Source organism: Mizuhopecten yessoensis, unplaced genomic scaffold (genome assembly GCF_002113885.1).
Source record: "Mizuhopecten yessoensis strain PY_sf001 unplaced genomic scaffold, ASM211388v2 scaffold4805, whole genome shotgun sequence".
NCBI classification, from domain to species: Eukaryota; Metazoa; Mollusca; class Bivalvia; order Pectinida; family Pectinidae; genus Mizuhopecten; species Mizuhopecten yessoensis.
In genome coordinates, this window is record NW_018405730.1 from 581350 (window position 1) to 725528 (window position 144179).

Genomic DNA, 144179 nt, shown 5'->3' on the forward strand with positions numbered 1-144179 from the left:
GGTTTGGGGAGTTCACACTCTCGTTATTATCTCTATGTCATCCATGACGGACCTGATCGCCACTAGATGGATAGCCCTGCAGCATTGTCTTCCATTCTACAGCCCCTGTCAGTCACTGCACAGTGTTACTCAAATCCTAATATTTGACCTCAAATGTTATATATACTTTTGACCAAAGTGCTGCTCTCTGTTGATACCCACTATGTTACATGTCGTAAGATGGTTCCATTCTTTATCATAAACTTCCCGCATTATCGGTCTATTTTGTTCCACATGTGATTGTACCAATGGTTATTGCTACAGTATGCAAACATGAATAATACACTGCACTAAACAGCTGCTTCGTCCTTCGAAAATCATCGGTGGTGGTAGGGATTAATATAAAAGCCCCTGAATTGTCCACAAATCAATGTCGATTCCGCTACGCTGTAAACGTATATATGTACCGAAATGATTCGATTAATTAATTAAACAAGGCGTAGCTGAATCGAGTCATTTCGGTACATATAAAACAACAAATTGTACATTACGCTTACAGCTTGTGCAGGAGTACTGCTTTACTGCTGTTGACCAGAATATTCAGACGATAAGAGCATTATTATCGCGATCAGAGGTACAGGGTTTGAATCCTGGTCTGGCCATGTTTTGCAACACTGTAACACAGTTGTTGATTTTTTTCTCGGGAATGATTTAATAAAAGCCATATGTATGCTGATACTAGATGTTAACGATACACACTATATTGTAAAGCAGCGTACATGTATCCGTAACCCCGCAGACTGTAAAATAATCAGATTAAATTCATATCCGTTCAGGGTATTTCATAAGGTTATAGTTTGCAAAACGTCCTGGAAACAATGTTAACAAAATATTTATATTTTCAGGTATTTTGTTCGCGTATGACTATTGTCATTGGTTGATAAAGTGCGGCAAATTTAAGCGAGTTATTTGCCTGTGCTTATACAGTGTTCAAACAAAGTTCATCAAAAGGCAAAAAAAAAAAAAAAAAAAAAAAAAAGCAATGGAAGATATTAACTTTTATTCATGAATATCTTCTCAAAAATGAAATTGATGTTTTGACCAAAGATCCCATCTTCATAAGACTGGTTTAATACGAATTTATTGCAAAATGTTGTCCTTGATTGATTTATATTGATAAGGGATGTGTGGCTTATGCTTCACTGGTCATTTGTCTGATGAAGGTGACATACTGTACTAGTCATCGAAACGTCACATAGAAACAATTATTGGTTGTGTTACAAGAATCTTTTCATAATCCATACTTACAAACCAGAAGGAAATGTTTAGAAATATCCAATTGCGACAGTATAGGACTGTTATAGATCCTGAAATCTGGAGGAATTGATCCCTCAATTTCTCGTGAATTTTCTTCCAATTCAAGATAAGCAGACAATAAATAATGCAATTCATCCTTGACACTCCAGGTTTACGCTCACTTTCGCTCTCTGCACCTGGAATATGTCATAGACAAATTGAAGGCTCAGTTTACACCACCTTGTGGACGAGACAAGAAGACTATTTAGATCCTTTGATGTTCAGTCGGGTGTGGTTCCTTTGTAATCTAAAGTACAGGTATTATTTTTTACCTGCGACCAATCATACAGCTATTTTCGTGCCTTCAATTTTGCTATGACATATTCCAGGGGTGCAGAGAGCAAAAGTGAGCGTAACTCCTGGAGTATCGAGGTTGAATGCCATAATACTTGCGTTACAGTATGGGATTCACTGGAGCGGCGATCGAAAAGATCCTAAACACCACGATAAGGTGAGTCCAAATCAATCTGTATGCAAGTAACTGTAAACAACATATGATAAGTTTTCACCTGGTTTTATATGAAAAGGTGTATTCTCAATTTTTGTCTATAAGACACAGAGCATGTCACCATGGGGAGGTTATATATAAGTTTGATATAAACCGATTAAAATCTCATAAATTAATGCATATATTACAATCATAGTATACACTTCTTTTATCTAAAATGTACATAAATATAAACAAAAAAATATTTAATGTCGACACTAACTTTCAATCAATAGACATTTTTTCCTAAACTGGATTGATCTAAAGACTTGAAATGCAGAAAATGACAATTTTCCATGACGTTGAAATCAACAAATTTTCCGCGAACGAGCCACAATTGAGTACAACAACAAGATATGGAGACGGAGCTAATGAAAGCACATGCAAATTTCAGGCTTTTACTTTTACTTAACCGATCACAAGTTACAAAGTTTTGGAAATGAAATTTGTTTGAATCAGACTAATTTTTGAAATAATTGTGAAGCACTCACAGACATAAGGATGGTGGTCTGCATTGGTCAGGTTATGAGGTAACGTGAAAACTTATCACAGACGGTTCATCTATAAAATGTACACGTACTCAACCGCAGTAATCGCCTGATGTCCTGATCGAAATAGATAACTCTTCTTTAAATATACTTCCAGAGAGCTTAAGTGCATACAGAATAATTAGGGTATGCACACTGAATATAGCTAACATTATCTGATTTCTCTAAGCGGATTCATACATTTTGCGCATCATTCTTTTCTTTTTCATAGCTCAATTATACTAAATAAAAGGTCTCAAATCATAGTAACGTCATGGATATCTTGGCAGGGACTGTTATTCATAAATAGCTCGTTGGTGTACGCGTTTTCAATTTTAACAAGCTGATATATAAACTTGCATTTATAGTTTCAGCACCAAGGGCTCCATGGCAATGGTATTTATCGGTTTACTGTAAACGTGTTCTAATGGCTTCTGTAGTAATAAGACAGTGGAACATATCCTGAGACGAAAAATCCTATTGTTACAATAAATACGTTCAAACAGTAATTACTTTGTTTGCCGTCACTGCTGCATCCTCGATATCCAGGGGTTACGCTCATTTTCGCTCTCTACACCCTGAAAATGTCATAGCAAAATCGAAGGCTCAATGTGCAGCACCTTGTGGACGAGACGAGAAGACTAGTTTGATCCTTTGATGTACATCACAAGAATCTCACGGTCGCGTAACGGTAAAAACTGACAGGTTTTGAAGTTGGGCATCGCTCCTTTGTAATCTTCAAAGGACGAGTATCAGCCTAGTGATTGGTCAGGTTTTTATTACCTGACACCAATCAAATAGCTGGCTGTGTGCCTTAAATTTCGCTATGACATATTCCAGGGGTGTGGAGAGCGAAAGTGAGCGTAACCCATGGGTATCGAGGATGTCACTGCTGCTATTTGATCATCAACCGGCGCTGGAGTAACATTAAAAAGTTACCCAAGTAGAAAACATCCCCGTGGTCATTTTTTCGAACCCCGGTAAGGTTTTATGCAGGGGTAAAGTTTTCACGTTACACCGGTATTAAAAAGAATATGCTGTTGCTCATGGTATAAGTACATCCTATGTGACCGGGCGGAATGCTGTGCTGGGTGCCTTCGGCATGGCATTTCAGTGAGATAGCACTGTTAAGTCGGCATCAGATCCGCACTATCACAAGGAGGCAAGACCATCAACATACCCTGTCTCCTGCATACACACACGCAAGCAAGCATACACTACACGCATGGAGGCACGCCATTAAATGACCTTAGCTGTTAATAGGACGTTAAACAATAAAAACCAAACCAAACCAAACCAAACCTCTGTTAATGTTACACACAAGGATGAGCAGGGGTCATAACTCGTCATAATATTCCCGGTTCTATCTTTATATCGATAAAAATGCATTCATATCATATTAACATCATTATCATGTCAGACTTTCAGACCTGTTATTTGTCGATAACGATAACTCATTTGGTGTATATTGCGATGTTTCAAATTTCGACAAGCGGATACATAAACTTAAAATTCTTGTTTCAGCATGATGATCGTGATGACGCTGTCGAGAAACGTCGCCGCCACCGCCAGCGCCACACTTGGGTAATAGAATAATAGCAAATATCTTTGTTACGCTATTCACTGTAATAGAAACAAAACTATTTTAGTAGGTAAACATCAGCAACATTGCAAAGTATGTCCTTTTTATAGTTACACTTTACATGGTTAGTATTGTGACTTGATCATCAACCAATGTCGATACTAAATGATACGTTTTTTATTCACATTTTCATTTCTGGAATATAAACATGTATATATTCCAGAAATGAAAATGTGAATAAAAAATCGTATATACATGTATATTATCTTTTCTTTCCTTCTTTCTCATTTCTGTCACTTATCAGCTTCTTTTTATCCTTTTATCCTTCTTTCTTCCTTATAGCAATACAGTGTGATATTAATTTAAATAATACCTCTCCATATGCAGTCTTCAGTGATACAATTTTTGTTTGCATAATTTGTATGGTATGAGTGGTGATATGAAAGATGAATGGTGACAAATATGTTATTATATGATCTGAATGAATTACTGATCCTTTATTATTGTCACTGTATTAAAAAAACCTCTTTTGAAAATAAAAGAGAAATTGACTTTAGAACATCGGAGTCTGGAGAAGATTTTGAAATATTAGTTAATTTTCCTTTTGAGGCCCCGCCATGGCTCCTGAGGTTAGGTTAGGAATCCCGATTTTGCAATTTTGTAGCCTCATCTACCAAGGATGAATCCACTGGTTCTTGAGAAGAAGTTTACGCACGACGGACGACGGACGACGGACGACGGACGGAAAGCGATCAGAATAGGTCATTCGAGCAAAGCTCAGGTAACCTAAAACCCCTTCTGGTTGATAACCCACATGTTGTGACATAGGATATCTAGCCCCACTTAAATCATCACGGACAAATCTTGAACTACTGTAACTACTGCTAGCGATTTCGGTAGCAGAAGAGTCAGCAACAGGTTGTAAAGAATAACCATTGGATGACCATTTTGTGTCAAGGTGGGGAATGATGAATTTTAATGTGTTTTATGTAGATTTTATAACTTAACAACGCCATTGTATCAACATTATAGAAAAGCCAAACGGTTATACATTTTTTTTGTTAATGCTTACCTCAAAGAGGAAAAATATGTAAAGGAACGGTTATACCAAAAAACAATTAATCGTTGCGTCATCTAGCAAAGGTTAGAGATTAAAAATAAAATCCAAAAGAATACTGGAATATAATTGATACAGGTTGTTCCAAAAAAATACTTGTAAGACTGGTATTGAAGATCTCTTTAACTTTTTCAACTCATGTTTTAACACAAATTTTGAAGGTGAGGATAATCATGTGTTTTCTATTGATGAGCTTACTGAGCTGTCAAAACTTGAAGCTAATGCTTTTATAAAAGAGCCAATACTGCCGAACGAAATAATGAAATGTGTCAAAATGTTAAAGAATAATAAGGCTGTTGGTGACCACATGCTATGTAACGAATATATTAAGTCAACCATTGATTTAATGATGCCATTATATGTTGAATTATTCAACTATATTTTTAACACTGGTCACGTGCCTAAGACCTGGCTCCTGGAAAACATCATCTATGTTTTTAAGAACAATGGTAGTTTGTATGATGCCACTAACTATCGTCCAAATACTTTGGTTAGCTGTCTAGCTATATTGTTTTTAGCTGTAATTGATGAACGATTAAATAAATATGCAGATAATGTAGAACTCATTCTCGAAAATCAAGCAGGGTTTCGAAATCACTCCACTATTGACCATATATTTTCACTTCATGCATTAATTGAACTTTCAAAACATTTAAAAAAAAGAATTATATTGTGTCTTTAAAGATTTTGAAAAGGCTTTTGATAGTGTTTGGAGAATAGGTCTTTGGAACAAACTTTTGGTTAATAATAAAGATGGAAAAAAAATCCGAATTATTACAAATATGCACAATGACATTAAGGCTAGAGTGATGAAAGATGGCGTATTCTCGAATGTATTCCCATGTAGTTCTGGGCCCGCATTCATGATACCGCTCTCGCGCTCAAGCATGATTTCTGTGCTCAAACCAACTTTCTTGTAACTCGCTTAAATCATATCAAACGATCAAAAAGTCAAAAATAAACATTGAAAACAGTTTTCGTCTTCAAGTCTCTTCAAAATTTTCCCAAATCATTTACAAAATAATATTTACTTATTAATCCATAGCCGTAACAAGAAATTCGGCTTGAGCACAAAATCCATGGTTGAGCATGAGAACGGTTTCATGAATACGGGACCATGGGTCCGTCAAGGCGATAATCTTTCCCCGTTTTTATTTTCACTTTTTCTTAATGATTAAGAAGATTTTATGAAATCACGTGACTGTAAGTGTCTGTCTGATATAAACGACCAGCTAGCGGAGGAATTACATGTATATCTGAAGCTTTATGTTATCCTATATGCTGATGACACTATATTACTATCAGACACGGCAGAGGATTTGCAAAAGCAATAAGATGTAGTTTTTGTATTTTCTACTCTATGGCATCTTAAAGTCAATATCAGCAAAATTAAAATCATTGTACTTGGTAGATAAAGAATTCCTGATGACCTTAATTTCACATACAACGGTACTGTTATAGGAATAGCTAAGGCTTTTAAATATCTTGGGGTTTATTTCACTAAATCTGGTTTGACACAATTTAATATCAAACAACTGTTAGCAATTTTATCAAATTATGAATTATCTTGGCTAAAATATGTGAAAAGTATTTTTGAAGAATGCAGTCCGATACATATATCCAATAGTCAAGAGTTTCCAAGTATACATAGGCTAAAGTACCATATTTTATAAACTAAACGGAAAATGTATATCAAACTGGAGAAATGAAATGTATACCTCTCCGAAAGGAATCAATTATAGAATATATAAGTACTAACTTTGTTTAAAAAAGTGCTTACTAGAACTCCCTCCGAAACTAGACAAAGCGTATTCTAAGTTTAGAACAAGTAATACTAAGTTACCAATTGAAAGTGGCAGTTGGTCCAATATACCAAGACGTGAAAATAGATTATGTAGTTTATGTTGTTTAAGAGAAATTGGCGACGAACTTCATAATCTGTTTACATGTACACATTAACCGGAGTACCCGGAAAAACCCATGTGGTTGGGCAGGTGACCCCATACCTTTTCACGTCTGATCGGGGAATCGAACCCAGGCCGCCTTAGTGAAAGGCAAATGTGCTATCCCCTGCGCCACCCGCGCACCCATAACTGGTGCGGTAAGTACTCTTTCACCTGTATCTATAAAAAGGTAAAATATATAATCTTCTGTACACTTAATTATAATACATGTACGAAATATTAAGTTAAAACGATAAATCAACCTGGCTACACTTTAATGTCTGGTCATAAATGTGCCCTCTCGTCTCGATTCAGAACAGTACCTGCCACTTGAACAAATTGCTCTATCTGTATAAATATATTGTAGTTATCCCAAAAATAACATGAGATTTGCTGTATGGCATGGTCTGTTCATCATAAAAAAGGAATGCACCGAATAATATTTCATAGCTTACAACAGAAATTGATATTAAGCGCCATCAAGAAAACTGTATTTAAGCGGTGTATAGCTAAGATGCAAGGCTATTAAATATTTCTAATTGCTGACTTTGACCTCTATTCAAGGTGACAGGCAATGTAGTTTAGAGAATAGTAATATGACTAGGACAGTAATTAATATGAATGAAAAGTTATCATGGAAGTTTAAGATCCAACAGCTATATATAGATTGATCGGCTTTCCGTATCTACATGTAATATTTAACTGGTGATTCGACGTATTTCTTGTGATCATTCTGTGTGCGAGCCTTCGATTTTGTCAGAAATTCAAATGCTGTAGAAAAGTTAAATCAACGTTATTCATTTAATTAATTTTGGTTTCGAAGATGAGGTATAAAACCAACAGTGAATAAGTACTGGATAGGATGTCCATTATACACGTATCAGAGCATCTTGTGGAATAGTGCCCTTGTTCCCGTCCTCGGAATTCCAGGGTTATACCTCACTTAAACTTACGTTTTCTGCAGCACTGGAATATATGTCATAACGAAATTGAAGGCTCTGTACCGAAACCTTGTGGACGACACAAGTAGATTAGTTTAATCCTGTGATGTTCCTTAAAAGAATCACTCAGCATCTTAGCAGTATTATTTTCCGACTTTGAGGTCGGGTGTCCCTCCTGGAATCTTTAAATGACAGGTATCAGCCTAACAACTCAAAAATTGTTCATCGCCATTAAAAAAAAAAAAAATCGAACTAGAACTAGTCGTTTGAGCTTTATCTAGATGCATTTGTGCAAGTAGCTGTATCTAAGAAAATATAAAAACACAATAAAAAATGACAAAAGAGAGGGATCTTTGTGCCCACCATTGTACCATCTTCATTAGTTCTTTGTCAGTTTGATCTTTTCTCTTCTTTTTTTTTATCTGTTTTGTCGAGTCATGATCACAGTAAATGCACGTTGAGGTAACTTTTGATCTAAACTTAATACTGCTGTGTATATAAGACAACCTTCAAAGTAAGATTGTTGTTTCACATATTTACTGGAAATCTAACCAATCATTGCAATATGAGAAAGATCTATTAAGTTGTTCCCTCAGGCATCTTGTTTTTTTATGATCACTCTCAAAATAAAACATGTAAAACTGAGGATCAAGGGGAACCTACATATCAAATTTATTAAGATTTGTCAGGTTTTTCCGTAGAAAGAGCACTAAAGTCACCTGTCAGCCATATCAGTCTAAAAATAAAACAAGCAAAATAAAGGACCATGGGGAACCTACATAACCAACCCCAGAAAGATCCTTTGAACTTTAACTGTCAAAATCCAAGATGGTAGCCTGTCGGCCATTTTGTTTATCTGATCAGTCTCAAGAGGAAACATCCGCAACTACAGACCAAGGGGAATTTTCATATCAAACTTGAAAAAGATCCCTTCAGCACTTTGAGAAATAGCGATAACAAATCTTCACTGTCAAAATCCAAGTTGGCTGCCTGTCGGCCATTTTGTTTATCTGATCAGTCTCAAAAGTAAACATGCACAACAACGAACTAATGGGAACGTTCATATCAAACTTGGGAAAGATTCCTTCAGCACTTTCTGAGAAATAGCGATAACAAATATTATCTAAGGATGGATGACTGACGACGGACGGAAGGACGACAGACCAGGGATGAAGTGCGATTTAAATAGCCCACCATCAGAGGCTTAAAAGACAAAAACAACATCAAGCAAGTCATTTTGAAAATCTGTTTTGTTTATTTTTATCACCTTTCCTGTTTACTGGTAAATAACCACATATCTATCATCTTCTGTCCTGTTTACTGATGTAACCACAGACATCTTTTGGATCAGTAAACAAATCAAATGTTTCGTGTATGAAAAAATAATAAAAGAAAACTGTTTATGATTTCATTATGAGTAAAAACAATAAAAAAAAATGTTTATTTGTTTTTTTGTCAATTTGCATTTCAATAAAATTAATTATATAGTCGCAAATTCCAGTCTGTGATTACTTTTCTGCATAAATTCATTTTAAGCAGTGCTAATAAACAATCAATATTTTTTTCTTGCAAAATATCAAGATAATTTTAAGAAGCTCCTCACGAATGACTTGATGGCTAAAGGGAAATAACTCGCTCGTAATTTCAGCCGTTTTTTTCCTGGCAAGAAAAATAATAAATTCCGCTTACATAGTTTCCATCCACTGTTGCAAATAATAACCATATGGGGATAAATTTGAATTCAGTTTGATAAATATTTAAGAATTTACCTCTGATCAAAATACCATCGTTGAAGACCATTATGACAAATTAATCTTTACAAAGTACCTGTAATAAGTAATGCTAACAGTGTCCCTTTTTGAATTACTGTAAACATAAGCGTATTTGCAACAAATTTGTATCAATTCCACCGGTCTTGTGAACTTGCTTCTTGAAGATAACTTGTGGACTTGTATTCTAGAACTTCACAAGACATACCTCCTTCCTGCTAACTTGCGGAGTCATCCTTGGACAACATATTTTGGACAATATTATTTGTGGTTGGGAAAAGAAAGATATGCTATCACACTTAATGACGATCACGAGTTTCCTGAAACAACTTGACTTACTGTATAAAAGGATAATGGATTGTGAAATTCTATTCAATATACCTGGAGTAATTAATATAGCATTCCATTTCTTCTAGTAACCATAGTTACTGTTAAATAAAATTACTTGAAACCAAAGTTACATGCAGCAATTTGTGTCCACCCAATTTTTTATGCCATAAATAGCCCTTCTTTTTTTCCAGAACAAAATTATTTTGGGACAGATTTATCAATTTGTTAAACAAAACATATCACAACCATACCAAAACATCTTTTTGCTCATCTGCACACCATGCTAAAGGAAATAGATCTTTATTTGGTAAAGCTAGATGACTTTTTGTAGAGGAAAAAGTAGCAATCCAGCTTTAAGCACAACTTTTGTTATGGAACATACCAAATATTTTTGCTCATATTTATTTACAATGCAGATCTTTTGTTTTTTATCATTTTTTTCCACTTTTCAATTGTTTCTCTTTTAATTTTAATTCAACTTCCAAACTATTATATCAAAACGTATTCTCTCGCATGCGGATAGAGTTGTTCAAGAATTAACCATATGGGAGAGTTGGGAGGCACTTTCTCAGAGCCCCAACCCAACCATCCATGAAATATTGAAGATAGTCCGATCTAGATTTAACCCTATCACTCAAAATATGTGAATACATGTGCTTCCCATCTGCCCCATACAATTTATTACGGAATAATCCTTATTAAGAATTCAGTCATTGCTATCAAAAAATGACTTTATATCACAAAAAGTCCTATTAAGAAACCCATAAACAGAACAGTTGAGGAGAAGAGGAGATCTTCAAGAGAAGTCAACAGTTATAAGTATGAAAGATTGAGAAGAAGCTGTAACAGGGCGGCCCAGCAGCCAAGGAAAGTAACACATACAAGTACATACAATTGGACAGAACAAAAGACAAAGATGTTGAGAATTTACATAACATGAAATTTTACTTCCAGCTTCAGTTTCATTATCAGTTTTCATCACTTTAAAATGACAAATATCTGGCTTCTCTTCTAGATAGTTTTTAGAAAAACGTAAAAAGAAACAGCTAAATCATTGTGAACATTTGGCGGAAATTTTGATCGCCATACAATTCTCCTGGGGCACGTACGTAGTCCATCATGTAACCATATTTATGATTGGCCTTCTTATAACCAATTTTTGTAATAAATATTGAACTGTTAGATATCATACACTTTGTGTATTGATTATCGATACATATCTCACCCTTTTAATTAGTTGGTCCTACTTTTATAACTGATGATAGAACATTAAGGCTACATACGTTACCTGACTGTGACATGCCTCACCTATCCAAAATAATTCCACATAGGGGAGATAACTCTAATATGAAGGTATTTTGTATAAGGTAGCATATGTATCCTTAATGCCCACACTTGCTTAAATTAAATAAGTTGTATTTCATTATGAATTTTGGAAATGAACTTCAAGCGAACTGAAAAGTTGTGACAATGGAAACTGAAACCTCGGTTTATTATTTTTTTAAATCTTAAATACACCTTCTCACTTTCAAAACCTAAGATTTTATTCGTTACTTAATTAACCAGTACAGGTACTGTTAGGATAATCTTATCATAGCGCAATTTTGTTACGGTCAACGTATCAGCGCATTATTGTGTTTTCTTTTAACAGTGCCCCATATGATTGTAGATAAATTTTACCTTTACATAATTAATCACTGGAACATCAGTGTAAAATTTCACACTGAAAGTTTAACATTTACTGTGATCAATTATTTTGTATAATAACTCAAGAGTTTTAAAACATGTAAAATGTGTACAGTACCAATTAGTGGAGACTTTTTTTTAAGAATAATCTATAATTGTGCTCATACGGAAGTCTTTGCTACACAAAAATGGCTTAATTATGACCATGATGGGTAAAGAAATTCAAGCAATTCATATTTCAGTGAAAATTAAACAAAATCTATTTCCATGATAATCAGGATTTTATCATTCATGTACCATATTTATCCACCAATAAGCCCAAACCCTGAAATAAGCCCATCCAAAATATTGTAGTTTAGCGCTTTCACCACTGTAGACCATAATCGACTCGCCCAGATCAATGCATGGTAGAGTCTACTAAAGTTACATAGGGGTGAAAGGGTTAGTAGAAATTCAAAAAAATGCTTCTTTAATAGTCCCGATGTAACCCCACCCCAACTTTGAGTAGATATTATGTGTTGGCCCCTCCCTGAGCTTACTGCAGGATATATACAATAGTTTCATACATATCTTTTACCTGCTCAAAAAAAATATTGTTTCCAACTTCCTCCATCAATGATTGTTAAGTAAAAAAATATCAAAAAGACATAACTGGATTGGAAATAATGGCTAGTGACAGTTTTGAGACAAAGACTAATTTTTGGCCATGTTTCACTCATCCACCCCTGAAATTGCATAATGAACTATTCCAACCTTAAAACTGAAGAGTTCAAATGTGTCTTCAGGGGTGAACGAGTTAATCTAGTCAGACAGTCAAAACTTCCAAGTTCTCTCTGTGCCTGCCAGCATTTTTTTTATTTGCCATGATCATGAGCTCATAAAATGAAAAAGAAAAAATATGGAAATAAAGCAACTTAAAGCAGATAGAATTTTTTTTTACAGAAAAATGAATAACCTTGAAATTTATATCATGTTTTACTTGATAAATATTTTTTCCTAAGAAAAAAATATGTTCATGTATGTCTGCAACCACTAAATAAAAAGGTAATGCTTCAATACTACCCAAAGGAATTTAAAGAGTAAGCATTACCTGGTGCCAGTCGTACAGATTTTACTTCAGTTTTGATACTAAAATTCTTAAGTTAATTATTTCTTACCAATGATATATGTTTCTTAATGCATACAAAGAATGGAACTATGTATTCAGCATGTCAAAAAAAGGCTGAAGCAAGATTTCTTTGTCAAGCTGTGTACGAAAGAAATGCACACTCAATCTGCACAGCTCATGATCAATAAGAACTGATATTGAAATAACATGTTCATGTATTTTCTTCTAATTTGGGTAAACCATTCTTTGTCAAAAAGAAAAAAATATATATATTAAATAAATGAACATTGTATGTCTTTCTAAATTCATGACTATTTTAATTCACTATACTTTGTTCCCCCCCCCCCCCTATTTTACTATCAGTATGCAATCTTTTTACTTGCAATCTACTTAAATGTATGTGTCTTAAAAAAAAAAATAGTCGTCAAAATTAGATAGACACACAATATATCACGTCCTCACTGAAGTGTATATTTCATGTATGAGAATAAGGGTATGCAGTGTTGAGGTGTAGAACTTGTTCCTTTCAGGGTAGGGTTGCTTCACGAAGACACAGGCGAGGCCGACGATGGGGACATTGATTTGCGCGATTCTGATTTTTGTCCTTCCTCTGTTATATGGTGTTTATGAACCTAAAACGAAATTGGTCATTGTAGGCATTGGCAATCAGCAAACAGGTTTTTTTTTTTACGTTTTTGCGTTATTGTAAAAATTGGAACTTTTCCTAGAATTTCTAATTTGTAATGTTAATATTTTATATTCCATGTCAAAAATTCTTATTTTAACATTCTCAGGTTTATATACCATAAAAACTCAAATCCCAACAATTCATTTCTGCACACAGCTATCATAAAATGGGCAAATTATCGTTTACTGTGTAAAATTTATTTGATAACTCTAGTCCCTATAAAAGATAAATTTACCAAATCTCACTTAATTTACACACATACACATGTACAATATCCGTGAGTTCTGAAGGTTTATTTTAAACAGTCAAACTGAAATCTGTCTGGAGTTTCGACACTCTGAACACATTAGTCTTGATATGACATATATTCTGTCCCGTCACACAACAATAGTAATAATATAAATAATAACTTGAGGATCTTGTATACCCTTTATCACAATTGTGTAACCTAGTTCATAGGTTGTCTCAAAGCGGTTCACAAATTATTATCCGTGGTTGTAATTATAGGGCCTTTGCAACCAGTCAATATCTTTCTCAACTTCCCGGGGAGCATACAGCCGGTGCTGCCATTTAGCTGTTCACAGCTAGCCTAGCACTCAGCAATTCAAGCACTGCCCAACCACGTACTTATTTACAGCTGAGTAGACTGGAACAATCGGAGTAAAGTATCATGTTCAAAGATACAACACAGTGACGTGACTCGACTTAAACCCGCAACCTTTTGGTCACAAGCCCCATGAAATTAAGGGGAAGGTTCTGTATATGTATGAAGAAATGTAGTGGAATTCTGGAGCGTTTCGTCGCAGTGGGATTCCATCATTGGAGGTCACACAAAGAGGCACCTGACAGCAGTACTAGTCCTAACAGTGTTATTTTAGAATGTTGTGAAAGTTAAACAATTAAACAAAAATAAATTTTATCTTTATGACCTTGACATTTCACCAAGAAACATCCAAAGTACAAACACACACAAATCGATGGTAAACACTGTTTTTCTTCTATCTTCATTGTGGATCTATTCAAACTTTGGAACTTCAATTGGATTTTCATTGTGGTGAGAAATTTAGTTTCAAAATCCCTAGTATGTAGTAGATTTATATACATAGTATACAACACAAAGTCCCATCAACTGAACACAGTCCAGGACTACGATCTTTGGGTACTTACTATTTTTCTTACGTGACTTAACAGTTGTCCTTCCCTGCCCCTGCAGTCTTCCACGCTGTAGGGTGGGCGTATCGACACCTCTTCCATCACAATGATATTCTTGCCCTCCCATCTAGAATCGTTCAGTCTGTTGACAAGAATAAACTCTATGTAAATATAGACATGTAAAAGGCCAAATAAAAACATATGTGTTTTTCTTGTTTCGACTCCAACTCCGGGGGTGGGGTGGGTGGGGATGGTGGTGGGGGGATGGGAGGGTTGCAGTTTAAGCCAACACTGACATCACAGACTGGATTCTCCACTCCTAGACTACAGATGGTCACACTAATCTACAAATCCCAACCTATATATATCATAACTTGAATTATCTATAACTACTCATATTCGCTACTATCTTCAAATAAAACTCTGACACTGACCACGAGCCAAGGCTAATAAAATTCATAGCAAATTATATGCATACGCAAAACAATTAAACGGCTAATAAATGCATAACAGTGACTGTGAAAAACAAATAAAATGTATTAGGGTGACACCGTCGGCATGAAAAATTAGGGTCGGTCAGGAAACGGGATACACAGGTATAATTTTATTTGGCCTAAATACATTGTGTAGTTCTTCATTTAAGTGATTTTGAAAGGTGCAAGGTAATTTTCCATGCACATGACCATCACAATTCAAATTTATGTCAAGATAGATAAAAATATGTGTAAAACTTTGTAAAACTCTACCATCCAAACTTTCTGAAGAAAATCCTTACATTTTGCCAAACCTATAGCTATAAGCTGGCGATTTCAAGTGTTATAAATTCAACATCACTGACTTTTGATAAATTTTGACATGACATTAACAAATCTATACCACTAATTGCTCCCTCATCACAATATACATATTGGATTTAGACTAACTTGAACTTTTAGGTCGAGGTGAAGGTCATGATGACGTAAATTCAAGAGACCATTGGCCTGTATCGCTCATCTGAATATTAAAGCAGTCATAGCAAAATATTCTCATAAACTATTATACTGTGCTACAAATATTTCACTCACACACTTTGTCAGCTCTATCTGTTGAAGCTATCAGAAAATGTTATTATATGATTATATACTTTTTGGTTCTTCTTCAGAAGTTGTTTGAACTGTTTGACATATTTGTCCCTGTGACCTTGTCAGTGGTAGGTCAAGGTCATTTTCCTTCTTAAACTTTGTCATGCTCAATCTACAGAAGTACCAGCCAAATGTTTAGATTATATACTTTTTAGTTCTTCAGAAGAAGTTGTTTAAAGTGTTTGACACATTTGACCCCTGTGACCTTGAAAGAAGGCCAAGGTCATTTTCGTTTTCAAGCTTTGATGGGCTCCATACCAACGAAGCTTTCAGCTAAATATCATGACTCTAAACCTGTCCATTCTTCAGAAAAAGTTGTTTAAAGGAAAAGTTGATGGACAGACGACAGTTGCTGCACCATGACATCAGTCATCATATAATAACATTTTCTGGTAGCTTCAACTGATGGAGCTGACAAAGTTTGTGAGTGAAATATTTGTAGTAAAGTATAATATTTAATGAGAATATTTGGCTATGACTGCTTTTAGGGTGGTTGGGTGGTGCAGTGGATAGTGCACTTGCCTTTCACCAAGGCGGCCGGGGTTCGATTCCCCGATCGGATGGGAAAAGGTATGGGGTCACCTGCCCGATCACGTGGGTTTTCTCCGGGTACTCCGGTTTCCTCCCACACTAAGACCCCCCGTGTGCTAACATCCGGGCCAACAAGAGTGATTAATATAAGATGAAATAACTTGTTTCATAATTGTTGTAAAATAAATAGAGTTTATATCTATATGACATAAGCTCAGATCACTTGCCCTTTAAATCAGGGCAGGTAAGCTAATAATGCACGGCCGATCTTCTGTAGAATTACTTAAAGTTTCAGAAGATACGACTTCAACACTTTTAACTTTATTATTCACATCCAAGACAAGACTTCACTGAAAAGATTGCACTTATATGAGTAATTTTACTAGTAGACTGCAAAGTTATTCTCTTTTATATCTTCAATAAAATCATTACTCTAGATATGAGACCACAGGAAGCCTGCAGACTCCAAGCAATTAGTGTCTGGAATGGTCAACTTGAATTTCATTCTCATGTCGGTTCAGACAAGGACTTGACTGTAAAAAGCTTAATATTTCGTTTGGGATTTAATTTCTTTTATTTCGTGGTTTGATAAAAACGACGAAATATAAACGAAAATTTAAACACAGGAAATATAACCAAAACAGTTTTTTTAAATTATTTTTGTAACACAGTTATTGTTACACATTATGTATATATCGCTCTTTGTATATAAGGCACAGAACGTGACGGATTTGACCGATACCCATCCAGAGAGTAAATCTCGCCTGATCTTATATAATTACCTGTACTATATTTACCTGCACCTTCAATTTAAACTTCTTACTCACCAGAAAAAAAATACAGGATATAAAATTCCAAAAATCTGCGCCCATACAAAAGCAATGATATTTAACCCAAACGAAAATATGCTTTCAAAGTATATTCTGTCATGAAAAGTTACGTATAAATATATGCAAATTGGGAGTTTACAGACTTACCCTTAAGAATGTCTACTTACGTTTTCACAATGGAGTTGAACACCTTCTGTCCATCAGCACTTACTCCTATTCCAATGTAATTCACTTGCTGTTTTTTTGCATCCAGGTTTTCCCTCAATCGGGCTGTAATCTACAGAATACATCATAAGTAGGCAAAGGGTTACAGCTGCAGTCATATCATGATGTACATGTATGTTCACAACATCGATGTTGCTCTGTTGATGATGTCATAAAAACACGTACCATCGGTAGGGTAGTTAAGCACATCCCACCCTTCGTGATACACATGTTTTCTTTTATGTATTTTGTTTTGTCATAGCCGCATTGCGTTTCGGACATTTCATTTATAGTTACATCCGGTAAACATTTCTTTATATGAAATTTCCTCAAAACCAGACAAGATCTATGTTCTAACCCAACTGGGACCACAATATCTGACTTTCAACTAATCAGAGGCCTCCATTGAGTTGGCATGTAAACAGATTTTGAAATAAGTCATATGTCATATAACAGGGTGTAATTAGACAATACTTTAATTTTCATTCAACTATAAGCTTTTATAAACTTAGAAACCAATTTTTAACAATTTATGAAAACTTCACCACAGAATATGATAATCTATAAGCTAGCTGTACCATTTCTTAGGACCGCAGGGGTCAAATCAACCTCATTCAATTAAGAAATGTTTGTTCTTCCTCAATAATGTTTTTGACCAAATTTTGTACAATCCACTCAGGCAATTACGGGATATTAGCGTCTTAAAGCAAAATATTAGATAATTTTCCTCTTTGGGGCCCTGTCTTCCTAGCCCCAGGGGTCTAACAAGTCTCATTTATTTAGGAAATGATTGCCCTTCCCCAATGAAGTTTCAGGGCAAATTTGGTTGAAATCTTCTCTGGCGTTTAGACAGAGATGCGTTTTAAAGCAAATTTAGCTAAGTTCCCCTTCAGGGCCCCGCCCCCCTGGCCTCAGGGGTCGAACCAACCTCATTTATTTAAGAAATGATTGCCCTCCCCTAGTGATGCTTCAGACTGAATTTGGTTGAAATCAGCTCACTGGCATTAAGTAGGAGATGCGTTTTAAGCAAATTTAGCTAAGTTCCTCTTCAGGGCCCCGCCCCCCTGGCCCCAGAGGTTGAACCAACCTCATTTATTTAAGAAATGATTGCTTTTACCTAGTGATGCTTCAGACTAAATTTGGTTGAAATCCTCCTCGGCATTTGGGAGGATAGGTTTTTAAGAAAAAGTTGACGACGGACGCTGCGCCACGGCATAAGCTCACTATGGTCCAAGTGAGCTAACAATAGTACATGAGCGTGACGATATGTCAACACCAGATATCAAGACTTAACTGGGAAATGTGTTATCACACGTACTTCACATATAAAGATTCCGATACAAAGACATAAACAGACTCACAGAAAGACACTGACATGAGACAAGACGACTCTTTTAAAATTTTATAAAATGCAAAAAAAATATTCATTAAATCTTTCTTTTTTTCAATTTTCAACTATTTTTGTATTAAACTTTGTGTCCTGTTTGCTTTTAGCTTGTAGATAATCACTTTTATTCATACAATTTCAATAAAAATCACTTAGTGTGTTTTATATGTTTTGTGATAAATAGAATATTTGTAAGGTTAATTAGCAATGCTTTTTTTTATTGTTGTTGTTACTTTTCTGAACAATGACGCATACCTAAAAAAGGAAAATATCAAAATTGCTGAAAACTCCATTTTTTGGTATTTTTCCAAAAAAATCCCTAGTCTACCGGAATGCTTAGATTATCATAAAATCACCTCTAAATAGTTGCATAACTATTATGTGGAAGTTTCAATGAATTTCGCAGGTTAATTGCAAAAGGGTGGAACCTCTTTAAGGCTGACTTGCAGCCAATCTAGACCTATATATGATAACAAATCAAAATGCCATAACTGAATATCCTATTTTGATAGCTTTACTACGTACTGTGATCTAATATTATCATACTGTAAATCTATTTATCAAAGTGCATTCAAATTTTAACGCACTATAGAATTTTAACAGATTTGCACATTGATGAATTGGCACATCCACAAAATATTTAGGAGATCGAACAATTACACAGGAACTTCAAATTGCGTAATTTTGCAATCATAACCTAGCACAATATTCAATGTGCGAAAAAGTGCTAAAATTTGACTTCTTTTAAAACATCTGTGTTTAAAGTTTTGCAATACATAGTATTGGATACCAGCTATAACAGATTTAACTTACATGGATCAAATCATTAACTGTAAAATGTGTAAATTAGTATTTTACTTAGGTAATCACATGTACACGTACAAGAAACCCCAGTCAAAATCTACCATGAAATCAATGCACTTGCATAATTTGGGAAATCGCGCGTGCACAAATTTCGTTTATGGAAGCTGCCATTATGGATCAACCGGATGTAGAACAATTTCCAATAAATTTAATCCATTTCAATACAGAAACAAACAGTCTCAGATAATATTTCTTTTCTTTTTCAATTTTGACTATTTCTTTTATTATTATGACATAATATCGCAGATTAAAACAATCAAAATGCGCGTTGCAAATAAGTCGTGTTAGAATATTATTTTGTAGCCAATTAAACATACAATCTATTAGAAACGGTCTTGAATAATATTTCTTTTCTTTTTCAATTTTAACAATTTCTATGACATAACGCCGATTTCTTGGCACATTTTTAACTATAAAGATCTAACTCAGCTCACAGATAAAACCTGTGTACAATGTCATAAGTCATTATGGCGTCATAATCGATATTTTCGAAATTTTATACTGATGACAAACAGTGTGGTTTAGTAAGACGGTACATGTTATCAAGAATATATGTCACGCATCTTAGTTTTGAGATTCTGCTGTAGGCTACAAGATGCGTATAGTTACATATGAAATACATGTTGTTTATTTTACACAGTCAAATAGGAAAATTCACAATTATTAAGTTTTTAATCAAATATAAGAAAAATAAGAGGAAAAAAAAATTGGATCTCTTGCAAATATTTTGCTTATTTTAATACAAAAACAGGAATAATTGCCATACTTTATTTATGTTACAAGACGTAGGATTGCCCATGTAGCTATAGGGAAACATGATAATTTGTTTCGCAGTGTGATCAATCATGTTTCAGTCAAGAATTATATCATGGAAAACAAACAAACATTTTCTCTTTAATACAACAGGGACACTAAATGTATTATTACATCTGTCAGTAGAGAACATACAGATATCTTCTGTACCTGTCAGTAAAGAACATACAGATATCTTTTGTACATGTCAGTAGAGAACATACAGATATCTTTTGTACATGTCAGTAAAGAACATACAGATATCTTCTGTACCTGTCAGTAAAGAACATACAGATATCTTTTGTACATGTCAGTAGAGAACATACAGATATCTTTTGTACATGTCAGTAAAGAACATACAGATATCTTCTGTACCTGTCAGTAAAGAACATACAGATATCTTTTGTACATGTCAGTAGAGAACATACAGATATCTTTTGTACATGTCAGTAAAGAACATACAGATATCTTCTGTACCTGTCAGTAAAGAACATACAGATATCTTTTGTACATGTCAGTAGAGAACATACAGATATCTTCTGTACATGTCAGTAGAGAACATACAGATTTTTTTTGTACCTGTCAGTAGAGAAAATACAGATATCTTTTGTACCTGTCAGTAGAGAACATACATATATCTTTTGTACTTGTCAGTAGAGAACATACAGATATCTTCTGTACCTGTCATTAGAGAACACACAGATACATTTTGTACATGTCAGTAGAGAACATACAGATGTCTTCTGTACCTGTCAGTAGAGAACATACATATATCTTTTGTACCTGTCAGTAGAGAACATACAGATATCTTTTGTACATGTCAGTAGAGAACATTCAGATATCTTTTTTACCTGTCAGTAGAGAACACAGATATCTTTTGTAAATTAACCTTTTGACCATGTAGTATGTTTTTCTATTTATACACAGTGATTTTTTTTTGTAGAAAGGTCGCTGGATATTTTTTTTCTGAAAATCAATTCAAAAACTTCTTTATTTTCCAAAATCAACAGGCACGGGCCCCTGTGGGAAAGCGACAGGAAAGTCATAGAAACATACCTTCTGTAAGTTAAGACTGGTCAATGCTGGGGCTGGCTCATCAGACTCCTGAATGACTTTGAGGTCACTCACATAAGCCAGGTTCAGCATGCGGATATCATGCTTGTTGTGTTTAGCACTTGCAGCTAAAGATTCTTGGCAATGGTAAAGGAAACAAATTCAATGCATTCGAAAGACAGTGACAGAACAGATTAGGGAATCACCACCTCGAACCGATAAACAGTAGACAATCTAGCTACATGTAGCAATTATCAAATAATATGCATGAATGAAAACTTCAAGCTCAAAGATTATGGAACAGAATACGCAATGGGGCAATACCATTTTAAAGTAACAAATTTCCACATCCCCATGTCTGTCACTTTCGATATTCCAGGGGTTACGCTCACTTACGCTCTGCACCCAATATGTCAAAGCAAAATTGAAGGCATGCAACTAGCTATTTGATTGGTTTTAGGTGAAGAAAACCCTGACCAACAAATAGGCTGATACCTGTCCTTTAAAGATTATACATCTAGGATCAACAACCGACTTCAAAGCCAGTCAATTTTACTGTTATTTGATCATGACCGAGAGATTATTTGATTTTTATCGTTATAAATCTCGGATTTAGTTCCTACAGGAATTAACACTGATCGAGCCTTCGATTTTGTCATGACATAGTCCAGGGATGCAGAGGGCGAGAGAGTGCGCTTTCTTCCACAACCACTGTAGGTTTCCTCACTCATGACTCATTGGAAAAACCTGCTAGGAGTTGGTAAACATTTTTGGTTACCCACTAGTGGGTAACACCCTCGACATGAGTTCATTGGTCAATCTTTTATGATGTCACGTTACAATGCTTTTCGACATCATGCCCCATGTCAATTGTTTCCCCAGAAACAGGTCCCCAAACTAGTGATGATTAGTTATCACGTTTATCTAATTCTCTCATTAGTTAATTTTCTAATTGTGAAAGACACTTGGTAAACCTTGTGTCTTGATACAATTTGAAGATTAACAGACTTGTGTTAAATAAACATGATAACGAACCATATCACTCGTTGGGGAACCTCTATATCCCTGAAGTATCAAATGCATTTCTGTAATCAGCGACATGAACATTTTTTTTTTGCATTTTTAACACCATGCCAGATTCCTTTCTTTTTAAGCAAGCTAAATAAAATAGTGTCTGATTTGGCAATAAACATGTTTTTAAAAGGCACATGTTATACAGTGCAATGTTTAGGGTTCACTCGTATGAGCGCCCAGGTGAAAAATTTGCCGAAGGCAAAACGCACGTATACCTTAATTTTACATTATTTACTGAAAAAAAAAATGCATTTATTTATGAAAGCATACATCTTACATATTTTGTTTGCATGTTAAAAATCTATGAATACCAATAATTAATGACGATCCGATAGCCATTTGTTTTGCATCCCGGTTCGATCCGACAAGTGTGTTGTCATTTTAAGATGGAAAATAGTGGGTGTTGTACACAACGTAAAGGATACTGATTGCAAGCATTTTTGTTTCTTCGTCAAAAGCGAGTACTTCTCCTTGTATTTTCTGGTTATAACATGTCGTACAGCTTACGATACTTCCTATACTGAAGTATTCGCCGTCCTGTGCCATCTCGATCTTCATTTTTCGCTGGACAGCTCTTTTTTCGACAAAGGTGCCGCACCTTCAATAGACATGACTTTTGATTGGTCAATATGCACTCTGTATTCAGTGATACACTAGAAACATTTTTCGTTATATGCTTCATTTCGTTGTTTCTCTAAATATAAGAAATGTTAACGTTAAGAAAACAAATGATTAAGGAAAATTTTATTAGTTAAGTGAATATTATATTTCCAATGGAATATTTGCGCAGCATTTTGTAAATTTTGGTGTTGTACGTTTTGTGTTGTGATTAACCTGAATTATCAGACATCACTGCCGCCGGAACTAAAATGGTTAACGCCTCCTGCTTTACCTAGTCACTGTCACGTGCTGTCCCGGTGTGCTTGTATTAATTGGCAATCAATTATACCGGATACGTATTCGATGTAGTGATAGTATAAACAAATCAATTACGCCCTACTCCCCCATGTGGAGATGGATGCAATCTTTTTAGAAAAGGAGCGGGGACGGAGCAATTTGGCAGCATGCCAAAAAAGGTTAGCTTACGAGGACGGACCCCTTTCCAATGGGAAGAGTGGTCATGGCGCCTCTAAATCAATTTTTATAATCTCAGCTCTATGGTGTTTATTTATTTTCTCCATTTGTGCTTAACTGATCTCGACTTTCTAGGTCCGTGCTTATGATTTATTCCTATTCTTATGGATAGGCCATGTAATTTATATATAATTGTATATGCATATCATGTGGGCTAAATAATATACCGACGGAAGATTGTTAACAGTTTAAAAGAAAATAACAAATGTTTTAGAAGTTTATTAAACCATGCAGAGGCATATAATCGGAGACGTATATATTACAATTAATAAAACCCAAATCTCCAGGTAAATATTCTTTTTATGGGGAAAAGTGGCGAGAGGCAGTTACAGTCCCGGCCCCGTCCACCCTTTCCGGATCCGCCAACCGAATCTATAGACTGGAGTGAATATACTTGGTGGTTTATAAATAAATAGGCAAGATAGTTTAACTATGAAAATTAAATTATATCATTGTCCATTATTATTAAAAGTTTTACTAGTTTTCTTAGTTATCATAGGTGGCTAAATATATGTAGTTCTTAATACAACTGAAACAAATGATGAAAGTCATAATTGTTTCAAATTAGTGACATTAACTTAGTATTCTCCCATTATGAACAAATATTTCTCATCGCAAAAATGCGTTGCTTCAAAGAAGGTGATAAAAGGAATAACAGTAGAGTGCATATGTTCATGAATTGTTTTAATGGTGAATCAAGAACGAAAAACAATTCTTTACATGAAATTATTTTCAATGTTCGGTAATTTATACACTGTTCACGCACGCACGGATACTTAAAGCGAACATAATGGTGACAATAAATGCTTAAAAGACATCATAAAACGCAATGTCTTCTTGACGGAGAGTGTGGTACATGACGGAGTGTGTGATACATGACGGAGTGTGGTACATGACGGAGTGTGTGGTACATGACAGAGGGTGTGGTACATGACAGAGAGTGTGGTACATGACGGAGAGTGTGATACATGACGGAGAGTGTGGTACATGACGGTGTGTGGTACATGACGGAGTGTGGTACATGACAGAGGGTGTGGTACATCACGGAGAGTGTGGTACATGACGGAGAGTGTGATACATGACGTAGTGTGGTACATGACGGAGAGTGTGGTACACGACGGAGTGTGGTACATGACGGAGAGTGTGGTACATGACGGAGAGTGATACATGACGGAGAGTGGTACATGACGGAGTGTGGTACATGACAGAGGGTGTGGTACATGACGGAGAGTGTGGTACATGACGGAGTGTGTGATACATGACGGAGTGTGTGGTACATGACGGAGTTTGTGGTACATGACGGAGTGTGGTACATGACAGAGGGTGTGGTACATCACGGAGAGTGTGGTACATGACGGAGTGTGTGGTACATGACGGAGTGTGGTACATGAAGAAGTGTGGTACATGACGGAGAGTGTGGTACATGACGGAGAGTGTGATACATGACGGAGTGTGGTACACGACGGAGTGTGGTACACGACGGAGAGTGCAAAGAACAGGGAAGTTTATAATAATAATACACAACATTTATATAGCGCTCTATATAATTTGTAAAAATACCCTAAAGCGCTTTGCAACATATGGATAATTGTATTGGTTATATCTGATAAACAAAAAAGAGTACAATCACCATTTTACATTAAGCAAGAAGATAATCATCTCAATGTGCATATAAATCAATAAATAAAGGGTGGTATGTACATGACGTCTGTGCAAAGAGCCTAAAGGCAGATGTAAAGAGGTAGGTCTTTATATCATTCTTTAATTTGGCCAGGGTATTTGATTTTCTAATAGGATATGGTAAGCTATTCCGCAACGTGGCAGAAACCTGCCCAAAGCACCGGTTTCATAGGTCACAGTACGAGATTTTGTGAAACACAACAATAATTCTGTCTCCGACCGTAGTGATCGTGACGGCTGAAGAGGTAACAAGTGAATGCACCAAAATATTGCATGAAGCTGCAGTTATAAACTGCCGGATACAGCCGATGTTCCTGATCTGGTAGCGACAGGATTTGGCAATAGTGTGCACTTGTTTCTCCATGTTGAGTGAACTATCAAAATATACCCCTAGGTTTTCAGCAGCTGGTACAGTCTCAATAGTTCTGGCACCGACCTTGAGCTGCATGAAGAGCCATTGTTTGCTGACACTTTGGGGAAAAGACGGTTATGTTGTTGATCTTAGGTAAAGAATTTTGTTCAGAATTGCAGAAATCATTTGTACGCCGTTGCTTTGCATGCAACATATAACAAAAGTCTACAAAAAACGTAACACGTCCAGATCAATAATCAAAATGGACAAAATCGAAACTCAAACAAAAACCGGAAACATGTACAGTACAACAGGAACAAATGAGACGGTACAACAAAAGGAGAGTGACAGATTCAAAAGGGCAAATACCAGAAATCAAAATAAACCGACGACAAAATAAAAGGAAAAACAACAACGGGAAATGAGGAGACACTAAACAAAAGAAAAGTGATCAATTGAGAGACAGATCAAAGTTAGAACTTGAACACAACCTAACAAAAACAGGAACCGAGGAGGCATCAGCACAAATAAACGTGGCCAATAGAAATAACAGAACAGAAACTGAGAACAAGATTAACGAAACGAAAGTGATCAATTCAGAAATAGATGACAGTGATATTTTATTCTCGTAAAATGCAAATTAGAGTTAGAGAACAATTCTATTGTTAATAATAATAATAATAACAATAATAATTTGAGGTTCTTATATACCGCTTTATCACAACGTAGGTCGTCTCAAAGCGGTTCACAAATTATTATCCGTTTTTATAGGGCCTTTGCAACCAGCCAATACCTTTCTCAGCTCCCTAGGGAGCATACAGCCGGTGCTGCCATTTCGGCGCTCAAAGCAAGCATTCAACAAGACTAGCACTGCCCAACCACGTTCTCATTTACAGGTGAGTAGACTGGAACAAGCGGAGTAAAGTATCTTGCTCAAAGATACAACACGTACAGTGCCGTGCCGTGACGCGAGCCCGCAACCCGAAACCCGCAATCAACGGGACATGGCTATACATACGGTTTGTCATTTTTACCGAAAGTCGATCTAAACCCCTAAAACATGTAAAATTACTCTGAACATCTTAGTTTAGGTCCAAGTATAGCTGTAACAAATGCTCAAGTCCCTGTGGTTCAACACACACTGGGATCTACGGGACCAAATTAAAACATGACGTCACGGTCAGTTTTCTACAGGGGTGATGTGTACAAACCAGGATTAAAAAAAACAATGGCTTTATTTCTGCATTTCTGAGAAAGTCATAACACAATCATGACGGATAAATGTAAAAATAGAAAAAAGTTTATCACTATTTTTCTGCAGGATAAGGACAGGTAGATCAGTGCTGTAATAGGTAACGTGGGCTTAAATATTGAGGTAGAGCCGGAGTCTTTATAAGTCCTACATGACATTTCCAAAAAAAACCGCTATTCTCTTAGTGAGTTGTCTGAGTAATAACATGCATTGTGTTACAATCTATCTCAAAATCAAGTGCTGCATGTAAAAAGATCTTCTGTCAACACACCTACACAAAACAGACCGGGAAACGTATAGCGTGATTCGGATACGCATCAATGATCACATGTTATATATAGAAAATTATTCGGGACAGGGTATTCATGACTTAAAATCAGACCAGGAAGTGAATTTATTCATTTAATATCTAATACAAAATGTATATGTTGAAATAAGGCATAGGGGGTGGAAGAGAGGATTCGGAATAACCCCGATACAAGGAAGCACTGGGCAGGTGGGAATGCAGTTATGATGAGTGAGGACCATTCTAATATCTCTGTCATTTCAATGTTTGGCCTTTTACTAGTACTGTTTTCATCGACAGGTAAGTCTTCTAGATCACTTTAATATTGGTCTTTCATAAAAATATCGATTCATGTTCAACAGTACACCGATATTGCTTTCACTATCTTCTTAAAGGTGTAATTGTTCATTTCCTGAATACAGACATTTATTGTCATGCACTCTATATATAACTTTGAGGGTGTGGTACGTGAGACCGAGACTGGTGCTGGTGCTGGGGTTGGGGCTTGGGCTGGTGCTGGTGCTGGGGTTGGGGTTCGGGCTGGGGCTGGGGCTGGGGCTGGGGCTGGGGTTGGGGCTTCGGTAAGGGCTGGGACTAGAGTGTACCTTAACAATATGATAAATCGCCAGTGGTTTGAAAAACGGTTCTTAATTTGTGATTCAGATTCTTTGTTACCTTGTGCCTTAAGATACAGCGGAAAGTGGACTTCACAGTATGCTATTATGGACATATTATATCAGTACAACAAATGAAATACATCATAATTTTACAGTATGATATAATGTCAAAGCATTGTAAAATACAGTTTATTACAATGAAATACATTATATTCGAATATAGCACGATATCATGACATACATCACGACCCAGTCTGATGTATGCTGATCTGATTCGGATCCCAGAATCCCAAATGAGAAAAGAGGGGGAAGCCATTTTTCACTATCCTTACGTTGTTAAATCTCTTATCTATATTCAATTTTCCTTTTCATTAAACATAAAGAAAAAAGGGGATGGGGGATTGGGGTATTGTATATTGCATAAAATAATCACTAACAAGAAGAAATACATATATAGAAAACAAGTTACTGCGCCATGTCAATTTCGTCCACCAGACATAAATTTATGCAAAATGTGGCGTTGACATGCATATCCGGTACCTCCACAATAGGTGTGTAGCACACCTGTACCTCCACAATAGGTGTGTAGCACACCTGTACCTCCACAATTGGTGTGCACCACACCTGTACCTCCACAATAGGTGTGTACCACACCTGTATCTGCACTGCTTTACATCCATATCTATCAGGCAACTTCTTAGACCGCCTATTCCGTCTTTTCGTTTTGCAGAGTTATCTGCTCTTGTGAGCAGGTATTGATTGTTACGACATTTGTTTGTGAGAGTAGCGTCATAAAAACGACGTTATTTTCTCACACAAACTAATGACGTAACAATCAATACCTGCTCACAAGAGCAGATAACTCTGCAATACGAAAAGACTGAATATTTGGTAACGTTACATTAAAATCACACATGAATAACCTTCAGAATGAATGTCAGCTGTAGCTTGCATACACTCTTTGAACATATTTAGGGAAATAAGATAGAATAAAACGTTAACAATGTTTTCACATATTTGATCCATACTTACCTTTCTTAATAATATTTCGTTATTTATTCGTAAACAAACTTCACCTTCAAAAGCCATTTACAATCCGTTTTCCCCGTTTCTTTTACCACAAGAATGGCAATAGTCTACTGGGATAGTTTTGTATTAAGTTGTTTTTTCTTTCTAATTAACTGTCGAAAATTATTCAACATTTTACTGAAGACCTTATATTAAAACGCCAGAATATCTCCTTTTTTTTAAAAGCAAATTTATTTCCTGCTTTCCTGAATAGCTGGAACATCAGTATGTTCTCAATCTACACGAGTAACTTACTCTCCATGTATAAACATCTTTCATTATATACGTCATAATATATACTAAATAATTTGTGTTTTAAATATTCATCATAGCTCAGGATCATTCCACCACCGCCTAAAAATATCTATACAGTGGAAACATTTTTAGCCGGCTAGCCTAAATTTGATAAGTCATTTCTAAAATGAAAAGCATACTTCATAAAAAGAAATCAATAGTGTTTTGAGAGTGAAAATGCAATAGATTAAGACTGAAATTCGAATCGTGTACCTCCGATCTGTAGATTCCTGATCAACGATAGTACTACAAATCGCGCTACAGCTAAATGTAAAGTGAACCCAAGGGGAGGTAATAGTATGTAAAAAAACTGCAGTTGAACTCTCTTGTGTTTTGACTGAAGTGGGAAAGGTTTCATATGAATTGGATAAAGATGGGTTTTCGTCGATTTTTGTGCATCATTCACTTTTGGAAATATATATAACGTGTTATGTTCATTTGTCGGTCTAAACTATCCTTATACTTATCATAAACTATTTATGTTCATTTTTATGAGCTATTCGTTAGTACATGTATTTGTCGTTAAACATATCATTCTGAACTTATCATAGCTACGGGATATCAAAGATATTGGACTGATTGATTTAAAAGTATCAAACGTTTGTTTGCTATACATATGAAAGCCCAGGTTTGTACATGTTTTTTTTTTATTATATTCTTCCGTAATGAAGTATAGAAAATTAATAAATGAACAAACACGAGGCTCTTCCGAGTTTTTTTTTTAAATTTCTGAATCCTGAGTCCTAATACAAGCCCACACCAGTCCTGTAATACTGTTGACTAAGGCGACAGTATACTACTGCTTTTTACCGTTAACCGGGTAATACTGTTGACAAAGGAGACAGTATGAAGCTACTACCATTAACCAGGTAATACTGTTGTCTAAGGAGACAGTATAAAACTACTACCATTAACCGGGTAATACTGTTGTCTAAGGAGACATTATAAAACTACTACCATTAACCAGGTAATACTGTTGACAAAGGAGACAGTATGAAGCTACTACCATTTACCAGGTAATACTGTTGACTAGGAGACAGTATAAAACTACTACCATTAACCGGGTGAAACTGTTGTCTAAGGAGACGGTATAAAACTACTACCATTAACCGGATAATACTGTTGACTAGGAGACAGTATAAAACTACTACCATTAACCAGGTTATACTGTTGTCTTAGGAGACAGTATAAAACTACTACCGTTAACCAGGTAAAACTGTTGTCTAAGGAGACAGTAGGAAACTACTACCATTAACTAAGTAATACTGTTGTCTAAGGAGACAGTATAAAACTACTACCATTAACCGGGTAATACTGTTGTCTAAGGAGACATTATAAAACTACTACTATTAACCAGGTAATACGTTTTACTAGGGCGACACTATTAAACATTTTTTACCCGTTGACCAGGTAATACTCTCGACTAAGGAGACAGTATAAAACTACTACCATTAACCAGGTTATACGTTTGACTAGGGCGACACTATTAAACATTTTTTACCCGTTGACCAGGTAATGCTCTCGACTAAGGAGACAGTATAAAACTACTACCATTAACCAGGTTATACGTTTGACTAGGGCGACACTATTAAACATTTTTTACCCGTTGACCAGGTAATACTCTCGACTAAGGAGACAGTATAAAACTACTACCATTAAATAGGTAATACATTTGACTTGACTAAGGCGACAGTATAAAACTACTACATTTGTACCATTAAATAGGTAATACATTTGACTTGACTAAGGCGACAGTATAAACGTTTGGGGTCCCTTGTTCGAATCCTAGTGAAGCTTCCTGTTGACTATAATAGTTGTTTTATTTTTTCTTCGTAGAAAGTTCGCAAGTGAGGTTTAAAAACAGATTTATTAAAGCTTAAGTCATCCATGAAGAATGCTTACTATGCATATATATATAGTTTTAGATTTTGGTATACGGATCCCTGAATATAAGATAGGGTAAAAATGGAAGTACCAACAATTGAAAAAGCAAACAGTCTCAGTTTTTTAAAATTTATTTTGTTAATTTGAAATGGACAATAATAAGACGAACTGTTTACAAGTCTGTTATAAAACGATAGTGAGAGGATTTTTTGATTGGTAACTTTCCAATAGACCTACACCACTGTAGTAAATTATTCCTTTTCGTACTCTGATGTTATCGGATTCGTCTAACCTTTCGAGCGAGTGTCTTGGTTTTGTCTAGGTAGTCGTTTTTGGATATCATATCCAGTCCTCTGTTAGATTAATTCATTATACATATGGTAGAAAAATTAACGAATACAGATTATAGAAATAATACCAAAATTAACGTTGGTCATCAGTCGAGTTTCTATTGATATTGCCACGATACAGCTAGCGATGCTTTGATAGGTTTAGCATGCACCCACCGTCCACTTGGGGAAAGAAACCGAAGGGCTTCGTGAGTAATATACATGTTTATGCAAATTGTACATGAATAACTTCCTTGAAAATCAGTTTTAACTCAATGCGGATGTACATTTTTTTCAAGTAAAAATTATTTTCTTTTTCTACATCGTTTGTAAATAATTTTGTTGGCTTGAATAAGAAACGAAAGTTTTTAATGAAAATGTCCACATATATTTATTTACACCTGATCGACTATTACATTGACAAGAATCGAAAATGGAGTATGAGATGTATGAAGAAGATGTCAGGTATATATATATATTTACTTCATTTAAAATAAACAGTTATAAAAGACAAACAGGGAAATGTAAATCAGAAATTTGTAAACTGTTCTGTATTTATTGTCTATTTGACCTGCTTTCACCATATTTCTATTCTATTGTTACAAACCAATCCGTTTTTTAAACTTAAGATAGCATTAACTTTTATAAGTTGTTTTAAAAATCACACATTTTACCAATTCCAGGAGCGGTAAGATTATCAGGATCTTCTGACTATGCTGTCCCTGGGAGTCCTTTTAATTTAATATGTGACGTTCCAGATGTAGCTGAAAATGTCACATTTTATAGAAGTCCTGATCGGGTTGTCGGCAGTGTTAAAGTGTTGAATGCGTCGTGCTACTATTACAATGAAACCAGTGACATTCCTTGTGGCGAATCTTTCTGTGAATGTCTGCCTTCAGGAGATGGCGTTGGCAGAAAATTCAACTGGACGATCAGACCAACAGCGCAGGATCATTCTTCATCTTGGTTTTGTGTTCGATACAATCCATGGAGGATCGACGAAACATTGAACAGCCCGGACTACATTCTTCAAATAGCGAGTAAGTAATATGTACATAAATAAACAGTAAACTCCAATTAAACAGGTATTGTGGCATATTTCTGCTATCCAGTTACTTAAGGTCGCGTTAAGGTAACACGATTATTGGGGGAAATTATGGCGACATGTCAATTTATTTATTTTTGTTAACGTGATTTGGTTTATAAGATGTGAAAGAAACAGCCCAAAAATCCACAATTTATAGATTATAGACACACAGTTATATAGACCCTAACACCATTGCAAACACAAAAATAAATTCCAAACCACCATCATTTTAAATATTCACAAAACAAAATTCCCACACGTTGGAATGTCATATTATACTGTACATGTCATATGAAAAAGGTTTCCCTTTTAAAGTGTTCCATTTCGGGTACCCTTATGTTAGCCCAGAGTTTCATTACCTTTCCGGAGAACATAGTTTTTCTTATTGTTGATGTGTTTTTAAATAGAATGCTTTCAGAAAGTAATTTTGACGTCTCCATGGTTTAAGATATCTTTTAGAATCGACGTTTAGTTTAGTTTAGTTTTTTAATGCTATGCTGTATTTCGTCTCATCTACTCAGGTAATATGAGATTATACCAGGTTAAAATCAAAAAGGCAAGACTAGTTTTCAAGGTTTACACAAAATTTCCAAAATGACAAAGGGAAAAGCAAACCAAAGGAGAAATACTATAAATCCCGCTTGAAAAATGAAGGCTAACCAATGTGCCCTTGTCATGGGATGTCTTCTGATAATGTTAAAGACTCTAGGAACAATGGTATACTTTGGGTTTAAATTTTAACCATGTCATGGTGACGATCGTATGAATGTCTAGGGTACCGTCACTGTAACCAAAACGGGACAGTACCTCAAATGGGACACTTGTGGGAAAAGTACTTTTATGCATGCAGTTTTCATTTTATGATACTTTTATGACAATTTAACTCTATATTAGCTTCATTGGCTGCTGATTTTCGTTACATGGACAATTTAAAGATAAGAATAATTACCAAAACAAAACTTTCCTGATGTACACGCTTTGCGACGCTATTTATTTGGATATCATTTCTAAAAGTCTACTTTATAAAAAAAAATTATTGTTAGTTTGGAGAAGGAATTTAATCAGAACCGTCTTTGACTCAAAAATATTTGAACTATGTTTACTTTTCTGCTGATATTGATCGTTGTCCCCAAATTTTAATATCAGTCAAAATACCAAAGTGTCCCTTTCAGGTTACAGTAAAGCCGGTTTAAGGGCCTACGTGACCCTGATAGTGTTTCACGTTCTATTTATAGAACCACGCGCCTGAAATACCAACTTGTGATAGAAATGAAAATTATCTATGTATGAAAAATTAACAAACATTTTGTTTGGAATTGATAGTATGGTATAAAGATCATTGATATTTAGGTGAAAAGTGTCCCGGTTATGGTACATTGATGCTAGGTACCATTGCATCACTTATAATCATGAAGACATTTCTTTTATTTTATTATATATTTTATATTTGACCTCCCTCTAGTTAGAAGATAAAGCAAGCGAAATGAAGTCTTCTGGCTAAGAGTAGCTTCCTCTGTCAAGTCATACATGTTTCATTATTCAAAGCTTTGACCGGGGTATTTGTAATTCATGGGTGGCGCCAATGGTTACATGTAGGACTTGAGTTCGACCTTTTTATTTATTTTCTTTTGTTTGTTTTAAATATCTATGTTCATACATTAAAATTTTGAATAACTAAAATGCTGTAAATTCCTGATCATGTGAGTTTTGGAAACAAACAAATATTTCACAGTATCTATAACGGTAATAAAAAGTTTGTATCCTTTATCAATTAATGTTATAGATCGTTATTTTAACTCATTGAAAAATGCCGAAAGAATACAATGAAAGTCATTGTATATTAATGCATCTGACTATATTATACTGTGCTATCAGTACTTATAGTGTAGGACATTATACCATATTATAGTATATTATACAACATTGTATACAACTCGACGGTTACGATGTGTTATATTAACTTATAACTTGCAATATTATAACGTCGGATTGGTCGAGTGGTTAACACTGTGGCTTTCTACGCAGCCGGCCGGGGTTCGATCCCCGAAGTCGGCGTACGCATGGATATTCAGAGAAAGTGTTTTTCTCCTGCCAACACAACTCCAACAACCCAGGTGGAGTATAACTTGGTTTGGGGTGGATGTTGCGGTATCTGAGCTGTACCATTCAAGTGAGGTGGAACTATAAAGGATGCCGTTGGAGGCACGGTCCCATTACAAACAGAACACATCAAATCTCCAGCACACACGCAGGCATACACACATAGGGAGATATTAGCCAGGTGGCATATGACTAGTAGTTAGCCCCGTCAAAAATTGTATTGATTAATGTATATGCTAATTGTATTAATTGTATATCTATGTAATGTAAAGCGCTTTAGAGTGGCTTATGTTAGCTAGTAGGGCGCTATATCAAATGTTGTATATTTATTTTTATTTTAATTATTTCAAAGTAATATGTTGAATTGTTATGATGTTGTTGTTGCAACTAACTGAATTAGAATATTATGTTTATCATTATGATATGAAGTAAGATCATCGCGCATGACTCCTTTTCATAATGTACATGTCTAATATTGTGTTTGTCATTGTATACTATTTAAGTATTTGAGTGCTTTGTAGAAAGTCCAGATGGAGATATATCCCTGAACCCTCCGAGTACCAACTACAACAAAAAAGAGGGCGAAATATTACCGGATATCACATGTATAGCTGACTGTAGACCTGGCTGTAAATTTGTCTGGACAAAGCCGGACTACACAAACTTCACTTCATCTGTATTGTCACTGAGTCAACTTAACAGAACGGAACAAGGGACATACAGGTGTACAGCAAGGAATACATACGGAACAAACTCGATCACAGTCATGGTGATAGTTAATTGTAAGCATGGTTATATGGTGGATAGATGAAGAAGGTTGGGCCTTTTTGAAATATTGCAAAGTTAATTCAAATACCTATAACTACATGTAATATATATTTATATAGAGAGTTTCCATCCCAAAATGACAATTCGTTCTATTGAAAATGAATATTATATAGTTACGTTTTTTTACACTTTCATTTACCTTTACCAAGCGTAATTCTGGCATGCAACCTGGCGTCACTTTACTTAAGGAGATGAAAAATACTAAATCTTAGATCAATCCATGAATAAAAAAGGTCTTAGTGTCTATTTGTGATATATACTTTGATTAATATACGATAAGGAAGTTTGTGATATAAATAATATTTTGGCAAATTCATTTGAAAGAAAGTGTTTTGTTCACGAGTAATTCAAACACAGCTATTTTAATTCACATGAACATTAAGGAACTATTATAGAAACGTTTAATAGAACAACTAATGTATGCAGTTTGTTTATTTATTCACTTGTGAAAGCTGTTTCTTTTATATAATAGTGATAAGTAAGAGACTTGTATCTACGAATAAATGGAGATGAACTATTTTTAACGTGTGGTTGTCAACATTCTGTTCTATCAGAAAATAAGGCTTAAGTTGCTGTTTGTGTTTGTTAAATAAATGTTTGGAACACGGGTCGAAAAATCTTCAAAATGTCACTTTCGAAGATTATCTTCAATGGAAGTCAATATTGTACTCCTTATATTGCTTGTTTTCAGAAGTCTATCATCTGACAGTTATATATATTTTGATTGCTTAGTTTCCATGGAAATGAGTTATGTAGGAACACATATTTAAACATAGTCAGAGTCCGTCGAGCTGTTTGCTGTCTCGCGTTGTCCCTTCTTAAATAATTGCAGGGACATTTTCACCATAGTTTAGATTTCGCCATTAGGCCATTTTTTATGACAGCTGATTATGGCTCACAGGTGCCCATAAACAGAAATTACATGTGAAGGGCAAAGTTTACAATGTCGAAAATAGATTTACCGGTGAAGAGAGAATACTTGATTGGGTGACAGTTTTCCTATAAACAGTGTAATATTGTATACACGTAATCAGTGTTGTTTTGTTTAACGGATGCTGTTATAACACAAAAATTTGAGTTAAAATGAGAATGCTTTACATAATGTTAAAACCTCTATGAACAATGGTATACTTTGGGTTTAAATTTTAACCATGTCATGGTGACGATCGTATGAATGTCTAGGGTACCGTCACTGTACCCAAAACGGGACAGTACCTAAAACGGGACACTTATAGGAAAACGTACCAAGAAACTGTCGTACAATGCAAAGAAGTACTTTTATGTATGCAATTTTCATTTTATGATACTTTTATGACAATTTAACTGTGTATAAGCTTCATTGGCTGCTGATTATCGTATAATTACCAAAACAAAACGTTCCTGATTTACATGCTTTGCGACGCTATTTATTTGGATATCATTTTTAAAAGTCTATTTTATAAAAAAAACTGATGTTAGTTTGGAGAAGGAATTTAATCAAAACCGTCTATGACTCTAAAATATTTGAACTATGTTTACTTTTCTGCCTAAATATTAGCCAAATACCGAAGTGTTCCTTTCAGGTTACAGTATCGTCGGTTCAAGAGCCTACGTGACCCTGATAGTATTTCACGTTCTATTTATAGAACCACGCGCCTGAAATACCAACTTGTGATAGAAATGAAAAGTATCTATGTATGAAAAGTTAACAAACATTTTTTTCGGAATTGGTTGTATGGTATAAAGAACATTGATATTTATGTGAAAAGTGTCCCGTTTTTGGTACAGTGACGTTAGGTACCATTGCACCAGTAATGAAGTCTTCTGGCTAAGAGTAGCTTCCTCTGTCAAGTCATACATGTTTCATTATTCAAAGCTTTGACCTGTGTATCTATAGTTCCTGGGTGGTGCCAATGGTTACATGTAGGACTTGCAATACGAACGTCTTGAGTTCGACCTCTATATTTTTTGTTATTTTTGTTTTAAATATCTGTTCTCATACATTAAAATGTTTATGACAATGCTTAAAATGAGAATGCTTTGCATTTGTTGATAATTAAAGATTATCACACTGTGTTTTCAGGGTTGGTCGTGAGAATAATTTTCTTATCACGAGAACGTGGATAAAATCGAGCAATGAGACAATTGTTCGAACTATAAACACTACAAATACGGTGTGATGAACTATTTATCATCTATATACTACTACCTTATATATTCCTCCATTTCAAAATGTCAACTAAACACCATAATTTGCAAATGACTTCCAGGCTAAATAGGCATCGATCGCAAACCCCGGCTTTGTAACAAACGTGAACATTTGCGCGGAGGAATACCATGTACCTTAAAACCATGTAGAACGAATATTGTTAAAACAGTCTTATCGTCATTGGCTTTACCATATGCAAATTTACGCTTAAAATGGTGTTGTTATCCTCACAATATTTTTCCATTACTTGATATTGATTTATTTATGACGGACTATTATCATACGCGGATCACTTTTGTGTGGATACTGTTTCCGGTTTAGGACTTAGCGCGAGCAGACGTTCTCTTTTTTGCGAAAATACGTTCCCAAATGTCTGGAAATGGGACAATCCGTTCCCAAGTTATTCTCAAGATGTTCTCAAGTAGTTCCGAAAAGCCTTAGTATTCTCCTACTGACAACCCATGCTAATGAATTAAGCAGTATATAGAGGATATACTGACTTTTTATCATTGAATATGATGTGACAATCACTATGGACTTTAAAAGTGCGAGTCTTTTGCAGACGGTCCAGGCGAATCTGTTGCTCTAAGCCCGCCGACTAGCGTGTACATCAGAAATGAGGGTGTCACCTTACCGGATATCAACTGCATAGCTGACTGTAGACCTAGCTGTACATTTTTCTGGACAAAGCCGGATAAAATCATCTTCGTTGCCTCATCTTCATCTGTGTTGTCACTCGGACAACTGGATAGGTCAGAACACGGGCGTTACAGGTGTAATGCAAGGAATGAAGTCAGCAATACCACACGAGAAATCAACGTTACAGTACAATGTGAGTATATAATCTGATCAAAGTAAAACGCTTTCCTCACAAATCAAAAGAGACATTTTATAAACTGAAAGGGACATTTGTGTAAGCCAATGATATATACTTATTACTGAACAACTTTAACAATGCATCTTTAATAAATGCAGCAATTAATTAAGTACGATTGTTTCCTGATCATATTCTGCGGGCTGCGAACGTGTTCATTTATAGCAAGTACCATTTGCGGGCATTTTGGTGGCCTTAAAAAGAAATGTAAGTAATGACAATGTGACGTCATGCACTGCAAAATTATCCAAAACTAACGATGGGCTGTGAGTATCGAAGCCGATAGCAAACGATTTAAATCTCTTAATATCAAAATGATAAATAATAATAATAACAATAATTGTGAGATTTATTGTTGATAAGAAATTTTGTTTACCAAATAAGATCAGTTGAAATATATAGGACATCATAGATAGATTAGATTTCTTTTCAAACTGAGCACCTTATTTCTATGACAATATATATGTAGGGATACGTAATTGCAATACTTTCTGTCTGTATTGCAATATATACGTAAGTCGTGATACACACTAGGCGTATTTTGAGACATGTAGTTAAATTGTTTATGAATGTGTTACTCCTAAATATTTATTCACTTAGTTTTCCTTTCCGTCTAACCATTTGTTTGCATATCTATTGTGTGTTTTTTTGGATTTTAGTTCCATTTCTTCAACATAAACATTTATTTGTCAAAGTAATTATAAGCCTCAATTTGTAGAATTATTTAAATTGTTTATCTTGGATGATAACCAGATTTTGTTTTTCAATATTTCCATCAAACCAGGGAATAGTGTCACATATGCAACCTCGAAAACGATGGAGAGAATTGAGAATTAAACGATCCCAGACATCTCTTGCATTGCCGATTGCAGGCCGCACTGTACTTACTCGAGGTCGAAAGATGGCTCAGAATACTCTAACCCATTGTCGCTGTCAGTTGCCACGAGGGACAAAAATAATAATAATCATAATGATGATTTGAGGTTCTTATATACCGCTTTATCACAATCTAGTGCGTAGGACGTCTTAAAGTGGTTCACAAATTATTATCCGTGGTTATAGGGCTTTTGCAACAAGCCAATATCCTTCTCAACTCCCTGGGGAGCATACAGCCGGTGCTGCTATTTCGGCGCTCACATCTAGCATTCAACAATTCTAGCACTGCCCAACCACGTACTCATTTACAGCTGAGTAGGCTTGAACAAGCGGAGTAAAGTATCTTGCTCAAAGATACAACACAGTGCCGTGCCGTGACGCGAACCCGCAACCCTTCGGTCACGAGCCCGGCGTCCTACCACTATACTACCGTGTCTCCTTATGCAGGGACATACACGTGTAAAGCCTCAAATGTGGTCAGTCAGTTTGTTACAAATGGAATCTTATTGTCAGTTGTAAGTTGGTATCGTCATTAGGAGTATAAAGCGCCAAACTTATTAAGTACTCCGTCAACCATGCAATCAGTCCCTTTGAATTGTTTGAAGAAACGAATAATTCCAAATAGTTCCAAATATATTACTCAATTCTTGACAATTATGTTTTTTGACCTTTTTAACCTGCGGAAGGGTGAACCCTCATAGTTACAAAATCTACCTAAACATATAAGGCATTTCAATGTCTGATATATGTTACAATTGCTATTTAACCAAAGCCTTGAAGAGTGGTTTGGTATTTTCAATATTTATCACGTCTGCAAATAACTTTTTTATTTCCAACTTTTGTTTATAAAAGTATGATTTATATTTTTTTATGATATGAAGGTCAACCATTTGAGTATGCTCATTTGTATGTTGTTGTCTTTACCTCTCTGTGTTCGCCATGGGGAGGTTAATAATTGATTTAGATTTATATGGCGGAATCGTCGACGAGGAATTAAACGCTCAACCTTCCGGAAAACATGGTTTTATTCCCCTGTCTTTTTTTCAAGGTTCACCTGGAAAATCTTTGATTCGTTTATATTTTGCCTTAGTTTTATCGTGTTTTATTCGAACTTCGGTTTTGTTGAAACTCGGCTTTTCTCTTGCGTTATTTTTTCTCACACACATGACATTTATGATCTTAAAATTATTTTCCAGATCCCCCACATATTCTGAGTCTCTCGTACGACCAAGGTAATGCTAACGTGAAAGAGAATGAGGCGAAATCAATGTCTTGTGCAGTAGACAGTTACCCATCCTCCACTATCACGTGGTACTTCAATAATATAACCTTATTGACCACCTTTGACGTTATGGAGAGTACCTACATCCTCGCTAATGCTGGCTGTCAAGACACAGGAATCTACACCTGCTCTGCAAGAAACAGTGCATCAAATGCACCATATACTATGGATATATATATTAATGTCTTGTGTACGTCAACAATTAGTCATATACATTTTCTTCCAGATGTATTAACCAATACTTTTATGTCTTTATATAGTTTTACCTTTGTCGTTGAAACTACTTTCTCTGAAATATACCTTTCATGCTTTTAGATTTTGAAATTATGATAAAATTATAGCAAATTTTAGTGAATTGCCATGTTTCATCACAATAACAAGCTACACATAGATGTCTTCTATTTAAGACGCATTCGAAGTGCTTTTGCGCTTTATCGTTGAATAACAATTGTTTGTGATTGAAATATTTACCAAAGGTCAACAGGTCTCTATAGTAGTCTACCAGAAATTAACGTTTAAAATAAATATCAAGTAGTTCATACGTAGTTTTGGCATTCTTGAATCGATGGATTGTACTTCGTGTTAACACATATCTTCAAGGAGAGTCGATGATCTAGGTGTCTGTTCTGTAGTACGTGTATACCCAATGTCTAATATTAAGAGTGAAAAAGGCTTAAAGGAACCCTTGAAAGGTTCGGAGTAAAGGTGGGGTTAAAATATCATATGTATTTATTTAAGCGAACTCAAATTTATCAATTTTGATAGATTAGTGCATTTTAAGAATTAGCGCTTTAAGGAAATATGCAATTTAAAACCATATAAAAGATCTTCAATTGTTGCATTCATAATTGAGCGCGATAATTAAAGCCCGAAATATGCCAAAATAAGACCACCACTAACATATGTGCGGTTACAGAATTCAGTTCCGCTGGTAAAGATAAACATATATATATATATTTTTAGGTAAACCGAGGATTGATACTAGAGTAAACACAGTTTTTACGATCGGAATCGGTTTATCAAGGGACCTGGTTCTAACTGCATCTTACCTGTCAAACCCGGAACCAACATTCACCTGGCTGTTTCACATGGCGGCTAAAACTGAAGACCTCGTGCACGGGAAAGAACGTGTTTCCATACGTAGCACATATCATGCCACTGATCTGGCTGCTGTCTCTACTCTAACGAGATCAAGAATGGAGGAGAGGTGGTTCGGGATTTACATCGTAACCGTTACCAATGACCAAGGCAGTGATACAGTGGTGTACACAGTGACTGCAGCCGGTAGGTACATGTAGCTACAATCCAGGATAACCGTTCTTCCAATGAGAAAAACCGTAACTATGCAAAGGAAATAGTTTTTCCTGCATTTATATTGTCCGGATAAATTATTTCTGAAGTGAAATCCATACTTTGAAGGACAATAAAAAAAAACCCAGATGAAATAAACGGAGAGAAAAATAATAAAATCAATGTTTTGAGTGTAAAATATAACAGGAATTGGCAAGGATTCGAACACTAACGTTAGGCCTCGGATGACCTGCAAACAGTCGCTCTAACCAACTGAGCTACCTGACTAACAAAGTATTCCTATGCCAGTTGCGCTACAGTTATACCCAAAACCAAAGTAAGGTTTGGTTTCGTTTGGTTTGGTTTATATGGATTAACGTCCTACCAAGAGCTAAGGTCATTTAAGGACGAGCCTCAATGTGTGTTGTGTATGCGTGCATGTGTGTATGTGTGCCGGATGAAGGGTATGTTTGTGTATTTGCCTCCTTGTGATAGCGCAGATCTAATGCCGACTTTATGTTGCTTATTCATTGAAATACCATGCCGAAAACACCCAGCACATTATACCCCTAGACACATTATACTGACAACGTTTAGCAGGGAAAACCAATTACTATTTTTATGGACTTTGGCATGCCCTGGCCGGGGAATAGAACCCATTGCCTTCCTCACATGAGCGAATGTTCAACGTTAAGCCCAAAAGTGAGCTATTGCCAAGCAAGGCGCTAGGAAATAAAAGGTTGTTAGAAGTAGAGAGAAATATAAAGATCCCAAACATTGCAATGGGTGCAGCAGATTTATTTTGGTCGCTTTTGTGTCCCCAAGTAGAGGGCACAAAAAGCAAATCCCAGGTGGTGCCCACAATAGTTGCCTCTTACGATACATGCAGTGGGTAACATAATGTGCATTCTTTTCTCGATCCTGCAGGGTTGACCACAGTAAGGGGAGGTTGCTCTATGAACACAACAACTTATAGTTTAAATTCTCTAGTAGTTTGCCTGCAGTGGTACAGGGGTCCTTGTTAGTGTTCAGATTATCGTCTATTATGCTGCATTATTGTATCAACATTAAAGTTACCATGATCTGTGGCGAAGTGGTTAAGCTCTCTGTTTCATAATCAAGAGTTCATGAGAACGAATTCTCGAAGTGTAGCCAAGATTTACTTTTCAAAAAGGAAATCAAAATCAATATATTCCTTTCGTATATTACTCTTTGCTAAAACAAATGACCAAGCAACTTCACGTCTGAAAAAGAATGAAACAAATTAAAAACCGCCATTCTCAGAGATACTGCAAAGAACGTTGGGTTACTCTACCTTATTAAGCACGTGTATAATTAGACATTATCATACGTAGCGTCCTTCAGCAATTTGTTTAGGGGCCGCAGTAGCCAAAGTGGCTAAGGCGTCTGCCATTCTGCTACCACTAGCCCTCCACCACTGGTTCGTGGGTTCGAGACCTACGTGGAGCAGTCGCCAGGTACTGGCCGTAGGTCGGTAGTTTATTCTCCGGGAACTCCGGCTTTCCTCCACCAATAAAACCTGGCATGTCCTTAAATGACCATAGCTGTTAAGGTGGCTCAACACATCGTCATCAGCGTCCATTTTCGTGACGTACTTCCGGAAATAGTGCAAATTATAGTAACACCTCAGGGCCGTTTTCGTTAAAACAGTCAAACCGACCGGACCTCTGTTGTTCGTTTATTAAATAAGGTCGGACCTAGAAATCTGATGCCGCTTTCCGGCGAGCCTTGAGAAAGCCTTGCAAGGCCTGCATACACATTTGCAGGTCCGCCAAGATTTATACCCGAAATTGTTACATTTATAAACGGTCAAACCGGTTGTTCCGCATAAACGAACAGGCCCCTGGTAAACAATAGTACACGTGCCGATGATATGTCAACACCCGATAATCACACGTACTTCAGGAATAAAGCTTTCCAATTCATAGATATAAACAGACTCACGGGAAGACAGTGACATGAAACCAGACGTCCTTAAGAAGGTCACATAGGAAACACATGGAATGCGGACGTACCGACCTCACATTGGCATATCACGTGCTTACACGAGTTCATAAGCTCGAGGTCGTTACGATTTTCGCTGTTGGGGGAGTTTACGCTCTGTCGATTAAATCGTGTTTACAAATGTAGTCTACTTACTCTGTGAAAATAATGTTTTGTAAAATATCAAGATACCTATGAAATGCATGTGTGAGTTCGCGTGAGAACGACATACCATGCGATAGCCTCTGGTCACATATGTACCTGACATTGTAATTATAAATATACCGTGAGTTAGCAGACTGTGGAATGATGTCCAAAGTGTACATGACTGAGGGTAATTTGGTTCCATTAAAGAACAATAAATTGATAATTTTGATATCATATTTTTGATTTATTTCCATCATTCTTGTTATATGTCATTGTGTAAATGTCATCCCTCTGCAAAAAGTTCCGATTTTTTTCAAGGAAGATAACTCTCACCCGGATCAAAGTGATTGTAAAATGTAAAATAAATTAATTATAAAGCCATTGTGTATATTTTATTCAATTTCCCATGCTATATGTATAGATCTTTGTGTGCTGTTTGCTTTTAGCTTGTAGATAATCACTTTTATCCGTACAAATTCAATAAAAAACACTTTGTGTAACATGTGTTACATATTTTGCGATAAATAAAATATTTGTAGGGTTAATTAGAAATGCTTCCTTTCATTTTATTATTGCTGTTATTGTTCCGAACAATGCCACACACAAAAAAACCGGAAAATATTAAAATTGACGAAAATTCATTTTTTTTGTAGTTTTTCCAAAAAAGTCCCCAAACTATCGGAATGTTTAGATTTTCATTAAATCATCTCTACATAGTTGCATATGAAAGTTTCAACGAATTTTGCTGGTTAATTGCGAAAGTGTGGAGCCACCTTAATAGGACGTAAACACAATCAAACCAAATCAGCAATTTGTAAGACTAATACAATATAAATTAAGGCAAGTTAACATTAATGGCAAACAGAAAGAAACTTAGTTTAACTCGTATTTTAGAACTTATTTGTTTTATCATTTCCGTAATGGACAACATATATATTTTTTTCTCGTATTGCGAATATTTCAACATTCGCATTACATTACATTTCCAGATAAACCCAACCCTCCCGTCCAAGGCAAAGCTGACTGTCCTTTCGCCAACAGAGCCCTTTTGAGTTGGATCTCAGATTTCAATGGCGGTTCAGAGCAAAAATTCGTTGTGGGGATGAAGGGCGATCAAGAGGACACTTATGTCATCAACACAAATACAAAATACGATGATCCAGGACGTGGTAAACGTATCGACGCAGAACTTTCTGATCTATTGCCGGATAGACTGTATTTTTTCAGCGTCATTGCAATTAATGAACATGGCAATTCAAGTCTCGTGAATGAAGTGAATTGTACGACTAAAGGTGAGATACATTCATTAATATTCTTTTCACTAAGTTGGTATATAACATAGATAATTATGTTATTGGTCACCATTGGTAACCGTGTTCCAACAGACGTGTACTGTTCTGAATCATATGAACAATAACACCTCATTATAGTGCCACAATTTATTATGAAGAAGTTAGACGATAAATTGAGGGAAACGTACTAAATAATTTCTAAGAAAACAAGAAAAGAGACCATGAAATTTGTGGCGGTAAGCGAGGGGGCAAATAAAACGAGGGGTATTATGTCGAGGTTTTTGCTGTATCAGAATATAAGACACTTTAATGTCAAATGATGGGGGATAGACAATTTATTTTGAGGTTACTCATATTTTTCACCTTGCTGTTTTCAAAGACTTGTTGTAGAATGGTTGAACCTTCACAAAAACATTCTCCTAGACGCAGCATAACTAACATTACATAGAAATGCGATTTGAGGCGCAACAGCATCACCTAATATATATTAATAATCCATGATAAAAATGCTTAATTAATATCAAATATATGAATGAAAGCATCTGTGAACGAATATGAATTATGAATAAAGCATTTCTAATGTAAGGAGTAAAACGTTGTGTAAAAATTGAGCTTGAGAAAATAATGTTTTTATATCTTAAATTCTTCAAAACCAATTTTTTTATAATAAATCCACTTTAACATTTATCAAATTGTTTTACACGATTTTAATGTTTTTTGTTCGGTTGTCAAAATGATTCATAGCAATTCCAGTGGTTGAGGGTTCTAACACAGCGGGGATCGTCGTTGGAGTGGTGGTTTCCATTTTAATCATTGCTGCACTCTCTATCGCGGTCGTCATATTCAGGAGGAAGATGTTTACATATTGCAAGAAAGGTAAAAAACGTGAGTATGTGATACTTCAACTTAACATGTGATGTATTTGATTTGAAATGAAATTATACTTGAATAAAAAAACATTTCCCAATAGTCCATTCTTGAATTTACCTGCCGTCCAGTTTACCGAAAACCCTACACTATCCAACTATGATAAACGTTTCGCTCTTTTCATTTCAAGACCTTTCGTTTCCTTTTCTGAGCAGTAACATAACAATCTCTACTGCTTTTGGTTTTGAAATGCCATATTTAAGACCTTCTATCTGGGAATAATGGATATATATTTGGCGTGCTTATAACATTTAACAAACAAAATAAATATATAAATAAATAAGCAACAACAACAACAACAACAAATAATGTCTTGTATTTTACCGCCAATGCCATGAACTGATTTCTAAGACTACCATGAATATAGGCTTGCTCTCTGTGTCTACATCGCTATCTGACATGATTTAATGGATTAAGTAGTAAACAACATGACGGGTGCACCTTGAGGATACAATACGTTACCACTACGAAACAATCTGTCAGATTCCGATTGTTTCCCTTTGTTTCTCCTTGAATCCTGTTTATTTTCCTTCTTTCGTCCTTGTTTGATGTGGTATATGTTATCCTTATGTAATAATGTCCTTGTGAGCTGACACTGTGGTATCTTTTGTCCTTGTGCGTCGACCCCGTTGTATACATTGTCATTGCAGATTGACGCTGTGGTATATTTGGTCCTTGTGCGTTGACCCCGTGGTATAAAATGTCCTTGCAGGTTGGCGCTGTACAGTGAAATTCGTTATTGTTGTTTGACGCTGTGGTATATGTTGTTGTGTACTGATTATGTGTTAGAGTTTGCCCTAGTTCGTTGATGCTGTTGCATACGTAGTCTTTGCGCGTTGATGTATTTTGTCATTCTGTTCTGACGTTGACTCATGTATTGTCCTTGTGCGTTGGCACACTGATATGCTTAGTCCTTGTGCGTTGGCGCTGTGATATGCTTTGTCCTTTTGTGTTGGTACTGTGATATGCTGTGTCCTTGTGTGTTGGCACTATGATATGCTGTGTCCCTGTGTTTTGGCACTGTGATAGGGTTTGTCCTTGTGCGTTGACACTATGATATGCTGTGTCCTTGTGTGTTGGCACTATGATATGCTGTGTCCTTGTGTTTTGGCACTGTGATAGGGTTTGTCCTTGTGTGTTGACACTGTGATATGCTGTGTCCTTGTGTGTTGGCACTATGATATGTTTTGTCCTTGTGTGTTGGCACTATGATATGCTTTGTCCTTGTGTGTTGGCACTGTGATATGCTGTGTCCTTGTGCGTTGACACTATGATATGCTGTGTCCTTGTGTGTTGACACTATGATAGGATTTGTCCTTGTGCGTTGACACTATGATAGGGTTTGTCCTTGTGCGTTGACACTATGATAGGATTTGTCCTTGTGCGTTGACAATATGATATCCTGTGTCCTTGTGTGTTGGCACTATGATATGCTGTGTCATTGTGTGTTGGCACTGTGACAGGGTTTTTCCTTGTGTGTTGGCTCTGTGATAGGGTTTGTGCTTGTGCGTTGACACTATGTTAGGATTTGTCCTTGTGCGTTACCCTATGATATGCTGTGTCCTTGTGGGTTGGCACTGTGATATGGTTCGTCCTTGTGCGTTACACTATTATATGCTGTGTCCTTGTGTTTTGGCACTGTGATAGGGCTTGTCCTTGTGCGTTGTCACTATGATATGCTGTGTTCTTGTGTTTTGGCACTGTGATAGTGTTTGTCCTTGTGCGGTGACACTATGATATGTTTTGTCCTTGTGCGTTCACACTATGATAGGGTGTGTCCTTGTGCGTTGCCACTATGATAGGGTTTGTCCCCCTGTGTTGGCACTGTGGTAGGGTTTGTCCTTGGGCGTTACACTATGATATGCTGTGTTCTTGTGTTTTGGCACTGTGATAGGGCTTGTCCTTGTGCGTTACACTATGATATGCTTTGTACTTGTGTGTTGGCACTATTATATGCTGTGTCCTTGGGTGTTGGCACTATGATAAGGTTTGTCCTTGTGCGGTGACACTATGATATGGTTTGTCCTTATGCGTTACACTATGATATGCTTTGTACTTGTGTGTTGGCACTGTGTTATGGTTTGTCCTTGTGGGTTGGCACTATGATAAGGTTTGTCCTTGTGCGCTGACACTGTGATATCGTGTGTCCTTGTGTGTTGTCACTATGATAGGGTTTGTCCCCCTGTGTTGGCACTGTGTTATGGTTTGTCCTTGTGTCTTGGCACTGTGATAGAGTTTGTCCTTGTGTGTAGGCACTGTGATAGGGTTTGTCCTTGTGCGTTGACACTATGATATGCTTTGTCCTTGTGTGTTGGCACTGTGATATGGTTTGTCCTTGTGCGTTACACTATGATATGCTGTGTCCTTGTGCGTTGGCACTATGATATGGTTTGTCCTTGTGCGTTGGCACTATGATAAGGTTTGTCCTTGTGCGTTACACTATTATATGCTGTGTCCTTGTGCGTTGGCACTGTGATATGCTGTGTCCTTGTGCGTTGGCAATATGATATGCTTTGTCCTTGTGCGTTACACTATGATATGCTGTGTCCTTGTGCGTTGACACTGTGATAGGGTTTGTCCTTGTGCGTTGGCACTATGAAAGGGTTTGTCCTTGTGCGTTGGCACTGTGATATGTTTTGTCCTTGTGCGTTGGCACTGTGATATGCTGTGTCCTTGTGCGTTGACACTGTGATAGGGTTTGTCCTTGTGCGTTGGCACTATGATATTGTTTGTCCTTGTGCGTTGACACTGTGATATGTTTTGTCCTTGTGCGTTGGCACTATGATATGTTTTGTCCATGTCTTTGTCGTTGTGGAATGTTGGTTCTTTATGCTGACACTGTCGTTGGATGTGTGTGTTGGATATACATTCTGTTAATTTGTGTCGACGCTGTGAGGTATTGTGTCCCATTTGTTGGCGTTGTGGTACATTTTGTATTTTCTGTCCGTGTGTCGACGCTGTTGCATATTATTTAAAGTTAGTATTCCTACACCACGAAATACATTTCACCTTAAAAAAATTGTCATTGAATTGATAATTATTTGAAACATAAATTGATTATGAATAAGATCGCTGAAGTCAGTGTACTTTGTAAATATCTACATAGACTGACTGACGTTTGACAGCCATGATGTGAATCATAATTGAAGACTTATACCCACCTAAGTATTGTTTCATGGAAGAGGTTCCTTTTTGCATTGGATTAAATTTTAACATGCTAGATATATGGTGTTGTCCTATACTGGAATGACTTACGCTTTCCCTTGATTGGTTATCAAAAAGGTATGAAGTGTGCACAGTTTGAGAAAAATGAGAAAAACTAGAAAAAAAATGTTTTTCGGAAATTTATTTATGTTTAAAAAAGATTGAAAACGGAAATTTATTAAGTTTGATATTACATATGTGCCATAATTTCAACACCATTTTTTCAGATGATGATACGCAAATGACAAGTCCTAGAAATGGGTATGTACGCTTTTCTGTTAAACGTTAAAGTACCAAGTATCTAAGATAGCTTACCATATTACCTTACAGGGTATTGCTTAAGTTTAAATAGTTGTTAACATCGAATATTGAATCACTAGGTAAGGGTGGGCTCAACAGTCGGCCCCCGCTTTTTTTAATTCTTTTGCCATATGTAGACACATAAAAATGATCAATAACTGCATAAATGATTATTCATAATTACTACTGATAACCGTAGTGAACCTCCTTCCATAACACCAGGTTGAGTGTCGGGTGTATCCTAACAAAATGAACGATACATATCACAGGGGATGTTATTTTGAAAATGAACTATGATAGGGTACAGTGTATAAAATTACTGTTATTTTGATACTTAATATGTCATATTGGTATACACGAAGAAATCGTAGTGATACTTTTAATTAGAAAATTCATGCAAAATTTTACAAAATTTAAAATATAACCAACATTGTAAACTTGCCTATATATATATATATATATATATACAATGGTAGTTTATATTTTAAACTCCCATATATGTATTCGTCTACAGAATAATTTTTATGTAATATCAAAACCGGTAAAGTACTTTTTTAGCATGCCAAACATGATCAATGTCCAACTCCACATAACCTTGAAGATTTGACTATCAATGTTTATTATGATAAATACCGATACATTTTCTGTTTTTGTATAATACCAAATCACTTTATTACATAAGGTATGTTTTAGAGTTATGTGCAGCATTAATAACTCATGAATATGTATTCTGCCATAGTAATCTTTCCTCTGGAGAACAACTTTAGCTTGATATTGTGTAATAGACAAAGATATGCAATTATATAAAAATAAGAAAATAATCTTAATAATAAAACGAGTATACACTTTAAACTTAAATGAGTAATACAGTACAAATGTTGGTTCTTTTCACATTTACAATGTGGTACTCTAGTTCTGATTTTCCTACTTGAATCAGCTTGTCTATCCGTCTATTTGTCCGTAGAAAAAGTTTGTCCGGACAACTTCTTCTAAAGCAGTGGACCAATTTCAACGAAAGTTTACAGATATGATAACTAGCACCTGGAATTGTGCATCCAGGTATTATTTTTTCATTCTGACCCCTTTTTACGAAGTTATGGCCCTGTGTTGACATATATGGCCCTGTGTTGACATATCCTTGTCCGGACATGTCCTCAAAAGCTAAGGGGTCAATTTCAACGAAAGTTTTCAGATATGCTAACTACCGTCTTATGGTGTGCATCCAGGTATTATTTCTTCAATCTGACCCTTTTTTAAAGGAGTAACGGCCCTTTGTTGAAAAATACTTGTTTAGACAACTCCTCCAAAACTATGGAGCCAATTTAACGGCAGTTAACAGATATGGTAACTGCCCCATGACATTGTGCATCCAAGATGTATATTTTCATTCCGATCCTTGTAAAAGGAGTAATGACCCTTTCTTGAAAAAGAACACCTTTGTTTGCCTCATAAACGTCTTGGCCGATATCAGTGAAAGTTTACAGATATGGTAATAACCTCCTGATGTCGTGCATCAGGGTAGTATTCTTTTCATTTCGACCCGTTTTAAGAAGTTATGGCCTTTGTTAAAATCTTTGTCTTGACAACTCTTACTAAACTACTAGGACGATTTCAGCAAAACTTGGTCATCTAGGCTAACAAAATTTGGTATGAAAGTATGCTTTGGCATGGGGAGGGAGTACAAAAAGTATGTCAGTGACATATATACTTAAATAGTTACTGGTGTGAAACTATGGATTGCTTTGCAATGCTTTGCCTTAGTTAGTCTTTAGGTTACATTTGTGGTTTATATAGGAGCGGGGGTATACTCTGTGGCTTACAGTTCTAGTTATTATATTTTTGCCTATTGCCCATTCAGTAAACAAAATATGAAGGAATATTACACTATTTTATATCGTTAACTCTAAACAAATAAAGCAAGGAAAGATATCATTGTCTGACTCCCCATACAAAAATCATATTTTAGCACATTTGATTTTTGTAACCTTGAATGAAGGTCGAGGTCATCAACGTTTACAACACTTAATCTCATTCACAACCTACTTGCCATAATTCAAGACACAAGGACCTTTAGTCATGAAGAAACACATGTTAAAAGAAATGTGGAAAGAAAGCAATGTTTTTCTTTTTTTGAACCAAAAGAGTTATATGACAAATTTACCGGTTGTCATATTTTTGGAAATTCCTGAGGTTAAAAGATATTATTGGCAGTCAACTTTTCAGCAAGTAAGAAAAAAATACTAGTTTTAGAACTACATAAATTAACGTGTCAAAAATGGAAATGTTCTCATTAGAAATGAAATATCACACACTTATTTGCTTAAATCTTCAATAAATAGAACAGTTCTTTATTGAAATAGTGTAATATTCGGTATCAAAATAACAGTTGAAATATGTTGCACACGATAATGATATACTTTTATAGTAATTGTGTCATTTAAATGCTCTAGGAGGAATTGTATTACCGCACCTTTTACACCAACACAGGTGTAAGTCAATGAGTTCCCATTTATCATCAAATAAATTCTGAAATTCTGAATTTTGAAATTCCAAGCGGGGGCCGACACTAATGTAAAATCTCCATAGGCGTTGAACCTACCTTTGGAGAGTACACTGACACTTGATCATTTAACATCCTTTCTATGTCTTTAAAACAATGTATTTATTGTTTTTATTAATCAATCTTTGTATATTGATTTATATATTTTATAAGGAAAGTATTTGAATTAGTTGTTTTTTCAACAAAAAAAACCCCGATCCATATGACAGTTTAGATCCAGAACAACTTTACCAGAATCAAGTGGTTGATGAAGCCGAAGGTAAGCATACTATCACACAGTTCAGCTAAAATTATTCATCTTGATATCTGTCCCGCTGCAGGAAAAATGCTAAAGAACTCAACTGTAGTTTTTTTTAACAAAATGTACCTCCCCGTTAGTTGAATTTCGATAAATCTGATGTGGGACTGGGCGAGAAATCTACCGCTGATCAGGTTGCGCAGATGGTTAGAGTGACCAAATTGTGATCGGTGGTCGTGAGTTAAAATCCTGTCCTGGCCGTTGTGTTGCATGTTTCATTCAGAACAATATTGCGTGTTTTCGTCTTAATAATTTTTCTTTTATTTAAGTCCCGTAATTGATAGGGTTCCTTTAAGTACTGAGTTATTAAAGCTATTGTCATGCAAGTAAAAACGTTTCCAATTTACAGTTACACTAGTCTGCAGCGGTAAAGGTATTCTTTAAGAAGAAGTGAGTTAAAAGAAGATTTTTTTTTGTCAAATACTCTAAAACTAAATGTAACCTTTTCCTAAATATGATATTTTATGGGATAACCAATGAAAGAGGGAGAATGCACATTTACATTAGTTTTTCTTATTTCTACAATTAAAACTCACATTTATCTCTTTTAATCATATTGTCTGAGGAATAATTGAAACCTTGTTTATGTATAACTTCAAATTTAACTTGTCACATTAATGCACTGTGAGATGTATGTGACAATGAATTAAAGCTACAAGTCCCCGTACGAAGTTTTGATGTTTTTATTGTTATCACTTCGCCTCTACTTCTTCTTCCATTTCTTATTCTTTTTGTCCTCGTCATGAACTAGGTGTCTCAGAAACTACAACTGTGTATCATAGATGGCAATCCCGGTCTCTATTTGGTCGAAATTAAGATATTGTGTGATTTTGCTCAAATTTGGTATATAGATGTATTATGCCATTACGAAAATTACCGTGACTTCCAATAGCATCGCTTACGGCTGTCCGGGTATGTTTGGGGACCTTTGGCAACCGTTACAATCAGAACCTGTTAACACAATTTAATCTACTTTACACAACCACTTTTATTGCTGGACTCTTTTCTCTTAGAAATTATTGCGCTGCAGTATCAGCCAATCAAAAGCGACGTTACAAACGGCGACGTCATTGTTTACGTTATGGGCTGATAACATAAATTTTTAAGCCAATGAAAATGCTTGTTACAAGCAAGATTAAATTATATCATTATAACTTTGACATGCTATTTTTCATCTTTCTTTATTTACAGCATTTTGTTTTCATGCAACGTTTTAACCACAATAAGACTTAATTCTAGAGTTTGAGACGTTTTCACTTTAGTCAATGTAATATCTGTAAAGAAAACTAATACCTGTACTACTTATTTTGCATTTATTGTTTCGACGTAAGACTTAAAAATGTATAACAACATTTTCACAGCAATCCAAGTCAGTGAAGGAAATAGGATCAGGTGAGTGTAAATTTATTTAAGAATATATTTTAAGTAATACTGTATTTATTTTCACAGTATGTAAAATAGTAGTATTTTCCACAGTATTATGCAAAGTAATTATATTCTATTGATTTATAAGATATGGTGTTATTTTTTTTTTATTTTTTTTTTATTTACAATGATTTTTCTCTTTTTTAAATGTTAATATACATTGATTTAAAAAAGTATTATGCAAAATATTAAAATTCTCTTAATTTACAAATTAGGTAAGCTAAAATAGTAATACTATTCCTCATTTTACGTGGCACTCTATACAAATATTATATTTCTATCTTTATATAGTATTTCAATTAAAACAGTTATACAAAACTATTTACATCGTATGGAATCAGCCATCAACATAATCCTTATGTTGAAGTAGTTGTAATGTTTCATTTACATCCAAAAAAAATTGTCCAGTGCATGTCACGTGTCAAGTAACTCGTAGGTTTATCTTATAACTTGAAAAATGAATTGTCTTGTCATTGATAATGGAAATTGTCCTGAAAGAAGCAAATATTTTGCAAAATGTCATTTAACGTTGATGAGCTATATTGATTTACTAAGCGTTAAATATGCAATATGTATTTAATAATGCCATTAAAAAATCCATCTAAGTACAACTATTTCTGTTGGTAACTAGCACCTACGAGTCATTGCAAGCACATGTCAACCCTGATATCTACGATGATTTGCACGCCTCTCCAGGTAAGATGCGGAGGATGAGGGACAGAAAATAATTCACGGCTTAGTTATTCAGTTCCTGATTAGCTTCACGGCAGCTTTACACAAAACGTTAATCTAATATATTTTCAAAACAACTGAACTTTAAATATATAATTGCACATGTCATAGTTTAAAATAATCATTGAATACAACAATAAAAAGAAAAAAAGTCAAAAACAGTTTTATGACATTTCCCAAATTCTGCATTTTGAAATAAGTCGACACCTCGTGAAGTTGATAATACTTTTAATACTCTGAACATTAGTGACATGCAGTCGGTGCTTTCTCTATGTGCAGTAGTGTCTACTTTGACTATGAATAAATTAATTGTTTTAAGATATTTATGCACACGACTTTTGATTCTTGAATCATAAAGATATTCATATAGCATTAGGCATTATATACAAGATACAACGTATAGCTTGTTAAAATGTATCTTTGAATTATTCTAATCGTTAACACCGGTTATATCGTGGATGAGCATTATTGTCACGATCGCAGTTTTATATATGTAGTATTTATCTAGAATGGACAAAATACGCAGACAGGTCGCATTTATTATTTGACAACTAATGTGTCTTCACCATCACTACACTTAACTGCTAAGTGTTACTATCAAAAAGTTTATATCATGTGCGATTGATGTTTTTGAAAAGACTTTGAATAAGAAAATTTTCATTGGATAATAAGAAAGTCTATGAAATTCATTTTATCATATGATTTAAATAGCTAATGTTTTCAAAAATATACTTATTTCACACAAAAACAAAGGAAGTGTCATGTTGTCGTTTTACCATAACTTCATTGCATCATATCATATTTACTTTTGATGTTACAATGAATATTATATTACATTTTGAAAAATACATGTTGGCGTTAATACTTTTTGCTCTCTGCACCCCTGGAATATGTTATATCAAATTTGAAGGCTCGGTGTGCGCCACCTTGTTAATGAGACACGAATACTAGTTCGATCCTTTGATGTACATCAAAAGAATCTCGCGGTCACGGAACGGTAAAAATTGACTGGCTTTGAAGTCGTGCGTCTCTCCCTTGTAATCTTCAGAGGACAGGTATCAGCCTAGCGATTGGTCAGTTTTTTTAACCTGACACCAATCAAACAGCTATCTTCGTGCCTTCGATTTTGCTATGATATATTCCAGGGGTGCAGAGAGCGAAAGTGAGCGTAACCCCTGGATATCGAGGATGGATAAATATGAAATACTCCACACTTCATTAAGTAAATGCAAATACACTGTATAATAAATGGATAGTTGACTACATAAATCAGTTAGTGTACTAGCAATTACATAAGCCTGTCATAGTGAATATGAATATTTGTTCTTCAGACAAACAGACAGGACCTGCAACAGGAGAAGGGTATGTACATTGACAGATCCGATTTTTATGTGTAATGAGTATTTCTGATAAAAATATCAAAGATGAGTTTTATGTATTCTGATAAACCATTCTCTATACTATGTATAATTTTGATAACTTTTTCCCCTCCGATTTCACAAAAAAAATGCCTTATACTAAATAATTTAGATAATTTGTTTAGATTTTAGATATGTAATTATATAAGACACAATTATGAAAGAGTTTACTTGTGACTTATAATACTGGTTTCCATGGTAACAAGTTGAAACTTAATTAAATATTAACTTTTAGCAGAGACCTAAAGTACGTAGTACACATGTTTGAACGAATAAACAGCGATTTGAATGTTAAATTAAAGGTTTTGAATATCCTAACCTTACATGGTCCTTTCTCGTAATGACTATTTTGAAATGCATATGAATACCGATCATATTGATTATGCAATATTAATTGATACCCAAAACGTAAAAGTTACGAAATAATTTGAATGGCAAAAACTAGTAGGTCATTTCAGTTTCATAAATGAGTAATGATTTATGTAATGATATATCTTTTATACTTTTCAGAGACCCTAAAGCAACTAAAAAGGACCTCAAAATGTCGAACCAATACGAGAACGTGAAATATTCCGGTAAGACTGCATTTAAGTCCCCCCCCCCCCGACCCTCTTTATATCAGTACATTGGAATGAAAAGTCATCTGTATAGAGCGACCAGTGGTCACTAAAGTGTTAACGGTTGCAATATTGTGACAGGTTTTAGTAGCAAGTATAATTGTCACAAGTATGGATAATTTTATTCCTTCACGTGAAAATAAAATTGTTCAAAACACCACGAGGCTTGGTTAACAATTCAGATCAGTGAGCAAAATACTCCCAATTTTAATAATTAACTAAATTAGTATATCATCTATACATATAGGTAACAGTTGGCTCAAGAAATACAATTGAAGCATCATGGCATAGATTTTGATAAAGATACAAATAATCTCAACAAAGTTAAAAAAAAAGTTAAAATAAATAAAATTGAAACAAATGAAAATACATCCTGTGTTGCTTTTGTCAAGATCTGTGACGTCACATGGAAATGTAAGTGACTGTTTTAAGGATGATAAAAGTAATATTACATCAATCATATTAAAATGTGCAAAATTTCTTAGAGTGAACAACTTATTAATCAATGAATGGAATAATTCGATATACTACAGAAATGGCGGTTAATAAAATTATTTTTAAATTCAATTACAGAATCTGAGCCAACCTATATCAATGCCGTCAAAAAGAAGAAGCACAAAAAGAAAAACAAAAGTTGAACATAACATGGAAGAATTGAAAATACCACTTCTTTGTGAGGAGGGTTGAGAGTTCACTGTTTGCATCACACAGGAGTGGTTGATTGTTATTTGAATAAGCTGTAATGGCGAACCCAATGCATGGCTCAATCTTAGGTGACAAAATGGATGACGTTACCTTGTAATACTACATAAATTGGTGACGCGATTGTGACGTTTCAGAATAACTGCGTGTAAAACAGGTTTGTCTTTTCCCTAGCAAAATCGGGAATTCGCCTATGAAATGTTGGAGAAAAAATATCATTGTTGCAGTACAAAGATAAATGCAAATATAGCAATGTGTTATGATGATGTGAATTAATTATATTAATCCAAAAGTGAAATTAGTATAAGTGTACATTTATATATATATGAACAGTCCTCATTATCGCTACATCCTACTTCGCAATATTATCATTTGTAGAAAAACATTTGAATGGATTATTTTTCGTAAAAGATTTTCGTGCTCATCGATTTGATCCTGCTTCGTTTCTGCTGTTGTCTTAGTTTAAACGGTATTTTATTCAATAATCAGGCAATGTTATCATTACACATACATGTATAATATCAGAGGGATTGGAATACAAGTTTGGAGTGTATTAATATTTTTCTGTTTTAACATTTTCGTGTAAATTAATTGCTATAATGTGTAGAAGAATTAGCCTCATTGTAATTCCACTGTTATGAGACAATTTGTCCAGTTGCGTGTCGAAAGTGTTCTTTTTTTTTGAAAAATAGAGATGTTGTTCATTTCATATTTGTCCGTTTTCATTGTCTAGGTTCAGTGAGTAATTGAAGTATGTCTTTTTATGACATTAACGAGAAAATGCTAAGACGATTTGAGCGTAAAAGGGATTTTACCAAAGAATGGCGAGTATTTGACTCGGGGAACATTTCCCAGTGTACAGCAATACAATGAATGTATGATAAAAATATTGTGTGAAAAGTTGATAATTTATAAATCTTACTTGAACAAGAATTCCACGGAAGTGGATGTGTCGTCTGCGCAGGAAGCTGGGAGATTACGAAGAAATAGCTACACATTTCATTTCAAGAAATAATGTTAAAAGTAAGCAATAATCATAGATTATGTTTTTGGATGGCATCATTTTGTTATATAATCTGTTATTCTGGGAAGAATACTCTGAGTTTTAAGGAACTTGCTATGGATACTCATTGTCACAATTCCAAGTTGAATTTGTATGATTTGTTGGAAGGTTTCCCATAAATAAATGAATAAACTTGTGGATTATGATGTTAAATAGCTAGTGTTGTCAATAACATTTGGAGTAAGACGTCATTTCAGAGGTATACACGGTGGGTCAAGTGGTAGATCGAAGCCGTCCAGTATATAGTTTTAGTGAAGTTTCTATGTATAGTAACAGTGACCTTGACCTTTGACCATCGGACCTGAAAAGCAATCCCAAGCAGGCACTTTTGGTAAGGAAGCACTGCATGATGTTTGAGTTTGATCGGCCAAAGGAAACTCAAGTTATCACACGAAAACAGATTTTCTATTTATAGTAACAGTGACCTTGACCTTTGACCTTCTAACCTGAAAAGCAATCCCAAGCAAGCACTTTTGGTAAGGAAGCACTACATGAAGTTTGAGTTTAATCGGCCCAAGGAAACTCAAGTTATGGCACGAAAACAGATTTTTTGTTTATAGTAACAATGACTTTGACCTTTGACCTTCTAACCTGAAAAGCAATCCCAAGCAAGCACTTTTGGTAAGGAAGCACTACATGAAGTTTGAGTTTAATCGGCCCAAGGAAACTCAAGTTATGGCACGAAAACAGATTTTCTATTTATAGTAACCTTGACCTTTGACCTTCGGACCTGAAAAGCAATCCCAAGCAAGCAGTTTTGGTAAGAAGAACTGCATGAGTTTGAGTGTGATCGGCCCAAGGAAACTCAAGCTATTGCACGAAAACAGATTTTCTATTTATAGTAACAGTGACCTTGACCTTTGACCTTCTAACCTGAAAAGCAATCCCAAGCAAGCAGTTTTGGTAAGGAAGCACTGCATGAAATTTGAGTTTGTCGGCCCAAGGAATCTCAAGTTATCGCACGAAAACCTCTGTTCGGACGCCGCCGCCGCAGCAATACCTATGTGTCACCAGCTTTTCGCAGGTGACACAATGACAGTGAGGTCGTGTGCCCAATTGAAATGTGGTCATCATGGTGTTTTTTTGTCTGTCGCCTCATAACCCTTTATTGCTCATAAGGGGACAAGTGTAATACCATAAGCATTTGAGCTCACCTGGCTGAAAGGGCCAAGAGAGTTTATTTGTTTTGTAATTTTCTTTTTATTCAAGATTTGGTATAATTACAATCAAACATTATATATTATATATGCATACCTCACATGACTCATATATACTCTAACTTTCATTAGTTGGTATATTTGACGCCAGTATTTGATAATTATATGTAGATATCATTAATACAATTAATCCGGTGCCGTCAAACCTGTATTCAAAGACCAAACACTTAAAGTTAATTTAGTGGTCTCTTTTTACACGTGATCTTTTTATACAGGTTTAGTAAACATTTGAAATCACAAAAAAGAGTTTTTAAAGTGGTCATCCTAACAGAGAACGTTTTCCTGAATCTCAGATTTGCCTGAAGATGATTGACAACAGGGCTTAGTTGTGCATGTCTTAATAAAGTTTTCATTTTTTTTTTTTATTATACTTTTTGTAATAAAAAGTTTACTTAAACAATAACTGGTTGTCTGGATGTAATTATTGTTGATATAATTACAAGTGGCCTCTGGCAAATCCCGTAAAACCCTAGCGTACGGTAGATTTTACGGTATTTACGGTAGTTTTACGGTATTTTTTATATTTACATATTTTTCTTTTTTAAGACATATTCCTACAAAAACCATTTGCCCTGCCTCAAAATACATTTCAGGCGGCCATTTTGTTTGTTTACATATTCCTACACCTGTCCTATATAATTACACTTGCCCTCTAACACTGTTGTAATGGGACGGCGCGGGGGCAAATGTAAATATATATTTATATATGCATGTTTGTGTCAGTTTTCAAAATTGTCCTATAATTCACAGTCCTATATGGTAAAAATTGACGGTATGTAGATGAGATTGAATGCATTTGGTTGATAGCAACTTATCTTGTCCACACGTCTTATATCATTGCATCTTCAATATTCCAGGGGTTACGCTCACTTTCGTTCTTTGAACCCCTGGAATGTGTCAATTGTCATAGCAAAAACAAAGGTTCGGCCTGCACCCACCTTGTGGACGAGACGAGAAGACTACTTTGATCCTTTGATGTACATCAAAAGAATCTTTTGGTCTCGTAACCGTTGATTGATTGGTTTTACGTCTGCTTCACTACCGAGTAGTTCCATCGAGTCACCGTACATTTGACTGGCTTTTAAGTCGGGTGTCGCTCCTCTGTAATCTTCAAAGGACAAGCATCAGCCAAGCGATTGGTCAGGCATTTTTTTTTTATCCGAGACCAATCAAAATCCAGCCGTGTGCCTTCAGTTTTGCTATGACATAGCGAAAGCGAGTGTAATCCCAGGAGTATCAAGGATGGTAGCGTTGATTAAACCTACTTCCGCAATGGTGGCGTAAATAGCTCGTTACTCATTAAGGAAAAGGGAGCATCAGTTAAAATGGCGAAGAAGAGTTCCAGTCAGTTTTTTTGACTAGAGTATTCTCCCTTTAATATAGAAGATGAACAGGTCGAAATGATTTTTTTTTGGCTGATAGTTAATACCCATGTAAATTTTTTCATATGCTTTGCTGTCCATAAATTGGACACTTATTTGATGCTGTGCTTGTACAATTCCTGTATGCCAATACCGGTAAAGTGTAAGCTTTGCAGTATAAAGGTCCCGAATGCAACTCCTGCAATTGTCTTGTGTTGTTTTTATTCCTTTTTTCAAACATTAAAATTAAAAAAAAATCAATCTTTGAAATGCATTTCAACATGTGATTTTTATTGAAAAAATATTTCTTTTGAAAAGAACTTTACCCTTTACCTAAAAACTGAAAGTTATGTGCATACATCACTGTTAAAATTAAAGTTGTTGCACATTCCAGAAAACAATGTCAGAAATCTTTGTGTTATTGGTGTATCAAGTTAGGGAATTATATATGATTTTTCCTGATTTCACCACACCCCTTAACTCATTCACCCCTGAAATTTCATAATGAACTATTCCAACCTTTGAATTGGAAGAGAGTTAATGTATGTAAAATGATGCAGGTATATTGATAAAATATGAGTAACAGGAAAATGTTTATATTACATTTTCTGGATTTGTAATTCTGTTTTATGCTTGGTGCAAAATGGTCAAAACTCAAACAATATTACCGTGCTATTTTCGATCAATACACAAGTCAATGGTATATATGGTTACCATTGTGATATAAAAAATGGTGACATAAATAAAAGAACAACAGCTGTCGTAGAACAGCATAGCTCGTCTAATGCCAACATTGTTGAGAGTATGTGTAAAAGTTTCAAGTTCCTACCTCAAACAGTTTTAATATAAAAAGTTATGGGTCATATAAAAAAGGGGGGNCATAAAGATGTTTCCTGCCAAATTTGGTTGAAATCTGCCCAATAGTTTCAAAAAAACTAGAACTTGCCCTAAAACTTTAACCTGTGGAACTTTCCCAAAAACTTTAACCAATTCCTAAAGACTTGTGTCTCAGACCAATACTGAGCAAATAATGCCCAATTTGTTGCTAAGGAACCTCTGAGCAATTGCTGTAACCATATTCCGATGTAAAATTAATAAAAAGTTAAGTTAAACACCAAAACACAGCTTGCCCAAAAACTTCAACCATGTGGGACGCCGACGCCGTGGGTACTACTATAGCCCCCCTTTCTTCGAATAGATGAGCTAAAAACGGCATTGATGATGTTTAATTGACAATTGCAGGTATATTCTAGTGCACACGGAACATTTCTACATAACTTTTACATTTCTTAATTTTTTTTTATTGATACTTAAATATAACAAACTCCTTGCACAAGTTCACACACCAGTATGTATATAAACCATACATCAACATATACATCAGTGAAACATTTATTCATACACATGACTGTTTCAATTTAAAAGCAACCGGAACATTCAGCCATACAATTATTCAAGCATTCACAACACATTTCACGTTCATATTTCACAGATTGCTAGATTTTCACCAAAAAAATAATGTGTTGAGTTTTGAAGGCCAAACAAAAAATATTTGGTGTTTCCTGTAACCCTACCTACAATAAGTGTTTGTGCTTACCCTAAAAAATTTAAGGCAATTTTCAAAGAAGCACTGTTAAAGTCACGATCACTTGTATATATAAACCAAAATAATTATATTTAAAAATGAAATGTGTAACCTACATGTATATCCTAAATTTTTCCAAAATGTTACAGGAAACACATATATTCTTTGTCTGGCCTTAATGATCAAGAATCACCCAACTATTATACGGTAATATTTTTTGTCTAAGTGACATAAACTTATAATTGAAAAGGAAGAATTGAATTTGAAAGACTACAGACCTATACTTGATCATCAATTGCATTAGATCTGGATAGGCTTGGACTAATCGAATATTTATCTCCCTTGCTGAGGCCAGATTGGGACGCCTCAAATTGTCAATGGTAGATTACTGAATTGCTAGGCCCAAGGTTAGTTATAAATATTCCTCTCAGATTGTGAATATAATCATCATGGCAAAATAGATCTCCAAATGTACCAGGTTTTTGGTACATGAGAAAGAACCACAATTAAGTCAGGTGGTAAACAACATTCAATTTTCTTTGAAAAAGTCGTGAACAGAGTTGTTTTTTTTCGGCCAAGACACAACACACTAAGATACTGATATACTCTGTTCTTATAGTAACCTTGATTTGCTTTGTTCGTTTTTCAATTTGAGGCGTTCCTGCAGTCCCTTAGAATTTTCTGGTAAACAGATTCCGTGTTTCTCCTTCAGTCTCCTTTCCTTTTCATGATGGAAGTCGAGTCTCTTGCGAATACGGTCCTTGACCATTTCCACGGAATCACGATTTTTCGCTGACATTTTCAATATACCGTCAAACTTGATTAGTTGCTCAGGATGGAGTTCAGAGTCCACTGCACTGAGAGATTCTGAAAATACAATTGATCAATTGTAGCTTACAGTCACACACCTCTATTGCTTGTAATAGCTTGTTTTCTTGAACACATTAGTCATCAGTGGTTGTTTTATTTGTCTTGCAACCGCTGAAAGAAGTGTTCGAAATTGCTTCGAAATCAATCACTAATTTATGAGTAAGATTATTTGTTTAATCATTTTTCAGGTCTGCACCAAATCTATCGCTCTTATTTTTTTTTATGTTATAGTTAGACCGTGATCAACGAAACCAATGAAATTACTCATTTAATAGTATTAAAAGTTGTTTGTTTAATCTTTTTTTATTGTTGCAAAATTGCTATTTTGACTCTCAAAATTTCTCCCCAGCAATGATTCATTGTGCAGTAGAATTGCAGAAAACTCTTACCTGGTAGGCCTTTTACTTGTTGTATGAGTGTGTTTGTCTTTTCGTTATCGTGATCTAGATCAATTTTATTGAGTGCTAAGATAGCAGGCTTCTCAAGAACTTCCCTGTTGTACAACTCCAGTTCCTGCGATAAGAATACAAGAACTGATGGCTGATTGGCCTGTAACTAGCACCCAGGGTGCATGAAAAAATTGGCTGAAGGCGGCACTTATTCAGATTACAAAACATAGGTAGTGTCAGTTGCTGTAATGGTAATATTTTTGGACACATTCCAAGGAAGATTTCCAAAAATGTTATTTTCTACAAAGTGTAAAAAAATGAATAAAAACAATAACGGGAGAGGGCCAGAAAGTAGGGTGTTTGGGAAAGGGGATACTTATATCATTCAATTAGTGCTGGAAAATGGTGAGGGGTCTGTATAAGTGAAATGATGCTGATTATGTTCAAATATTCAAAGAATGCACAATAAACTGTACTTTGAATCACAAATGTATAATCAAAAGATCACAATACTTATGTTTTGTGTTGTCAGTGCAAATTCCTCGTACAGCGAATGTTTGCTCCTTATGACTTTCTGATGTTATTTGAGGTATGAGGATAAGCATAAGGGAATATATATGTATTTAGGTCAATAATAGCCAAAAACTTAGAACGTAAATAGGAAAATGAAAAAATGCCATTCAATCCTTATATGGTTTTCTTTCTAGAAATAATTTATCAAATTCATAATTTATTCAAGGTATAGCTACAGTTTCCCCCCCCCCATTAACTAATACAGAGGAGGGAAATTATTGGATAGCAAATAATATCCCCCAAAAACAAATACTACAGGGGGTGGGGGGGGGGGAGAATTAGCTAGCTGATTTCTTCCCCCGTGGATTTTCTTTTACTAGGGTGTAGGTGGGGGGAAAGAATCAACTAGCTTGATTTATTCCCCCGGGATAAAATCAGCTACCCTATTTCTTCCCCGGGGAAAGAATCAGCTGGTTGATTTTTTCCCTGGGAAAACTTTCAAATGGGGAAAGAAATGATTTCTACACCTGGATCCTTAAACTAGGAAATATTCCAGAAATCTAGGCTAGTTATTTGTACCATACCTTATTCAGCAAAAGTATAGTTTCAAATGCACTTCTGTAGTTGTATCTGTTGTGGAGCTGGAATCCGTCAATGTCTATGATAAACAGGAGAAGCTTGGTCCTCTCAATGTGTTTGAGGAACTTGTGGCCCATCCCCTTGTTTATGTGAGCACCTTCGATTAGACCTGGCAGATCTGCCACCGTTATCTGTGTAAAAATACAATTGGTTTACCACAAAGCAGGAATTTCTATCTATCATCCATATATAATTTCCGATATCTTAAACTGAACCAATTTCATATTTTTTTCACAATTTTCACTTCAACTTATTCAATTTGATATCTCTAGGAAAACTACTGAACACAAACTAATGAAATTGGACAAGAGAACTTATGGCCTTACATTGTTGATTAAGCGTGGCCCTTTTGTTGGCAGGTGAAATATGATCGTAGTTCTGAATGAGAACTCTAAGGAATATTGATCGCTTTTGTTTGTAGAATTTTTAATTGACAAAGGCTGAGAATGCTCCCATCACAATTTTAGTTGAAATCTGCCTAGCAGCTCAGGAGGAAATGTCATTTAACTAAAAGCTCATGGATGAGAGGTGAGGTGAGGTGACAGATGACAGATGACCCTGTGCAATATAAGGTCCTTTGTACAAGGTGAGTTCACAAAGAAAGTAAAAATTGTAAGTCATTGAATAAGAAAGGTTCTACTAAATTTATAGTATAATAATTTTTTGACAGATGTCCTACCTGTCTCAAATCTGGGTATTCCATAGTTCCAATGTACGGTCGTATTGTTGTGACTGCAATTTAATATATAAACTTTATTCATTTTACAACAATTATGAAAAAGAATGTTTGAACTGATATGAATCATTCTTGTTTGCCTGGATATTTGTGTGCGGGGGTCTTAAATTCTTAATGTTGGAGGAAACCGGAGTTACCGGAGAAAACCCATGTGATCGGGTATGGGCCCCCGTACCTTTTCATGTCCGACTGGGGAATCAAACGCCGACCACCTTGGTGAAAGGCGAGTGGGTTATTTACTGTACCACCCGACCACCTGACTGCAATGTAACATTCAACAGAAGAATTATTAGTGAGATCATCCAGCATTCTTAAAGGACATTGCAGGGCCACGTAGCATTTTGTAACCAAAGAAAACAAATGCCAATGATTACTTAACAATCAAGTACATGTATTTCTGTGTTTTGGAATGGTAATTTAACAGCTCTTTTGTGTTATCAGACAAACAGTCTATCCCACTCTCGACAGTGATACTGAATGTTATTATCAGAATAATTCATCTCATTTTATTATGGTAGAACATCCAGGCACTCATTGGTGCATCTCCCACAAAGAAGAGCTCCAATATTTAATAAGAAATTTTCAGACTTAAAAATGCTTTCACATTTACTATAGCAAAGAGTAATTCACTAAAGAAAAACTAAACTAGCATACCTATTACAATTTCGTTTATAGCAAAACCATTTGTGTTTCTCTGCTAGGTTACATTCTCCAGACATTTTGATTATAATATTTGGTGTGTAACCATTTCAGTACCAGTCATGATCAATATTGTTAATATTTGTTTTCTGATTTATTACTGGGTATACCTTCAAAATGTTCTAACTCCCTAGAATAGGCCCACAACCCACATACATGTACATGTATACCTACATTAATGGAACTGCAAGATAAACTTAAAGACCCATTTAGAGAAGAAAGTGGTTTGACACTCTACAATAATAGGCCATTAATGGCATATTTTTGACAAAATCTTCAAAAATTTAGGATAATTGCAATATTCTTCTCCTATTACAATCATAATTTAGTGCAAAGGATTGTTACTTTGAACACAAAAAATTGAAATGTTTTAAACTACCACACCAACTCCTCTGGTGTCTTCATTAAAAGTAAGAGTACCGGTAACCAGTTTTGATATAACTGTACATAACCTAATCACTGTTCTGTAATAAAACTTTTCAGATTGTGTGCACAGTAGTCTACCTGTACATTCTATTTAAAGGTAAAATCCATATCATTCCAAAGAAGTCGTTAACTTTTCCTATTAGTGGTACTTACATGGATACGAAGCTATCTTTGGAGAAGTTCGAGATACAGCAGACAAGGTAGTAGATTTTCCCGCATTTGGAAATCTGCATGTTTGTAAAAATAGTCAAAAAATATTTGATTTTTTTTTGAAAATACTTATTTTATAACTGAAAGTTTTTTATGAACAATACATATCAATTATGGACTTTTTCTTGCCAAAAGGAATTTGTTTTCTTAATCATTCAAAAAAACAAGAGTACCGCGGGTCGGAACAATATACGCCCGTCGAATGCCATATAGTGTTATATACTTTCTTACATTGAAATAAGATCTGCATCATTCTTAGATTGGTTAGCTGACATGCTATAAAAAATGTAGGAGAGAATCTCCGGACAAAAAATCAAATACTGAAATGAAAAAATCGTCAAATCAAAATTCTTTAAAGGGCGACACAACTTCATATCATTACTATAATGTATACCAAGTTTCAAAGAGATCCGTTGAAAAATGTAGGAGGAGATTGCCGGACAAAAATCAAATACGGAAATGAACAAAGGGCAATAACTTTTGCAAAAATTGTTGAATCAAAATTCTTTTTAAGGTAGACACAACTTCATATCATGATTATAATGTATACCAAGTTTCAAAGAGATTGGTCGAAAAATGTAGGAGGAGATTGCCAGACAAACGAAAGTTTACGCCGGCCGGCCAACGCCATACCATAATACTCCCGTCAAATTTGACAGAGTATAAAAAAGTGAAGCGTAAGAAAATCATCAAGAAAAAGCATGGCGTTTTATGACAGAGAGCATTTGGTGTTACAATTTAAATGGGGTTATAAAAAGAATGCTGACCTGCCGTTTAAAACCCCCCACCTCAACTCATGAAGTTATCCTACCTTGATCCCAGAAATAAACATATAACGTACTGTATTTACCATAATAAGTGGACAGGGTGCTTAAAAATTTGCTTAAAGGGGGGTGTTGATCAGGAAAATAAAATGCGAGTTATGATAGAAAAATGTTGTGCAACTTCATGTGATCAACTTGTTGTTATCACTGAAGGCCGTGATAAAGATGAGATAAATAATAGGTTATTTAAGTGTCACGCATTGATCGCCAGTAAAATACAAAACACCATCATAAAATATACAAAGTAAAAGCGACCAATACCCAGCCATTATAAGTTGACTTATGAGACACTAAAATAAAAACATTATCAACATAATCGTTATCGATACATTTTGAATTTAATCAATTATATAAACTTTAATTATTTAACAACAATTATGAAACAAGTTATTTCAACTTATATTAATCACTCTTGTTGGCCCGGATGTTAGCGCTTGGGGGTCTTAGTGTGGGAGGAAACCGGAGTACATGGAGAAAACCCACGTGGTCGGGCAAGTGACCCCAACCTTTTCACGTCCGATCGGGGAATCAAACTCCGGCCGCCTTGGTGAAAGGTAACTGTGCTATCCACTGCACCACCCGACCAATTCATATGCAGAAGTTAAAAAGTTAAATCATAATGTTGGTACGTATACATTTCAGTGTGGCTGGAATTTTGAAAATAAAATGTATCATCCACTTTATGCTTCGCTGGAAGTCCAGCCATGTTCACCAGACATACATTTCTGCTTTAAATTGTAAGTACTATTAATCACTGATCGGGCCTATTCAGGTCTGGGACGGAGTCGGTATAGTTTCATTCCTGCTGAACAAAGGAGAGGGGCGCTAATTACGGCGAATACGGTACTAATACTGAGTAAGAGATCTTACCCCACCAAAGCAACATCTGCGATGAGTTTTAGGTCCAGAACGATAGTACGAGCCTGCCCTCTTAGGCCGAGGAAGTTGTTTCGTTCCGTCCCTCCATTTCCCCCTTCTGCAACAACCACTTCCTGATCATGCTCGTCCAGGTCCGCTAGAAAAAGAACCCAGGAAGACAGGTCTACTTTATAAATTTCTAATATAAAGGTTCTGGAGTTCTAATTTTGAAAATGATTTTGGGAATATTGAAATGATTGGTTGTTTCAGCTTTATGTATTCTACTTGCATTTCAGCATTTCAAACTCAAATGGAATTTTAATTTATTAAAAAAGAATAAGCCAGAAAGTGTAGCTCCTTGTGCTATGCATCTTAATTACAATGCACAATAAGTAACAAAAGGAGTGGAGTACGTTAGCCAGATTTTGGTCAATTCAAACTGGGCAGCAGTGACCTACTTTTACAATAGGGGTTACATGAAATATATTATCAAGGTGCATTGATTACATATAGTTTATAACTATCAGGTTAATACTTTTCAAAGAAAAGTGCCAGTTTTTCTATTTTCATAAAATTTAAATACAATATTTTGCCTTTCTCAGCCCCCTCATTTTTCTATGCAGAGACCAATATAAAAAAAAACAACCTATTCATTTAATGACCTAACCATGGATTTTATTTTTGCACAAAATCAAAGGATTGCCGTGATTTATTGGACTTAGATATTTGAGTCCTGGCTCTGTATTCATGCTCAAGCATGACTTTTTTGTGCTCAAACCTAATTTCTCAGTTCAGTTATAAATCAATAAAAAAGTCATATTTTTCAATGATTTGGACTTTTTTTTAACAGACACCTAAGCCAAATTCTGTTTTTAATGTTTATATTTTGATTGTTTTCCCCTGATTTAAGTGAGTTACAAGAAAGCTGGTTTGAGCACAGAATCCGTGCTTGAATATGGGCCCATTACTCATGTTTTCACTTTTTAGGACCCACTATACAGTATATATTTCTTAGTAATATGGGACTCAGATGTTCAGGAATCTGCTACAAAAATCACAGGAACTGGCCCAATGAAACATTAAAGTAAGAAACCCTCCTCTGAATGAAAATTTTACACAAAACGATATTTCTTCTTACATAAAGAAACATTTGCATTCTAATAAGTACCTATTTCTTTGCCATCCTGGTCTTTCACCGACACTCCGAGGGGTACCTCTATACATATGTCTTCACCGCTGTTTCCCAGGATCCAGTGTTTTCTGCATTCAACACACAATAAATTTACATAAGAACTTAACGTTTTACACTGCTCCTTAATTTACTGAAAATGCAAATGAGAACAATTTTAAAGGTCCAAATTATTTATACATTTGTGAAAATTAAAATAATTTCATTTGGAGTCAACTATACATGTGTTGGTAACAAGTCACAATGCAAGCAAACAAGCAGTGCAAGTTATGGTGTTCAGAAATATGGAGTGAGTTTTTATGAAACTTAATTGAAAATTTTCCCATGTTCATGTAAGGACTCTATATCTGTAGCTGTAACCCTAACTTTAGACGTATGACTTTGACTCTCAACTGGTCCTAAGAGATAGATGTCAGGAAAAATTTTGCAGCATGCTGTGACCTTGACCTTGAACATTTTTACCTTCACCCGGTTTCAAGAGATTGATCAAATATGTACTCCCATATGTTTCATAACATTAGGCTGAGAACTTTAATTTAGACATGCTAAATATCTAACTCCCATCGGCATCATCTTTTAAAGATTCTGCAGCTGTGGCCTTGATCTTAAATACAATGTATATGACCTTGACTGGGCTTGAGAGATTGATGTCAAAAGCACTAGTGCAAAGTGTCATGAAATTTGGTTGAACATTTTAGTCAGGAATCCACAGATACCGGTACATATTGCATGATTTCTCTCCTTTACTTGCAAAGATTCTATAGTTGTGACCTTGACCTTGAACATATGACCTTGACATTTAACTGGGTTCCAGATATGAAGGAAAAATTGTGTAGAGTTTCACACAATTTTGTTTGACACTTAATTAGTTAAGAAAAAGTGGACAAGCCAAATGTTGACAGATTGATGGACCAGCCATGTATGCATCATCAAAGGTGGTTTTGACATAATGGTAGTGAAAGAGAAAAGATGAAGGTGTTATTCCGTCTTTGCGTATTGCAGAGTTATCTTCTCTTTGGAGCAGGTATTTATTGTTACGTTACTTGTTTGTGAGAGTAACATCATCAATTTTTGAAAAAACGACGTAATTTTCTCACACAAACCAATGACGTAACAATCAATACCTGCTCCCAAGAGAAGATAACTCTGCAATGCGCAAAGACGGAATATACATTGTAACTGGTTTTTAAAGGTTTGTTAAGAAAAGGGGAGCTTGAAAATGTTCATATGAAGCAAGGTGAAATTATATTGACTCAATGATGTATTACAAAATTAATATGTACTAACTAATTGTACTTGCACTCATTGTGATAAATAGAATCTCTCAGCCCCTTCGGGTGAATGATTCTTTTTCTCTCACCCTATTCTCCCATTGTATATCATATACACAATGTAATACTAACGTTACAGGTTCAATTCAGGGTTGACATGATGTTGATGGATTATTGACTTGACATCATACCATTGTTATGAATAAGGGAATCCTCCCGTCCCAACCCTAGAGTGAGGCAAGCCTCGTTCTGGACATAAAATCTTAGTCCTCGGGTTGAGATTTCTCTATCTTACACAACCAGTAGCGATAGATTCTATTAATCTCACATAGGTAAGTGTGGATACACCTGTCCAGGGTAAGAGAATAATAGAATCTACCACTTCTATGTGATGTAGAGAGTAATCTCAACCAAAGGGTAAGATATTTGAAAAGAAGCAAAGGACTTTGTTGTGCATTAAACTTCAAAATATTATCCATGATTTTATGATTTTTTGCCTGCATAACACAGGAGTGATTGATTTTTTTTCTGCTACACTTTCTAACAGTACCGAAAAATTAAGCTGCAACGGAGAACCAAATGTACAGGCCAACAATTAAAGCTAAAGAAATGTGAGATGTTAATTCTGCCTTGGTTATACTGATGATGTCATGATAACGTTTTCAGATCGATAGCACATATACATTTAAGCTGTCTTCCACTTGGTAGCTAAAGTCTATCAGACTCTTTCATGTCCAGGGGTGTAGTATAGGGAAATTCCACATAGCCAAATTTGAAAATCCTGATCGCTGAATTTCCCTATCCTACACCCTTGGGCATGAAAGAGTATTTTACTCTCATTCCAACTGCCAGAATAAGCTCAGAAACCATGAAAATGTGTTTGGACCGGCCACCATTTTGAAAATGCGAAAAAGTGTTCAATAATCTTTTCCCTAGCATATAAGGGAGCTAGTTCACCAGTGAAGTTATTCAAAAAATACAAATCTGTTATATGCAAACCTGCTATCTTGTCCAACCTCTGCAACATATCGTTTCTTTGGATTACTTTCTAAGACAGTATGGAGATTTTCAATGTCCTTGTTTGCTTTAACATAAACACATCCTCCGTCCCCTCCAGAGCCTCCAAACTTCTGAATGCCCTGTCCTCCTGACCCTCCCCTCACGTGTAAACGTAGAGAATCTATAAAGGTGGTCTTTCTTGGTCTCTACAAAAGGAGATGATTTATGATTTGTGAATTTGTAAATTTTGAAACCAGCAATAATAAAAAATATAGTGAGGCTTGTTGTCTACACAGCTATTGGACTACACATAGAAGGATTTGAATTGCTGCAGAAACGTTTCAGTGGCTCATTTTTCATTTCAGTTAATGCTTTATATTTATCCGAGTTTCCTCTAGAACTTATATTATACCCGGCCTCAGAAGCTACGTTATTGCAGCTAAGTTTCCTCTAGTTCTGACATCAGACTTAGACATCTAGATCTATTAATCAAAATGTGTAAGGCTGGCATCATGACCAGAGGAAACTCTTTTATGTAAAACTGTAATGAAACTGTAATAATGTCTGAAGCAATCTGAATAAATACAGCTGTTCATTATTACGTACCTCATGAATATATAACCGTAGGTATTTTTATTGACATCTGATTTTAATGAGATTGTGTTTGAAATCAAATATACCGTAATTACAAAAACAAACCCAGCTAATTATACATAATCTGCTTCAAGAGAAGAGGAATAAGTTCCTTACTGAAAATCATCTCTATCCGGTAAAACTTGTACTTCAGCAACATCGGATCATCAAGATAACGTTGCAAAACATATTTATAAACATATCAGCTGCTCACCTATTGTTTAGTGTCGATTTGTCAAGCGGTTAAATCTCGAGAAAGTAAACTGGGCACAGGTACTAGCCTTACGTCTGTCAATACACTTATAAGATTATAGATCTATCTGTCAAAATGTCTAAGTCTGGTGTCAGGGCCAGAGGAAACTTGGGCTATATTGACGGTACCATATATAGCTCTGAATACACAGTACCAATCAGTGTTCACCATGAGGATGAAGAGATCTCGAACCAACATAACAACAGGAGCCGATTATAACATCAATGGTAGTTCACTCCAAGTAGTAGAGCACAACCCATACCTTGGAGTGGAAATAGCCAACAACCTGGACTGGAAGCAACATATCAACCAGATGACCACAAAGGCCAACGAATTACTAGTCACATTGGAAAATGCAAACAGGAAGTGAGAGAGAAGGCCTACCTGACACTTATCTGACCAAACCTTGAATATGGAGCTTCAGTCTAGATCTGGGATCCACATAAGAAATACCAACAGAAGTCAATAGAAAGAGTCCAGCGGCAAGCAGCTTGATTCACAACCGGCGATTACTCGCGTTATAGTAGTGTAACCAGGATGTTGAACGAGCTACACTGGCCACCCCTACAGCAGAGACGGGAGGAGAGTCGACTAACCAACCTCTACAAAGGCATCCACAACACCAACGCACTGATCATACAACCATATATCAGTAGTAACACCAGAAGTGGAAGGAGACAACATAACCACGGCTATATCAACATACGATGCAACACTGACACCTACAAATACAGCTTCTTTCCAAACACCATCATGGAATGGAATGGACTACCATCAGAGGTCGTCGAGCAGCTGACTGTGGAGGCATTCAAGACCTTGCTCCACAGTCATCTTGCAGAGTGAATGTGGATCCTGTAAATAGTTTTAACTTTTTAATCTGTTTTTAACGAACTTCTGTGGAAGCCACGCCACACAAGTCTCCCTGCAAGTTGATGCTGTTCGACGGCCCTTTGCAGGATCGCCGTAAATGTAAATATTGACAGACGATCGCGAGGCTAGGCCTAGTAGGCCTATCTGTGATCGGATCATGGTAGCCCAAGTTTCTTCCGGCCCTGACACGAGATAGATGCATGTCAAAAATGTCTAGGTTTGGTGTCAGGGCCAGAGGAAAATCGAGCTATAGTCATGAGTGCCTGTTCATTAATGTCATAATGATAATCGTGATTCGCTGATTCAAAGTGATTGCATGAGAAATTTAAAGGCCGGGGAACTTTACATGTGAATGATCTATGTCATTCTGTTCGTCATGTTGCTAAATTCAACTTACAGTATTTTTGGGAGCGGCTTTCGTTGAATACATTCGTATCGCCAAAGCGAACATGCTCTTTGTCGTATTCATGTTAATGTTGTTTATTCTGACCCGTTAATCTCCATCACGGTCATCTCATGGGCGCAGACATATTGAATTAACTTTGTCGCCTTCACAATAGGAGATCCAATATCAAATCACGTGACAGTCCAGTCAAAATGGCGAGCGCATCGAACATGGACGAAGGTGTCAAAGTTGATGGGGCGACGGTACTGGCGAGGGCCTTAAAAGCACAGGTAATTTTAAATCACTTTGGTACAGAGTGTCAGCTTTGGTACTATGCATATATTTATTAAAAGTAGACTGTCATTCAGTATCACCTAATAATAATTGATAATGACCAGTAATTTCAATAAGCTTTAAATGTGTCCCACTTTTTGACATTTCTTTATCTCACGTTTTATCAGACGCACTGGTTATTGACCCGTTCTAGATAGGATATAATAGACACGAAAAGTATATCTCTAACCTCAGTTATCATCAATGCTGCAACTAAGTTTTACAAATAAAACTTTTTAATGCCTGATGGGCGTACACGTCTTCATATATGTTTCAGCCCGGAATTAGACTATCTAAGTCCGTAGTTTCAGTCTTACATGTTCAAGCCAGAAAATAAACTGACATTCTTTAATAAAATATATTATGAATCTGGTAAACATCAATTGGTTTCAAATCTATCTTTTAATTTACTTTCAGTCTGATCATCATACCCTGGATTTGTTAACTTACGATATATATGTGATGCACACAGAAAACATGATTGCTTTTTTATTTTGTATGGTTCAAATCAAAGATTCCCAATCTCATTATTCTGTAGTTCAAGGTTGGTAATAAGAACATACTTTTACTTCCTGGTTTACTTTCTGTAACTTGCTGGAAGCTGATGATGAACATACGGATATCATCACATGTATGAAAAATCAAAAGTAGATTTCATACAATCACAATTATTATGTGAAACAAATTTAACATACACTGTACATGCCATTTATTTTTACCAAATTAAATCCATGCACACTCGCTTTTGCCATGGAACACCTGGTCAGTCCTATTGAGCTCTACAATTTATTTTCAGGGTGTGGAGTACATGTTTGGTATTGTGGGGATTCCTGTCATTGAAGTTGGTATGGCAGCACAAGCAGCTGGCATCAAATACATAGGAATGAGGAATGAGCAAGCGGTAATAATTATATATATATATGCGTCTTTTTTATTTTAAAAATATGTTTCCTGATTATGGAGTGCCATTTCACTTAAATTCAAGTTCAAGTTCTTTGTTAACTTTAAGTCTTGCGACTTATCAGTGTAAATGAACATGATCTCTGATCAGTTTTGTATAATAAGGAAAATGTTTAAGGATCCCCGTCCCTCCGCCTAAAAATGTAATGAGGCATTGTTTTTTTTTTTCTACACGCATCGCTATTGCATAACCAAGTCATTTCTGAACAATAACCAATACCTTGCGGTAGTTTCTTCAGATTTTTTGGGAAATTATGATTTTTTTTTCTTTTTTCGATTTTGTTTTACAATGGAACAAAATGAAACAAAATACATTTTATTTGATGCAACGATGGTTTATTAGAAATAAAACACATAAAAAATAATAACAATGTCAATATTGATTAACAAAACACAAAAAAACTGAGTAATTTTCTAACAATAATACTAAAACAAACAAAAATGTTACTTTTTTGGAGGCTTAAGTATTCTGTCGTAGTCAAATTTTGATATAATCTGCCTAAACTGTGTACAGAATCTGCTCAAGTTATTCTACTCTTTAAATCATCAGATTCAAACTTTCCTGGCTTAAGTTTGTTCCTAAAAGAAATAAAACAAAATCTATCTGCAGAGCAGCAGTGAATTCACAGAGACATGTAAAATTAAATAGATTTTTCAAAACTTCAGGAATATTGCAAAATTAAAACATTTAGGAAATCTATACATTCAATTGTAAATGAAAAAAAAAGAAATAGAAATTACTTAATTGAAGGTCCTATTCATTCTGCTTTTTAGGCATGCGAAGCAAATGAAACATATTTTTGGGTATGGGGAACAATTCCTCTTTTTTATTAGCTCACTTTAATACTGATGACTAATTATTCAATAACTATAACATAATTATATTATTATGATTACATGTATATACTTAAATATGTATTTTTGTTTATTTGCAGGCCTCCTATGGTGCCTCTATCATTGGGTATATGACAGGAAAGTGAGTTAAATATTAACTTTTGTTGAGACGAATATGTGGTTACATGAACCTGAAATGGATATTGACCAAGATGAAATTAAGGTTTCATTTTAAATGTGTTTCACTCGTTTGGCAGAATATACCAATATTTTCACTCATGCTTTGCACTCATTAAACATATTGTTATTCTGCCATACTTCTGCAATATATATGTCATATTTATTTGGTAACTGTTCAATATTCTCTATACATATGCCTACTTTTAAAAATCATTGACCTACTTTTGATGGAAGCACAGGTCATTTTTGATTTATTTTTGACAGAGACAAAGCAAAAACATTCTATCATCTATGATGTAAATATGCAAGACCACACACTTGTGTTTTTCTAATGAATCAGAAAGCACAAGTTTATTGCGCGGACGAATATATCCATGAATAATACTACACTTTTACTTTTCAGTATACATATTTCTTCCCCTTACGGTACACTGCATGTGTATGACTTAGACATGACCTATAGCCTTAACTTTGTATGTTTGTAGGCCTGCAGTGTGTCTGGTTGTGTCTGGGCCAGGATTGGTGCATGCTTTGGCTGGACTGTCGAATGCCAAAGAAAATTGCTGGTTTGTATCAGACTGACTCAATAATTGGCATACTTGCCAACTCTCCCTAAGGCCAAATCAAATATATATGTGTGTTTCCTGTTTCGGCTCCAAAATAAATAGGGTAGGTAGGAATTTTTTTATGTTTTTTTCTGGTGAAGAAAATCACCTGATCACCTCAGTGAATGTTAAAAATATATTTTCCCTACTGCTTGACACTAGTTTTTAGTAATCCAAACTCCACTGATGGTCACCAGTCAGTGTTACATTATCTTTTGTATTACCGGTACTGATGCTTTCTGTTCTCAATTTCCACTGCCACCAGTTCAAATTAATTGAACAAAAAAATAAGTATATTTATATTTTACACTGTATTTAAGATTTAGTTTTTTATCTGTCATAGAATATACAAGTCTTCACTATTGCGAACTCAATCTCTCCACTCCAAACTTATCTCCAACTATAAAATGAAAAAGCTTCACAGATCTACAAACTACAGCTAAAACTACTATTATTACTGACTTTCTAACTCTCCTCTATATCTCTAAACCTCTTAATATAACTCGGTTTCCCTAACTCAACCTCCTTCCTCCAGACTGACTCCTTATTAACTCAACTCCCAAACTCCTTTTACTCCTGCTAAAATTTAAGGACCCCCCCCCCCCCCCCCCCCCCCNGTCACACTAATCTGCAGATCCCAACTTATCATAACCAATTATTTACAGCTACTTATAATTAGCTATTATCTTCAAATAAAACTCTGACACTGACACAGGAACAAAGGCTATTAAATTCATAGCAAATTATACAAATAAACGGCTATTAAATACATAACAGTGACTGTGTAAAACTGAAAAAATGTATTAGGGTCAGCAAGAAAAAATAGGGTCGGGAAATGGGAAACACAGCTATATTTTTATTTGGCCTTAGGAGGGAGACTCCCGATTTTGGGCCCTAACACTTAGCATTTTCAACCAGTGAATTTGCTAAATTATTCCTATATTCAAAGGGCTGATGATTTCAGCTCAAAAGATGCCATTTACAAGTGTTATCTTTTCTCTATGGTGTACATACACTAATTTTAGTTATGCTTTTAATTCTGAGAATGTGTAATCTCCCCCAAAGAAATTTCAAAAAGTTGGCAAATATGAATTGGCTTTTCAGAAACTTCCAAAGAATTGCCTTCCTTATTTTTGTGGAAGTCAAGCTAATACGTCAATGGTATTTCTTTGGGACTTTTCTTATGCAACACTTTTTAATTTTAGCATTTCATAACGGGACTTATAATTAGCTCGTTGCTTTGAAATTGAATTGTTGGATCAGATTTTCATAATTTTTGAAAATTTATTATTCTGGAGATGTTTTTCTTTAAACGAAAAACATTTGAATAGTTCTCAGGGAATATCCTGGAATATTGGAACATGGAGGGGTTAATTTCAGTTTTGAGGGGTCAATGGTACCCTCCAGGATTGTCCCTGGTTTTGCTTAAAATCTTAATGAAAACTTTTGACAATTTTATACTCTAGTAAATGTCAATAAAATTCAAGTGACCAGGTGCGGCGTAGTGAACATCACACTTGCCTTTCATTAAGGTGCTTGGGTTTGATTCCCTGATCAAATGTGAAAAGGTATGGGGTTACCTGCCCAACCACATGGGTTTTTCTCTGTGTACTCCGGATTCCTCCCAAATTAAGACACCCTGCATGCTAACATCTGGGCAAATAAGAGGGATTAATATAAGTTGTAAAAATTTGATTCATAATTGTTGTAAAATAAATAAAGTTACTATGAAGTCTAGTGGGCAGCTTGGTCAAGTGGTTAACACTCCGGCCTTCCACGCAAGCAGCCGAGGTTTGATGCCCACACAACTCCAACAACCCAGGTGGAGTATAAATTGGTCTGGGGTGGATATTGCGGTATAAGTGCTGTAGCATTCAAGTGAGGTGGCACTATAAATGATGCGGTTGATAACAAGGCCCCAGTACAAACAGAACACATTACATCTCGAGCATGCATTTAGGCATACACATAGGGAGATATTAGCCAGGTGACATAGAACTAGTAGTTAGCCTCTGATAAGGCAGCTCCTGCGAATTCCTCAAAAATTGTAGTGATTAATGTATATATGCTAATTGTATCAATTGTATATCTATGTACTGTAAAGCGCTTTATAGCAGCTTATGTTAGCTAGATAGGGCGCTATAGCAAATGTTGTATATTATTATTATTAAATTACTATTTTTGTTGAAAGGCCAGTGATTGTGATTGGTGGATCCAGTGAACAAGATCAGGAGGCCATGGGGTCATTCCAGGAGTTACCTCAGGTACAGTAACTGTGGTTACCAGAAATCTATCATCAATAATTACTAGGGAATACTTTATTGTAAACCAACACCACAAATTATCCTGCATAATCCAAGATTTTTGTGAAAACATTCTGAAACAATCAAAAATTCATGATGAAGTTCCTTTTATAGGTCTGTAAATATATATCTGAAAATTATTTTACAATCAGGCTGCCTAGGCTAGCCTGGGCCCTTATTCATGAAACTATTCTCATTCTTCAAACACACATTCTGTGCTCAAGTCCAATTTCTTTTTCAATCAATAAGTTTAAAAAAAAAAAAAATTATCAATGATTTTAAAGAATTTTTTAGAGACTAAATTTCGAACACCATTTTCAAAGAATTAATTTGACTTTTTGACCGTACCACCTGATTTAAACTAGTTACAAGAAAATTAGTTTGAGCACAGGATCCATATTTGAGCATGAAAACGGTTTCATGAATATGGGCGGCTGTCATCCATCTGACTGCTGACCACATTTCGACACTGCTGAACTGGTGAGGACATCCCAGAACAGGATCATACCTTATCACTAGGAAAGCAAGCTTGCTAGTAAAGCAGTCATTAAATCCCCCGTTGTATTCCTTGGCTGCTACTACACTATTCACCCCTCCATCTTGGTCAAAGATGCAACACAGTGCCGTGATGTGACTTGAACCTGCAACCCTTCGGTCACGAGCCCGGCGTCCTACCACTTGATTACCATGCCTCTTTGGCTGTTACACATAGGGCTGCAACGACACACTAGCTACCTCAAGATACAATATGGATCATGCTATGATGCTTATGATACGATACATATCACGGTACACATATCTGCTCAAAAGATCAACTTCATAATGATGAAGTGCAGGATTTTACAGAGTTCTGTCATAGACTTGCATAGTAAATATACAATGTATTGTCAAAATACATTGAGCATGATTTTTAGTACTTTTGCAAAGTAGCTCACATTTTTACCCAAAGTTTCCAAAACAATAAGCAAACTTTTAAAGTTTAAAAAGAAAAAAATATTGTTTATTATTTCAGTACCCTTAGATTATCGCTATACATGCAAATTCTGTTCGATTGTTCAAAGGTCGATAAGCTTAACTGCAATTTAACATGAAATTGTCAACTTGTATCTGTTCAAAAATATTGAAATTGACAACAATGTATATATGTTACTTTCAGGTTCAATACTGATAAGTTGAGGACAGAAAATTCAGAATTATTTATTACAAAAATGAACTTTAGGTCCCCCCCCCCCGTTAGAAAGACCCTTCCTAAGAATAGAAAACAAAATGTGTTTTTCAAACCATTTCGCTAACTATAGGCTTTGAAAAACATTGCAATCATTTTAAATGTCCTTAATTAATTGATGGCACATTTTAAATGTACACAATCAATGTACTTGTAACAGGAAAGAGAATAGTGCACTTCCACCGGGGATCGAACCCTCGATCTCGAGGTTCCTAGTCGGACGCTCTACCACTAAGCTAAAGGGAAATTCCCCCTAGCTCAAAGCTAGAATGCGACCTTAATCCTATGTACAATTAAAAACTGCCACACACTTATTTGTTGATAACACCTAGAAATTCATTGAAGAATATTCTTATTGGGTGATATCTTAAGGGAGATAATTCTGACATCATCTGTTTATACTATGGATGTATTGACAGACTAGGCAAGTACCTGTGATAACATTTCAAAATTCAATAGACTTTATGCTTATTGCTTATTGGGCAATTTTTAAAGGAGATAACTCTGACACATGATACAGGAATTATAAATCATTACGGTGTAGTGGATTACCCATAATTAACTCAGATGTCTGGTTATTTTTTGAGATAGCATTTTTGGGAGGTTTAATCTGCAATCATTCACATTTTCCAAAAATGCTATGTGCCCAGTTGGTTGCTTTATTACATTAAATAAGGTATGTGCATTTACTGTACTAACAGATCTGGTATCAGTAGCTTAAATTTTCTATCAGTAATAAGTTCTTATCAGAATTATGTTTGATGATCATGTCAGTTTTAGGTAAGAATTAACCCTTTCTGTACATGGTGTATTTGTGTAATCAGAGATTGTTTTGTTGTGACAGGTGGAGGCAGCAAGACCCTATTGCAAATTTTCAGCAAGACCCAATAGCATAGAAAGGATTCCCTTCTATGTGGAAAAGGTAAATGTACCATCATTATATGGGTCAAGGTCTCAAATACATTGTTCATTGAATGACCCCTGAAATTACATCATTATTTAAATCAGAGTTGTTGAACATTCCAGGAAACAGTGCCAGAGATCTGTGTGTTAATTATTGGCATATAACGTTAGGGGATTATATAGGATTTTGCCTGATTTCACCACACCCCTTAACTCATTCACCCCTGAAATCTCATATTGAACTAGTCCAACCTTTGAATTGGAAGAGTTCAAATGTGTCTTCAGGGGTGAATGGGTCAAGGTGTCTGACATTCTGCTACCACTAGCCCTCCACCGCTGGGTCCCGGGTTCAGGGCCTATACATATATAGGGCAGTCGCCATGTTTTTGCAGGTTTTTGGTTTTTCTCTGGGTTCTATAGCTTTCCTCCACCAGCAGAACCTGGCATGTCCCTAAATGACCATACCTGTAGCTGTTAATATGACGTTAAACTCGAACAATTAAACCAAATCATTGAATGAGCCAGGCCAGGTTTGTCAACAGCAAACTGCATTTGGCTAGACCAAACATGGTTTATTTGGTACTATTGTGCAGTAGAGAAAGAACATGGAGTAAAAAGACCAGATTAACATTTACAGTCCTAGAAAATACAAATTTGGTTTTATGAACACAATATGGTTGCCTTCCTAATATATTTAAATAGCTGCTTTTAAAGTACATCTCAAAATGTTGGCAAGCCTAAATGCTTTCTATGTTTACAGCCATCTTTTTACATCAGAGCAACATATCTGACTTTACATTTGTTTTTTATGCATGACATCTCTCATGAGGAATACTTTAAATCTAACTATCACAGAAAATAACAACAATATCACATACATGTATTTACACATTCAATGTAGATGTAGGCGTGCCACTCTATATTTAAGATGGCGTATAAATATAATACTGTGAAATCATACATTTTTCGTGGGGCCCAAATTTCATGGTTTCTGACAAAATGCTATTTCATGGGTATGATTTCATGGATAATGAGTACCCATTCAAACAGAGAATTGTTTTATATCAAACATGTAATTAATTTGTGGACCTATGAATTCGTGGAAGATGAGAGCCATTACAAAATCTACAAAATTAAAAACACCACAAAAAATAGTGATTCCGCAGTATACAGATGTAAAAAGATATTGAAACTAATTTAGCTTAAGTTTCTTAATGTGTACATTCAAAGCAATTTGCAGTGAAATATGTTTAAACAATAATATAATGATTTGGCAGCTGTAACTATAGCTTGAGTTGAGTGTGGAAAGTGTTTAATGAATATTGGACCAGGACTCAAGATTCTGTTTTGCAGAATGTTTTGAAGAGAACTCTGCTTCATACTATATTTGATAAACTTTGAAAATGTGACAAGAGAATGCTGCAAAAAGTAACTACGGTAAAAGCCCACTTGCGCGAACTTGTGGGGCCGAGATCAATAGTTTGAGGAATACATGGTATTCGAGTATTCCGAGGTTGCTCCAAGATCGTCATGTATATATCTGTCAAATCTCAAGTGATTATATTTAAACATACGTACGTATTGTAAAATGGTACTTATGCTATTATTAAGCACGTCACTGATACTGGTAAACTGTAGTCTTAGCCGGAGATATTTTTGAAGTGCCGATGTGATACACAGGTAAATCATCTGTCAGGCGTGACATGTCACACCTGTTCGACGAGAAGATAGGCTCAATACTTTGTCCATAAAGAGTCTGGGACAAATTTTTGTTCAAGGAATACAGGGACGGGTTTTCGAAGAATAACGGTTCGACTAATCTGGGGTTATGTTACAAAGAATATGTACGATCTCCGTCGGGACCAAACAAACTGTTCTACAAATGAGGGGTATTCAAAATAAACAGTGTTCGAGGAAGTGTGATTTTACTGTAATTTGATCTTCTGTTCTAGGCCTATCGTCAGAGTATCTATGGCAGACCAGGGGCATGTTACCTTGACATCGCTGGCAACATGGTGAATGCTACTGTTAATGAAAAAGATGTATGGTTAGTATTAAATTGGTAGATCTGTCCTCTTAGTTGAAATCAATTTTCTTGAGGTGATATTTATGCCTATGCTTGGGTTATTTTATAAGTAAATAATAACTAAACTTAAATAAACTTTAAACTACATACACCACACTGACAATGAAAATTTAATATATTTGTAAGTTTAAAATTTTGGGATTTTTGGGAAGACTTATAATTACTGTCAAATGGAAAACTGTTACCCCATTTATTTTTTCAGCCAGACAAATTCTGTTATATTAAGTTAAAATGCCAATTTAACTCTCAGCTTACTTGGTAAGAAGGAAAGAGGGTGAAAATTTGCATGGAAATTTATCATCTAACATGAATGTTATTTATGTTTGCCTCAGGTCCTCTATTATCTGTCCCCCACCTCCCAAGAGTTTTGCTGACCCAGAAAGTGTAAAGGTAGCTGCAGACCTACTGTACTATGCCGAAAAGCCTTTAGTGATAGTAGGCAAAGGTTGGTAACTATAAAATACTATCCCTTATATGTATTGATGAGTCTAACAGTCAAATGACCTTTGGTGACCTCTCAAGACAGAATGACCTTTGGTGACCTCTTATGACACCTGACCTCTCATGACACATGATGACCTTTGCTGACCTCTCATGACACCTGATGACCTTGGTTGAAATATCATGGTATATGATCACCTTTTCTGACCTCTCATGACACATGATGACCTTTTGTTGACCTTTCAACACACCTAATGACCTTTGCTGACCTTTCACAACACCTGATGATCTTTGGTGACGTCTCATCATATCCATTGACCTAATTTGTTGATATGCCATGAAATATTATGACCTTTCCATGATATTGCATAATATTTTTACCATGATGACATATCAGAGCATTGGAGAGATGTGAATAAACCTTTGATGATCATTATTGCATGATGACCATTCCTGGCCTTTGAAGATCTTTACTGACGTATAGTGACCTTAACTCTCCTCATTGACTTTTGATGATCTTCTCTTAGCTTACCTATACCTCTGAGGCGTCTGACATTCTGCTCACCACTAGCCCTCCAACACTGGGTCACAGGTTTGAGTAGGCAGTAGGTCGGTGGTTTTTCTCCAGGAACTCCGGCTTTCCTCCACCACCAAAACCTGGCACGTCCTTAAATGACCATAGCTGTTAATAGGAAGTAAAACATAAATAAACAAATAGTTACCTCTAATGACCTTTACTGACCTCTAATTTACATTTTATTTAGGTGCTGCTTATGCACATGCTGAGGCAGCTGTGCAGGAGTTGGTGATAGGGGCACAACTCCCGTTCCTCCCAACTCCCATGGGAAAAGGGGTCATACCAGATGACCATGACCTCTGTGTAGCTCCTGCAAGGTCAAAGTTAGTATGAGAAATCTCTGTAGCTCATAAAAGGTCAAGGTCAGTGAGGAGATGTATACAATATTGTTTCTTTCCATGAAATAAGACAGAACTTTAAAGAATAAAGTCTGAATGCCCTTTATATTTTAGAACAGTGTAACATATAAGCAATGTAAATTAGTACATGTACAGTATTGGTTTAATATTTATGTGGAAAACTTACCATTTCACACAGTTTTCAACTTCAAGTCCTAAAATCATTAGGCCTGAGGTGTTATTTGATTGGAAACACGTTCATTGTACGTCAAAGATTCAGCTAACAAAAATACTATAAATAGTAACAAAAATACTATAAATAGTAACAAAAATAATATTCGGAAAAATTAAATCTGTATGACACAGAATTGTGGTAAATATTACTTTCTAAGAAATAAAAAGTCTATATTCATGGTGTGAATTCAGTCTTTGAATTCTTAATGCATGTTTTAATTACATTGTATACAGGCTATGAAAAGTCAGCGTACAATATATACTAGATAAAACTTCCACATTGAATTCTCATAAAGCTAACCAGGCTTGAACAAACTTTGCCATGATGTTGAAAGAAAACATGATAATGTCAGAAATGTGATATTAAACAGAATGACATTAAGTGGAATGTTCTGTAGCATACTGTATATCACAAACTGTTCATGGGTACTTTCCTTCGTGGTTTGAGACCAGTTAGATCGTTTCATGATACAAACTTTCGTTTATATCCTACAATAACAGTAGACATGTATATCATCCAAATTCGTTTGCATTTATTTTCGTGGTTCAATGGCAACCACAAAAACCAGGAATGTTTATACACAACCAACATTTCATACAGTAGTATACTTGAATACATGTATAATCAATGGATTTCACTGTAGTTTACATCAATGTAAGACTTAAAATGAACTTTACTTTCCCTTATATTTCCAGAGCACTGCAGGAAGCAGACGTCATCCTTTTGCTTGGCGCTCGTCTGAACTGGATGCTACATTTTGGGATGCCACCTAGATTTAATCCCAAGGTGAAGATCATACAGGTAGACATCTGTCACGAGGAAATGAACAACAACATCAAGGCTGCAGCCATGTTAGTGGGCAGTCTAGACACCGTCCTGAACCAGGTAATCATCTTATTTTTTGTTATCCTTCTGTCTGTGAAGTTAACGGTCTTTGTACATGTATAAAAGATGTGCATTGCTTATAGGTTGCCTTACAAGCGTCCGCTGTGGGGAATTTCCCTTTAGCTCAGTGGTAGAGCATCTGGCTGGAGAGCCAAGGGTCGCGGGTTAGAGCCGTAGCGATGCCACTATCTTTATCACTATTCCTCATCCTACTACACATGTATACTGGTCTACAGGATGCCTGTCCCAATGCATGCAAAACACTAATTCCACTTTGGTTGTTTGATAAACAGTTACCTCCCCTGATTTTGTTTTGTATTTGATTATAGAGCATTTGGGCTAATTATAAGGCCACTTCTGTTGACCAGGTCGCTCAGTTAGCTATAGTGACAGTATAATAATGATAGGTCCAGGGTTTGAATTAAGGTCTGACCGCACTGATAATTTACACTAGGAACACTTCTGAATATATATTTTTCATCTTTACTGTTTATTCATAAAAATCCCACAGAGTATGATTTTTTTCCTTTCATAAACAATTTATCAAACCATGCCAGAAAAAAACAGTTTCCAATCCAAAATTACAGTGTTTGGTCATGATACATGGATCCTTTCATAAGACAAAAATCATGATTATCTATTGATGTGCCATCGCATTGAATAATAAACATTAGCATATTTTGCAAAATTCAATTTTATTTCCCAGTTGAATGAGGAAATCAACAGACGTCCTGGTAAATTTGCCTTCAGCAAGGCTGCCCCCTGGTGGAAAACTTTGAAAGGAAAAATCCAGCAGAATCAACAGAGTGTACAGGTAAGAGGAGATAACTCTCTCTTAGAGAGTGTTTACGAAGAATTTTTGACAAGTTTTTGACAGACATTCAAAAGTGTTAATCTAGTTTTATGAAGAGTTTTTGACAAACATTCGAAATTATTAATTTAATTACGAGACCTGTATAACAGTTGTTGAGTACAGAGTTTAATTCTGATGTTAACATGAAAAAAATGTTCTGTGAAGATTTTTTTTCTCATTGATGGAATTTTTATGATAATCCCAATAGCAGTATTTTCTGCTAAAAGAAATATATATGTGCATCGACAATAATGAGCTTACATGCAGCATGTAGAACAGCTACATGTACTAAATACTTAAAATTAAACATAAGGACATAATGAAGTTTGTTTGTGCTTATATTGTTACCTTTCTTTTATAGAAAATGATGTCCGACAAATCTGTCCCACTAAATTTCTATTCTGCATATGAGGATGTAAGTATCAAAACAAGACAATCAGCTACTTTTTTAACTTTTAATTCAAAATTTTAATAAAATTTTCAATGAGGTTTTTTTTCTTTTTCAAAATGGTTTTAAACCGATACTTTTGTAAAGTGGATAAGGAAAATGTATACAAACTGTTATTTTTGTCTAAATATAACCACTACATCAAAAATGTAACTTAGCTATTAGAATAGTATTGAATATAGGAGATACATTTTGTTTATGAATCAAACTAATATATTTGGCATCAAACTAAAAAACTAGCCATGTCATCATACCTAAAATAAAGTACAGCATTTATTTATTTAAAACGAGGCGAACAAGAAAAAAAAGTCCCTACTCAAAATATCCTACCAAAATTTTGAATTTATTTTTGTATCATTTCAAATTCTGGAAATTTGTTTGGTGATCGATGATGCAGTTTGCTATCTCAGCTCTGTAGCCAAAATGTTGTTAATATTTACTGTACAAATAGGTGACATTGTAAATTATTATGTCAAACCATGGAGAAAATCAAAATAGTATATTCATGTAATTATCAAAACTGGTGAGGAATTGAATTGATATATGTAAAATATTACAAATAATTTTTACTACCTATACTTATACACAAACATAAAATCCTTGGGCAGATTTATGCAACGACACATGGTAGATTACAATACTTGTATCTACAACATGTACTAATTAATATTGTTAACCCTAGCTTTCACCCCTAAGTAACTTTAGTAGACTCTACCATACATTTATCTGGATGAGTCCATTCTGGTCTACAGTGGTGGTGAGGTTATTAAAGAATATGAAATTGAAGTTTTACTTTATACACAAACAATGTATGTATAAAACGTTTCAAGATTGGCTGGTCGATCCCTTTGTTAATAAATTTCCAAACTTTTTTTTCACAATCTGTATAGATCCAGAAACTGCTGCCGAAGGACTGTATTATTGTTAGTGAGGGTTCCTCCACAATGGATATTAGTAGGACCATGATCCCAAACAGCCTCCCGCGACACAGGTAATCTCCGCAGTCATAATGTTATGGGCGGATTGGTCGAGTGGTTAACACTCCGGCCTTCCGCGCAGGCGGCCAGGGTTCAATCCCCGAATTCGCCGTATGCATGGATATTCAGAGAAACGGTTTTTCTCCTGCCCACACAACTCCAATAACCTAGGTGGGGTATAAAATGGTCTGGGGTGGGTGTTGCGGTATCTGTGTTGTAGCATTCAAGTGAGATTGCACTATAAATGATGCTGTTGGAAGCATAGTTTCACTACAACCAGAACACATTACACCTCCAGCACACATGCAGGCATACATGGAGATATTAGCATGGTCCTTCAAATTCTACAAAAATTGTGTTGATTAATGTATATGCTAATTGTATTAATTGTTTATCTATGTACTGTAAATCGGTTTAGAATGGCTTTTGTTATAGATAGATAGGGTGTTATATCAAATGTTGTATATTATTATTATAATCATATTTAGTCAACAAATTCTCTGCTTATTTGCCTCTTGTCTTGAATATATTGATCTGTCACTTTATTTGTGTTGTCCTTAAACTTCCAATCAGTTGTCTGTGAATCTGTACATAAATCTGGTGTGTAATTTGTGCAGGTTGATAACATTGCCCTCATTGCGGAGGTAGAAAAAGGTGAAAATTAAACTGCGGCAAAAATTTCCCCATGTACAGTATCTGATTAAAAAAAACACTCAACAGACAAAAGAACTGACAAAAGAAACCTTGTTGTAGGTTGGATGCGGGAACCTACGGTACTATGGGTGTGGGCCTAGGCTTCGCAGTAGCAGCAGCAGTCTGGTGCAGAGACCACGCTCCGGAAAAACGGGTTGTCTGCATCCAAGGGGACAGTGCTTTTGGTTTCTCAGGAATGGAAATTGAAACTCTCTGTCGGTAAGCCTTTCTGATGTAAACTTACAAAACCGATTATTTGGTAAAGCTCTAACAACACTTCCTATTGAGGGAGAAAGCTCTTAACAAAATTTGAGCAGGAATAAGTTCTCAGTTGTCAACTCTAAAACAAAGCACAGGTATATAATGTGTAAGGTAGCATATATCCTTAACTCTAAGTCAAATCTCAGGTATATAACGTGTAAGGTAGCATATATCCTTAACTCTAAATCAAATCACAGGTATAATGAGTATAACACCTTAGCTCTGCCAATATTACAGACTTATATATGGTATAATGTAGCATTTAACATTATTATATGAAATTCGGTAATATACTTAACTCCTTCACCCCTGAAATTTCATAATGAACTATTCCAACCTTTGAATTGGAGGAGTTTGAATGTGTCTTCAGGGGTGAATAAGTTAATAACCTCTTTATAATATTTTTAAGAAGTAGTCCCATTGTGCTGATCACAGTAAAAATATCATAAGGGGTCTTCTGAAAAGATAACAACAATATAAATATAATGATATTTATTTTAGACAGCTTCAATGCCATAAATGTCTATTAATTGCTAAATACTTTTAGAACAAAGGAATTAATAAAAAATATTTTTACAACATTTAAAGAATAATTACATTAAAAAGATTTTAGTCATGGCAACCTATTTAGATATTGTGACCAAAGAGCACTAAGTCATTGGCAATTAAGTGTAAGTTAACCCTTTCTCCAGTACTATTGACCATAATGGACTCATCCAGATCAATGCATGGTAGAGTTTATTAAAGTAACATAGGGGTGAACGGGTTAAGGTTGTAATGAGAAACGATGCTGTGACATCCGTACATATCCTTGTGTTCTATTTACAGCTACAAATTACCAGTGATTATCATCATCATGAACAACAACGGTATCGGTTTCGGTATGGATGATGACTCGTGGCAGTCTCTGTCTGAGTCTACAGACCTCACTCTCACGTAAGTTACTTCAGTCCTCATTTGTTGTGTTGAGGTCAGTAACAGACTAAGTACTTCAGCTAGGGTATATGTAACTTAACATGCTTATGCACCTTGAAGAATATGTTCTACAACTCTTTTGTGACCTTGACCTTTGTGAATTTCATTTATTTCATTTATTGGCGGAGTCGGGCATAACATGTTTTACCGACACAATTCTAGTTTAATTCTAACAATTGCATCTAAAAGCCATAAATGGTGCTGTATGCCAAAAGTAAGTTTGTACATTGAAATTTGTCTTTACAAGGGGGATACTTTTTTTTATATATTTTGGGGTAGATATGACGGAAAATAAAATCAGCCATTTGTGACCAAAAATTATGCATGACAGATATTAAACGAGTCTATAAAGGCCGGTGTCAGTACAGTCAGATTTCACTGTTTCTGTGTCTAATGTAATTATTTTACAAGGCTTTGTTATCTCCCTTGTTTGTAGCTCTCCACCCACATCACTCATGGCAACAGCCCATTACGAGAGGATGATGGCAGCCTTTGGAGGCAATGGCTATTTTGCTCGTACCACAGAGGAGATCACCAAATGTGTCAGTGCCGCCATGAGTAAACAGCAAGTGTCCATTGTCAACGTCATGATCAACCCTATGTCTATGAAGAAACCTCAGGTAGGAGGACTACAGTTAGGAGAAAACTTAACTTGGTATCTAGTGCACTTTGAAGTGCACACATAGTGAACAAGGAAGTGCACTAGACAAAACACTGAAGTGCACTCCAGTTCAATTCAATGTTAACTACAGTGCACTATGATGTTAACTCCAGTGCACTATGATGTTAACTACATTGCACTATGATGTTAACTCCAGTGCACTATGATGTTAACTACAGTGCGCTATGATGTTAACTCCAGTGCACTACAGTGTTAACTACAGTGCACTATGATGTTAACTCCAGTGCACAATGATGTTAACTCCAGTGCACTATGATGTTAACTACAGTGCACTATGATGTTAACTCCAGTGCACTACAGTGTTACCCAAGTTTAAAGACTGAAGTACATACTCCAATAATTGTTCATAATAACTGTAGTTCAAATTTTAACGGACCATATACATGTACAAAGAGACGTTGTACACCGTCTCAGATGTTTATAGATAAATCCATAGATATCTGTACTATTTCAAAGGAGAAGTTTAAACGTACTTTTTTTCATAGCCAAAGCTAACATCACATCACATTTCATATCAATATTGTAGTGTTAGGATGGGGGGTCGGTAAATTTTATGCAATATGGTTGAAATTGGTAAGTTTTGCTATAATTTTATACTTTTAATGAAAGGTTTCTCAACAACATGACATGATAGAGTATTTCGTTTCCTTGTTTTATAAAATAAATAGGCCAATGGCTTCATTAGTTCCAACTATGCACTAAAACATATACTTAACTGAGCCAACATTTTATACAAACCAATCAAGAACATGTTTGAAAATGAATTCTACCTGTTCAAAACTGGTTTTACAAGTTGTCTCCCCTTCTATGTGTGACTTGATATTTATTTTGTTTCCCTAACTAAGTTTGATCCCTATTACCCTGGTAAAACGTTGTTAGGGTTCAAAAAAAAGTTTTAGATGAAGGAAATTGTCCTGAAATAATGGTTTACATTGGAAACAAATCTTTTGTTAAGGAATTTTCCTGAAACTGAAGCCAGTTAAAATGTCTTTCCAATAACCTAATGTGACTTACTGCCTCAGCATAAGTCTTGTTTGAGAGTATGGAACAAATGAGTGGGAGTTTGGTAGGATGATTCCTGTAAGTGTAAATAAATACCAATGTTTTAACTGCAGTAAAAAAAATTAAAAAAAATATCAGATTTAGTCAGTTTATAAATGAGTTTTATTCATTGGATAGAGTTGCACTGGTTGTACTAAGATTATTGTTTTCGTTGCAGGATTTCTTCTGGCTGACAAAGTCCAAGATTTAAGGAGGAGATGTGTTTAGACAATCAATGGACACAGATGTATTGTTTCAGTACCATGTGTGTACATGTGATGTATAAAACAGTGTGACATAATCTGTGATATTCCAGAGTCTTTTTACAACTTTGACACTTATATAGACTACAGGTCAATCGGGAACCGTTGGCACTTTCCGTAAATGGGAAAAAACTTTTTTTTTTCATCTACGGAAAGTGCCAACAGTTCCTGATTGTAAACATGTATATATATACATGTACTGTACATGTTAAGGTATACCATTGTCTGACATGTGCAATGCAGAGACAAAAAAAGATACCACCATTTTTACAAGAAGATGCGACAGTTGTGGGTGTATAGATTGTGAAATACTGTGAAAAACAATAATTGTGTTTATTGATTAATAATTTAATTATGATAAAAACAATACTTATAAATCATTTAACCATTCAGTTCAGTGGCCTTATTGGAGGTACGTACAGCTAAACTCTCTGTAACAGTGGTACCAGACAGTGTCTGTAAACAAATCTAGTATGTGAGATTGTGAGCATAAGAGAATGAAAAAGGGCTGAGATCATGAGACTCATGCTGAGATTGTGAGAATTGGCAGGTATGTAAATATTGAAATGAAATAAACCCTCAATCAAAGAATCATATTAAGAGTTGCAGCCATTTCAAACAATGTTTCCATTTGAAGTTTTACTTAATATTTATGATTTTTGAAAATTTGATATAAAAATTTACATTTTTGAAGAAAGTAAGTGCTAAATTAAAGAAGGTATGCATGTTGATTTTGACAAGTGTTGTGTGCTTGTATAATGGTGTGTATGGAATGAAAGAACGGACATTTTATTAAATGTAATTGTGATATACATATTAAGGAAGAATTATTGTATGTTTTTGATTTCATCAATTTATCATTTCATAAGCACTTCTATTCAGATATTGTATTAAATACTTGTTGATTGTTGAATAAAAATGACTAATCAAATTAACTACATTGTACACACTTTTTTTTAATTGATTGATAAAATAGGAAGCCATATTATTAATGGCTGCTATTGTTATGCACAAAAGCGAATCAGCACAATTTACATAAATTAATCCACGGAATTGTATTGGATGCTTTCTAAATCCATATATATACTAAAAAGCCAATAACGCATTTTAAGTTCAAACTTGATTAATGCTTTAGAAAAATATACAGAAATTACAAGAATGTAAGAAATAGGATTAAATTTGATGTGTTTGACCGGATTTTTTATCGAGAAGTAAAAAGGGGGACATTACACCATAAGGTCAAGCATGAGGTCAAATTACCCAACAAATCGTGAACTGAGGCTGAGAAGACACATTTGTGCAGTGACTGGATCCCGAATAATGTATATATAGGATCTTAAATGAGTTTTCATTTCAGATGAGATTTTATGAAAGGAGTTTTTATTTTTACGAGCCTTGCCGAGCAAAAATTAAAACTTTGAGATGAGTTTCGTAAAAGTTCATATGAAATGAAAACAAATTTAAGATACTTTTTATTACATAACCAAAATGTAGAGGGCATAATCAAACGGAGACAGACATTTTGTTGCGCCATTCACAATTTATGACGTCAGGTCATTGTCCATATTATGACATCACAATCGATTTCTGACTGGCACAGCCAATGAAAACGCTCCAGGGTATATTACACTAGTGACATACGTAAAAATATTACACGGGCGAATTCACTGCATAACAGGCCGATTATGTGATAAAATGGTGTTCATAACTTGCCCGTTCGTCCATCCATGCCAGCTGCCCAGTTAAGTATTTGTAAAGCGGTGAAATTAACTTCACTTAGCTTAATTATACTATGATATGGTACATTCAAACGCACCATGGTGTAATGAAGGATACCATCAATTTCTTTGTGACCAACTTTTCCCCCATTAATTTCGCTGTGCAGATTCGGAGATAGCAAATTTGAAGTCACGCGGCAAGCTATTTGATTGGCGGTAGGTAAAAAAACTGACCAATCGCTAGACCGATACCTGTCCTTTGAAGACTTCAGAGGAGCACCACCCGACTTCAAAGCCGGTCAATTTTACCGTTACGCGACCGCGAGATTCTTTCGATGTACATCAAAGGATCAAACTAGTCTTCTTGTCTCATTCTATGTTATCATGGACCCTGTGCAGATTCGTAGATTTTCTTTTGTGTCCCCTGCTTGGCCTGGAACAACGAAGAGACCAAAAATGGTATGCTGTTCTCACTGCAACACCAGGAACACTCTGTCTTTTCTTTCTCTCAAACCTGCAATTTCTCCCGGTGGTAATTCCTCGGGCACCTGTGTTTGTACTACATATACCTAAGAGGCTGCGAAAAGTCAAATCCGAAACAAAATGCATTAAAAATCCAGTCGACCGTTCGATATATGTTTTAATGTCCGACGTCACACATCCTATATTAGTGTTACGGCGACATCAAATAAAGAAACATACATAAAATGCAATGCAATTTGATTGGTCAACACAACGTTATCAAATACATGTACTTCAAATTACAATATGTTCACAAAGACTCGCTCAACGGAGATCGCGGAATTGGCCGAGTTGTTACGACTGAACGATAGAAAACACGTGTTTGTTCAGTATTAGGACAATGTCAATGAAAAATATATCAGATGATTTTCATGTAAGAATTGAAATGTACATTTTAAACATTTAAGAAGGAACGCATCGTTCGGCAATTACTGCCTTTCATAAAAGATACTTTAAATTTGACTAGATGATTTGAAATATCATTTTTAAGGGACAAATATCTGTGTACATTGTGATGGAACGTATTAGGTTAAGAATATTTCGATTAGTTGCTTCGAATAACGACACGACATGTGGTGAGTTATCATGCAATGTGTTTCTCTGTAAGGAGCTGAAGCGCTGAAAATAATTTTATTTAAATCTGGAAACGAACCCCTATTGATCATTGTAAATCGGTTTCAATGACAAGCAAAATAGAAATAAATTGTCCCTAATAACTTTGACGTCGATGATATAACTGTAATCCAGCGAAACGAAAATTTGGAATCATGTTGCGTTCCATTTTTTGGTGTTGAGATGACGCAAGTGCCAACTACAAATTGCCGGATACATGATGCAATGTTTTTTTCTGTTTTTTTCTTTACGAAATTAAATTTACTCGTTATCACAGAAAATTGGCATTTAAACTAGCGAGGTTTAAATTTCTTTTTTTAAAAGACTACAGGTACCTTCATACATGAATTTGTATTCAATACGAACATTCTTTAATTTGCAACACTATTTAAACAAGATTGGTCTTGTTGGTCCGGATGAAAGTGCGTAGGAGGTCTTACTGTTGGAAGAAACCGCAGAACCTGGAGAAATCCTACGTGGCCGGACAGGTGGCCCAATATCTATTTCACGTCCAATCGTCCTCCGCCGCCTTGGTGAAAGGCGTGTGCGCTGTCCACTGAGAAACTCGACTACTCTGAATTTGTATGGAGGTCCCGATATCATCTTGATTGTAATTTAGTGTGGATTTAATGTTTTATCAGATTTGTGGAAAGATAAATAAATAAATAAATACGAGCAAATATATAGAATAAAATCACTATCAGCGGCATAACTAATGCGATTCTTACTACAGAAACATTTCCTTAGTTTGTATAAGAACTTCAATCATGTAAGAATATAGCCAAAACCTATTATGAAAATAGTTGTTGTTACGAATGACATATAAGCTGGAAATCTGGAATGATGACACCCCTCCCGGAAAAAAAATCTGAATCCGCACGTGGCTATTGTCTTTTTCATATAATTTTTAATTTCCGAATCGATCCTGTGTGTTGACGCCACGGTGCCTGTTTATCTCTTTCACTGTGAGTAACAGTCCCGGAAGGAGAGGCGACAACCCCCGTGATTTATCCTTTATAATGATCTCTAAAACAAAACAAATTGTACAACTCGAGGACACGCGTTTCTATCACAAGGAAAACGATCAGGTACATACTGCTGAGAGAGGATTTTAAAGATCAATACATTTTATTATATGTATTCCCATATAATCATTCTGATAACAGTTATCTATGGTGGCTGATATATGACATTTCGTCTTTTCGCTTTGTCGCCCGCGAAATAACGCCAAGCGAATTAACGAAATAACGAAAAGACGCCAAAGCGCCAAAGCGAAAAGACGAAATAACGCCAAAGCGCCCAAGCGAAATAACGAAATAACGCCAAAGCGCCAAAGCGCCAAAGCGAAAGAACGAAATAACGCCAAACCGAAGTGAAAATAACGCCAAAGCGAAGAGATAAAATGGCGTCTTTTCTCTATGGTGGCTGATAAAGACGCCATTTTATCTCTTCGCTTTGGCGTTATTTTCGCTTTGGCGCTTTGGCGTTATTTCGTTATTTAGCTTTGGCGCTTTGGCGTTATTTCGTCTTTTCGCTTTGGCGCTTTGGCGCTTTGGCGCTTTGGCGTTATTTCGTTATTTCGCTTGGCGTTATTTCGCGGGCGACAAAGCGAAAAGACGAAATGTCATATATCAGCCACCATACTAGACACATTTAATTGCATACAATGTATGCCATTCTTCGCGCACTCCATCATCAACCAATCAATTAACGAAATGCAGATTAATAACATCACTACAAGCCACAGACCATTGATGTCTTACCTATGAGATAACTTAATTTTATGTTGAAAATGATGTTGATATATAGGTTGTAACTTAAAACACATTGCATTGAAGTACAGCACACATATTGTGTACACACTCACATATTCACATACACAAACTTGTATATAAAACATATACATGTAACGTCAATAAAATACAAATATTCAAAAAGATGTTTTTTGATCGCAACTTTGAATGATGATTTACTTTTTATCTTCCTGATACTTTCTGGTACAGAATTCCAATCCTTAGCAGCATTGTAATAAAACGTGGTAGGTTCTGGCCCGCTCACATTTGGAATATAAAAAATGTATTCACTAGATCTTGTATAGTGTTGCTGCAGTTCTGTTAGCCTTTTGAAGTCTGTTTTAAAATAGAAGTGGTATATGTCATTAAAAATATTAAAAGCATGGTTTACTCTGAGTTGTTTTACTCTGTTACAAACATTAAGCATATTTAGACTAGAGAATTCATCGTAACCAATTCTGGACCTGGAATCTAATTTAAGAATAAATATAATAACTTTATTCTGTGAAACCTGCAGTCTTTGTTTTAGTTTTTTAGTTAAACCAGAGTACCAGGATGAGCAAGAGTAATCAAAATGACACTGTATTATGGCTGAGCATAATATTTTCCTGATGGATAGTGGAAGAGAACTTGTCTGCCTATATAGAAATTGAGAGTTGCTACTTACTTTTTTTACAATGCTGTTGACTATACATTCACCAGATAAAAAAACAATCAATGGACAAACCAAGATATGTGACGAAAGGTTGCATCAGAATAGTATGACCATTACAAATAATTTTAAACTGTTCAACATTTTTTAGCTTTCTCGTAGTTCCAAAGAGGATGCATTCAGTTTCCCCTGATGTAGTGACAGTTTGTTGTCAACTAGCCAATCTGAACATGAATTCTAGAACTTGGTTCAATTTGGTTGATATCAATTTTGGGTCAGAGTAAGAACAGATAATTGTACTGTCATCAGCATATAAAATAAGTTCATGATGAAGAATATCTCCCCTTCTCTCATTTCTCTGATAAAGCTGTAATATCAGTGTCGGATCCTCTCGACTGTATCTAAACCCCAACACAGGTAAACGTACGTTGATATCCGTGTTGATTGCTGTCATTTATAGTCAGTTGCAATCAAGATACATGTATAGTCAGATTTATAGCAGTACATTGTTATTTTGAGAAACAAATTCAATTTAGTTCGCGTTGATACACGTATTTGTAAAGCAGATGTTTGAACTTAGGTGAACAGGTGTACATATTACAGTACCACACGTGAGCGATAACACATGTACACTATCATAGGTACATGTAAACATTGATCATATGATATACACTAATAAATTTAAGCGGTTATAGTAGGAGGCATATTTGGCGAAGATGAAACCCGAGCCTATTCTATTCATTACCGACCCTTTACTTCAAGTTGTTGGGAGTTTTATCTTCTCCGTCTAAAATGAATATTTCTGAATAAATAGTGAAACTTTTCTAAATATAATTTTCTCAATCGTAACGTTCAATAATTATATACAGTGGATTTATTGTTGTCACTGCACCTGACCGTCGTGTAGGCCACAGGGGTTCGTTACAAATGTCTGAAATACACATATTGTATGGGTATTTATGATGTGACCTACGTATATCAGTATATTATATAGCATATGTGTATATTCAGAGGTGTAACGAACCTCTGTGTGACGGCCATACGTATATGTGGTATTTTATTGTATACCTACATTTACATGTATTCCGTCTTTGCGTATTGCAGAGTTATCTTCTCTTGTGAGCAGGGATTGATTTTTACGTCATTGGTTTGTGTGAGAAAATACGTCGTTTTCTCAAAAATTGATGACGTTACTCTCACAGACAAATGACGTAACAATTAATACCTGCTCACAAGAGCAGATAACTCTGCAATACGCAAAGACGGAATAGCATATTCTTGAACCCTGAATTCGTTTTATGTGTTCTTCGTTACTTCCGTAATCGCATTTTATATATTTAGCTATTCTGTATGTGATTATTTATGAGTTACGAAATTGCAATCGTAATTTAACATTATTTCCTCTATCAACAGGCTGTAGTTTAGTATTGACATACTTAATGTGTGTATTTGTTGCTTCGTATACAAATTAACAAAAGTAAGGAAGGTGTTGTTAATGTTCTCTTACCTAACAAAATGGGTTGTTTAACTTGCGACACCAGTTATCATTAACTGAACGAGATAAAAGTATGTGAATGTTTTACATTTACAGAGACAATGGAGCGCAGTTATTTACGAATCTATATGGTCGTAGGTACAGCTGATCGACGTACGGATCCAACCGTTTTTCCTGCCAGCTGCAACGTGTTTAGATGCAAGTCAGTAGGTTGGGAAGGAAAGCAAAACGAAATGATGATAATAATGTAAAATTGTAAACATAAGACAGTAAGTATCACAAGGGATACCCTAAAATGTCCAATTATGCGGTTGATTTGATATATCGTAATTCATAAAAAGGAACAAAGAAAAGTGGTTAACAAAAGTCGCGATTGTTACCGTGATATAGCACACAATGTGTATGTGCCGAGTGTGTCTGTGGTTTCTATGCAATGGCCGGTGTGGGTTGGAGATTAAGGGTCCAGATCTGACCCCAGACCATTCACCCGAACCTTCCGTCGTCGATCAGGCGGACATTCCTTCTGCGGATGTTCCTTCACCACCAACCTCTCTAGATCACAAATTGGACGCTGCTGGATTTGTCTCATGACAAAGTTCTACTTACAATCTACGTACAATCTTTTATACTTATTTCAATTTTGCACGAAATTTGTATTTTTGTAAATGTATATTTTGTATATGCTGTACAATAAAAGTTTATTATAATCCATATCGTATTATTAATGTACTAGTATTCAGTTTGTCCAGCAGTCATTAGTTTCTGCCATTTCATCTTCAAATGTTCGTTCAAAATTCTTTTTGTAATACAGTAAATTGTGTCATTTATTTTTATTTCAAAATGTCCTGAAAAACATCAATAATAAGCATTCTGAAATGTTTAGTTTTGTTCCAAGAACTAACGAGATCATAGCTGTTCCACTATGGTGCCACACCGGCATATGGACTAATCTTCTTCTGTTTGGATTCTGGAATAGCTATAATCAATGCTGATGAATGATGTTGGTGTTTTAGGTCCTGCTACATTGTAATTAGTCAGAAATTGGCCGTAATCTTGAATGTATCTTCGATACTCCAAGGGTTATGTCCACTTAAGGGCCTATCACACACTACCGATGTACCTCGCCGGGTTTAACCGGAGCAAAAAATTGACAACGGCCAGAAAATCGGGAGAGCTCCGGCGAGAAAGCACTTGAGAAAAAAATCAAAATTGACCGTACCAATACCGTTGAAGTACCGGCGTTCCCGTTACGATACCGTTTTTCTACCGTTGTCCTACCGATGTAAGAGCCGGTGTGCTACCGAATACCACTTTTCTGTCGTTAGTACATCAGCGGCGCATCAGTACTACTTCGGTGGTATTCGGTAGTACTAAGGTACTGTATCACATCGGTATCAGTACGGTACACACTGAGGCCACCGGAGAACCGACGATCTATCACGGGGCGTTACCGGTTCTTTCCCGACATTTAACGAAGCCATACCGAAGTACTGCCATTATAGACCCGTTGCTCGCTCCGGCAGCGCAACGGCGGACATTTTGGAGCAAGTTCAAAAATGTCTCCCGTCGCCCACCGTTGCTTAAGTTTTCGCCGATGCTCTGGCGATATACTACCGTTCGTAATGATGTGATACCGTTGCGCTGTCGTACTAGTACCGATCCCCGAAAATCGCCAAATTTGTGCTCCGGTATAGCTCCGGCGACCAAAATCGGCTAGGTGTGACAGGCCCTTAATAACCCTTGGCTAGCAAAGACGTCACGGTTTACATGAAACACTAATTTACATATGAATTACTTGTTGTTGCCAATGGTTGTACCTTGACAATGAATGTTTTATGTCTTCATTAGTCTGTTGTCTAGTATTCCGTCTTTGCGTATTTTAGAGTTATCTTCTCTTTTGAGCAGGTATTGATTGTTGCGTCATTGGTTTGTGAGAGGAACGTCGTCAATTTTTGAGAAAACGACGTAATTTTCTCACACAAACCAATGACGTAACAAACAATACATGCTCCCAAGAGAAGATAACTCTGCAATACGCAAAGACGGAATATGGTTGAGGTATTTACATGCCGTGTTAGCAATGTGCTGAACCAATTTTCATATTTTTGGCGCCAAAAACAGCTTAATTTCACTTTGGTGAAAGTTTTTGGGCAAGCTTGTGGTTAAAGGTTTTGGGCAAGTTTGTTGTGAATTGTTGGGTCACCACCGTCAAAGAAAGTCTGCTGTCTGTTATAAGGTGGAGGTACTGATATGGAGTGTAAGCAATGTGCTGAACCATATTTTCATATTGTAGGGGCCAAAACAGGTTAAATGGACTTGGTTAAAGTTTTTGGCAAGTTGTTTTGTGCAATGCTGGATCAGCACCATCAATAGGATGTTGTCTATTATAAGTGAAGGTATTGATATGGAGTGTAAGCAATGTGCTGAACCATATTTTCATATTTTAGGGGCGAAAAACGGCTTAATAAGACTTTATAACCATGGAATGCACTAGTCTGGCATAACGGTATAAATTCAAAAGAAGAGATGACCAGAAAATATCAAATGGAGAGGCAACATGTAACGAGTCTCCCCATTTCACGTTGTCTGGTCATGTCTCTTTTGAAATGTACAACATGTCAAGGTACATCAAAACCTCGTTATATTGTCACCATTTGTTCAAAGAAATGTTGGCATTATAAAGGGGTTTGGCAATCATTGAGGGAAACAAATAAAGGAAGTCGTAATAAAAAGAAAATTTAGTAGGGACCTTGAAATATGTTGGCGGTAAGCAAGGTGGCAAATGAAATGATGAGCACTATATCGAGGTTTGAATGTACATGTGTTTCTATTGATATTTGATATCTTATAATAACATTGATCACCAATAGGCGAGCTATGCTGTTCTCCAACAGTTCCTAATTTTGAAATGCTGCCTCGTCAAATGATATGAAGCGACGCAAACCCTAATGCACCTGGATTGGAAGCAAGGCACACAAGCGGAAATAGAAATCTCATTTTGGAAGATGAGTCATATACTTTCTTGGGTATAACATTTGATGTAAATAAGTAAATTGATAACGGAACTGAAGTATTAAGACAAGGCAAGTGAGTATATGAAAATGTCTTAGATACAAGGGAGATTTAATTTTTAGCTCACCTGCACGAAGGGCAAGTGAGCTTATGCCAAGGCGCAGCGTCCGTCCGTTAACTTTTCCTTTAAAACGCTACTTGACCTGAATGGCTTAGTGGAGTTTAACTAAATTTGGTCTGGAGCATCCTCAAACGGTGGGTGTGGCCTCCCTGGGGGCAAAGGAGCGGTGACGAACCTATAAAATCCTTGTTCTACTGTAGGGATTAAGGTATTTTATCCTAATTTAGTCTGGAGCATCCTTGGGCAAAAGGGACTCAATTTTGTATAAACAGTGAGTGTTGCCCCCCTTGGTCCTGCGGGGTGGAGCCAAATAGGGATAATTTAGCAAATTCTTTAAAAAACTCTTATTCTTCTGTTATGACATGACATGGATTTTGTTCATATTTGGTCTAAAGCATCCTTGGGTGAAGGGAACCAAAATTGTATAAACGGTTGGTCTGACCCCCCTTGGGGCAGAGGGGCGGGGCCAAATAGGGAAAAAATGCATACACCTGTCCATCCTGTCATAATTTAATATATGAATTCATGTACATGTACCTCATGTTACACATTTTCATGTGTCTGAGTGTTGGAAATAAAATCTGAAATCTGAAACAGAGTCATCACCGACAGCTTTCGAAGGGAAAACGTAAGGTGTTTCAAAGGGTCAAATTGCGGATTTTTCAGTATCACGACTCTTGCTTTTTTCTGCATTTATTGTAGAACGTCAACGTTATATTCCGTTCTTCTAAATTCTTCCATTTGGGGATCGTTTCTGTTGATATTTGATCCAAATTTGTGATATTACCTTTATATTTTACAACTTAAACTGTGGAATTTCAATGCTAGATCTGCTTGTACAATATATTGAATCTAGTTTCATCTAATGCAACAAAATTAGCAATCACTTAAAAAAGACAAAAATTATCTGTACAGTTTTGTACAGTAAAATATCTGTATTGATACTTAGATCAATATAAACTTTAAACGGTTGACAATTTGTACTTCCGTTCAACTGTGAAATCATTACAGCATTTTGATTAGACATTGAAGTGAACACAGTTTGCTCTGCTTTATGAATATCAGTAAAGACGAGAATTTGAAACATTATATTTTCACCACTTCTATTTTTGTTAACAGATTGTATACTATGCGACCGTCAGCAACCATTTCTAATCAAAATCAAAACTATTCCGCATATGATGTACCTGGTGATGGCAATAATTTTTATGCAACCACATTTAACACCAATATTGACTCAAGAAACAGACTTCTCCAAAAATATAAATCCAATCGCACTCCAAATAATTTGATCAACTTTAGGAAACAACGAAATGGTGTAAACAATCTGAAAAAAAGGACAAAAGAATTATTGTATGCGGACATAAACGGCCTTTTAGACAATTACAGTGATACAAATCCTAGAAACTTTACGAAACTAGTCCGCAGGTTAATAAAATCATCCGACACATCTAATAGTATACCGCCGTTAAGGAGTGCGACTGGGAATATAGAAGTGGATGACGACATAAAGACTAATAATTTAATATTGCTTGTAACAAGCATTTTCATTGGCTTAAACATTTATGTTATCAGCCCATAACGTAAAAAAAAAGACGTCGCCGTTTGTAACGTCGCTTTAGATTGGCTGATACAGCAGCACAATAAATAAGAGAAAAAATTCCATCCATAAAAGTGTATTTCCACAGGGATTGTGTATAGTAGATGAAATTATAAGGATTAACTTGAATATATTTTTCATGTTATGGAGCTATAACACAAAAAAACGGAGTGTACTCTCATCAAAAACCGCTTGGCGGTTCATTTAGAGTACACTCCGTTTTTTGTGTTATAACTCCATAACATGAAAAATGTATTCAAGTTAATCCTTAAATATACTAAACGATTAATTTGTTTCAATATCTACTCTAGACGATACTAACATTGATGTACCTGTTATAGAATCTAGAACAGACTCGACCATTTCAGACATACCGTTTAATATTAATGACATTATCGACATTCTAAAGACATTAAAAATCGGTAAAGCTGTAGGAAAGGATACTATTAGTCATACCATGCTAAAGAATACTTCTAATTCAGTTGCTTATCCTCTTTCATTGATCTTTCACTCATCTTTGGAAACTGGATCTTTTCCCAAACAATGGAAACATGCTCTAGTTATGCCGTTTTTCAAAAAGGTCGATAAACCAGACCCTTCAAATTATAGACCTCTCGCACTACTAAGTACTATTGGTAAAGTTTTCGAAAGATTAGTCGCTAGATATTTACATAACTACCTTTTAGATAATTCTCTCATATATAAATATCAGTCAAGTTTTCAACCATGTTATTCTACTATACACCAGCTTATAGAAATATATCATACTGTGTGCGACAATCTTGAAAAAACCCAGCCAACTTGTCTATTTTTTTGTGATACTTCTAAGGCGTTTGATCGAGTGTGGCATAGGGGACTGGAAGTGAAACTAGCTAGCTATGGAATATCGGGAAAGTTATTGGACTGGTTAATTAATTATATTACTAAAATATCTCAACATGTTTTTATTGGGGATAGATCTTCTGTTAAGAGAACAAATACAGGAGTACCTCAGGGTTCGGTTCTTGGCCCATTGCTGTTTATACTTTATATTAATGACATAACAGATAATATAGAAAGTCTATAAAAACTTTTTGCTGATGACACCTCTCTTTTGTATTCGGATAAATCACCACAAGCAATTGAACAATAGAACAGTATTCTAGACGGACATGTCTGAAGTTTCTAAATGTGCCGGTACCGAATGACCGAAACAACCAATCATTTGATGCTCTTACTGCGGTCCTTAACATATGCGAACGATCACTCAACGTCAAGGTTCCTGTCAACGCGATCTCGAGATGCCATATCCTTGGTCAAATCAAAAATCAAAAAGTAACTGTAATCGTACGGTTTGTGAGGTACTATGACAGACAACGCGTGTTCGAGGCCAACAGCAGTCTCAGAGGTAATACTAATGGAACACTCATTGTTGAAGCGCTGACTAAAACACGTCAAACTATCGTCAATGAACTTAACAAGCTACGCCACGAGAAGAAAATACGGTCATTCCGGACAAGGAACGGACGAATTTTTCTGAAAAAAGAAACTGATTCCCCAAAACTACAAATCCACAATCTCTCGGATATAGCAAGTGTGGTACCTGGTTACGTCTACTCGCCCCGTCATTTGGAGAGTACTCATGTTTGATCCATTCATTTCAAGAAAAGTTTCCTAATTACTTTCCATAGGAAAATATCAATGTGTTCATGTAATAAGTGTATTCAATTTTGCTTATTTTTCTGGGTGTAGGCAGTATGTGAATGTAGTATGATCACAACTATGCTGTTTTTTTTCTTGCGGTCATGTTTACACACCGTGATTTTTCTGATTAATGACGCACTAATGCCATTCTTAATGTTATAAATGGGTATTGCCGACTCTAGGGCAAATTAACTTATAAACACTCTTGTGCCTAAAGTCTTTTTATTGAATTCTTATATAGTTTAATGTTCAAAGCCTTTGACTCTGCATTGTATCTCTTATATGGCTGACCCACCCCAACCCCCAACATCAAGTACTGTATCCTACCCACTTTTTCAAAGAAATACCGGTGTACTAAGATTTGCGTCAAGAGTCGATTTATCTCCCTTATATTCCCCGTTGATGCACCTTAATACATACCAAGAGTATGTGTATATATATGTATGTCTTTTGTAAATCTCATTGTTGATAACTCTGGATTTTATTATTATTATTTTTTTCTTTTCTTCTCAAAGCAGTATGTCTGAGGTTAGAGCGGTTTGCTTACGATTATTAAGAGACTTCTTCGTATCTTTAACGGTTAATATTGGAGATTATCTTTCCGTTGGCTGCATTTTGGTATATGTGCTCACCAATGGCCACAGTGACCTATGAACTGTCCAACTAGTTGTGGCCGGGTGGGATACTTATGTACAGAATTCAGTCATTTGCACGGTCTTCATCCGGTATATATATATATGTATTAAATATAATTACTGTAAAGTAAACTGAACCAGTTCGCTCTATCTTCATCATAAGAGCTTGTCACCGAGTATGTGTGGTGTGTGTCTAGCTCTGTGCGGTCCGGTTTACACACCGCGACACCACGACTACACACCGATATATTACTAGTATACGCGTTTTTACCCTCCTCTTACTGTAATATACGTGTATTCCCAAATCTATGGCTAGTTACCTCATTGATGAATGATCAACGCCTTTGACTCTGCATTATATCTTTTATGTGTGCCCCTCCCCAACCCCTCACATCGAGTACTGTATCCTACCCACATCTTCAAAGAAATACCTATGTAGTAAGATTTGCGCCATGAGTCGTTTATCTCCCTTATATTCCCTCGTTGATGCACCTTTATGTATATCCTAATGTAAATCACATTGTTATTAACTCTGGAGTATTTGTTTTTTTTCTTTTGTTTTTCAAAGCATTATGTATCTTTCACAAGTCTGGGGTTAGAGCGATCTGTCAACGATTATTAAGAGTCTCCTTTGTATCGTTAATGGTTAATATTGGAAACGATCTTTCCAATGGCTATATTTTGGTATATGTACTCACCTTATGACCACAGTGACACCCATTAAAGATATTTATTAAATATAATTACTGTCAAGTCAACAGAATCAGTCCGCGCTGTCTTCACCATAAGAGTTTGTCATAGATAAACGGAGTACGTGCGACCGCATATATATCTATCTCTGTGTTGTCCGGTTTACACACCGTGACGCTATATGTATCTCTAAACTTTTTGTTTTGCCCAACAGCTCTGCTGATCACTTTTTTCATGAAAACCTTGTTATCTTTTTAGGAATTTGTATACATATTGTATGTCTTGACAACTTTACAACATTCTCCAAAATCTCAAAGCAATACAATTAGGAATCTACCTTAACTATGAACGTTATTTTGTTTAACGTGCAGTCGCGTCTCGTTTATCAGGTATTAAGATTTATGTATCGTTGAGTTTGGTCTCTCCGGTTTCCAGTGTGATATGTCAATTATTACTCTTCCTCAAAAATGCTCTATGTTTGTAAGTTATATGAGAATACTGCCCAAAAACTATCTAAATGAAGCATTTTATCCGATTTGAAAACAAATAAATACATACATCTTAATAGATTTACTACGCGCACTTTCCTCTCTTAGTCTAAATTGCTTGATGAGTACTCTATTTAAAATAGTTTTTATTTAGTATGACCATTTATAAACAATGTTTAAGATTTGGTAGACCATTCAGCATTTTCATAACATCACAGTTAAATTCTTAAGTCATCTTATCGTATCCATAAAATAAGGGTATAGCATCACTTTGACCTATATTAATTCATTCACGTGTTATTTCGCCCTCCATTTTCCTCTTGTTGAATTTCGAGTGGTGACTACCTTATGGTCATATCTATACTGTTCTATACCTATTTTTTTGTGATGCCAATGAGATGACAGGTGAATAGCAGTTTTTTAGACTTCTTATATAGTTCTATCAACCTTATAAATTAGTCTTAATACATTCTAAAATTTTGTCTGGTATTGCGTGTACATGTACAAATATGTTATTATTTATATGCAAGAATCTAATATATGTGTATTCCCGACTCTATGGCTAGTTCTTTTAACCTTATAAATTAGTCTTAATACATTCCAAAATATTGCCTGGTATTGCGTGTACATGTACTAATATGTTATTATGTATATGCAAAAATGTAATATATGTGTGTGATTGCTTGTGAAATGAAGTGTGTGTGTGTTTGTGTATTTTTACAATTAATTCACTATGCCATCTTACTATTATGATTTATGTTTGTAAATACTAGACCTGTTAATAGAAGTCAATTGTTCCAAAACCCAGTTATCTAAGCATTTCAACCTGTTATATGTACACTATAGTACTGTTAAAATCACCCTGATTCACGCCTATAGATCCATTCCCATATCAGAACCTATCTGCTGATATTTGGGAATCACCACATGTACTTCATCTTCCCAATGAAGATAACGTACCCAATATCTATTCAAACGTTTCCCATTTTTCTTTCTTTTTGCTTTCCCTACCTACCCTCATCCGCTGCTTTGTATACCCCATTTCCCTTCTCTTTTCTAATCTCACATCCAGTCATCCCCAACTGCTTTGTATTAAACTGCCCGTATATGAAAGCTCTTCTCGCGCCCCCAAAATCTGATCTATACCCTCCTTAGTAGGTAATGATGTTGGTGCGTGGAGAGCTGCCATAGGCTGTTTTCACTGTAAAGTTGCAAACATTTTAATAACATACACTTACAAAACATACCCTGCTGATTTTCTAAATATTTTTGAAGTCAATGCCAAATGTTGGTTATTTACATCATATTTGTTTTTACAACAATCCTATATCAATAATGTAAACATATTCTTTCCTATGATAATCCATCTTCTTCTTCTGACATCAGGAGATATCCATTCCAACCCTGGTCCAAACTCTAGTAATATGACGGCAACCCATTCACTGAATCTTATGCATCTTAACATTAGAAGTATACGAAACAAAATAGGCTACATTGACGCATTGACCGACGATGTCGACATTCTTTGTATAACCGAAACTCATTTGGATCCTTCTATTACTAATGAAGAAATTACGCTACAGGGCTTTAGTGACAAACCGTTTAGAAAAGATAGGAATATGTTCGGAGGGGGTGTATTGTTATACTATTCTCCATCTCTCGTAGTTAAAAGAAAACTTGAGTTAGAATTTGCTAATGACGAAGTAATATGGGTACAAGTTTATTCAAATAATATTACACATATAATAGGAAATCTATACAGACCACCTAATCTAAATTATTCTGACGGTATATGGCAGAGACTAAAACATTCCCTCGACCTGGCATTCGATATTACAGATAATGTTATTTTGATGGGCGATCTAAATGTTGACTTTTTAAAATCCTCCAGAGATGAATTATTCGACCTTCTCACTTTGTACCAGATGTCAAATATTATAACCGAACCTACCAGAATAACGGACCATTCAGCAACATTATTAGATCCAGTAATTATCAGTAACACAATCAACACTTTTTTCAGTGAAGTTATTAATATAGACGACAATATAAGTGACCACAATGCTGTTTTTACAATAATTGAAGTACCGAAACAAACCCAAACAGTTTTCAAACGAAAGGTATGGCTATATGACAAAACAGACATCGAAAAGCTTAAACATTTTATCACAAATATATCATGGGTAAACCAATTTAATATGTTTAATGACGTTAATGACATGTGTGATTTTCTGACAACCACTATACTTAACGCTGTAGATATATGCATACCATCTAAATATGTGCAGATTAGACAACATGACAAACCCTGGATCAATAATATTGTCAGAAGACAAATACGTAATAGAAATCGATTAAAAAAGATACTTATAAATAATAATAATGATTTTAATAGGACGAAATTTAAACAATCAAGAAATAAAACAAATAATATGATAAAACGAGCAAAAGAACTTTTCTACGAAAATATCGACTCTATCATAGTCAAAAATAAATCTAACCCCAAAACATATTGGAAATTGTTAAGGTTTGTACTGAAAGGAAGCAAAACTACTGATATATCACCACTTTTTGATGACAATGCTAACGAATTCACGAATGATAATAACCATAAATGTGAACTTCTTAATAACTATTTTTCTTCAGTATCCAGTCATTCCGAAGTAGACCAAAACAAACCTATTCCCATTTTAGAAAAACGAACAGACTCTCTTTTGTCCGAAATTCATATTATACCTTCTGAAATAGTTGATATTATTAACATACTAGATGTAAATAAGGCAACAGGGCCTGACGGAATCAGTCATCGAATGTTAAAACTTGTAGCAAATGAAATTGCCATTCCCCTTTCCCTCATTTTTAATCACTCCTTAAACAATGGTATATATCCCGATAAATGGAAATTAGCAAACGTCATGCCGATCTTTAAGTCTGGCGACGCTCATAATGCTTCGAATTATAGACCAATATCATTATTAAGCTGTGTTGGAAAAATTTTTGAACGTGTAGTCTATAAACATATTTACAACTTTTTTAACTCTAATTATCTTATTTACAAACTTCAGTCTGGATTCTTACCCAATCATTCTTGTACGCATCAACTCATTGAAATGTACCATTCTATGATGTTAGCATTAGAAAACTATGAACATATAGCTTTTACTTTTTGTGATTTTTCAAAGGCCTTCGATCGAGTTTGGCATAGAGGGCTTTTATACAAACTTCAACAACATGGTATTTCAGGCAGTCTTCTTAATTGGATAACAAACTATCTTTTTGAGCGTAAGCAATCCGTCTTTATTCACGATTCCCATTCTTCTGTAAGAAATATAAACGCCGGTGTTCCCCAAGGTTCAGTGTTAGGCCCTTTATTCTTCTTGATTTATATTAACGACATTTCAACCGAACTCTCCTCATTATCTCGTCTTTTTGCTGACGATACGTCGCTTTCATACTCATCACCAAACCTAGAAAATATTGTAAGTGAAGTAAATAAAGACCTAAAAACTCTAGAGAAATGGTCTAAAAATTGGCTGATGTCTTTCAATCCTAAAAAAACCGAAATCATGATTGTTTCTAATACAAATCTACCCTTTCAACCCCAATTTATTTTTAACGATACTTCTATCCTTTTAACAGATAGCCACAAACACCTTGGAGTTATACTAAGTAGCGACGGTAAATGGAATAAACATGTAGACGAACTTATCAAAAAAGTGGCTAAATATATAGCAACCCTTCGTAAAATGAAATGGTTACTCAGTAGAAATAACCTTGAAAAACTATATTTAACGTACATTCGACCATTATTAGAATATGCATGTGAAGTCTGGGACAATTGTGGAATGACAAATTCATCAAAACTTGAAAATATTCAGATAGATGCTGCACGAATTGTTACAGGACTACCTATTTACACAAAAATTGAACATATATTTAATGAAATTGGCTGGGTTCCACTAAGTAATAGAAGGAAAAACAGAAAATTGTCCCTATTCTTTACAATTAAAAACGGTACAGCTCCTAATTATTTGTGTGACACCTTACCAGATAGCATTGGGGATATTTCTCGTTATAACCTAAGAAATTCCCAACATTTAAGACAACCAAACTTTAGGCTTGAAACAATGCGCAATTCTTTTTTCCCATCAACTACAAAAATGTGGAATGACCTAGATATATCTATAAGGAATTCGGCTTCTCTCAGTTCATTTAAATCAAATATAAAATCAAAAGGTAAACCACAAAATAAATGCTTTCTGGTATGGGGTTCCCGTAAATCAAATATACTTCATTGCCGTTTGAGAAATCGTGCGAGCTCCCTTAACTATGACCTATTTAGAGCAAATTTATCAAATACAGCTGAATGTGCATGCGGTAATCCATGTGAAGACTCTTATCACTTCCTTTGTGTCTGTCCCTTATACACCCAGCATCGTAATCTATTAATAAGAGAGCTTCAACCTGTTCGTGATGATTTAACTTTAGACTTGCTCCTATATGGCGATCCTAAATTCAGCATTATTGTAAATACCTCAATTGCAAAATCTGTCCAAAATTATATCAGCAAATGCAACAGGTTTGACTGAATGTGATCATCTTTCTCTCTCTATCACTCTTTTTTTTCTCCGACTCTACCTGTGTTACTATCATTTGCCTCATTACTCTATCCGTCTTTTCTTCCACTCTATTTTTCATCTACTCTATCTGTGTTACTATGCTTTACTTCGTTTCGCTCTCCTTCTTTTCTTCGTCTCTATTTTCCATTTCCATATAAAAACATAATTAATGTATATTGCGTAAAGTACCTTATCAAGTTATTGTTCATATTCATGTATTTGAAGAAAAGGACTTTGATAAGTTGGTAAAACTTGTGTCCAATTCTTTTGTAAATATTTATTTGCAATAAAATATGTTTAAATCGAATCGAACAAAAAAATAATAATGATCTCGTAAATATACAATTGTGGGCAGATAAGTGGCTTGTTAAATTCAATCCTGCAAAAACAGAGGCTTTACCTATTTCTAATATTGATCTTGATCACCTCATTGAAATTAACTTTAATAATGTAAGTATTGAATTTGTTAAAAACCATAAGCATCTGGGAGTATTCATCAATGCTATCTGTAAATGGACCTATCACATTGATAATATATGTAAAAAAAGTAGTTAAACAATTAAGTGTCCTCCGTAAATTGAAATATACCCTGAACCGACGTACACTGAATAAAATATATAGAACATTTATACTTCCTATTCTAGAATGTTGTTGTGATCTTTGGGATTGTTGTTCTATTACTGATTCAGACAAATTAGAAAAATTACAACTTGAAGCTGGACGTATTGTCACTGGTTTACCGTCGATTACTAGTAGACAATCTATACATAATGAAACTGGATGGGATTCTCTAGCCCATCGGAGATCCCGTCGAAAACTTCAATTATTTTTTAAAATCCACAATAATATAGCTCCTAACTATCTCAACACTCTACTCCCTTCCCTTGTAGATTTCCTTTCAGATAGATTATGAGATACTCTACCGGTGTATGATTGCATGCAACTCAACTCTAATAATTTAATAGTGAATGGCTCATTTTATAGTGTCGATAATATGTTTCAAGGTGTGTTTATTTTATTGTTGATCAATGCAATGCATTGATACGGAAATAGATAAATATCACGTCTCCCCATTATGTCTCTACTGATTAACCACAAAGTTAAAAGAAAGAGAGAATGAAGGAATGAAGGAAACACGGAGTCCGATCCTGCCCCGATCCATATCAATAAGCAATATTCTTAGTTCGTTGCAGGTTTTTTTATCGAATATATCTTACACCCTATAAAAGATATATAATAATATAAATATAGGTATCATAAGTAATGACGACATAAATATATATATATATATATATATTTAGTCCGATTCTGCTCCGATCATGTAATTGCAATTCTTTTATCAAATATACCTTATACCCGATAAGGATAATCAAATATATATAAATAAGTCCGATCCTGCACCGTTTCTGTCCGTTCCTGTAAATCGTCGCCCGTTTCTGTCCGTTCCTGTAAATCTTCGCCCGTTCCTGCCCGATCCATATCAATACAATACTCTTATTTCGTTGCAATCTTTTTATCAAATATATCTTATACCTGATAAAAAATATATAATAATATCAATATAGGTATCATAAGTAATGACGACATAAATATATATATATATATTTTAGTCCGATTATGCTCCGATCATGTAATTGCAATTCTTTTATCAAATATGCCTTATACCCGATAAGGATAATTAAATATATACAATAAATATATATAAATAAGTCCGATCCTCCCCCGTTTCTGTCCGTTCCTGTAAATCGTCGCCCGCTCCTGCCCGATCCATATCAATACAATACTCCTTGCAATTCTTTTAAACCGATTTCACTTTAGCGTTGTTAGTGAGGATATTTGGCCTTACATTTCTTCTGATTCAGTTGAAAATAAACCATGTTATAAACATTGTATTGTTAGATTCATTGTCATGTTGGCTGTCATTGAAGTTCCAATTGTTATACTACTTGATGTTTTGGAAACTTGAAAAAGTATAGTAGTTCTAAATATTATGAAATGACAGAAACATTAGGCCAAACAAATTACTTGTGTTTCTAATATCAGAAAAAAATAAGGTAGGTTAGTATTAGCTAGGCATTTTATCTTTAATTTGAAAAATATCTTTACTGCGCTAATATAGAGCAGGGGTTCTGACTTTAACAGTGCATATAAAAACTTAAGGGTATTGTAGGGACACAAATCTGAGATAAGTCTGGTTAACCACAGGTGTCGGACACACCAATAAGTAATGTGTGTATAATATATCATAGTTTATACACATCATATTACTATTAGTGTGTCCAGTATCTGTGGGGTTAGCATAAACACAATATTTGTTTTAGTTGGCCTTATTTAATGATCATTAATAGGTCACACAGGGTTCGGTTTCCAATTCGGAAACTAGACCTGTTAAAACAGTTATCATTTATAACTTTAGAGATAAAAAAAAGTTCTTAGCAGAATTTATTTTCAACCTTTTCTGAGTTATACAATTTTAGAGTATCTTCTGTCTGAAATCTGAACATAACTTGTTTTATGACAAAATGTCTAAACAAATCCTCATACTGGAGTAAAGTTTTTCTATATAGTCCCAAAAACTACAGACAAAATCCTTAAGCACTTATAATTACAAGATACACAAATATATATTTTACGTCAATTTTGCAAAGCATACAACATAAGCTACAAAGAGCTTGTATTACGACAAAATATGAGTATAATAACAGAAACAAAAATATTACAACATGGAAAAATAAAAATAAAACATATATGTACATGTACTAAACTGTAAGCACAGAAAAAAAGAGTTTATCACTTGGAAAGCACATAATAGGCACATTGCACACGGTAAGCACATCAGCACATGGTAATTCAGCACATAAAAAACAAAACCATAACATGGAAAGCTTATTAACACATAGTAGGCACATTTGCACACTGTAAGCAAAATAAAGGAGTGCAATGGACATCTCCATGTTTCCTGGTTAAATTCTTCTTTCTGGAAACAACCAGGGGAGAGTGATGTTCTGCTTCATCTTTTGTATTAATGAAAACCGTGAACTGTAAGTGCATGTGTTTAAACTAATTTTGTTTTGTTTTTACTGGTACCTTTTTATGTACACATGTTTTACCACCTAAGAAATTAGTTTAGATGTATTAAGCCCCCATGAGATGTGCTGTTATAAGTTGACTTTTATGTACATTTTGTTTATATTTAGTTCTGCTACCAAAGAGATTGACTTATTGAAATGTTTGTGAAACATTTTAATGAACTCCTCAGCTTTAATGCCTTATTTCTCACTATACAAGCTCTTATTGCTTTGCCTCCTATTTGTTTGAATATTATCTCTAAACATTATTGCTGGTGCAGAAATTATATGGTGACTATGTTCTATTTTAGGGGGGAAAAGCAATCAATATTACTACAGACAGGGATTGTTATTGATGGTAGAAAGGAGGATGAGAAATAGGAACTGAACCCACTCTCTCATACCTTTGAGGACTTCATGAACTTTTTCAAAAGGCTGCAAGAACTGTACCAACAGTGACATGATATTTTGAAGTCTGTCAGTTACTTTATAGAGGAGGAACCTCTGACTAAATCATTTTCTCTCAGACACATGACAGCCGAGTCCACAGATCCTTCCATCAGCGAAAAGTTCAAATGTAGTTCAAATGCTTTCCTCGCAAACTTTTCCTTAATGGAGAAGTCAGTGATCTTACTTGGGACAGATTGAATCTGTGAATATTGATGCTGAAAGCCTGATGATTGTGACTGAACAGCCCCTACTTGATGCTGAAATCCTGATGAATGTGATTGAACAGCCCCTCCTGACAAAGGCACAAATGTTGGAAACTACGTTTGTTTTGATCAATATAACACTATGGTTGGTGGGAGCAAATTGGAAAAACATTAAAAATATGTTTTTAAAGATAGAAATACTGGTCATGGCTTCCTTTTAGTTTTTGTCCAGTGAATTAAAAGTCAACGCAAATGTTAAGCAGTAAAAGAAATGTAAGATCCCTGGTAAACATTGTACTTTTAACAATGCTTATGATCAATATCAATAAAATAAAATAAAAGTTATAATATGTAACTTGATATTTGTTAATTTCTCTCGATTTTACCGTGTCCAACATTTGATATTAAATCTTGTGTGATATATGAGAGGAATCGCACACAGGATTGTATCAATGTCAATGAAAGCAATTATTTCTTAAGTTTTCAATGTTCAAGACAGTTTTAAGGTCAAGTTCATTCAGTTAAGGTGAAGGCTACAGCTTCACAACCTGTACATGTACATGTTCATATGACAGAGAAATTGTCAGTGCTTTCCTAACTAAGTATTCAACCCAAATTTTATAAAACTTGCTCCATCATTCTGAACCTTAAATCATGCACTACCTGTTTGCATATACACATGCAACCTCAACTTTCAATAAATCTTGTTGTCAACATTTGTTGCACAATGAAACCAACAATAATGACAACTGTAATAACATAGTATGTGTTCTAGCTGGTACATTTGCAGTACTATTTTAAAATATATTTGAAATTAATATGTGCATCTTATTTCAAATGGTAGCCTTTGAAGATGATAAAGCTGAACATATACTATAAAGTTGTTGTTTTTCTGTGAAGAATTTGTGCAATGGAAATAGAGGGAAAATAATGTAACTCTCCTAATCTTGTGTGTGTGTGAGTATGTATGTTTATATTTTGTTTATCTTTTTCAATATTGAAACAAACAACAATGTATCATATTGTATTAGAGTGCTTTTTATCTTATTTGTTCCTAGGAACACAGATGCAAAATAGTTACATTTTTCATAAGAAGAGACCTTTTCACTGCAGTGAATATGTAAAACACTGTATTTAAAAGCTTTTCAAAATTATTGAGAGACTTGTAAATGTATGGGTAGAAGTCATCCACTTGTCTGTCCACAATTTAGTTTCAGGAAGTTAACATCCTTAAATATTGTTCTGTAACAATATACACAGACTGATGCAAAATTGAAACCAGAACAAAGTTCACACGTATTAAAAAGCATGCATACCCTGGTCAATGTCCACACTTTACAAGATAACTTGCTTGAATACATATTGATCAATATACATACTTAGACGATAAGTTCAAAGTTGAGTAAAATCCATGCATAATTAATAAGCATACTGTACTCTGAGTGGTCAATGGTTTTTGCCAAGTAACTTTGTCAGATAAGGCAAGATTCTGAAGAAACTTGGTTGATATCTTATTCAACAACAAAGGCAAAGTTCAAAGATGAACACAATCTGTGCATAATCTATTTAATGGTTTAAAATAATCAGGTATTGGTCAAAGGGGTCTATGCCAGGTTCAGTTTTTAATGTTTGAAATATGGACAAAGGGAAGCAATTCCTAATTCCTATGCAAATTAATTATCCAAAGGTCTAAACTGATATATCCTAGAGGAAACCTGGTACCCCTCTTCTGACAACCCTATAAAGATATACTGTACACACAAGAAGAATAATTTCACAGTGGTACACTTTTACATGAAACTATTATTCATAGCAAAATATTTACATTCGCTCCCATTGAAGCTGTGTAAACCGTGACTGCGTATACATTACCGTATACGCAGTGAGATTCCTTGGAGAACATTGTTTCCTATTGATGACGTAATGTACATTGTGACGTCATAATGGTAACGTTGGAGATCCATCGCTGCCCGGAGGCTGTAGGCTGTTCATTTGTTTGGATTTACGCATGTAACGGAGGTTTTGTACCAATATAAAAGCAAATGTATTGGAGTTAGCTTTATTCTGAGTGTACCATCATAGTAGGAAAATATGTAAATATAAGATTTGATCTTCAGTTTGACTGCGTATACGGTAGTATGAACGCAGTTCGCAACGAACATATTCTATGGAGCGCGTAAGCGCTCCATAAAGAATATGTTCGTTGCCAACTGCGTTCATACTACCGTATACGCAGTCAAAATGAAGGTTAATCCTTAATTAACAGTAAATCCTTCTGTACAATATGATAGGAACTTCGTCTTTATTTTGTTCTCCATTCCAAAAATTATATATATATATCTTTTGCCTTAGCTTTCAGTACTCTCAGTATTTTGATTTCAAATGGCATTTGTTTCTTTTGGATAAAAATAATAATACATATTACTATAAACATACATGAGTAGAGGGAGGGAGTATATATACTGGTATTCTTGGATAAAACAAGAATCATATGAGGATAATATTACTACCAATATGGTCTAGTAGTACTGTAGTACAAACCAGTCAACTAACATGTGATGCGTCATATTAGTGTAGTGTGAATGTGAATCATTCTAAAACAACGCACACATAAGGACAAGGATGAATGATTTTGCCCAGCAACAGATTTAAGTATATTATAAAAAAAACAATTACATGTACATTTTGTATGTATTAAAATGGGTAATGTTATGATTCAAAAATTACACTAAACATGTTTTGAACTAAGGATAACAGAATTGTTTTTATCATACTGGACTGTTAGTGTTTAAACTGCCCTCCATTGGATAGAATGTCTGCGTGAATTGTCATAATACCAGTCATCCTACCGATCTAATTCCATGCCAATCTGAAGAAAAGTCCTTCTTTACCGTGATCACACATAGAAAAACATGAGAGATCATTTAGTTACTCATTAAATGGTTATATAGAACGCACTGTCTACTTTTCAAATCTGGAGTCAGAATGAAATAATTTTTTCAATGTGTTTTGTGTCATTTGTCAATTTTTACGGCATATGTGCTTGGCGTATTATCTAGTCGTTTAAAATGTAATATGTGTAAGTCTTTTGTATATGCGTAATGTATTTATTTGTTATGTTACATTACATCTTATACTATTTTAAACAAATTATAGACATATTTATAATGTATTTACATTGTATTTGGTGCATTGCAGAAGGGAGATAACTGCCATTAAATTATACAAATGTTATAATGTCATATGAGTGATAACCTGGCACCAACTATTCTTCCATTGAAATAAAAGGAACATTATAATTTTCATTTAACGTGTGAACTTCGTCAGTTAAATTGTGGTCTGAATATTTTAATGGTATAACACAAAAAAAGATTTCTTTCTTGTCTATTAAAAACCTTGTAATAATACGAGTATGCAGGTATTTCAGAGAAAATAATCTATCTGTCACCTCACATTTAAGCTCTGTAAAGGAGTTCATCTCTGGCTGAATACTCTGATGTTGCATGTTATGTATTCATATTTTCATAAACTCTATGTTACTTGGTTGATTTCTTATCTGTACCATGTATGTTTAGTTACATTGCTGACTGTCCATGTTTAGTTTTACCCAAGGGACCAATCTAATTAAAACCAGATCTTTGATTCCGCTCCCGATACTCTACGCTATCATATGTTGGTGTATTTCCCTCCTTGTGATAGCCAGGATATAATGACTTGCTTCCCTCTGTGTAACATGTGCGTGTTAATTGGGCGGTATCATATGTTGGTGTATTTCCCTCCTTGTGATAGCCAGGATATAATGACTTGCTTCCCTCTGTATAACATGTGCGTGTTAATTGGCCCTCTGTGTAACATGTGCGTGTTAATTCGGCGGTATCATATGTTGGTGTATTTCCCTCGTTGTGATAGCCAGGATATAATTACTTGCTTCCCTCTGTGTAACATAGCCAGGATATAATGACTTGTTTCCCTCTGTGTAACTTGTGCGTGTTAATTGGGCGGTATCATATTTTGGTGTATTTCCCTCTTTGTGACAGCCAGGATATAATGACTTGCTTCCCTCTATGTACCATGTGCGTGTTAATTGGGCGGTATCATATATGTTGGTGTATTTCCCTCTTTGTGATAGCCAGGATATAATGACTTGTTTCCCTCTGTGTAACATGTGCGTGTTAATTGGGCGGTACCATATATGTTGGTTTATTTCCCTCCTTGTGATAGCCAGGCTATAATGACTTGCTTCCCACTGTGTAACATGTTCGCTTTAGTTGGCCGGGATCATATGTTGGTGTAATTCCCTCTTTGTGATAGCCACCCCCTAATGACTTGTTTCCCTCTGTGTAAGATGTGCGTGTTAATTGGGTGGTATCATATTTTGGTGTATTTCCCTCCTGGTGATAGCCAGTATATAATTACTTGCTTCCCTCTATGTAACATTTGCGTTTTAATTGGGCGGTACCATATGTTGGTGTATTTGCCTCCTTGTGATAGCCATTATATAATGACTTGCTTCCCTCCCTCTGTGTAACATCTGCGTGTCAATTGGGCGGTACCATATATGTTGGTTTATTTCTCTCCTTGTGATGCCCAGGATATAATGACTTACCTTCATATGTTGGTGTATTGCGTGTTAATTGGGCGGTATCATGTGTTGGCGTATTTCCCTCCTTGTGATGGCCAGTATATAATGAATTGCTTCCCTCTGTGTATCATGTGCGTGTTAATTGGGCGGAATCATATGTTGGTGTATATCCCTCGTGTTAATTGGGCGGTATCATATATGTTGGTTTATTTCACTCCTTGTGATAGCCAGGATATCATGCCTTGCTTCCCTCTGCGTAACATGTGCGTTTTAATTGGGCGGTACCATATATGTTGGTTTATTTCCTCTTTGTGATAGCCAGGATATCATGCCTTGCTTCCCTCTGCGTAACATGTGCGTTTTAATTGGGCGGTACCATATGTTGGTGGATTTCCCTCCTTGTGATAGCCGGGATATAATGACTTGCTTTCCTCTGGGTTAACATGTGCGTGTTAATTGGGTGGTATCATATGATGGTGTGTTTCCCTCCTTGTGATATCCAGGATATAATGGCTTGCTTCCCTCTGTGTTACATGTGCGTGTTAATTTGGCGGTACCATATATGTTGGTTTATTTCCCTACTTGTGATAGCCAGGATATAATTACTTGCTTCCCTCTATGTAACATGTGCGTGTTCATTGGGTGGTATCATATTTTGGTGTATTTCCCTCCTTGGGATAGCCAGCATATAATGACTTGCTTCCCTCTGAGTTAACATGTGCGTGTTAGTTGGGCGGGATCATATGTTGGTGTATTGCGTGTTAATTGGGCGGAATCATATGTTGGTGTATATCCCTCGTGTTAATTGGGCGGTATCAAATATGTTGGTTTATTTCTCTCCTTGTGATGCCCAGGATATAATGACTTTCTTCCCTCTATGTAACATGTGCGTGTTAGTTCGGCGGTATCATATGTTGATGTATTTCCCTCCTTGTGGTAGCCAGGATATAATTACTTGCTTCCCTCTGTGTTACATGTGCGTGTTAATTTGGAGTTATCATATGTTGGTGTATTTCACTCCTTGTGATAGCCAGTGTATAATGACTTGCTTCCATCTGTGTAACATGTGCGTGTTAGTTGGCCGGGATCATATGTTGGTGTAATTCCCTCTTTGTGATAGCCACCCCCTAATGACTTGTTTCCCTCTGCGTAACATGTGCGTTTTAATTGGGGGGTATCATATGTTGGTGTATTCCCCTCCTTGTGATAGCCAGGCTATAATGACTTTCTTCCCTCTATGTAACATGCGCGTGTTAATTTGGCGGTACCATATATGTTGGTTTATTTCCCTCCTTGTGGTAGCCAGGATATAATGACTTTCTTCCCTCTATGTAACATTTGCGTTTTAATTGGGCGGTACCATATCTTGGTGTATTTCCCTCCTGGTGATAGCCAGTATATAATTACTTGCTTCCCTCTGTGTAGCATGCCCGTGTTAGTTGGGCGGTATCATCCTTGTGATAGCCAGGAATATGTTGGTGTATTCCCCTCCTTGTGATAGCAAGTATATAATGACTTGCTCCCCTCTATGTAACATGCGCGTGTTAATTGGGAGGTATCATATGTTGGTGTATTCCCCTCCTTGTGATAGCAAGTATATAATGACTTGCTTCCATCTGTGTAACATGTGCGTTTTAATAGGGCGGTACCATATATGGGGGTATATTCCCCTCCGTGTGATAGCCAGGATATCATGCCTTGCTTCCCTCTGTGTATCATGTGCGTGTTAATTGGGCGGTACCATATCTTGGTGTATTTCCCTCCTGGTGATAGCCAGTATATAATGTCTTGCTTCCCTCTGGGTTAACATTTGCGTGTTAATTGTGGGGTATCATATATGTTGGTTTATTTCCCTACTTGTGATAGCCAGGATATAATGTCTTGTTTCCCTCTGTGTAACATAGCCAGGATATAATGACTTACCTTCATATGTTGGTGTATTGCGTGTTAATTGGGCGGAATCATATGTTGGTGTATTTCCCTCTTTGTGATAGCCACCCCCTAATGACTTGTTTCCCTCTGTGTAAGATGTGCGTGTTAATTGGGCGGTACCATATGTTGGTGTATTTGCCTCCTTGTGATAGCCATGATATAATGCCTTGCTTCCCTCTGCGTAACATGTGCGTTTTAATTGGGGGGTATCATATGTTGGTGTCTTCCCCTCTTTGTGATAGCCACCCCCTAATGACTTGTTTCCCTCTGCGTAACATGTGCGTTTTAATTGGGTGCTATCATATGTTGGTGTAATTCCCTCTTTGTGATAGCCAGGATATAAATACTTACTTCTCTCTGTGTAACATTTGCGTGTTAATTGGGTGGTATCATATGATGGTGTGTTTCCCTCCTTGTGATATCCAGGATATAATGACTTGTTTCCCTCTGTGTAAGATGTGCGTGTTAATTGGGCGGAATCATATGTTGGTGTATTTGCCTCCTTGTGATAGCCATTATATAATGACTTGCTTCCCACTGTGTAACATGTTCGCTTTAGTTGGCCGGGATCATATGTTGGTGTAATTCCCTCTTTGTGATAGCCACCCCCTAATGACTTGTTTCCCTCTGCGTAACATGTGCGTTTTAATAGGGCGGTACCATATATGGGGGTATATTCCCCTCCGTGTGATAGCCAGGATATAATGCCTTGCTTCCCTCTGTGTAACATGTGCGTTTTAATTGGGTGGTATCATATGTTGGTGTATTTCCCTCCTTGTGATGGCCAGGATATAATGAATTGCTTCCCTCTGTGTAACATGTGGGTGTTTATTGGGCGGTATCATATGTTGGTGTATTTCCCTCCTTGTGATAGCCAGGATATAATGACTTGCTTCCCTCTGTGTAACATGTGCGTGTTAATTGGGCGGTATCATATGTTGGTGTATTTCCCTCCTTGTGATGGCCAGTATATAATGAATTGCTTCCCTCTGTGTAACATGTGCGTGTTAATTGGGCGGTATCATATGTTGGTGTATTTCCCTCCTTGTGATAGCCAGGATATAATGACTTGCTTCCCTCTGGGTTAACATGTGCGTGTTAGTTCGGCGGTATCATATGTTGGTGTATATCCCTCCTTGTGATAGCCAGGATATAATGACTTGCTTCCCTCTGTGTAACATGTGCGTGTTAATTTGGCGTTATCATATGTTGGTGTATTTCCCTCCTTGTGATAGCCAGGATATAATGACTTACCTCCCTCTGTGTATTATGTGCGTGTTAATTGGGCGGTATCATATGTTGATGTATTTCCCTCCTTGTGATAGCCAGGATATAATGACTTGATTCCCTCTGTGTAACATGTGCGTGTTAATTGGGCGGTATCATACGTTGATGTATTTCCCTCCTTGTGATAGCCAGGATGTAATGCCGACTTTAGAATGCTTCCTCACAAAACAAGGTATTCAACCCAGTCACGTTATGGGAAAATCACTTTTCTACCCTAAAGGACATTATACACATATGAAATATTTTTAATAGAAAGCGTATTGAACTAATGGCATCTCCATCTCTTTCATTAAGAATCTGGTTCAATCCAATTTACTGTTGTTTAAAAACCGTCTTCGACCAGTTTCGATTAGCCCGGCATATCCTTCGACTCGCAGACTAGAAGAAATTATGAAGTCGTCGAGAAGGAAGTTAAGGTGTAAATAAAGAAAGTGCAGGCAAACGAATTTCTATAAAATAGTAATCCATATCTTATTTTATCATAATTATGGAAAAAATATCACGGCTACTTTGCTGTATTTTTACAATCTTTACCCAACTGATTTCTTTGTGTTCGTCGTATTTTAGCTGTAACCCTAAACACCCTTTGAGCCATGGGGGCCCCAAAACCACCGTATTTGTTCCCGCACTTGATAAAAATAAATAAAAATACGAATTGTGGTGCGAAATAACAACTCGAATGATGTTTTCAGCGACTGATACAAAAGGCTACCGTATGGTACACGTTCTGTAATGACCTCACTCTTTGCAATCAAAGTGTTCTGATGATGTGATCATTTTGATACGTTATCAGGAGTACATTGGCTCATTGAAATCCGTCCTTGGATTAGCGCGCACAATCAGCAACCATTTTTTAATTTTCATAAATAGTAATAAACTTTATCGGTCGTCTGAGAAACTCTCTAGATAACAAACTTGAAAACAGGTTGCAATGTACTTAACATCCCTGCTTACACAACTATTTGTGTCATTTTTTTTTTTATATAACAAGATAACTTTATACGTGAATTCCATGTGAATGTTTAACGTGCATCAGCCAAGATACGGGGTAATGGACTCTGCGATACTATTTCTTGTTCCCCGAGGTTTGTCGTAACATGGATGGCGATTTGGATTGCTTTTGAGTAATGACGCGGTTCATGACACGCACACATTGTACTCATTTATGATTTTGAAATTACCCAGTTCTCATCTGTATTTTAAATTCATAAAGTTAAGGGGTTAATTACCAATTTATAAAGGTGTCATAACGTGTGTATCATTCATTCTTGATTGATAGACTGGTCATTTATTAGTGTGCTTTACTGATTAAAAGAAATATTATAATAATGTAGTTGATTTCTATGGAGATAAAATGGTGCTGCATTTCATTACAATATATTCAGGATTAAGAGTACGCATAAATGCATAACAAAGCACAGGTTGCGAATTATGTGTGCACGAGATATTGAAAGATGTAATATTTATTTCTTACAAAGTTCCTTATCAGCGGCAAAATAAAAATAAAAACAATAACCTAGGTATTACCAAATAGTAAATTTAGATATGCATACATGTTTCTCCGTGCACGTCGCTTTTAAATGTATAGTAGTAACCCGACTTAGTTAATTGATGATTTTAAACACGTGTAGGTGTTAGAATGACAGATATTGATGGATTTACCATGCTATTTAGGATATAAAGTAATATATAGACGACCAGTATACCAGTTCTTGTTTACATAACGTTTTATATATTGTAAAATATAATTACATACGTCCCGTTTTTGTATCACTGACATTCCTTTTGGACATAAGCTAGGCAGAAAAGGAATCCAGAAGATTGATGCAAATGGACCAAAACACTATCTTTCCTGGGGGCGTAATGGTATCACCTTATGAACGGAAATGGATAAAACGTTAAAAAGTAATGATTCATGCAACCAATTCGAGATTTACAAAGGTTGTAAAATGACATTTTGTATAGATTAATGATATGTGGTGAATTATCGTAACAAAGATTGACTTTCGGTCAAAACATTAGCCGTTTATAAAACGTTGTTGAGGTGAAAATGTGAAAAACAGTTTTAAAATAACACTTTTTTGTTAACATAATCTTTATTTCTTACCTTGTTTAAAAAACAATTCACTCAAAACATAAAGCAAATCTAATAAGTGTTCTGTTTGAACATTATAAAAGGTCACAGTTAAACTAATCTGATAGTACTACTTTCCATATATGACCTGCACTTGCTAAATGCTAAAGCGATATCGACTATAGTAATAACGTCCTGCTACTTTATAACAAGGACGGCAGTGTCTAAAGCTATTTAGTCACATACAGTATACTATGTACTATAAGAACCATTTCTTATTCCCTAGGCAAAAACAGTTAAATCTTTATTAAAAGAAAGCACGCGTGTTACTTGGAACAAAAGCATATAGTCCTAACATGATGGCGATTCATCTTGCAGATTTTTAAAGCGAAATATATCAGACAGAGTAAATCGTTCTGCTTGTTCTTGTCCCTTATGCCTTGATACATGTGAAGTAGCAAGCCAAAGGACTTCCGATATGGCGTTTGTCCTTAACATGCCAGCCAGAACCGGTTAAAAACTTTTTTTGTTTTCGGTTCCCCAACCTACGCCGTATCCAGCTCCACCTTCTATCGCCACACTGCGTGGGAGACATGATACGGAACTAAGGGCGTATCCCACACCTGCCACGTAACTATCACCGACGTTATCCCTGTGGTTACTGTGTACTTCCGGGTCCGTGATGGATGCGACACCTCCGTCCTTCAAGACGCGATTAACCTCCTTCATGACACTAACATGATCAGCCAGATCATGAAGAAGGTCATACAAGATCACCCAGTCAAACTTGCCTTTCCAGTCTGCGGGTAAAGATGTCGCGTCCTCTTTTAGAAACTTCACGTTTTTGATGCCTTCAGCTTTGGCGGCTGCAATGGCTTTGGTTGTTGCAACTTCGCTGTAGTCAACACCGTATATTTCTGCGTCTGGGAAATGCCTGCGCAACGCTCTAGTTAAACATCCTGCTCCGGATCCTAGATCAAGAATGGTGACCATCGACTCTAAATGTACAATGAAATTTGACGTTAGAGATTTTACATTGATCAAGATCTTGCTTTCGTGATATATTCATGTGATGTTTTTCATACCACTACACATACAAGTATACCCCAGAATAGTACTATGCGCACATATTCGATATATACAGTACCGTTGATTGTTTGACATTGATAAAGGTTTTGTCTGTCCGGTTTCAAAATATGCATTGCCTTGCATGTACAACAGAACATTACTTGCAAATGAGGAGGTTATACAATTATGTAATAGACCCTTACTTGTGAGGGTATCAAGACAACGGCAGAACCTTACTTCTGTGAGTGTACATGTAAAGCATTACATATAAGCAATAACATGTGAACAACATGCCATTTTGCTCCAGACAATATCACAAGGAATACCTTGTTGAAGAGGTAAATATCGTAACATTAGAGTTTGAGCACGGATGACATGATAACAGTCCACGGGTGAGTAGTAATAAAGACTCGCGTTTACTCTGGGCGGAGTCAACAAGATTAATGATAATATGTCAAAACAAAGAAATGTGATAAAATCCTACTCTGGTGGCAATACATTTAAAAATTCTCCGCTGTACGGGAGAAAGATAAACTCATTGTTCGCGAGAATACAATGTCATATAAACTCCTCACTTTGCAAGAGCATTGAGCGTATTTCTTTTTTATCAAACGACAAAAAAAAAGTGTCTTTGGAATATATACGGCATTTTGCAAGAATTTTACGATGAACTTGTCAATTCCTGTTTGATCAATGCAATTTGATGAAAAGTGCTATAAGCCGGACTAAATGTAATTCGATACAACCTTATTATGCTTGAAATTAATTCAAATTGGTCGGGAGCCAATATCTCTAGAGCAAAATTAATAAAATGTCAATTATGAGTTGTTATAATGCGATAAAACCTTACTTGTGAGTTTCCTTGCTGGCTCCAGGAGCTGGGTCACAACGGTGTCTGTATCTGACATCCTGTCGTCAGTGACGTCAAAGACCTCGTCTGGCTCATCACCAAGGGGGTAACCTAGGAGTGATTTCTAAATATCAATTAACTTGATATTATGCCGCTAGGTGCGGGTTTGACTCAGGATCTCGAATTGTATCGATGTTGTTTATGTTATGGCAACCCTTGTTTAAAGTATCACTTTTCTCTTTTGTATGCAGTGTTATAAGTTTGTACATGAAAAAATAGTAAAATAAAGTTCGGTTTGAGAAATTTATTCCGGAAGTTACGCTTACCCCTATATACTAAAACTGTCTATGTCAGTTCTATGGTATATTTTCCTGGATATTAATATTATAAGAAAATAGAAACTCATATTCAGTAGAAGAGACTAATGCCATATGTTCCTTATATACATATTAGCATCTGGGCGTTTTAAAAGGTTCGTCTAGGTAGTTGCTACACTAACCTCGAGGTCCATCCTTTCTGAAGCATTTCTTTGCTTTAGCAGTCAAAGTACCAATGACAGGAAAAAGGAAGTCCCGGTTTGAGTGACGTAGGGATGAAGTATTTGTCGGAGGTATCTATTGATACGATCCTGGTGGCGACCATACAGCCCAGCCACTCATGGACATACCTACAAAGGTAGGTAATTACATTTAATACATCACTAGTTAGACTGTGCAGACTAGCCACTGCCGGACATACTTGCAAACGGAGGTACATTTTGTAGCTATGTATAATAAAGTAGTCAGATCATACAGGCAAGAAACTCCCGAACATACCTACAAAGGGAGGTAATTACACGTTATATATCACTAGTCAGACCGTACGTTAGTCTAGCCATTGAAGCACATATTTACAAAGGGAGATAACCACTCGTTTTACATCAATATTCGGATCGTACAGCCCAGCTACTTAATCTTGAGGGGTTTTTTTTCTCCTAAATTAGATATTCCATTCGGTAGCGAATTAAGTATGTCCTTTAAGGGATAGCAAGATGCCCAACAGGTATCAACGCTCACATGAATTTCATTGCTTTGGAGTCAATAACTACAACTTGTTTTGAAAAATTCCAGCAACTGAAAGGCCAGGGTGGCTATGTTGGAATTTCAGATTGTCACGAAATGTAAGGACACTTCTTTGGAAGCAACGAGTCAGGATTTAACACAATTTAAAGAAGCTAAATAAGTGTTATACAATATTTACAAACTGATCTAGTTTCTTAACTAACAGATATTGTCTATATGTATTTCACGATCAGTAAACACAATATGTCTTTAATACAGCACAAACAGTTAGACAAGAGGCCAATGGGACTTGACGGTCACCTGTTATTTAAATAAACATGTATGTTATTTGTTGTTGTGATGCATAAAATAGAATTAAAAGCGCCATACGATCTTCCCATCTATAAAGAGGATTTGATTCCAACATTTTGTCCACGCCCCTAAGTCCCCGGAGGTGCACCTTTCGATCTTCCCATCTGTCCCCGCCCCTAAGACCCCGGAGGTGAGTCAGTTATCAATGTTTATATCTCACTGCAATAACAGGATGGTAATTCCAAACAAGTTTAAATTATTTTCCACTGAAAGAAATCAAAATATAAACTATAATAAACTTTAAATAGAATGGATGACACTGGGGAAACGAAACAATTTTGATACAGCACCTTATGACAGTGACGGGTATTTGATTCCAGCATATCGGGGTCTGAAGAAGACTGTTTAGGTTTTAGCCAATCTGACCACTTTTTGCCACGCTCCTCAGGCCCCTTGGGGTTAGATCCAAATAATTCATAAATTTGGTTTGGCTTTGATAAGGTAGCCTTTCTGCAAAATTTAATTGAAGTTGGTTCAGTTGTTTTGAGAAGCCAAAAATGTAAATAGTTTACCCACGACGCACGACGACGGACGAAGACGGTTGGCAATAGCTCTCATGAACAATCATGTGAGCTAAATATAGGAAAGATGGTCAGGAAAGTTTGTTCCACTCCTACAGTACAAAGCGTAATCTTACCACTGTATCCTTTAATTGTTCGGTCATAATAACTGTTTAGTTGAACAACAAGCAGAGCCAGCGATGAATGTTGTTGATAAGGGTTCTTATGATTTTCGGAATCCAACACAATGCGACATGTCCGTATCTTTAGATTTAATAGGTACATGTACTGGGATAGAATAAAATACAAAAGTATGATAAGCTTTCATTTCATCATTCAAATATTTACAAATTTATTGGTGGGATTTCCTTGATACATGTAACTAAACAAGCCTTTTCTCTTTGTAAGCAGGAAATGCAATAGTCTTTTTCAAAAAAGGATCAGGTTTGTCGCTGAAGTTTGTCCGTCACCACAAGTCCCTGCTTATCATGCAGATCGTTTAGAGTAGTTCGGAAATCGTGGTATTGAATACAGACTTTAGTTTGTTTTCATTTTGGATTTCAAGCTGATGATTCGCTTTTTGTATTGAGGGACCTCGTATATTTAGCCCACTCTGAAAATGTATCAACTTCGGCATGTCTGTGCCCCAAGTTTAGCACAGCCTTCGTCAGAATCTGTCCATGAATTCCCCAACTGGTGACAGGAGTCTCTCTTTGTACCCTTCGTGATTGTTAACATTGCTTTACAGTAAAGGTAATATTAAGATCGGCAGTGACTAACCAAAGTAAACATATAGAGTAAGATCCTGTCGAAGGGGGCGTTGTCCTGAGGCCTTCTAAACGACGGTGCCGGGTACCGCAGTTTCTGACTCATTTTTATGAATAATAATGAGTCATTAATTAAGCCTCCGAAAATCCCCCCTCAATCATATATGGCGGCTCACATAGACAAAGAGGTGAAAAGTGGTCCATAGAGCGGTCCTAGACTAATGAGGGTTTTTTCAAACTAAGACACTACTTTCACTCCACCCAGACTAAGACAATACTTTCACTTTACCCAAACTAAGACACTACTTTCACTCCACCCAAACTAAGACAATACTTTCACTCCACCCAAACTAAGACACTGCTTTCACTTCACCCAAACTAAGACACTGCTTTCACTCCACCCAAACTAAGACACTGCTTTCATTTTACCCAAACTAAGACAATACTTTCATTTTACCCAAACTAACAACACTACTTTCTTTCACCTTACCTTAACTGACCTCATGCGCATCCATTTGGTATTTAAGTATTTATCCAATTATAAACATGTGTAAGGAAAGCATCATTAATGTAAATTGCATAGATATTGAATATATTTGCGAAAAATATGTCACATGTGTAAAATGAAGTTTTACTGAATGAGAATGCTTACAAAACAATGGTCCGTTCTTGAATATGTTTACTAATTCACTTGCAATTTGCCACCTCAATGGGTTTTATTTTTTTATTTGGTGTGGTCGCCATGATAATATTGTTCACATACTTTTAACATTGTTAAAATATGCTATTCTCATTGCTTAATGTACAAACATTCTTTCTTTGATTTTTGAAACCCGCAAAATAACATCATTTCAGAGGTTCAGATAATACATGGATCGTATTTCCTGAAGTTCTGTGGTTAATAAGATAATATGCGATGCACCCCTATTATCTTATTATTCTGTTGCAGCAAGAATCATTTTTTTAAACTTGATATATATATATATACCTGATTGAATTGGAAACAAAAAGAAACATGTATAAATGTGCTGAAATGTCCCTTTTCATCACGTCTTATACATAACAAGCATAGCCATGCCTGTATTTTTTCTACCATACTCATAGAGATATATTTTGTCATTGCTGCCTCAGAAAGCAGTCATAAAAGGAAGGTAACTGCAACAGGTTTAGCTCGGTCAATGTGCTGGTCCATATTTTTCGGAACAACTTTGCTTCTTTCTCTTTCAGCAAATTGAAGGCTTATGTTACCATAACAACTACCTACTGTTTATTCCACTGGGGAAACCATAGCAAATGCATCACAGTCGAAATAACTCACCAATTTTGAGCCACAGAAGAGATAGAAATATAACCAAATTATTGGTAAACAGAACAAGTAACCACTTTTCGCCAGGTGGGAAATACAAGAAACACTTGCCAACTGTGATGTATGTTGTAGACTCATAGAAATTGTTTCGAATACCATACCTCTTTCCAGTATGTGGCGCGTCAGTTTTAGCAAGCAGACTGATGAAGGAGGTAATTTGGATGCAAGATAAATGAAAGACTGGACTACACAGTGTACGATTATTGCTTGCGAACGTTGGACGAACGTTGTGCGATGACAAGCGCGGTTGGTGTAAATTGAGAAGTGGTTTAACAATTTATACGGTTTCGTGTTAAAACCAATAATCTTTACTTTTAAGAATGTTTCTATATTCTAGCTATATATATCAGCTGATTTTATTTTTTTAAATTTAGAAAAGGTGTTTAAGTGTTCTTTAAACGATCCAAATCGACACATGTAAAATTATGATACCTATGGACATGATCCCATATACAGGTAAACATGACCACTTTGTACATGTACGTAAACCGTTTTCCACATCCGGGGCAGTTACGTAACTCGTCAAGATGTGAAAATCTAGGTGTAATACGGTATCATTTATCGGCTCTCTATGTCAGGAACAGGGCGCCAGGTAAAACTCCGGTCACTTATACAAATGTTATTTACCTGTTCTGTTACCTGGAAGCAAAATCCTTTCCTGACAGTCTAACAGTCACTGCAATATTGTGTAACACGCATTGTAAAATTGAACCTAATTTTAATCAATATAACGAGAAATTTATGTATACATTGGTCTTTATTCCATACGCTCCTTCCGGAATTTTTTCATTTCGTAATATTGATTGACCAATTGTACCCAATCGCACATTTGTGCATAGAGAAGCGCAAAACGGGGCGAGCGATTGTTAAATCGCACAGTTGTGTGCACCATGTGTGTACGATGTGCGGACGGTGTGTGCACGATGCATGCACGATGTGTGCACGCTGTTTTTGGTGCGTTGTGCGGTTACACATCGGTACTTAAACTATATAACCAAACTACATAAAACTGCTATGACTATGTGTTAATGTATCAGGCGAAATATTGCAATGATTTTATAATGCCTGTTAATTGAGTTAGTGCACGTCTTTTACTGAATTAGTATGCTAATTATGAAACATTAACCTTCAGCTTACTGGGAATAATGTAGTCATTGTGTCACAGCCAGCCGAAGGGATATACTTTAACATCAGTATACTTTTCTTGATAAAGAAGCGCATTGCCTTACATTGTGTTAATAGTTTTACCTGCACTTTGCTTTAATTATATTGTAATGGAGGTGAACCTGAAGTCTCAGCCAAAGCACACTCTGTAATATTCTGGGAAATATCAAATCAATGTTTAGAAGAATAAAAAGCGCTATGACTGGTACTCATGATTTTTATTTCCTTGTCAATTGGGGAGAAAGGACATTCTGAAAACATCGATTTAAACCAATAAAGGCTCCCGTACTTGATGTAACATAAGTAAAACTAATTATTCAGACAGACACTTTTTTTCTTTTCAGTAATATTAGCTGGGCTCATGAAATAATTGTCGAAACCGATCACTGCTTTGATATTAACGGGAGTACACATATAATGGTCAAATATAAATATCGCACGAACTCCGTCTATTTGGATACATTTGACTTCTCTTTATTTTTGTTACGCATATACATGTAAAACAATATATTTATTCATCATTCTCTACAAATATGTCTATATCAAGAATTGCTCACTTCATATCTCCTTTCATGTAGTTACATACGAAAATCTTATTAAAAACGTGAATCATATAATTCCTTAATCAATTCTAGTTAGTTTGAAAATCATCGCTAAATCAAAATTATCTGTTTACGTTACTAGGAAAAATCGAAATTTCTCAGCAAGATGAAGATTCGTCTGGCTTGTTTTCTGCCTTGACCCATGTGAAGTTGAAAGCCAAAGGACTTCTAATATTACGTTTGTCCTTCACTAGCCATCCAGAACTTGTTAAAAACTTTTCTTTGTTTTCGGTTCCCCAACCTATGCCATGACCAGCTGCGTCATCTATCGACAAACTGCAAGGAAGATAAATCATAGTACTGAGAGCGTACCCTACTCCAGCCACGTTCGAATCACCAACATTGTCCCTATGGTTACTATGTATATTCGGATCAGTAATGGATACGACACCTCAGTCCTTGAGAACGTGTTGAACCTCTTTCATGGCATTACCATGATCAGGTAGATCATGAAGGACGTCATACAAGATTACCCAGTCAAACTTGCGTGTCCAGTCGGCGGGCAATGATGTCACGTTTTCTTTTAGAAACTTCACGTTGTTGATACTTTCGATTTTGGAGATTTCAATCTTTTCTTATTGCAATTTCGCTATAGTCAACACCGTATATGTCTGCGTCTGGAAAGTGTCTGCTTAATGCTCTACTTATATTTCCTGCTCCTGATCCAAGATCCAGTATGGTGGCCAGTGATTCTAAAAGTAGATCGAATAACCTGATGAAAACTTGCTACAAATGTACATGAATTTATTATAACACGGTTTGCAGTAAATGTCGATAATTTCCTAATTCGAAAATCTAAAACACATGGATTCGACAGAAGCTTGTTGATGACCACTACAGGTAGGTTTATTGTTGCCATCATGACCTCAGTTGAAATTCTCCATTTTTCTGGTATGATGTGAATGTTTTTATCATGCGTATTAGTATGCTGTCTGGTCATTTTGTCACTACTCTTTACACACTTTGAGAACGTGGATTTACTTAGATTTGACAGAAACTACCACGGAGTGTGTCGTTGATCAAGTACGAGACGATTATTTGTTCGTTTGTTTCAAAAGCAAAAGTAACATATAATGGGCACTTCAGAGTACAAAAATTGTATATTGTTTTATTTTCATTGAAAACTTCCATGCGTTTATTTTTTCACACTTCAAAGGTTTTTTGTGCAGTGTTAGTAATAACATCTATTGTTTTACAATAAGAATGAGTATTTTTCATTTTTGAAATGAGTAGGGCTTTACAATAACCCTTTGTGGGGCTACAATACGATAACCCTTATTTTGCGTATAACCCATACTTTGTGTATAGATTAATAATAACCATTATTTTGCGTATGGTTAATAGATAACCCTTACTTTTGTGAGGGTTTGCGACATTATCTTTACCTAGTGTTGGGTAAGTAAAAACCCTTTTAACAAGGACAATTAAATAAGTCCTTAAAATAACATAAAATATTACTTTAATCAACGCTATACGTACAATAAATCGAGGCAATACAAACGTCCTTAATTGATGTCGAAAATAGAATAACCCTACTTTTGTGTAGAAAATTTTGATGACACTTGCCTTGTGATGAGGCAATACATAACGCCTTATTTTGTAGGATGGCGATTAGATGACCCTTATATGTTATAGGGAGTTATGGTAATCCCTACTTCATGTGGGCAATTGTGTTATACCTTATTTTGTTTTGAGGCAAAACGATTATATGGTGCCCTAGATATATGACTCAAAGACAAATATGTTAATATCTCTGTCTCATTTACAGCTTGACACAAACTTAAATTTATACTTAAACTTGGACCTAAACATTTATGAACATCTAATGTTTAATATTAATATATTGACTAAAGGAAGTAGTTTCCTTAGTGAATATCTTAACTCTGCTATTCGTGTTTGTGTTCAGAGATATATAGAATCAACAAACAGATTTTGAAATATCTTATGTATGCATGTATATATGTATGTATGTATGTATGTATATGTATATGTATGCACGCATGCATGTATGTATGTGTGCATGTATGTATGCATGTGTGTATGTATGGTGTCTCCTATCATCATTGGCACTGATCTACTTCTTATGTTCCTAAAGCATGTTCATTATGTAGATAATCATAGTTCATTATATTGCTATTGTTTGAGATATATCTCCCGAGAGAGGGCTTATATAGGCTTTGCCTATTGCCCAATTCCCATTAAATATGATTGATTTAATAAAATATTTTGAAATGAAAAAATACATGTTGTTGAGGCAACACGATAACAATAATTTGTTTGGAGGCGATTCGATGCCCCGTTCATCATGTGGGGGGAAAGCGATAACCCGTATTGTGTGTAATGGCAATAAAACCAAAACACATACTATGCCTGGAGGCACCATGATTAACCTTTCATCGTGTAGAGGTCGTGGGACATATTTTTAGATTGAGAGGTTGCGTATGCTTACACATTACATTTTGTTTTTTAACCTAAATATGTAACGTGGATTTTGAACAGTTTCATTGCGATAAAACCTTACTTGTAAGCTTCGCGGCTGGTACAAGCAGCTGCTCTACTGCCCCGTCAGTATCCGCTACTCGTTCATTAGTGACATCAACTACTTCCGGAAGCATATCACCAAATTCATAACCTAAAAATGTAATTTCATCTTTTTAAAAAGCGTTGATGTTAGTGAAAAATGTAAAGCATTCTCTTAAAAAGTGATGAGTATAGTATATATTGTTCGTGTCAATCAAGTCATATATGCTTGTTTGTGAAACGAATTAAAAAAGGCCAGATGGAGAGATACATTCCCCGAGCTTGTTTTTAATAGATATATCGCACTCATTTCTATTGGTTATTCTAAAATAGGTATATATGCCCGGGGTGATACATGTAAATCCCGACACGCATACGTTTTTGAAAAGATATTATGTAATGAGTGACTAGTTATTAGTTTTTGAGAAGTAGTCAATGTTACCACCTTGTTATTTGCTTTGTTTTTATTCTTTTTTCACAATGCATGCAATGACAGTTGTCATTATTAACAAAGGTTTGCGATCATTCAATAATTTGCAACATTAACCTTGAGGTCCGTCCTTCCTGAAGCAATTCATCACTTGCCTGGCAGAATATCCAAGACAGGAAAGAAAAAGGCAGCATTGATTCTCAGAAGCCCTGGTTTGAGGGACTGGGGGATGAAGTATTTGTCGGAGTCATCAAGTGACACGATTCTGGTGGAGACCATACAGCCCAACCACTTCCGGACATACCTACAAAGGGAGGTAATAACACGTAATACATCACTAGTCGGACCATACAGCTCAGCCAGTCGCTAAAGGGCATACCTATAAAGGGAGATAAATACACGAAATACATCACTATAAACACAGTATGAATATGATATACTCACCCCGTAAATCAACATGGACTTGTATTTTGAATTTAATAACAAGTAGTTGTATAATTATATTCTTAACGTATCATAATGTAAATATTATTTACCATACAATATTGACATAGCTTATTCATAATATTTAATGTATATAAGCCTAATATTCAACTAAATATGAGTCAGTCTGTGTGGATTTTGAACTCACAGGGAGGATCTAGTGAAGGAAGATGTCTAAAACTCACTCATTACTCTGGTGAGGTCAAGAAGTAGCACAGCTTGACTTGTAACCTTCATAAACAGTTTGAGGTATCTCCCCTTACCATATGACTTGCACATTGATATCTGTTATGTATATACATGTAAGTTGTGTCTTTTTTTCACTTTTTCATTTCACTATAATTTATAATATAATTATATGCTGATTTATACAAATGCATGCAGGAGAGAACTGATATAGGCATAGCCTGTTGTTCGATCCAATTCATACAACATCATGAATAAAAATGTGTTGAAATGAAATGAAATACATCACTAGTCAGACCACACAGATACACTTGGGCATTCCTACAAAGGGAGATAATAATTCCTAATGCATGACAAACCCGACTATGACGCTCAGCCACTCCATGACATGAGTACCTGTTATGCGCAGATAATAGCGCCACGTGTGTTGACATGTATTGATAATTACATCAGAAGTACTGAGAAAAATCTTTGTCATTTAAGGATTGGTTGTCATATTTTTGACGTTTATTGGCGTGTAAACTACATCGGGCTTGCGATTTATTGAATGGTGCGCGTTAGCGCACCATGTTAAATATATCGCAAGCCCGATGTAGTTTACACGCCAATAAACGTCAAAAATATGACAACCAATCCTTAAATTACAAAGATTTTTCTCAGTACTTCTGATGTAATTATCNAAAGGGCAACCAGGCCGACAAAAACAATAAACAAGAAGGTTCCACAGTGAACACATCAATTTAATAAAAAAATATAAAAAAATTTAAATGCATATATGTCAATAACCAATTTGTATACTAACATGTGTCCATTTTAATATATGTTGAAGCCATTTAGCGATTTAACTGTCATACAATAACATTTTAAGACACAACATAGCGGAACATCGCCACTTGGTGGTAATTAGGTCAGAGATCAGCTGGCGGAGGCGGCCATTATTGAAAGTTTTGAGGCGGCTGACACAAGTTCTCACTGTTTACCGAAGGTAAATGAACATCCATGAAAGGTAGAATTACTCAAGAAACCTGACGTGAACGAAGACGAATTAGACTGATATGCAGAAGATGGAGTAGACAAGTGTGATTCTGTTCTTTCTGTTAAAACTGTGGTGGGCATGACTGTGTTTTCCGTTGAAGCTGTGGTACACGTGTTGGTCACGGCCGGAACGATAGAAAGTGGGCCATTTTCGGAGACCGGAGACCATTGTTTCTTACCATTTCATAACATTCTATTTCTATTTTCTACTGTTTTTGTATTTTTCCTGTTTATTTATAGTGTACTTTTTTAAATTCTTACTGAAACGCGAGTCATTTCGCCCATTAAAGTAGTTCTGGCAAACAAATTATGTATCACTACACTGACCTAATCCCCGTTGTAGTTCATTGGAAAATATGTTACAATGGGACCAGTAGAGTTATCTAGGCACTATGCAGTGCAAATGTAAATATTAAAATGTATTGTAACGGTTTAGTGTCGGTACGATATAAGTACTTCTCCTCTCTAAATTATTAGTGTCAAAATAATTAAGAAGCAAAGGAACGCAAGCTCACAAGAAAATGGCAGTTAGACTTCTTATTGTAATTTACTGAGATACGAACCATAGACGGTTTCCTTGGAGTGATTGAGGCTAAAGCAGGGTCGGATACATGTCTATCATTAGCAATACACACATGTATCAAAGTGTCCAGATGTAAAAAATACTTCACCTTAATCTTGTATTATATTATGTTGTACTGGATCAATTACAAATAAAGTGTCTGGGTAAATGGATTGTAAGTTTCACAGAATGGGACATGTATAACAGGTTATCGATATTTACCTCTCCTTTATTTACAGGCATCCGCCAACTGCTGTGAAGAGACGGATTTGTCAAGTCTTTTCAGCTCATCTAACAGCAAGGTCCTTCCCTAACGTGATAGCAGAGGTGATATAACTTCCTGCGATAAAGTTCGATATGTTTTTAGAATATGTTTCCAATTCCATTTTGCGATTTGAATCTGCGAAATCTTTTCTAATCCCTAACGTAAACTCTTGACAACAGTAAGACAAGTATATATCCCCTTGATGTAGTAAAATTGTGTGTGACTGATATAATACAACACCTAGCTATATACGTGAAATGTAAGCTACGAAGGCCTACGAGTGTCTTATCTAAGCAACTGACGAACGACATTTAACCTGCATATTTTATATCAATCAATTCATTGGTTAAGGTTCGAATTCTCTTTATTCATGTGTTTAGATCTCAGTGTTTTTGGTAAAAACAAATGGTGCATACATTATTTCAATGGTCTAGCATTACACTGTAGACTGTAGACTCCTTTAAACCTGATAAACACTGCCTGTCCTTGTGTCTTGTACCTTATTGCCAAAGACGTTAGAAAACATGGGGAGAGGAAAATTGTTAAAAGGATAATACTTTTTTTCAAAGTGTCTTACTTCTATTTTACTTTTGTTTTTACTTGTTGTTACTAGTGCCCTCCATGATTTAGATGAATATATAATAAGTATTTGAAATTACAATTTATATACATGAGAGGAAAGAAACTTTAAATAAACAGAACATTTGCCCCAGATACATGTATGACACCAATGATAAACTGTCGGATTACAATCTTATTCATACATTTTAAATTATGACTAGATTCATGCGCCATTGTCATCAGATTGATGGTTTCATTTGGACATTTTTTCGTAGAATGACGAAAGAAAAAAAAGTATACAGTATATACGGAAATGAGATGAACTCATGATTCCAGTTTATTTATCCTCCAAATGCAATTCACAACGGAGATGTTATCTGATTTATTTCTCAATGCTAATCAAGCTTGCGTGTAAGGTTCTCGTTATTTGTTCACATTTCCTTACCAGGGAAATGAATGAATCATAAACTTATTTATTGATCGGCGCTTTAAATTGTTTAATTGTTTTTTATTTTCTCTACAATCTGTTGTATTATGCATATAGAACAAAACACCGACACAATCAGCAGATTAATGACACAGCAGCCACGTTCTAGTCAGATTAACGACACGGCAGCCACGTTCTAGTCAGATTAATGACACAGCAGCTAAGTTCTAGTCAAATTAATGACACAGCAGCCACGTTCTAGTCAGAATAACGACACAGCAGCCACGTTCTAGGCAGATTAATAACACAGCAGCCAAGTTCTAGTCAGATGAATGACACAGCAGCCAAGTTCTAGTCAGATGAATGACACAGCAGCCAAGTTCTAGTCAAATTAATGACACAGCAGCCACGTTCTAGGCAGATTAATAACACAGCAGCCAAGTTCTAGTCAAATTAATGACACAGCAGCCACGTTCTAGTCAGATTAATGACCCAGCAGCCAAGTTCTAGTCAGATTAATGACACAGCAGCCAAGTTCTAGTCAGATCACTTGTCCATTCCCTAGAATAATTACCACTATGTAAATATACAACATAGCGCTGACAACGAATGCTGCTCGTCTGGGTATAGGTGAGATGTACAGGTCGACAGCATTAATGTGGTGTTACTTATTTATTTTTATACAGTTAAATTACGTTCCTGTCAAATGCATCACATATTTTATCCTCTACGACGGACACAAATATTACAACACTGCATCGTATGTACACACCACATTCTGTTATTTGTAAGTGTACTGTATCAATGATCATGTGACGCCGAAAGCAGTTCCAGACTATTATTTCAGGTCAAACGCCAGAGATATTGGGAGATTCTTGACATGTGTATTTGTATGCATAAGAAATGGGATAGTTTCTTCTTTTTTTTTACCAAGAGAAAGGATTACATCATATTCCCAAAACTGGAAAACAAGTCGGTTTCTCCTAGATAGTACATTTTGTAAGTTTTGGTTACATCTACTGAGGAGCATGCCATGGCATGCTCTGAAAATTCCGGGAAATTCCATAGACTAACAGCGATTAAAACGAAAATGCTAGTAATTTAGAATGAAGTTCAGGTAAAAACAAAGACACGCATTGGCCGAAAAAAAACACCTTGATTTTTAATCCGGTTCTGGAGTAGCGTACAAAGAATCAACTCTGATATATTATTACTTACAACAGGCTCTGGAGTAGTGAAAAAAGAAACAACTCTGACTTGTTTCACATTAATACTTACAAGAGTCTCTGGAGTAGTGAAAATAGAAACAACTCTGACTTGTTTCACATTAATACTTACAACAGACTCGGGAGTGATGAAAATAGAAACAACTCTGACTTGTTTCACATTAATACTTACAACAGACTCTGGAGTAGTGAAGATAGAAACAACTCTGACTTGTTTCACATCAATACTTACAACAGACTCTGGAGTAGTGAAGATAGAAACAAATCGGACTTGTTTCACATTAATACTTACAACAGACTCTCGAGTAGTGAAAATCGAAACAACTTTGAATGGTTTTACATTAATACTTACAACAGACTCGGGAGTGATGAAAATAGAAACAACTCTGACTTGTTTCACATTAATTCTTACAACAGACTCGGGAGTAGTTAAGATTGAAACAACTCTGACTTGTTTCACATTAATACTTACAAGAGTCTTTGGAGTAGTGAAAATAGAAACAACTCTGACTTGTTTCACATTAATTCTTACAACAGACTCGGGAGTAGTTAAGATTGAAACAACTCTGACTTGTTTCACATTAATACTTACAACAGACTCTGGAGTAGTGAAGATAGAAACAAATCGGACTTGTTTCACATTAATACTTACAACAGACTCTGGAGTAGTGAAAATCGAAACAACTTTGAATGGTTTTACATTAATACTTACAACAGACTCTGGAGTAGTGAAAATAGAAACAACTCTGACTTGTTTTACATTAATACTTACAACAGGCTCTGGAGTAGTAAAAATAGAAACAACTCTGACTTGTTTTACATTAATAATTACAACAGGATCTGGGGTAGTGAAAATAGAAACAACTCTGACTTGTTTCACATCAATACTTACAACAGGATCTGAGGTAGTGAAAATAGAAACAACTCTGACTTGTTTCACATCAATACTTACAACAGACTCTCGAGTATTGAAAATAGAAACATCTCTGACTTGTTTCACATCAATACTTACAACAGACTCTGGAGTAGTGAAAATAGAAACAACTCTGCCTTGTTTCACATTAATACTTACAACAGACTCGGGAGTAGTGAAAATAGAAACAACTCTGACTTGTTTCCCATTAATACTAAGGGGACTTAGTCTCAAGGCAGTAGATGGAAATGTCATAATTAACACCAAGATTCATTATTGTAAACGACAAGTACACTATACTCCATACTTTAAACCTTGATCAATATACACAAGTGTATCTGATATAATGTATTTATCATTTTAATGACTGACATATAAACACGAGTGACGATGGAAGATATTTTAATGAGTTGTGCTCTGTCCGGGCCTCTAACCCACGACATACAACACCTAATCCCACTCCTCCATAACGATACGTGTCTTTTTTTTAATTTAGGTGAAATAAATTCTAAAGGGAAACAATATCAGATTATTTAACGAAAATATACCAAAACAGTTTCACGAAAGAAGAGGATATTTCACCTAATATGCTGCAATTATTGAATGTATGCTTTGTCAACGACCTGAGTAATATTTCTTGACAGAGCTATATACATCTGGACGATGTTCCAAAATACTGACCTCTTTTTGTGCAACAGATATCGCTAACGCGAACTAAAGTCTGACCTTAGATACCAATATCAGCGACTGCGGCTTCTTAATAAAGTTTGATCTTGACAAACGACGCGATCCTCGCCAAATGTTATTGACTGATTGTAAAACTCTACGTTCACACGATGTGGTTAAACAACAAAATGTGAATGCCCCACATTGCCTGACATCAAAGACCTCGGATATCAAGGCACGTACTCTTAATACAGAGCGTATGTGTACGACTACCGATAAGGTATACAAGGCCTAAAATAGCAGTCTAGATTCTTCTAGATACAAAGACATGTTTTACGTTCTAAAAGCCTATCTACCTGAACCATTCACCATATATGGCAATTCTACCCCAGAGCTTAACGTTTGTGAATACCTGTATTGATGAATATGTCTATCGTTTGAAATGGGCTGTGTGCCAACAGCGCGTTACTACATTAGCATTATAATGTTGTAAAGCTTGTTCGTACACAGTATTGTTGTCTGTACATCATATTTTTTGTGACGAATATGTTATCTGAAACTCACAAGATGTGCTTGTCGGCTGACGAGAAATTAATAAAATGCATTTGTGTCGTCTCTTTATTGCATCTCAGCAACAAATATGGTCAATTGCTATGATCTAACCTCAGATTACCATGAACAACAATGCTGACACCTATGTTAACATATTACTTAAAGTCTACGAATTAAAACGCTCTAACATGCACTATCATGCTGTACTTATACTTGCTAAATTTGTTTTATAGTGTTATTTCACCTTCTTGTATTTCTAGCTACAATATTGGTGTTTTTCTGAATACACTGGATAATCCGAGCTGGCTCTAATAGTAATGTTGTTTGTCGGGCTGTCAGTAAATTACGTCGTGTAAATATCAATAAATAGTGTCTTCCGATATATCCTTATGTATCAGTCACTGTCAAAAATGCAATTTGCGACAAACATATCTCGCAAAGCATATAGAGTAAAATGGTCGAGTATTCGTGATTAAACTTGTTATGTACAAAATACTTTAAATTCAACTGCATGGTTCCGGGATTAAACAGTTTTGACTCAAATGCATCAGTGTTTTAATTGTTTCGTTTACCGTGAAAACATTCACAGAAAAAGGCATTGAAAAAACACACTGTTTTTCAAATTATCTAGAGGACAACCTCTTAATCGGTGAAAGTAAATCAACGGTTTTGTTGTACACGTTAGTGACGATCGTAGGTTATCTTCTAACGATTGTTCGCAAATATAACTAC

General features: G+C 35.6%; 6 protein-coding genes across 10 annotated transcripts in view; 3 read left to right on the forward strand and 3 right to left on the reverse strand.

Moving 5' to 3' along the window:
- Positions 1-3945, forward strand: part of LOC110449737 — a 25589-nt gene extending 21644 nt beyond the window's left edge. Inside the window, exon 6 of the mRNA XM_021496793.1 lies at positions 3874-3945. Within this exon, the coding sequence (XP_021352468.1) occupies positions 3874-3945 (72 nt within the window). The remainder of the gene's footprint in view (positions 1-3873) is intronic.
- An 8719-nt stretch (positions 3946-12664) lies between these two features.
- On the reverse strand, positions 12665-23124 carry LOC110449716 (protein LSM12 homolog). The gene is made up of 5 exons (XM_021496759.1): positions 22947-23124; positions 21451-21584; positions 17315-17424; positions 14681-14807; positions 12665-13457 (listed from the first exon to the last, which is right to left on the reverse strand). Exons 1-5 carry the CDS (start codon positions 23077-23079, stop codon positions 13368-13370), a joined length of 594 nt encoding a protein of 197 aa, XP_021352434.1. The 5' UTR covers positions 23080-23124; the 3' UTR covers positions 12665-13367.
- Positions 23125-27105: 3981 nt separating this feature from the next.
- Positions 27106-58132, forward strand: LOC110449717 (hemicentin-1-like). 5 transcript variants are annotated; one of them, XM_021496761.1, is made up of 15 exons: positions 27107-27525; positions 32101-32457; positions 35126-35386; positions 38183-38452; positions 40567-40842; positions 41616-41936; positions 45083-45385; positions 46130-46261; positions 49744-49777; positions 52586-52635; positions 54036-54066; positions 54731-54795; positions 56163-56193; positions 56760-56824; positions 57440-58132. In XM_021496761.1, exons 1-15 carry the CDS (start codon positions 27450-27452, stop codon positions 57502-57504), a joined length of 2337 nt encoding a protein of 778 aa, XP_021352436.1. In that variant the 5' UTR covers positions 27107-27449; the 3' UTR covers positions 57505-58132. The 5 variants fall into 5 exon arrangements, 4 of the variants coding, with proteins under 4 accessions (XP_021352438.1, XP_021352436.1, XP_021352435.1 ...); XM_021496760.1 differs by having other exon boundaries at positions 27108-27525; positions 46130-46270; XM_021496762.1 differs by having other exon boundaries at positions 27108-27456; positions 46130-46270.
- Positions 58133-62588: 4456 nt separating this feature from the next.
- LOC110449720 (GTP-binding protein 10 homolog) lies at positions 62589-74715 on the reverse strand. Its single transcript, XM_021496765.1, has 9 exons — positions 74571-74715; positions 72418-72623; positions 70127-70218; positions 68971-69115; positions 67220-67293; positions 65885-65937; positions 65151-65336; positions 64054-64177; positions 62589-63661 (listed from the first exon to the last, which is right to left on the reverse strand). The coding sequence occupies exons 1-9, from the start codon at positions 74640-74642 to the stop codon at positions 63408-63410; spliced, it is 1206 nt and encodes a 401-aa protein (XP_021352440.1). The 5' UTR covers positions 74643-74715; the 3' UTR covers positions 62589-63407.
- Positions 74716-74740: 25 nt separating this feature from the next.
- On the forward strand, positions 74741-92753 carry LOC110449719 (2-hydroxyacyl-CoA lyase 1-like). Its single transcript, XM_021496764.1, has 17 exons — positions 74741-74848; positions 75688-75792; positions 76787-76827; positions 77351-77431; positions 79662-79734; positions 81843-81920; positions 83854-83948; positions 84320-84432; positions 85193-85328; positions 86274-86463; positions 87170-87277; positions 87678-87731; positions 88655-88755; positions 89495-89653; positions 90524-90631; positions 91107-91290; positions 92572-92753. Exons 1-17 carry the CDS (start codon positions 74771-74773, stop codon positions 92602-92604), a joined length of 1737 nt encoding a protein of 578 aa, XP_021352439.1. The 5' UTR covers positions 74741-74770; the 3' UTR covers positions 92605-92753.
- A 33625-nt stretch (positions 92754-126378) lies between these two features.
- On the reverse strand, positions 126379-128374 carry LOC110449700 (demethylmenaquinone methyltransferase-like). Its single transcript, XM_021496734.1, has 3 exons — positions 128310-128374; positions 127811-127921; positions 126379-126890 (listed from the first exon to the last, which is right to left on the reverse strand). The coding sequence occupies exons 2-3, from the start codon at positions 127866-127868 to the stop codon at positions 126406-126408; spliced, it is 543 nt and encodes a 180-aa protein (XP_021352409.1). The 5' UTR covers positions 127869-127921; positions 128310-128374; the 3' UTR covers positions 126379-126405.
- Positions 128375-144179: the final 15805 nt, after the last annotated feature.

What these genes read in the sequence shown, in the direction of transcription:
- LOC110449720 (XM_021496765.1), bottom strand. Translation starts at nt 74,642, where the DNA reads ATGAATACGACAAAGAGCATGTTCGCTTTGGCGATACGAATGTATTCA. An exon ending in CCAGGATGGCAAAGAAATAG is followed by an intron (nt 69,116 to 70,126) that starts GTACTTATTAGA and finishes TTCTTTTTCTAG; the next exon opens with CGGACCTGGACGAGCATGAT. An exon ending in GCAGATGTTGCTTTGGTGGG is followed by an intron (nt 67,294 to 68,970) that starts GTAAGATCTCTT and finishes ACAAACATGCAG; the next exon opens with ATTTCCAAATGCGGGAAAAT.
- LOC110449719 (XM_021496764.1), top strand. Translation starts at nt 74,771, where the DNA reads ATGGCGAGCGCATCGAACATGGACGAAGGTGTCAAAGTTGATGGGGCG. An exon ending in ATTGGGTATATGACAGGAAA is followed by an intron (nt 76,828 to 77,350) that starts GTGAGTTAAATA and finishes GTATGTTTGTAG; the next exon opens with GCCTGCAGTGTGTCTGGTTG. An exon ending in GAAATTGAAACTCTCTGTCG is followed by an intron (nt 89,654 to 90,523) that starts GTAAGCCTTTCT and finishes TTCTATTTACAG; the next exon opens with CTACAAATTACCAGTGATTA.
- LOC110449700 (XM_021496734.1), bottom strand. Translation starts at nt 127,868, where the DNA reads ATGTCAGATACAGACACCGTTGTGACCCAGCTCCTGGAGCCAGCAAGG. An exon ending in GCCAGCAAGGAAACTCACAA is followed by an intron (nt 126,891 to 127,810) that starts GTAAGGTTTTAT and finishes TTGTACATTTAG; the next exon opens with AGTCGATGGTCACCATTCTT.
- LOC110449716 (XM_021496759.1), bottom strand. Translation starts at nt 23,079, where the DNA reads ATGAAGATCGAGATGGCACAGGACGGCGAATACTTCAGTATAGGAAGT. An exon ending in CCAGTCTTAACTTACAGAAG is followed by an intron (nt 17,425 to 21,450) that starts GTATGTTTCTAT and finishes TGTATTCTGTAG; the next exon opens with ATTACAGCCCGATTGAGGGA. An exon ending in TTCAACTCCATTGTGAAAAC is followed by an intron (nt 14,808 to 17,314) that starts GTAAGTAGACAT and finishes TCTTGTCAACAG; the next exon opens with ACTGAACGATTCTAGATGGG.
- LOC110449717 (XM_021496760.1), top strand. Translation starts at nt 27,450, where the DNA reads ATGATGAGTGAGGACCATTCTAATATCTCTGTCATTTCAATGTTTGGC. An exon ending in GTACACAGTGACTGCAGCCG is followed by an intron (nt 41,937 to 45,082) that starts GTAGGTACATGT and finishes TTACATTTCCAG; the next exon opens with ATAAACCCAACCCTCCCGTC. An exon ending in ATGACAAGTCCTAGAAATGG is followed by an intron (nt 49,778 to 52,585) that starts GTATGTACGCTT and finishes TCCATATGACAG; the next exon opens with TTTAGATCCAGAACAACTTT.